We start from the raw sequence: 140,139 nt of genomic DNA on the forward strand, positions 1-140,139 counted from the left end.
CAGATGAGAGAAAAGCAGCATTTTTCTCATCCCTCATCACCCCAGGGCTTGGATGGGGCTGGAGGGGGGAGGACGGATGGGAGGAGCCGGGACTCCACTAACCTGATTCACCAGGTTAGAAACCAACCTTGCAAAAAAAAATCCTCCCACCCTCCCAGGGCTTGGTCCTGAGTGGGAATTCCCCTCTCCAACCTCGCGTCCCTGCTCCTCCCTGCATCCCAGAGCAGCCGGGGAGGTGGGATGCGACGGGGGGCACCGTGTCACCGCCACCGGGTAAGTGTCACCCCCTGGGCCCCGCTCCCCCTCCCCGGGGCACCCCCAGCCGAGCATCCCCCTCCGGTGACACTTTTGATGAACGTCTGGGGGTTTTTGGAGCGTGAACTCGTCGGGAACGCAAACGCTTCTCAGGCTGGTGCCGGCACGGGGGCAAAGTTGAAGCCCCAGCACCCGAAATCCTGCTGGAAATGCTGGCGGGGGGGGGGCGATTTTTCTCCCCAAGCATCTCCCAGTGCCACAAGCAAGGGATTTCTTGATATTTGGGCGGCTGTCACGATAGCTGCAAAGTGGGGGTCTTGGGGGGGCTCTGCTCCCAGCCCTGGCACAGCTCCCTGGCTGTGGGGGTGTCACAGTTTGGGGACGTTCTAAAAAATGCAGAATTACCACCAGCGACAGCAAGTTCCCGCTTCCCCTTGCCAGCCACTTGGAAAGGTGAAGTAAAGCCGTGGTGGAGGGGGAGCGGGGGGGTTTGCTCGGCTCTTTGCAGGCCCCAGAGCTTGGAAAAGCCAAAATAAGTCACTGACCCTCATCCCAATAAGCTTTTCCCGGCAGCTGTGGACAGGAGGGACGCGGATTTCCCAGTAAAGGGATTTTTTTCTTAGAATAATTTTAAAAAGTGATGTCTCATCTGGGTGTTCACCCCCCCCAAAAGCTCTCGTGGTGTCGGGGATGCCCAAACAGAGCAGGACGAGGGATGCAGCCCTGGGTACGATGCTGGAGCCGAGCATCCCTCGATTTCTCAGGGTTTTCTCTGAAATCACCTGTTTCCTTCATAAATAACAACCCGTTTCCTTCTGCTCGTCACCTTCTCACCTGCAAATATTTCCAGCACCGACCCTGGGAGCCGAGAAAAAGGGATGGGACCCCCCACCCGCCAACCAGCTCCTTCTCCACCCTCCCAAAAAGTTCCTCCCGAAACTCAAGTGCCCGAGATTGAGTCACTGAAACGCTGTGACATCACCGGCGGTTTTCGCTACCGAGCAGCCGAGTTTCCTGTTATGCCCGGGCGCCTATAGATATAGATATACGTATGCATAGGTGCGCGCTATTAGAGATCGAGTTCACCCTCCTTCCTCCCCGCGCCGCTTCCCGCAAACGTTCGCTTCTCTTTTTATTTTTTGCAGCGGTCGGGGCTGGAGATCTCGGTCCTGCTAAGAGGATGAAAACATGGGGCTCAAGTTTTCCTGCCTGAAAGGTAAGTTTTGGGGTGGATATTGTGGTTTTTTGGTTTTGTTTTGGGGTTGTTGTTGTTGTCGGTTTTTTTCCTCCTCCGTGAAGGCATCTGGGGGACGGATGTACATAGAGGAGCTTTAGTTATTTTTGCTGTGGGTGGGATTTGCCATCCTGGTGGCATTTATATAAGTCCCATGGATGACCCCGTGCATCATCCCGGAGGCGATCTCCCCATCTTTATAAAAATAAAAGGGTTTGGTCGTGCATCCTTTGCTCCAGAGCATCTCAGGGATGCTCAGGGCCAGCCCAGGGGCCAGGGTACCCTTCATCGCTCTCCCGAAGGATATTCCACCCCAGGAGCCGCTTGTTTTCCCTCTAACTTTAATTTCTTAATGGGTTTAGGCTGGGGCTGGCGGCAGCGATGTCTGCAGGGAGATGGAAGTGGGAGCTTTTAGTGCTCCCGGCCTCGATGCGCTGGGGCGAAGGCTGGAGATCGCATCTCCCATTAGCTCTGCACCCCTGGGCGGCTCCGATTAATCATCCTTTGGGTCGTTAGGGGTGGGAGCTAATGAGCATCCCCGTCTAAGAGGCAGAGCTGCTGTTTCTCAGGCTTTTCCTGGCTATGATGGACACAGCTTTGGATGCGTCACCTGTCCCCATGTGTCACCTTCCCACATCAGGGATTTGGGGGTCCCACAGAACTCTCGCCAGCCCAACCCAGGGACATGTGGTGGCCAAAGAGGGGAAACTGAGGCAGCCAGAGAGTCCCTGTCCTGCCTTCCATCCTCCCCAAAACCAGGGCAGAGCCCCAAAATATGCCCACCCCCTCTAGGCCCCTCTGATGGGCTTCGAATCTGCAATACAATAAAGAGGGCTCCCCCCTTCCCCTTTATTCCATCTCCCTTACGTAAGGCAAAGCTTTATCCTTAATTAAAAAGAGATTAAAAATATCAGTTTCTGTCCCCTCTGGGCATTTTCCTGCTTGGGAAGAGCCGAAACCTCCCTGGCTGCTCTTCTCCCGATTAAAAAAGCAGATTAAAGCGATTTGCTCCCCACAGAGGGAGTGGCTGTGATTTCTGCCTCTATCAGACACCTCAAAATTTAAGGTGGGGAGGGGGCGCAAGGCTGCACCTGGTTGCTGGCGGGGGGGCTGTGGGTTCTCTAGTGGCTCGTAAGGGGTTGAGCTGGGCAGGGAGGGGGTTGATGCTGCACCCCCCACACCTGATTATTTTTTTGTGCCCCCCCGCCCCGCATTTCCACAGGCTTGAAGACGTGTGTGAGCAGCGGGAATGGCAGTGACAGGACCCCGGCGGCGGTGCCCGGGGACAAACACCTGCATGTCCCCTCCATCATCGTCACGCCACCCACGCCCACGGGGACCGCGCTGGCCCGTGACGCCCGGCGAGCCGGGGGGACACCATCCTGCAGCCAGTGCTGAGCGTGGGGACGGCGGGGGACACGCCAGGATGCAAATCGGCTGGATCCTGCACCCCGGGGACACGCGGGGCGGTTTGGACACCGGTGACTGTTTTTTCTCTTTTTTTCCCAAAACCACCCCAATGCTGACCCTGTGACAATGAGGGGACAAAAGTGGGGGGGTCATCCCACCGGACCCCACCTCTCCGCTTGGATTGGGGAAGCTGGTTGCAAACGGCAGCGGAAAAATGAACTCGGCATCGCCCAAAAGCCACTGGATCGGCTGCAGCCCGGAGTGGGGGGGAACCGGGGGTGATGCTTCCCGGGGAGCGGCGGCACCGGGAGAGGCAGGGGTGTGAAAACAGATGGAAATTTAATTTTTTAACGACGGCAGCAGATGGCAAAAGACACGCAAGTGGAGTGGCAGCGTGGCGGGTGCCGGCGGCACCGGGGGGTGTGTGGCTGATGATGGGGGGGGCGGTGGGACCCCCCGGTGTGGGATGGACAGGGGGTCCTAGGGGTTGGGTGTCCCCGGGGTGCTGCTCACCCCAAGGGTTGGGGTGAGCCCGAAGGGGCTGGGGAGGGGGACTGGAGGGAGCTGGCATCATTTGGGGCTTCCTGTTTCCATGGTGACTTGCAAAATGGGGTGCCTGAATTGCCCAGGGGGGTGGGTGCTGGTGTTTTTGGCTGCTCCACTGAGTTAAGGGGGTGGAGGGAGGGAGGGATGGGGAGACCTTCTGATCTCTGACCTGCCTGGAAGGAGCTTGGAGCCAGGGGGGGTCGGGCTCCGCTCCCAAGGAACAAGCACCAGGACCAGAGGAAACGGCCTCAAGTTGCGCCAGGGGAGGTTGAGGTTGGATCTGGGGAACAATTTCTTCCCCAAAGGGCTGTGGGGCATTGGAACAGGCTGCCCAGGGCAGTGGTGGAGTCGCCATCCCTGGAGGGGTTGGACAGACGGAGATGAGGTTCTCAGGGACACGGGGTAGTGCTAGGGGTGAGTTAACGGTTGGACTTGATGATCTTGAGAATCTCTTCCAACCAAAATGGTTCTGTGATTCTATGGATGGAGGGATGGATGATGTGGTGCATGGACAGCCAGAGGAGGGCTGATCTCTGCTCTGAGGCACGGACGGGCGGGTAGAGGATGGATGGAGCCAGGGCTGGACAGGTCAGTAGGTGTGTGGGTGAGTGGGTGGAGGTGTGGATGAATGATGAAGGTACAGACGAATGGGTGGATGGATAGATGGATGGAGGTGTGCATGGATGGATAGGTAGAGGGATGGTTGGATGGATGGATGGGTGGATAGGTGAATGGATGAATGAACGGATGGACAGATGGACGGGCAAGCCAATGAATGGCAGGAAGGAAGGGACAGGCAATGGTGGGTTCCTGAGCACAGATGGCTGCACAGGGATACCAGCACTGATGGACAGGCAGACAGACGGCTGCCGCAGGTCCGTGTGCAAGAGGGAAGGTGCCCAGGTGGGGCTGGGGGGACCGGGCCGGGCTTGGGGCCGCCCGGGGGACACGAACCCGCGGCCACTGGGTCCCCACGGGCGTCCCCGCGGGGCGCTGCTCCCTCCCGGCCGCCAGGGGGCGGCAGCGTCGGGCGCAGCGCACATGCGCAGAAGGTGAGGGCGGGGCAGTTGAGGGCCCCGCGGCGCCCCGGCAACTTGCTGAGCGCTGATTGGTCGAGCGCCGCCCAGGGAGCACCGGGATTGGTCCCTCTGCGACTGACCCCTGGCCGCGGGAGCAGAGCTGGAGCGTGGCGCGAGTAAACCAGCCAATCAGAAAAGGATGCGCCCATGGTAACCAATGGCTGGCCAGCTCCGCCCGTGGAAAACCAATCAGAGTGCTCCTAGCTGCGCCAGACCCCGCCCCCACACGGAGACCGCGAAAACACGCTCGGCGGCGGGAAGCGGAGCGCTGTGGGCGGGGCTTCATCGCCGTGCAGCCAATGGGGAGGGCTGGCCGGCTCCCGGTTCCGGTTCCGGTTGGTGCGGGTGCCGGTTCGGTGCTGGCCCGCGGCCCCTCAGCGCCGCCGCCGTCATGGAGCCGGCAGAGGTGGAGTTCCTGGCCGAGAAGGAGCTGGTGACGATCGTGCCGAACTTCAGCCTCGACCGGATCCACCTCATTGGGGTCGGCGGGGTCGGAGGGTGGGGAGAGGCTCGGGCGGGACAGGCCCTGGAGGGGCTGTGGGGTCAGGGGCGGAGGGTTTGGGAGGACAGGGCCTCGGAGGGACCGGATGGCAGGATTTTGGGGGGCAGGAGCTGAGAGTTTTGGGTCCAGAGTCTGGGCAGATTGAGGACAGGGGCTGGGGGGTTTATGGACAGGGTTTGGGTGCAGGGGTGGGGGGGACTGGGATTGAGGGGCAGGAGCTTGAGGGAATTGGGGAGCAGGAACTGAGGGACGGGGCTGAGGGGGTTGGGAAGAGGAAGAGGGATTAGGGGGCAGGATTTGGGGATCAGGGGCCAGGGATTTTGGGGGAAGAGCCTGGGGAGGTTGAGGACAGGGGCTGGGGGGTTTATGGACATGGATTGAGGGACAGGAGCTGGGGGACTGGGGGACCGGGCTGAGGGGGATTTGGGATGGGCTGGGGTGTTTGGGAAGAGGAAGAGGAGCTGGGGGATGTCGAGAAGGAGCTCAGGGATTGGGGGGGATTAAGGGATTAGGGGTGGCCTGAGATGAGGAGGAGAGGGGGGAGCAGGTGGGGAGGGGGGCAGGACAGCCCCCCAGGAGGTTTGGGAGGGGACAGTGCTGTCCCCAACCCCTCTGACACCTTCAGCCCTCACACTGAGCCAGGGCTTGGGGGTGACCTGGGTGTTGAGCCCCCAGCTCCGGCAGCGGGTGCCAAGATCCGCTGTGCTTTTCAAACCCCCCTGGAAACTCTCCAAGATGGCTGAGGCCAAATTATCAGAGGGATTGTGCTGTGTCCGAGCCCTTGCTGCTGCTTTACTCTCACCTTCAACTAATTTTGCAGGGGGATCTGGGCCCCTTTAATCCCGGGTTGCCAGTGGAAGTGCCTGTCTGGTTGGCCATTAACCTGAAGCAGAGGCAGAAGTGTCGGCTGATCCCTCCGGAATGGATGGATGTTGGTAAGGACAGCGGTTTCCTCCTTGGGCTTCAGTGGATGTAGCGGAAACATGTCAAAAAAAAAAAAAAAAATCCAGTTTCCACACGTAGTCGGAAGCTTAATTCAAGCAAAGTAACTCTGAGAGAAGGATCTGATGTTCCGCCACTGGGATTCTTTATATTTACAGATGTAATCGTCCCAGTTAATTGGGTATTTAACTTCTGTTCCTCTACTGAGGAGGAAGAAGAAGGGTGAGATGGAATCCCCAGCCCTGACACTCGTATTCAGCGCTGGTCTGTCTGAGCAGCACGGGCTTGTTCAGATGAGCTTTGGGGACCTTGAGTGACACTTGTGAGGAGGGAGACCTTGGAGAGGGTATTTGTGTGTTAATCACCAGTTTATTCACTCCATTAAATCATTTTCCTCAAGGGCATTGGAAGTGGGAGGTTGTCTCGCTCCCTATGGGTGAGAATCATGGCAGCTTCCCTTTCCTCATCTCAGGGGAAACTGAAAAAGAGCAGAAATAAACAGTAATGGAGCTGCGGGAAGGGGGAGGCTCACACCACGCGTTCCTGCTTGATTCAGCCAAGGGCACAAACGCTAATTTGTGCAAGAGCTTTGTGGGTGAAGGGACCACCTAGATGAACAAGTGTGATGGGAGTGGCTGAGGGAGGTGGGGGGTTCAGCCTGGAGAACAGGAGCTGAGGGGAGACCTTCTGATCTCTGAACTGCCTGAAAGGAGCTTGGAGCCAGGGTGGGTCGGGCTCTGCTCCCAAGGAACAAGTGACAGGACCAGAGGAAACGGCCTCAAGTTGCGCCAGGGGAGGTTGAGGTTGGATCTGGGGAACAATTTCTTCCTGAAGAGGACTGTTGGGCATTGGAACAGGCTGCCCAGGGCAGCGGTGGAGTCACCATCCCTGGAGGGGTTGAACAGACGCAGAGGTGAGGTTCTCAGGGACATGGGGTAGTGCCAGGGGTGGGGTAATGGTTGGACTCGATCTTAAAGGCCTTTTTCAACCAAAATTATTCTATGATCTCATTTGGGGGTCATGCTGGTGCAGATCCAGCCTCTCGGCACGGTGTGGCCCTGCCATCGCCCTTGTGTGCTGCATTACCGAAACCTTTTTCTCCCCACGCATTGATTCCTGCTCAGATATAGAGTTGGTCCCACAGAACCAGCGTGTGGGTTTCCCCGGTGGTGGTAAAAATACGCCTGGAGTGTTGAAGTTCTGGCAGTGCCTAAGCCTTCCTGGTTGTATTTTAGCAAAACTGGAGGAAATCCGTGAGCAGGAACGTAAAGAGGACACCTTCACCCCGATGCCCAGCCCCTACTACATGGAACTCACAAAGCTGCTGTTAAACTAGTAAGTAGGAAACGAATTGTCACACTTTCCGCCCAAGTACATGCTCACGTAGACGATTTTTCAAGCTTTTGTTGGCAGTGGCCCCAGAGGGCGGCGGGAAAGGGAGAGTTAATGGAAGTTTATTTCACAGCGTGCCAAGAATCTCGCTGCAGCGGTTTTCTCATGGTAACTTTGCATTTCGGTTAACTCGGGGATTGCTTGTTCTGCAGCCTGATAATTGGGGCTGTGCCGCTCTATCGAGCGGCTGCTGAGCGTGGAGGCCTCGAGGATCAGCAGCGCGTTCCCTGGCTGTGATCTGTTCAGCCCAAACCCTCCAGGCTTCTTCCTTGGCTCTCCTTCAGGAGGAAAACTCTTCTTTCCTCGGCCAGAGAAGCAGGAGACGGAGGGATATTCGTGTCTGAACTCCTGCCTGCTGAGGCATTTCACTTGTAAAATGTGCTGGCTGGTGTTTTTCTTCACGCAGGCTGACTCGAAGCCCTCAGTTGGTCGTTTCAGCACCGGCTTTTCCTCTGGAGGTGCCGCTCTTGGCGCGCGGTTCCTTCCCTCGCGCTGCAATGACCCCGACAGCTCCGTCCCTGTGAATTGATCTGGTCTCTCGAGGTTCAAGCGGTGCTGAATCGCTGTAATGGGAGGATGTGGTACAGCTCGTACGGTCCTTTCAACTTAATTCTCTGTGAAAGAACCACGAGAGCGCAGAGCCAGGGCTCTAATTCCTTCCAATTCCCTGCCCGCCCAGGACTTTGGCTGGGTTATTGTTCCTTCGTGTCCCTCGGACCAGCTGGGCAATTAAAGAGCAGAAGGATTCGAGTGCAAACCAGCTGCTGTGTCAGAGCTGAGCATTCCTGGGTAAATAAACCACCCCAGAAATCCCAGCAGCACAAGCACCAGCCTGGATTTTCATGTCAAATTGCATTTTATTTTTTTTTTTCCTTTCTAGCAAACTGTTCTGCTTACGCCTCAGAGGGCTGAAGAGTTGCCAGCATCGCTTACGCTGCTGACACAACGTACACATCCCCCGCAGCCTGTTCTGATCCTCTTCTCTCTTCTCCCAGCGCCTCGGACAACATCCCCAAAGCCGACGAGATCCGGACGCTGGTGAAGGACACGTGGGACACGCGCGTCGCCAAACTGCGCCTCTCAGCCGACAGCTTCGTGCGGCAGCAGGAGGCTCACGCCAAGGTGCCGTGGGGAGGAGTTTCCCAGACGTGTGGGCTGGAGACTGATGGAAATGCTGGTTGGGGCTTGTTTGGGTTTTTTTTCTTGTGTTGGGAACTAAAGCCAAATGCTGAAAAGTCGTTTTGTGGGCTGGTCGCAGCTCCTCGTGCCTGGTGGAAATAGCATTGTCATTCCTCGTGCGCATCTCCTGAGCGGGGCTGGCAGCTGGGCTGGTCCCTTGGGTATCACCGAAGGAAACGCGTGGGCAGCCGAGCTGCTTTTGAGCTTCTTGTCCATGTCACCATCCTCGTGTGCTGCGTTACCAAAACCTTTTTCTCTCCATGCACTGATTCAAGCTCAGATGTAGAGCTGGTCCCACAGAACCAGCACGTGGGGTTTTTTAGGGGGTAAAAATGCGCCTGGAGCGTTGAAGTTCTGGCAGCGCCTGACCCTTCCTGGTTGTATTTTAACAAAACCGGAGGAAATCCGGGAGCAGGAACGTAGGGGACGCCTTCACCCCAACACCCAGCCCCTGTCACATGGAACTCACAAAGCTGTGCCAGGGCTGTGTCCCCACGTTCTCTTATTTTCTCTCCCTTTTTTTTTTTTTTTTTTTTTTTTAGCTGGATAACTTAACCTTGATGGAGATCAACACAACCGGCACTTTCCTCACCCAAGCCTTAGATCACATGTACAAACTCCGGACCAACCTCCAGCCTGGCGAAAGCTCGCACTCTCAGGATTTCTGAAGCGGAAACACCCCCGGACCTTCACCTCCCGATATCCACCCCCCTGCACGCGTCTCCCGAGGCCGCCCTGTGTCCCTCAGCTGCGCGTCACCCCTCCGGGCAGCTCCTTTTCTGCAGAGGTGGGATTTTTCCTTGGCTCCAGGGATGTGTTTTTGGGACAGGGGGATGTTTTCCAGTGCTGGGCTGATGATCTCGGGCTGATCTCTCTGCCTGTACTTCGCTGAGGGAACTTCTGAGGGCAGCACAGGCCGCACGCTGCCTCCAAAAACCAGAAATCCTGAAGCGTTGCTACTTCGCTGTGAATTTTTTCTCGGAGCCTTGAAAAAAAGGAGGGAGAGGAAGATGTGGCGGTGACGGGAGGGAGATCAGATCCATCTGCATTTTGCAGAAAGGACTAAAGAAAATGGGTTTTCCTCCCCAAAGCCAGGCTGGGTTGGCGTATCTTACATCTGCCTTTTAGGTTTTTTTTAGTCTGAAACTTTGTGTATAAAACATAATAATAAGAAAATATATAATTGCGGCTGAGCGAGCAGCATTAAACGAGTCCCTGTATTTTGTCGCACACGTACATAGGTTAAATGCTGCTTGGAAAAACCCGCAGCAGCAGCGTCACCCCTGGGACAAGGTGACAATGTCCCCAGCCAGGCTGGGGGACGCTCGGAACTGGAGCCACTTCCCCATCACCCGGCGGGGCGGGAGAAAGAATCTTTTGCTGTCATTGTGGAAGAGTTTATTTTTCTTCTTCTTATCCTTTTTTTTTTTTTGGATGTTTTCAGAAATTACAGCAATATATTCATAAATACCTAATTACTACATTCAACAAATAATATATTACATTACAATTAATTCAACCAAGTACACTTAGTACATGTGTAGGGTTTGTTTGGTTTTATTTTTTCAAATTTTTTCTTTTTCTTTTTTTTTTTTTAATTTTGTTTTTCTTCACAGCATCCGCGGTCTCTGCTTTGCCTTTCTCCCCTCGCAGCCCCCCCGGGCTCCACCACAGCGATTCTGCATGGGGTACGTACAGACACAACCCCCTCATAGAATAATTCTGAGAAATTGGTCAAAAAAACCCCGATTATGGGCCGGTGAGGGGGGCAAAAATCTCAGCACAGACTCAGGCGACATCCCAGCATCATCACGGCGAGAGATAAATTGTTAAATTATTGATGATTTTCCACTCCTGGCTCCTTTTCCCCCCACCCCAGCAGATGGGAAGGAAAAAGCAACTCAAGCAGGGACCATGGATTTTTTCTTTTTTTTTTTGCCGTGTTAAAATTCACCGCGAAGCCCGGAGTTGGCAGCAGTGAGGCCAGAGGCTGGCGCTGCAATCGGGGATTTAAAAAAAAGATTAAACTAATTTCTGTCACAAGGGCATTTTGCTTTTTAATCTTGCACAGCTTTTTTCTGGGGGGGAAGCCAATGGGAGATGGAAGGTGGGGCTTGGGGGGGTTTAATTCTTTCTTTGCGAGAGCAACAAGGGAATTTAAAGCAGAAAGCAGAGGTCACCTTTCCCCATAGACATCAGCTTGTCTTGTGGCAAATTAAAAAAAAAATAATAAATTATTTAAAAATTAGGAAGTAGCTAAAGATGCCCAATCTGAACCTGTTCCCATGTACAGGCAGGGAGAGCTCGACCCCCCCGGCTTGTCCCCGTGGTGCCACCAACCCCGTGATTGTCTCAGTATTTTGGGGGGGGGTGAGGACACCCCCATGTCACCCATCCCCAAACCCATGACCCCTCTTGGCGCAATCACTTCATCTTTTTTAATATTTTTAATTTGGCAGATTAAACCAGCACAATGTGCCCGGCACCGCAACACCCGCAACTGCCCAGCTGGGGCAGAAAAAGCCCCAGAAACAAAAGAAAAAGGGTAAAAAAACAAACCCCAAAAGAAACTAAAAAACAGGAGAGAGGGTGGTGGGAAAGCAAGTGCCCCGCTGGAAAAGGGGATTCATTTTTTTCCTGGTTTTAAATTCTTTTAAAACACTTCAATGTGTTTAAAACACTTTTCTGTCCTGACCAGCAGCAGTAGAAACACCAAGAGCAAGTTAATCCTTTTGCCAAAAAAACCAGGGGGGGGAAGGAAGAAGGAAAAAATAATAGTAATAAAAAAGCAAAAAAATAGGAGAAACATATTAAAAAAAAAAGGCAAACTTTTTATGACAATTATTAAAGTAATAAAAACATACAAAACTTTTTTTGTCGTTTAATATATATACACAGTACAAGGCTGAAGCACCTTTTTTTTTTTGACTCTTAAATCACAAAAAACCCCCCGTGAGTGGCTCTGAGGGGGTGACACCCCCCCACCACGCGTCTGTGCCCCGTCCCCCCAAACAGGCACAAATAGGGACCTTCAACCAGTTTATTGACTTTATTGGTTTCCAGCGAAGTGCATTTCCAGTGGGAAACCCCGGGGGGGGGGCACAGGGGGGCTCCTGGTGCCGTCCCAGCTTCCCCCCCCCCGCTTTAGTGTTGTCTGTGGAGTCTTTAATTGTAATTAAAAAAAAAAAAAAACAAAAAAAAAACAGAAAAACAAACAAAACAAAAAAAATGAGGCTTTTATAAAGTGTGGGTGGGTGGTGGGGGGGGCACAGCGCCCTGTACCCCCCAGGGGCTGCTGGCCATGGGGTGGGCGCCCGGCTCCCCCCGCTCCTTTGCTTCATGCATGGCACATTCTCTGTTTTATTTTCTTCCTTTTATTCTTTTTTTCCTTTATTATTATTTTTTTTCCTTTTTTTCTTTTTTTTTTTTTTTGTAGCTTCAAACCTTCCCGAGTGAAAAATATTAAATATTCAAGGTAATAAAATAGATTATTATTTCTAGACTATATGTTCGGCCTCAGCCCAAGGGGGCGTCACCTGGGGTACCCCTTGAAATAGCCCCTGGCCCATGGGGTGGGGGGCACCGCAAGGCACTTCCGCAGGTGCTCCAGCTCCGCCTGCAGCCGCTCGCGCTCCGACGCCAAATGCTGCTTCTGGCTCCGCAGCTCCTGCCGTGGGGAGGGGGGGAAAAAACAAAATAAGACAGGGGTTGGGATCCCTCGGGGGTGCTGGGGTTTTAGGGGTACCCCATGTGGGGGGATTGCAGGGGGATGGGGTTCTGCAAGATGAGGCACTGAAGGGAACAGGCACCATGAGAATGCGATTTTGCGGAGACAGGGTTTAGCAGGGATCAGGTTTAGTAAGGATGGAGTTTAGGAGGGGATGGGCTTTTGTAGGGGAGAGGGTTTTGCAGGGACAGGGTTTAGCTGGGGGTGGGGTTTAGCCAGGGATTAGTTTTAGCAGGGGACAAGGTTTAGCGGGGACAGGGTTTAGAAGGGACAAGGCTTAGTGGGGACAAGGTTTAGCAGGGATAGGGCTTAGTGGGGATGGAGTTTAGCCGGGGATTGGTTTTAGCAGGGGACGAGGTTTAGCAAGGACAAGGCTTAGTGGGGACAGGGTTTAGCAGGGGACAGGGCTTAGTGGGGACAGGGTTTAGCAGGGGATGGGGTTTAGCCGGGGATGGGGTTTAGCAGGGGACGAGGTTTAGCGGGGACGAGGTTTGGCAGGGAATGGGGCTTAGTGGGCACAGGGTTTAGCAGGGGATGGGGGTTTTGCAGAGGACAGCGCTTAACAGGGACAGGGCTTTGCAGGGCTGGGGGTTTAAACAGAGGACAGGGTTTAGAAGGGACAAGGCTTAGTGAGGATGGGGTTTAGCAGGGGATGGAGTTTAGTGGGGATGGGGTTTAATGGGGGACGGAGTTTTGCAGGGACGGAGTTTTGCAGGGACAGGGTTTTGCAGAGCTTAACAGGGACAGGGTTTTGCAGGGACAGGTTTTTGCAGAGGATGTGGTTTAGCAGGGAAGGGTCTTAGCAAGGGATGTGGTTTAGTGGGGATGGGGTTTTGCAGAGACGGGGTTTTGCAGGGATGGGGCTTAGCAGGGATGGGTCCCCGGGGGGTCAGGTGCCCAGGATGTTGGGTGCCCGGGGGTCGAGGTGCTGAGGGTCGGGGTCCTCGCTCACCGCCACGCTGTGCGACAGCTGCTCGGCCGTCAGGCTCAGGCTGTAGTGCTGGGCCTCCAGCCGCCGGCACTGGCTCTGCAGCACTTGCCGCTCCAGGTTTTGTTCTGCAAAGACCAAAGGACATGGGCTGAGCGCCGGCTCCTGGCACCGCGGCGACGCCAGCGCCGCGCCAGCTCCAGCATCCCCAGGGAACCTCCCGCTGCTGCCGGGAATGCATGAATTTTTCACATATACATCAATTTTTCACATACACATCAATTTATTTCCCCAGCGCCTGTTGCTTTTGTGCCCTCCCCACGGTGCTGCGGAGCCACCGGTGCTTCCCCAGCTCATCCCTGATGCCTGGTCAAGGCACAGAGCAGTTTCGCCCAGGGGAAACTGAGGCACAAAGTGGGGGCTCACCCCCCATCCCCTTACCTTCTATATGTTCCTGGTAAGCTTCAAAAATTGCCTCGATCCCTTGCCACTTGGGCCTGGGGTACTCCTCCTCCTCGTCCTCGTCTTCCTCCTCCTCTTCCTCAGAGGCTGAGTCGCCGGGCAGGGGGGGCAGCGCCCGGGGGGGCCCCTCGGCCGTGCCGTTGTGCGGGGGGGGGCCCAGGCGGCTGGACGCCTGCAGCTCAGGGATGTTGTAGTGGATGGAGGCGTCGAGCTTGTGGTTCTGCTCCGCTGTTCCTGCTGTGGACACTGAGCATCAGCCCCCTGTCCCCTCCCCGTGTCCCCCACCCCACCCCTGAGGCTGCATCGGGAAAGATGCTCCCCTCAAAATATTAATTTCCATCCCCCCACAAGCCACTTTTGAGAGGCTGCAGCATCTCCTGTGGGTTTTCATCACCCTCCCCCCAAACTGGAGTAACTTTATTTTCCTCGCTCATTGAAATAAATGAGTTTAGGGGGGAACAGAGATGTATTTCCCAATGTATTTTCCTATGCATTTTCCCAACGCCTTAAGTTTTATCTTCATCCCTGAACACCCGCAATGCTCCAGCAACAAGGCTGCTGGTGGATTTTGTGCCCTTGGTGGTGCCAAACTCCAGCAGGGGGACAAGTGGGTATCCCACCCCCCAGGGATGGTCCCCAGCCCACTCCCCACGTCCCTGCTCTCACCTTTGTGCTTCTGCAACGCTTTCTGAGTGGATTGCAGCACCGACTCGTGGAACTGATGGGCAAACTCCTCGGCGATGAAGGGCTCCCAGGGTTTGCTTTTGCCGTTCACGCTGTGAGAAAGTGGCACTGGGATGTCCTTGGCCAGGGGACCCCTGACGTAGCTCAGGATGCTCAGCGCCTTCTTCCCGGGGTGCCCGTCGCTCAGCCGGGGTTTCTCCACCGGCGCAGCGGCTGATTCTTTGGCCCTCGGGAGCTCCGGGGGTCTCAGCTGGTCCAACCTGCTGGGATCTGCTGTTTTCTGCGCTTCTGGCACGGACACGGCGATGCCCACGGGTTTATCGGGATCCAGCAGCAGCGGCGGCACCGGTGGCTCTTTGGGCAGAGGAGGAGAAGAGTTGGCTGCAGTCGGGGCACAGTGTCCCCCCTAAAGCAAAGCTGTGCTCCCTGTGGCCCCAAAAGGCAATGCTGTGTCCCCCGTCCCACTGGGCAGGGGATGCTCCTGGCTGAGAGCTGGGGAATCATGAAATCAAAGAATCGCAGAACGGTTTGGGTTGGAAGGGACCTCCAAAGCTCCCCCAGTGCCCCCCCTGCCATGAGCAGGGACATCTGCACCAGCTCCGGTTGCTCAGAGCCCCGTCCAGCCTGGCCTGGGATGTCTCCAGGGATGGTTCATCCACCACCTCTCTGGCCAACCTGGGACAGGCTCTCACCACCCTCAGGGGCATAAAAATTTCTTCCTCATGTCCAGCTTGAATCTCCCTCCTTTAGTTTAAAACCATCACCCCTTGTCCTATCACAACAGATCCTGCTAAAAAACTCTGTCTCCATCTTTCTTATCGGCCGCTTTTAAGCACTGGAAGGACCGGGGGGATATTTTAGGACCAGGGGGGATGTTTTAGGACTGGAGGGACGTTTACCGGTGCCGGGCCCGCTGGGGCTGTCCCGTGGGGAGCTCTTCACCACCACGGCAGCCGGCGTCGTCTTCTGCTTCATGGCCTGGAGCATCTCCACCAGCTTCTCTTTGTCTGTGGCATGGGAAGCTGAGCTTTAGTGTAGCCTCAGCTCAGCAGAGCAAGCTCACGGCCCCAGGCGGGACCCCCTCCACGACACCCCCAAACCACGAACCCCCCACAGCGCGCAGGGCATGGCTGTTACCTTTCCTCTTCTCGGCGCTGATGTGCGTGAGGTTGAAGATGGTGAGGAAGCGTTTCTTCTCCTCGAAGTTGGGGCTGTTGTTCATCTCATCGGGGCTGTAGCGGGTGGAGAGCGGGAGGCGCGGGGAGGGCGTGCGGCGCTTGTTCTGCACGGTGGGCGGCGAGGGGCTCCTCTCCCGCAGCATCCGCCGGCGTTTGCGGCGTTTCTGGCTCAGCAATTCTTCCTTTTGCTGCTGCGTGGTGAGGCCGAAGAGCTGCAGGAACTCCAGCTTCTGGGGCGCCGAGGAGGAGAGCAGAGCAGGGTCACCCCCAGACCGGTCCCCAACCCCACCCTCACCCTCATGTCCCTCTCCATTCCCCATCCTCATGTCCATCCTTATTCTCATCACTGTCTCCATCCTCACCCCCATCCTCATCCTAGCCTCCATCCCCATCCTCATCTCCATCCTCTCCCCATCTTCATCGCCAACCTCATCCTCGTCTCCCCATGCCCATCCTTGCCCCCATCCTCATCCCCATCTCCATCCCCGTCCTCATCCCCATCTCCGTCCCCGTCCTCATCCCCATCTCTGTCCCTGTCCTCATCCCCATCTCCGTCCCCTCCTCATCCCCATCTCCGTCCCCGTCCTCATCCCCATCTCCGTCCCCGTCCTCATCCCCATCTCCATCTCCATCCTCACCCCGCTCCCGATCTTCATCTCCATCCTCCTCCTCCTCTCCATCCCCATCTCCATTTCCATCCCCATTGTGGCTGCCCCGCCGTGCCAGGAGCTGGTGCCCCAGGCGGGGCTGCTCCCCAGGGGACAGGGGACATCGAGTTCCAGCTGTACCTCTGAGGACGTATCCAGCTTCAGCGGGGGCTGCTCGGCCACGCAGCGGAGATGTGCCCGCACCTCCTCCTCGTCGCTGTCGTCGCAGGAGTCGTCCAGGTCGTAGTAGTAACCTGGGGATGAGGAGAGACTGGTGTGAGACTGGGGGGACCCCTCTGGGACAGGGGGGCAGCAGGGTGTGGGTGCATTGGGGTGAGATGCCCCTGCGGAGCATCACCTGCCCCGTGTCCCTGCTCAGCATCACTTTGGGCTGGGTGACAGGGGCTCACGGTTGCGGCTGAACCCCCCCATCCCTGCTGGAGGGGGAACGGCAACACCTGCCCCCCCGCAGCGCTCCGTCTCCTCCCCAACACTGTTCTTATCCCTGCTTGCGCAGCCCCATTAATATTTAAAACCCACTTATTAGCCTCAGTTCATCATTTATTAATTGGGCACGTCTAGAGCGGAGGATTTACCAAGCCGCTCGGCTTCACAGGCTGCCGGCATCCCCGGGGAGACCCCCCCGGCCACCCCCAGCACCGCCAGGTACCGCTGGGGGTGTCCCCGGCGCGGTGCCCCCGCGGTGTCCCACCTTTCTCGCGCGCCTCGCGCCGCCGCCGCTCCTCCAGGTCCAGTTTGCTGATCAACCTGCGGTGCTGCTGCACGAACTCGTCGTAGATGTACATGGGGTCCTGGGCGCGGGGCTGGGGGGGCCGGTACGGCGAGCTGGGCTTGGTGGCCTCGCCGAACGGCGCGGCCGGAGGTCTCTGCTGGCTCAGGATGCTCTGCGTGGATTTCTCCAGCTCGGCGAGGAAAGGGGTGTGGGGGAAGCCCCCGTGCTCCGGGGCGCCGGGTTCCCGTCCGGGGGGGTATTTCTCCAGCGCATCCCTCTTCCTCGCCCCCTCCTCCAGCTTCTCGGGGCAGAAGCCCCTCTCCACCTTCACCAGCGGGATGCTCTGCCGGCCGGGCTCAAAGGGGGACGGGTGGCCGTGGAGGGTGTGGGGCTCTGGGAGGCGGCGAGGGGGCTCGGGGGGGCTTTCCATCAGCGAGATGGGGTTCCAGAGGGACGTGGTGACGGGGTGGTGCTGGGGTTTGGGGGAGATGAGGGGTGGGGGACCCCCGAAGTGCTGCCCCGGCTCCCGGCCGCTCGGCTCGTGGCGGCTCGATCCCGACCTGCGGGGAGAGAAGAGGGGAGGTGATGCCGGAGAGACACCCCACACCGGGCTGCTTTTGGGGGAAAAACGTATCGGTTTGGACCACCTGGAGGGGTTTGTGCATGTGGGCCTGCCACACTCGTCCCTTCCTGTGTCACCATCCCAAGGGACGAGCGGGCGGAGTTACAGCTTGAGCAAGGACATGGCTGCATCCCCAGGCAGGGGACCCCAGGCTTGACACCCCCCAGCTACCCATCATGGGGACAAAAGCCACAGCCCTGCTGTCCCCACCTCGGTGCCACCCTCCGGCAGCCGGGGACGGAGCCAGCCTGTTCACGAGATAAATATTTCATGCGCCCAAGCTGTGCGTTTAACGCTTTTCCGCTCCAGCGCCCCGGAGCTCCGCGCACGGAGCAGCCAGTTCAGCTCAGCCACCGCCCCGGTGTCACCAACGATGGGAAGTGTCACCTGCCCTGCTGGGGACCGGTCCTGGATAGATGAGGGCAGCCCTGGGATGGGGATGGAGATGAGGATGAGGATAGAGATGAGGATGAGGGAGAGGATGAGGATGAGAGAGAGGATGAGGATGCTGATGGGGATGTGGTATCCCCCCACTGCAGGTGTTTTGGGGTGACCTTGCTCTCTCCTCTCTAGTTTGGTGCAGAAGGAGCGGACGGGGAAGGGAGCCCGCAGCAGGGACTCGCCTTTGTGCCGCCCCACGATCTGCTCCTTATTATCCTTGATGAGCTGCGCTAATCCCCTGGATACCCAAAAATAACAAAGAGAGCTGGTGGCAGAGCTGGCTGGATGAGCCCGGGCTGTTTCAGCACTCAGCAGAGCAAGCCCCTGTCAATCCAGGGGTGCAGACACACTCCTCTGCTCCCCCAAAACAGGGCATCCCACCGCCTGGCTCTGCTGCACGGCGGGGAGCTGCAATTAGCAGTGCCGGGTGCCCAGGCAGCCACCTGCCCGCTGGCCCTCGGCCACCTCCCGGGCTCGGCGCCTGCCGCCGCGCAGATGTCGGGCACCGGCAATGCCGGGCGCTGCCAGCGCAGCCGGGGCTGGCACTGCGTGACAGGGACCTGCTGGCACCGGCTGCTGCGCACGGGGATGTGCAGGGAGCGAGGGGCACGGATGTGGTTCTACAGTAACAAGCAACAGAATGAGAGGGAACGGCCTCGAGTTGCACCAGAGGAGGTTTGGGTGGATTTGGGGAAGAATTTCTTCCCAGAAAGGGCTGTTGGGCATTGGAACAGGCTGCCCAGGGCAGTGCTGGAGTCGCCATCCCTGGAGGGATTGAACAGATGGAGATGAGGTTCTCAGGGACATGGGGCAGTGCTAGGGGTGGGTTAACGGTTGGACTCAATGATCCTGAGGGTCTCTTCCAACCAAAATGATTCTATGTGAGATGCCGGCTCGCTAACACGGGTGCAAAGCTGCAGGGAAATGGGAAAATCCTATGGATATTGCAGCAGGGCTGGCTGTGACACGGGAAAACGCAATTAAGGTTTTAGGAGGATGCTCTGTGCCCAGAGCAGCATCCCTACCTGGGGTGTTCCGGCCGATGCTCCGGCTCGGGCTGGCTCGGGGTGCGCCCCATGTCCAGGTGCTGCTCCAGCACTTGCTGCCGGAATTCCGAGACTTGGGATTGTCGATCTTCCTTCTCCTGGCGCAGCCGGCGTTGCCGGGCCAGCCACTTCTCCTCCTCGTTGGTGCGGTGGATGAGCAGCGCCGTGGCCGCGCTGCTCCCCGGCAGTGGGAACACGCTGTGGTTGGGGATCAGGCTGGGCACCGGGTGGTGGGCGCCGGGCGGCGGGTGCAGCGGGTGCTGGATGGGCTTCGGCGTCGGCAGCACCGAGTCCTTGAGTTTCTCTGGGGTGGAAAAGAGGGTGCCGGAGAGTCAGGGTGTGGAAAGTGGGGGGCTACCCGCAGTTATCGTTGATTATTAGGGTGCTTTGGAATGCACAGGGTCCCCCCGAGCAACCCTGCAGGTGGGAGCCGTGGGGCAGAGCCACATCCCAGCCCCCCTGCCCCAATGTGCTACGGCACCGGGCGCATTGCCGCCCTAGACCGGGTTAGATGTCACTGTCACCACGGCATCTGGGCACCTGGCAGAGCCCGGCTCCATCCCCGCTGCCCTCCCAGGGCCACCGACCCCCCTGCTTTGCCATCTGGAGGGGAAAGGGGATGGTGACCAGCTGCACCGAAGGCGGCAGCACCCCTGCAGTGTGACCCATGGGGACATTACCTGGCCTGGCGGGTGGCAGCGGCTCGGCCGGCTTGCCCCGCTCCTCGGCCGCGTGTCCCCGCAGCCCGTGCAGCTCGGCCACAGGGAGGAACGGCCCCCCCTCCATGGCTTTCACCATGCTCAGCTCCTTCTCCCGGGCGCGTTCCCGCTGCCGCTCCAGCTCCCGTTCCCGCTCCTTCTCCCGCTCTCGCTCCAGCTCCTTCTCCCGCTCCCGTTCCTTCTCCCGTTCCCGGTCGGCTTCTCGCTCACGTTCCTTCTCCCGCTCCCGTTCGCGCTCCCGCTCCCTCTGCCGCAGCTCCTCGTCCATTTGCAGCCTGCAAAGAGAAACAAAAAAAACTCTGAAATAACCCCAAAAATGCCTGTTAGCATCCCCTGTGTCCCCACCACCAAACTGTCATCCCCCCGTACCTCTCGGCGGCGAGGCTGGAGATGCGCTCGGACTGCAGGGCGGAAAGGGAGGAGTGCGAGAGCTCGGGGGGGTACCGGACCCCCGAGAGGTGCAGGTGCATGGCCGAGGGGTGCAGGGGGGGCAGCGAGCCCGGCGCCGGCAGCGGGTAGAAGGGGGAGCGCAGCGCTGACAGGCAGTACGACTCGTCCATCCTGGGGAGACAAGGATGCTTAGCGGGATGTGCCAGGTGGGGATGGAGAAAGAAAACCTCTAATTTCCTCCCCCGGGAGTGATCCCAGGCTGGATGGGGGCTGCTTTCCACAGGGAGAGCCCCCAAACTCCCTCAGTGCAACCCTGACGTCTTCCCGATATTGGGGTCCCACCTCCCCAGCGCCCAAAGCTCATTCCCCAGCCACTGGCATCCCCCAGGGAGCCTCCAATTCTCCCCCAGGAGTGACCCCAGGCTGGATGTGGGTTGCCATCTGCTAAGAGAGTGGGAGTTTAGAGAGCCCCAAAATGCCACAGTGTGGCTCAACCATCCTCCCCAGATCAGGGTCCCACCTCCCCAGCCCCCAAGACTCATCCTCCGTGTGCCGGCATCCCACAGGGACCCCATAACTCTCCCCCAAAGAGTGATCTCAGGCTGCATGGGGGCTGCTTTCCACTAGAAGAGGGGTTTGAAGAGCCCCAAAATGCCCCCAGTGCAGCTCAACCATCCTCCCCGGATCCAGCTCCCACCTCCCCAGCCCCCAAAGCTGATCCCCCAGCCCCACGGACCCCCCCAGGCGATGCTCACCTGAAGGCCGGGTGCGGGAAGGGGTGATGGGTCAGGTAGCCAGGGTGGTAGTAGGCGGCGGCGGTGGCGGGGTCGAGGCCGAGGGGGGGCAGCGAGGACATGCGGAGCTCCTCGGCGGTGTGGTAGGGACGGAAGCTGCGCAGGTAATCCTCGGTGACGGCGCTGGGAGGCACCACGTGATGAACCGGCCGCTGCAGGCTTTTTGGGGAGTGGGGGAAGCAAGGAGAGGGTCACCATCCCATTCTGTCCCCATGGGGAGGTGTTACCCCCTGCCCTGGGATGCTCAGTGGGATCAGACTTTGCATCCTGTAACCCCCCCAATCACCCATTGCCCTGGGACTCACTTGAGCGGAGGGAAGCGGGAGTCCTGGACCACGGAGCTGGGGGGCAGCCCAAAAGAATAGGGTGTCCCCAGGAGGTGGGAGGGCACGGTGGGGCCCCCCGCTTTCTCCTGGGCGAGGGGGGGCTCCGAGATGAGACGCTCGCGGGCGCCGCTGCTGCTGCTGCCTCGTGATCCTGCTTCTTGCTGCAAAGCAAAAAGGCAGAAACGTCAAGCTGGGCGTTAGAGACCCTGCAAAGGACAGGGGGAGCCCCTGCTGGCTCCCCACCCCAAGACCCTCAGGGGATCCCCAGTGTCCCTGCAGGGTCCCCAGCTGGCACCCCGTACCCAGAGGATGCATCCACTGGAGCATCCTCCTGCATCCAGGCTGTGGAAGGGAGGCTGGAGGGGTTTGAGGGTCCAGGGGGGCTGCACAGGGCAGGGGACAGGTAGGAGACAGGGTGCTGAAGCCAGACAGGTTACCTGCCTGGAGATTTACGGGCTGCTTTGTTCTCCAGAGCTATTAATCATGCGGGAAGGACACAGCCACAGCCGGGGAAACCCAGCAGCCTTTGATAGTGGCCATAAACTGGGCATCAGCCCAGCATCCCCCCAAAAACGGCATCAGCACCCTCAGCCCCCTACGAGCTCCAATCACACCCAGGATGAACGTCGCTCCCTCCACGTCCCCACAGCGGCTCGGGATGGACCCCCGGGCAAGAGGGGACCCATCGGGGTGACAAAGGACCCTGCAGCGTCTAGCCATGGTGGGGGGGTGACTCCAGCAAGACCAGGCTGGGTTTAAAAATGATGATTTTTCACGGCGCCTTCTCCATTCAGCAGCTGGAGGAGAAGGATGGCAGCTGCCCCCGGTGTCCCTCCCCATCCAGTCCTGGGCAGGTCACAGGTCCCCAGCCTTTGGGGACAGTCCCAAGGTCACCCTTGCGGCACAAAGGGCGTCCCCCCGCTCCTGCATCAAGGCTCATTGTGCAGTGCCAGGCTCCGCTCTAATTACCTCCCGTCCCAGGGCTCACGCTGCGAGCGGCTCCGCCAGACAATAACCCACGCTCGGTTAACCCCACACCGGGGGGGAGGTGACACGGGGCGGGAGGGGTGACACGGCACTGGGGAGCACCCGGACACCCCACGCACCCCTCCGAGCGCCTGGGGGATCGCAGTCCCATTTATTTATTTATTATTTTTCTCCTCCCCCTCCCCGCCGCCCTCGAGGTTTTGCATCCCCTCCCATCGGCTCTCGGCTCTGTGGTTTAATTAGCCTTTCCAAGTGGCATAATCCCCCCGGGAATCTGCTCGTAGCATGCGGAGGAGAGGAGAACCATTAACGATGCTTCTTAATTAGCCACTCTACCACCCCCCTCCCCGCTGCTTCTTCTTCCTTGCGCTCCCCTCTGGACGACAGCCTGGGGACGATGGCATCATGTCCCCCAGCCCCAGAGAGGAGAAGGGACAAAACGGGGAGCATCTCCTGGCACCCCGGACCACAATCAGTGCTGCGCATGGCATCCCACACTCTCCATCCTTTTTTTTTAGGGGGACAGGGACACGGGCACCCCCAAAACACAGTCGTACCTGTCTGCCCTCGCTCCTCCAGACCCCGTTGACCGTTTTGGTGGGGGCGATGGTGACAACGGGTGGCGTGCTGGGCACGCTATGCCCCCCCGGGGGGACGATGATGGGACCCATGGGGCCACGCTTGGGCGTACTGGCGGGGGAGCTGTGGTTGGTGGCCGGCGAGGAGACTGGGGACGACTCGCTGCTTATTGAGGACCCTGAAATTCAATTTAAAAATTAAAGTAAATGGGGGAAAAGGCGGCTATTAACAAGCTAAAACCGCGCTCGGAACAAGGTGAAGCCATTCTGGGGGGATGCTCCGCTGCAGGGACCAGGGATGCAGGCAGGCGCTCAGCATCATTCCAGCCCCCCAGCTGGACCCCCATCCTCCCATCCCATGGAGCTCCATCCCAAGGGAGGTTCCTTCTGGTGCTAAAAGGCTTTGCCCCATGGGAGAGGCACCCTGTTGCTCCCATCTAACAAGGACTGAAACCCTGTCTCCACCTCCCATAAAGCTCTTTCTGGGCTCATCACATCCTGCCTGTGCCCCGGCACAAGTGACACCAACATGATGCCAACCCTGGGCAGCTGCATCTGCTCATATCGAACTCGCAGAGTCCTTAATCCGGCTGCAAAAGTCACAGCACACGAGCTGGGGCACTCGGAGATGCTGGGATGAAGGAGTCGCTTCCTGTAACCCTTGGGCAAGGCTTTGGCTTTATTTGCATAATACGTCCATATTTTAAACTCTACCTACCCCGGGGATGCTGGCGATATTTGCAAGGGAAACATAAAAATGGAATTAAAGCAGAGAGTGAAAAGCAGCACTGGAGAAGAAATACAAATTCTGCGTTAACTGGGGCAGATGGTGCCTGGTGTCAGCTCCTCTGGCACGTCACCCTCTCCCAAAACCCATCCAGGCAGTGCGAGGGGGTCCTGCCCCCCAAAACCCTGCTCCCACCAGCCCAGAGTCTCATTTCTCACGTGCCAGCAGGGATGGGCTACTGGTCACCAAGGGGTGGCCCATGGCCACTGCAGGATGTCAGCTGAGAAGTAACGATGCCCCACACCCTGGGACTGAGCCTGGCACCCAGGGGGACCTTGTCTACCCCAAGTGTGCAAACCAGCTCCCCTAAGCATGCACACCAGCTCCTTGTCCTGCAACTGTGTAATTTGGCTCTTCTATGTGTGCAAGCTGGCTCCCCTAAGCGTGCAAATCAGTTCCTCACCCTACAAGCATGCAAGCTGGCTCCCCTGAGTGTGCAGGGTGTCTCCTTGCCCTTTGAGTGTGCAAACCAGCTCCCCTGAGCAGTCAAGCTGGCTCCTTGCCATGCAAGTTTGGAATTTGGCTCTTCTGTGCGTGCAAGCCAGCTCCCCGTCCTGCAAGCGTGCAAAGCAGCTCCCCTGAGCGTGCAAGCTGGCTCTTTGCTGTGCAAGCATGCAATTTGGCTCTTGTGTGTGTGCGAGCTGGCTCCCCTGAGTGTGCAAGTTCCTCACCCTACAAATCTGCTATTTGGCTCCCCTGAGTAGGTAGGCCAGCTCCTTGCCCTGCAAGCGTACAAAACAGGTCCCCTGAGCATGCAAGTTGGCTCCTTGCCCTGTGAGCACACCAGCTGGTTCCCCTGAGCGTGCAAGGCAGCTCCCCTAAGCATGCAAGCTGGCTCCTTGCTGCTCAAGAGTGCAATTTGGCTCTCGTGTGCGTGCAAACCAGCTCCCCTGAGTGTGCAAAGCGTCTCCTTGCCCTTCAAGTGTGCAAGCTGGTTCACCAAGTGTGCAAGGCAGCTCCTCACCCTGCAAGCCTGCAAACCATCTCCAGCCCCTCTCCAAAAGCCCCACGCACCCCTCACCACACCCCCAGCACCCCAGGTACCACCGGGAGGGAGTCAGGAATGCCAGAGGGAAGCAGGAGCATCCCCAGCAGGAAGGATGTTCGCCGGAGCAGAGAGGCCAGCGGAACCCGCTGCCAGCCGCCCGGCCTTATTAATTATTCCCGAGTCGCTCCGAATCGCTTTCATTTCAAGACTCGGGGAAAAGAGAAAGGCTGGCCGCCACAAAAGGAGGCCGCCGATACGGATTTGACACCCACTGAAGTCTATCTTGTCAGCGCAAGGCCAACAACAATTAGCAGCCTAATCCCCTCTGAGCGGGGAAGCCATTACTCACCACGCGATAGCGTTAACAATCAATACCATCACAATGAGCCCGGCAATTAATGAAGCTAAAGTCTTACTTCAGAACCTTAATTCTCGCTGTGTGGCTTTAAACGGGAGGGTTTGTGATCGTTATAATTAACTGGTGGTATTCAGCCAGGAGTTAGTCAATGAAACTAATCTGGATTGGAGATGACAAGAGGCACAGTGTGATGGTGTCACCTTTGTTTTCTGACCTCCCCGCTTTCTGCTCAGCGATAGCAGATTAGCAGCCCAGGCTGACAGGCAAATGTAATTAACAGCTGAGACCCTGAAGGAGGAAGGGGGGGAAAAAAGAAAGGAAGAGCAAAGGGAGGAATAAAACCCACCCTGCAGACAGCCCGGGGTAGGACAGGAGGAGCCTCCGGCCAGGCAATGGCTTTGGTGGCTTTTTGGGGCTTTGCTGGGATGGAGTGGATAGGGATGAGCCCCTGCAGCTGGGGATGCCGGGGGGGAGCGGGACATCCCACATCCCCACAGCTGCTGGTTCATAAAGCCGGTAAAAAAGCCGGAGATGCTGGGGGGACACACTGGGCATCGGCCCATCAGCTGCATCTGCACCTCCTGTCACGGGAAAGGATGCGGGGTGAGGATTTGGGGACAAAGCAACTCATCTCCCAGGGCTAAAAAACCATGGCGTGGAGAGAAACCCCCTACCCGACACGCACCCAAACCCACGCCTATTAAAAACCTCCGGGATGAGCCACTTTGAGCATCCAGATGGGCAGGTTTTTTGTGGTTGTTGTTGTTGTTTCGTTTGGTGTATTTCTTTTTTTTTTTTTTTTTGCAAACAAACTCTGCAGTTGCTAAGGGGAAATCCAAGAGGAACGTGGCTGCTTCTCTCCAGCACCATGAAATCCGTGTCAAAACCCACTGATGTCCCTTTGGATGGGTTGAACAGCACGGTAGGGGTACAAGCCATGGGGTGTGGGGGAAAGAAAAGGCAAAATAATCCCCCAAACCCAACCGACCGGCCCGATGGAAGCAGATGGGCTCTGGAGGAGGCAGCCAGGGAGAACCAGGGGCTCCCAGTGAGGCTGAAGCATCACCGAGAGCTGGTCCCCTCGGTGTCATGGGGACCCGGTGTCCCCATGGGCTTCCTGAGGAGCAGATGATGCTGGAGACTTCGGGTCTCAGCTGGGACCGGGCATTTCGTCGCTGGTGGGGTCTTGCAGAAAAGGTCTTCCAAAAAGAGCCTTGCAAAAAGGGCCTTCTAAAAACGGCCTTCCAAAAATGACCTTGCAAAAAAGTCTCCTAAAAAGGGCCTTCCAAAAACAGTTTGGCAAAAAGGGTCTTGCATCCTCCCGCCCGGGCAGCAGGCAACAACCCAAGGGGGAGCACCCACCACTGGAAATAGCAGGGATAAATGCTATTTTGGTGCAAATTGATGAGGCCAACAGTCTCCTGCTGGAACGCCTTGCAGTCCGGGGACAGGCTGCCTCTCCTGGACATGTGGGACGGCCACACGTCCCGCAGGACACGCTCCCCGTGGCAGTGGGGACCTCGGGATGCTCCGGCACCCCAGCAGAGACGTGGGGCGCGATGGAGAATGTGGTGGCTGGGCCATCGCAGGGTGATGAGGGATGGGGACATCCCGAGGGCACCCAAATTTGCTATTTGGCCAAGCAATTTGGGTGGGGAAGGAACATATTTGAGGAACCTCTGGAGGAAAAGCCTGGAGAACGGGAGACTGAGGGGAGACCTTATCGCTGTCTACAACTACCTGAAAGGAGGCTGGAGCATGGAAGGTGTTGGTCTGTTCTCCCAAGTACCAAGTGACAGCACAAGAGGAAATGGCCTCAAGTTGTGCCAGGGAAGGTTTATATTGGATATTAGGACAATTTCTTCCCCAAAGGGCTGTTGGGCATTGGAACAGGCTGCCCAGGGCAGTGGTGGAGTCAGCATCCTTGGAGGGGTTTAAAAGGCGTTTAAATGAGGTTCTTAGGGACATGGTTTAATGCTAGAGTTAGGTTATGGTTGGACTCGATGATCCTGAGGGTCTCTTCCAACCAAAATGATTCTACGACAAAAAAAGAAAAACCAACAAAACAGCACTTCGGTGAAGCGTGGCAGGAATTAGTGGGGCTGGCGGGGCCAGGGAGGGACGGAGCTCCCCCGTATCGCAGATTTTTCTCCCAGGGTACGGCAAGTGATACAACAGTTGGATTACTCCAGCTGAATTGAATTTCTAAACTGCTCCCTCAAGCCATGACGCTGGGGAAAGACATTAACTAGGAAAACAATGAGAAAACGCCGTCCACCGGCTCAGGGGTGGGCAAGGCACTGATGCTCAGCACCCCGCCGGTCCCTGTCCCCGTCCTTGTCCCTACCTCTGGGCTCCTCGGCTTGCTTGGCGAGCTTGCGGAGAGCAGCGGCGAAGCTGGAGGAAGGTGCTGCCTGGACGGACAAAGTGCTGCTGGCGGCCGGGCTGCCATTGGGGACGATGGAGCCGTTGAGCGGGGAGGGGGTGAGGGGGCTGACGGTGGCGGTGGTGCGGCTGGCGGTGGATAGCATTCCTAGGGATGGCGACTTCGGCTCATGGCTCATGCCTGCCAAGGAGAGCAGCCCGTGTTAGATGGGGAGAGGGATCCCCAAATCCACACCCTGCCCCCTGCCCCCCAGAGCAGGAACATCAGGACAAGCAAGACTCTGGTTCGTCACCCCCAAAATGCACCCCCAGTGCATGCAATTGGGGTGAGAGGGTGTTTTGGGGGGACTTCAGCATCCTGATGGAGGTGATGGGGAGGGGGGGCAGTCCCCTGACTCGCGTGGTGCTGCTGAATTGCCACCATCGCACCCCCAAATCCCCACTGCTGCACCCCCACATCCCAAAAATGGCATCTCTGGGTCACCAGCACCACACTCCAAAATCCCCACCATTGCACCTTCAATCTCCACTGTGGCATCTTCAATTTGCCACCATTCCATCCTGAAATTCCCCATACCGCGCCCCCAATCCTCCCAACCTCATACCCAAGTCCCCACCACCACACCTTCAAATCTGCACCATTGCGCCCCAAATCCCCACCACAGCACCCCAGCTCCTCATCATTGCACCTTCAAGCCCCCACCATTGCACCCCCAAATTCGCATCACTGCATCCCCAAATCCCCCGTATCACGCCCCCAGTCCCCCCAGTTTCATAACCAAGTTGCCACCATTGCACCTTCAAATCTGCACCATTGTAGCCGCATTGCACGCCCAAATCCTCACGACTGCACACCCAAACCCCCAGCATTGCACCTTCAAACCCCAAACCATTGCACCCCCAAATCCCCCCCACTTCACACCCATGTCCCCACCATTGCACCTTCAAATCCTCACCATTGCAGCCCCACTGCACCCCCAAATCCCCACCACTGCACCTTCAAACCCCCAGCATTGCACCCCCAAATCCACACCATCGCAGCCCCACTGCACTCCCAAATCCCCACCAAACCCCCCCAGCTCCCCACCATTGCACCCCCAGTCCTCCCCACTTCACACTCAAACTCTCCCCATTACACCCCCAAATCTCCCACCACAGCACCTTCAAAACCTCACCATGGCACCCCCAAGTCCCCATCGCTGCACCCCAAAGAAGAGGTGCCCCAAGGCACAGCAGCCTCTAAGGGTTCAGGTGCTGCTGGGTGCAGCTCACCCTGTGCGCCCCCCCAACCACTCCAGGGCTCTCCAGCTCCCAAAACAGCAACTGCTGATGTCAGGGCCCTTAAAATAGATTTCCAAACGAGCAGCTTCATTAACACCTGCCTAAAATTAGCCCTGCTCCCAGGTGGGTGGGGGGTGAGGGGCAGCCCCCCAGCTTGGCTAGAGGTATTGGTGACACTGGAGCCCCCCGAGCCCCCCGTGGCCAAGGGCAGCCGGGCAGAGCGGTGGGGAGAGGGGGGCCGCCAGTGCCACTCGGTGTTGATTAATCTTTGCCCCCCCAGGCCCCAGGAGAGGCGGCAGGCGCTCCCCTCTGCCCTCATTATCCAGCGTTTATTAACTCCGGTGCTCTCAGCCATTGACTGCCGCCGTGTCGACACGCTCGCCTCATGTAAATTCATTACCAGAACAGCTGGGAAGCCAACGCACCGCACCGGCCGGGCCCCTGCACGCCCGGGCTCTGCACCGGACCCCCAGATGAGTGCCTGGGTGCACCCCCAGGGAGAGGGGGACAGCGGGATCTGCCTGAGGCACTGAGCACCATTCCAGGGGCTGCTGCACCCCTGGTACAGCCCTGTACCCCCAAACTCAGCCATGAACCCCCTGGGCACTGCCCCACATCCCTTGGGGACAGCCCTGCACCCCCAAACACAGCCATGAACCCCCTGAGCACAGCCCCACATCCTCCAGGCACAGCTCCACATCCCCTAGGCATTGCCCCATATCTCCCGGGCACAGCCCTGTACCCCAAAACATGGCCGTGAACACCCCCTGGGCACTGCCCCACATCCCTCAGGCACAGCCCTGTGCCCCCAAACACAGCCATGAACCCCCAAACACAGCCATGAACCCGCTGGGCACAGCCCCACGTTCCCCAGTCACTGCCCCACATCCCTTTGGCACAGCCCTGCACTCCCCAGGCACCTCCCCATGCCCCCCCCAGCTTCTCCCCAGCCATTAAGCCCAACATAACACCCCCCCCCAGCTCCAACCCAAGGCTGGAAACACTTTGCTAACCAGCCACCGGGGATGAGCACGCTGGTGCACGCTGGTGCACACTGGCGCACGCTGGCGGGGCACGAGGGCTGGCGGCGCAGCATCGCCCGTGTGATGCTCAGCTGATCTCCGCGGCCCCAAATGCCTCCCGACAAACTCATGATCCCGCTGGGATTTACCGGGGCAGCTCCGAGCCAGCAGCTCGCCGGGAAGCGCGCGGGGACCCGGCGTGCCCCTCCCGGGGCTGGCTCGCTAACGCCGTGCCGCTGCCCCAGCCGGGCTCCAAACCAGTTCTGCCGCTCCTGCCCGGTGATAAAATCGGCGCCTCCACCCCGGCTGGGGCCTGAGCAGCGCCGCTCACCCGCCTTGCCCCGACTGAGGTGGCGTCCGTCTGTCCGGGCGTCCCTGGGCTGCTGGGCGGGAGAACTGCCAGATGGGGAAACTGAGGCACGCCGCGGTGGAGAGCTGGCCAGGCATGAGTGGGCGCAAGGGGATGGGGATGTGGGACCATGCTGCGTCCCCCTGTCACTGCAGCATCCTCTGCGGGAGTCACCGTCCCCCCAGGGGCTGGGGACACTGTCCCACCCACCCCACAGTGAGGTGGGGCCCCTCCCCGGTGCAGAAAAACAGGTCAAGTTCAGGGCCTGGCAGCAGCCCGGGGTCACGCCAGCAGCTGCCTCACACGGGGCGGGGAGCTGAACCCCAACACAGGGTGCTGCCTGTGCACCCCCCACCAAGCCAAGGGTGGGGGTGCAGGGGCTGCCGGACGCCTGGGTCCCCTTGCTGAGGTTGGGGACCAGGCGATGTGTCACTCTGTCCCACGTGCGGTTGGCATCCCCAACAGGGCAGGACCCCAAGCCCCTGAAGGGGTGTCCCTGCGCCCCCAGCCCCTCCTCACCCCCTTGTCCCCTCGCGTCCCCGGCGCAGGGCTGGGAGCTGGGCCGGTGCCATCTTCTCTCCATCTGCTCCTGATGACGCTGGCGGGTTTTTTGGCAGCGAGGAGCTTCCTCCGGCAGCGAGAGCAGAACCAGTCTGGCTGCCTGCTGGGGCTGCAGACAAACCAACGCGCCCGCAGCCACCGCAGGGGCAGGGATGGGCCCCCCCCAGCACCCCAAAAATCCTTCCCGGAATCGCGCTGGGGATGGGGGTTCAGTACCGCTGCCTCCCCGCCGTGGGCAGCTGCCGGGAAACGCGGCACAGGCAGGTTTAGCACCTTGGGTTCAGCTCCCCCCGCTTTCACCCCCCCCAGCACCTTGAAAGGTCCCTAATGAGCATGAAGTGCCCTTCAGAGCAGATTGCCATTGAACTCAACCTGCACCAGCCGCCTGCTTTTAAAAGCAGCTATTTTGAGCTCCCGAGCGCTGGAACTAATAATTTATTACCAAATACGATCAGGCAGCAGCAGCTCCAGCCCCTGGCAAATGGAGTGGAAAAAAACCCCAGCACAGCGGGAGGTTGAGGGAGCGGGGAGAGACGAGCATCCCTGAGCATCCCTGAGCATCCTGCATCCCCCCCGGGACGGAGCCGCATCCGCCGCACAGGACCCCGGCTCCAGATGGATCCCCGAGGAATTTGGGGTGATGCTCCATGGCAGGAGGTCCTCCAGCATTTTTCACCCCCCCCCGCCCCATCCCTCATCTCCCGCTCCGGAGCCGCATCCAGCTGCACGCTCCGAGCGGGAACAGCTGCTTTGCATGGATTTTCCATGCTAATGGCATCGCATTGTCAAGTCCCCCCCACCGGCTCCTCGCTCTGCCTGATGGCTGCCTGTGCGGGCAGGAGGGAGGGCAGGCAGCCAGGGGCAGCACGTGCCCATCGTGTCCCCCGCCCCGCCATGCACCCCAGCAGGCAGGGGACAGGCAGGGGACAGGCAGCATCCCCACCTCCTCTCCCGCCGAGCCGCCACCGCACATTTTCCACCCCTCATTACAAGAAGCTCTGCCGCCGCACCATCAGCACGCTCCATTAATTAATTAATTGATCGATTGGAGCCCGCGCTCCTGCCCTCCCTCCCCACAGCCCGGCCCGCACAGCTGAAACGAAAGGAGGTGGCTGGGTTTGGTGTCCCCAAGTGTCCCTGGGGGCACATCCTCTGCTCATTTTGAGAGTCCTCAGGGCAGAGCCCGGCACCCATCTCAGGAGCCCCCACCTTGGCTGGCTCCCCAGCACCCCTGGAGGAGTCCGGATGGGGTGCCCAGGGTGGGGACCACCTTTCTGGCCAGGGATGAGATTCAGGGCTCCCCGGGGAGCCCGGCACAGCACTGAGTGTCCAAGTGCATGGCGCTATTAGCCGGCTGGGTCTCCATCATCGATCACTCCTCCATGGACCATTGATCTGGCAAACGACAACAAGCAAACTAATAAGAGCTCGTTTGGAGGGCGCAGCGCCGGGGAGGGATCCGGCCAGCGTGATGCGGGATTGTTTTTCTGCTTTCCTTACCTTCCCATGCCCCATCCAACCAGCCCTAGGTGCTTTTTAAACCTGTAGGAAATGAGGCTGGGGAAAAAGATTCACTTCAAAGCAATTTTCTTCCCTGTTTCTGCCCTGGCAGAGCGAGCTGGGGGCTTCGAAAATAAAACGCCCGTGCCCCAAGGATGCTGCTTGGCCACAAGTCCCTCTCTGCAGCATCCAGGTTGGGATGGTGGCTCTGGATCTGGGTACCAGCCGCCTCTGGAGGCCCCCCCTGCTTTGGGGAAAGTGGGGTACAGCCCCCACCCCTCCTCTTTGCATCAGCTGCTGCTGGGGGCTGAATAGGGCGACAGGGGGTGCGCAGGTGGGTGCCAGGGATCACACAGCACCGCTGGGCACAGCACGGGGCTGCCAGGTGTTGTTTGGTGCTATGGGGCACCGCGTGGTGCTACTGGGCATTGAACGATGCTGTTGGACAGTGCACGGTGCTGCCAGGCACTGTAGAGCACCGATGGGCTTCGCATGGTGCTCTTGGCCATTGCATGTGCCGATGACCACTGCACGGTGCCACTGGGCTTTGCACAGTGCTGCCGGGCACTGCACGGTGCCATTGGGCATTGCATGGTGCCATTTGGCACTGCACGGTGCTGCTGAGCACTGCACGATGCTGCTGGGCATTGCACGGTGCCATTTGGCACTGCACGGTGCTGCTGGGCATTGCGCAGTGCCACCGAGCACTGCACGGTGCCATTGACTATTGCACGGTGCCACTGAGCACTGCACGGTGCCATTGACTATTGCACGGTGCCACCGAGCACTGCCCGGTGCCGCCAGGCGTTGCACGGTGCCGTCGGGCACTGCCCGGTGCTGCTGTGCAAGGTCAGTGCCAAGCATCGCACTGCGCTGCCAAACCCTGCGCGGAGCTACCGGGCATCGCAGGGGCCAGAAGCGGGCAATGCCGGTGCAGCCAGGCCACCCTCCCATCCGCGTCCCCCGTCCCTGTCCCCGTCCCCATGCCAGCAGCTCGGCAGCCCCGCCGCGGGCAGCGCGGGCTTTGCCGGCAGCGCCGCATTGTTCTCGGCGCGAGAAGCCCTTGCCCAGCAGATGGCAGGTATAACAAAGCAGCTTGCTGCGGCCAAGCCAATTATTTATCTAATTATGATTTACCACTTAACCACATGATCTTTCTGCAGAGTTGTGGGCAATTAAAACCGGGGTGATTATGTGGATTATGCAAATCGGCTGGAGCCGAGCGAATAAAATTGGGAGATTAGAGTTTCACGCAGGCTGGATCTTGCACAGGGGCAGGTCCTGGCAGGGCAAGGGGCAGGTCCTGGCAGGGCAGGGGGTGCGCACAGGGGTGGGGGGCCAGGACCCGGCCAAGCCAGGGGCTCTGGGGCAGAGTTAGAGGGTGCCAGGGCAAGGCTGCTTTTGGGGTGCTCCCATCCCCCTCTGGCAGACCCAAGGGGGGTCCACAGCCAAAACCTGCCCCCCCACCACAGGGGTGGGTGCCCCCAGGTGACCCCAAAACCCCAATAATGGGGATTTCCCAGCGCACATCCCAGCTGCACCCCAAAAGGTGGTAGGGGGGTGTTACACAGCGCAGCCTCCTCGCCCCATCCATGGGCAGCTAACGAAGGGCTCCAGCGCCGGGGATTAATAATGAGTATTAATAACAGGTATTAATAACGCTGCCTGGCAGATTACTCTGCCCACCCAGCTTGATACGAGATTTATGCACGGCGCAAACTCCGGAAATACAGAAGTATTAATGGTAATACCTCGTGTCCTAGCAAAGGTCACGGGCAATCTCCATCAATCCCACCGCGCCGCTGGCAAAGCCGGGGGGGCGGGCAGGGCTGGGGGGTCCCCCCCGCGCTCCCGGGGTCCCCCCAGATACAACACGGCGGTTTATGATGGTGCAGATGGCCCGGCACGGGCCAGAGGGAAGGTTTTACCTTGGGATAAGAAATTAACGCTGGCAAACGGCAAATTTACTGCATGTATTTTCATTTTCCTAATGCCGGCGCCATCTGGTAGCAATCGGTGCCCCACGTCACCAGCTTTTTATTTACAAGATGCTGCGGAGGTCTTGGTGAAACCTTGGCTTCTCACCAGAGAGTCCCCTCGCAATGTCCCCATGGCGTCCCCAGGGGACATCCCAGGGTCCCACCGCCACCTTGGTGGGTCTCACCGTTTCCATGAAGCCCCCAAGGGGAGCGGAGCCCCCTTCCCACACCACGATTTCGGGCGATTAATGCCGGCGATCCCCCGTGCCGGTGCCCCTGCGTGCGGAGCATCTTCCCCTTTCGCCTACAGTAATCCTCAGCCTTTCGAGCAAATTATTAAAATTCACTTATATTTAATCTGCCTGCTGGAATTAATTGAATTTTTACGCTTGGCAAATGTCAGTGGGTGCACGCTGCCTCCCACCGGGGACCCGGCTGCAGGTGCAGCGGGTGCAGCCCCGGGGTTTTACCCCTCCCTGGGGACAAAAGCCACCCCAGGGCATGAGACAGGGTGTCCAGAGCACCCACAGCCCCCGTCGGCAGCGGGTGGTGGGATGTATGGAATGTACAGGTGCACGTAGACCCCCAAACCTGCCTCCATGGGGTGCGCATTAAACGCTCCCCAAACCCCATGGGATTCCCATGGTGGTGGCTTTGGAGGGGACATGAGGATGAGGGATTCCATTGCTTCCCATGCCAGAGAGCACCAGCACCCTGCCTGGTGGCGGGGTTCCTACCGGTGATGAGAACCTTCCTCCCTTCCCCATCATTCTCCTCCAAAATTGCAGAAGTGTCTAATTTCACCCCCGGGAAGGCCAAGGGAAAAGAGCCGCTATTTTTGCTGGTAATAAGCCCTTCAGACAAAGGTGGGATGAACCTTTTGGCGGTGAGAAGGGGGAAGGGTCCAGCCCCACGCTGGAGCGATGCCGAGGGCGCATGGGATGGGAGAGGGTCCCTCCTGCCTGGGGGAGGCGGCAGCGGGCCATGGAACCAGGACATGGCACCGGGACACAGCACGGCATCCCAGCATCACCCAGGGACGTGCCATGCCCACGCACCCACGGGATACCAAACTCCTGGATGGGTGGTGGGATGCGCAGCATCACCGGCCACCGCGCTGGGGACACACCTGTCATCACAGCGGTGCGAGTCGTGACCGGTACCCAACTCCCCGTTACCCCGGTCCCCACTCGGGGACACTCTCCCCCATCCCCATCACCCACTTCCCACGTTCCCTATTGCTCACGTTGCACCGGGACGGAGAAGTTCACGGGCGGGACGAGCCCCACGGGACCCCAGCGGGCAACTTCCAAACTTGCCTGGCGCTCGCCCCCCCTCCACCGCCCGCCTGGGATTATCATAAATTAAGACATAATTACTCCGTGGAAATTTACAGCACAAAGCTGCGGTGCTAACAAGTGTGTTTGGCGGCACCGGGGGCCAGGGTGGGGGGAGATACAAAGCGCTATTGTCTGGCGGGCGCCAAAACGCCACGTCCCGGAGATGGGAAGGGGGACAGGGATGGGGACAGGGACAGATCAACTCCATAGTGAGCCAAGTGTGTGCCCCCCACACTGTGGGGATGGAGAGGGGGACAGTGCTCAACAAGGAGGGTCCCATGCAGCAGGGATGGGTGACAGTGGGTGACCCCAGCAGGACGGGTGTCCCCTCCACCCCACAAAAATGGGGGTCGTGGCCCCGCTCCCCGCCGGCAGCGGATGGCACGGAGCTGCGAACAAAGACATCTCCTTTATCCCCTCAAACAAACTCTGCACCCCGTCAGCTCCCACCCATGGGTGCTCCCACCCACCTCGCACCCATGGGTGCTGCGCCCAGCCAAACCCCCACCCAACCCACCTCTGAGACCCCGCTTCAGCACTCACGGGGTTAAAAATAAATCCCCTGGGGACCTGGGAGAAGGGGGGGACATGTGTGCGTGTGTCCCCCTCCCTGCTCCCGGCGCTGCCGCGCTCCCCCAGCTGCCACGCACATTAAAAAATAATAATCAATGTGGTTAAAAAAAAAAACAAAACACAACACAACAGGAAAAAATTCAGGCGGCTAAAACAAATCCAGCAATAAAGGAGCCGGGGATCCTCGCAAAGCTGGCTGTGCAATTAAGCAGTTTTCTGCTGTACGCCGATAATCACCTAATTATACTATTAATGACAGTTCAACCTGCTCGGAAATAAAAGGACATTCTTCCATAACAGGATGCCAGCTGTTTGTTACAGATGTCAAACATCTTTAAAGTGTTATTATGAAAAGAAGGGGGGAAGGAAAAAGCTTGGTGATGCAGAAACGCAGCCGCCTTCCCCCAAAAAGCCCCTTGTGGCGGGGGGGGGTGAGTTGGGGTGTCACCCCCACTTTTTAATGCCTGTGAAATAACCCATTGGAGGGGTGTTTTGGTGGGGGAGGATCCGTCCCATCGACATTCGGTGTAATAAATCCCCTGCGCTGGCTCGCGGCAAGAGGCGGCGGTGGTTAATTAAGCACAGCATTGGGAAATAAAGTTAAAAATTAATAATAAAATGGGGGGGCGGGGGGGGATATGCATCCCGCTGCCAGGCGCGGGGCAGGGTTGGCCCCGTTCCCCCCTCCCGGGCTGCCGGTGGTGCCTCGAGCGCGGCGGCCGCCGGCGGTGCCGGCACACGTGCCGCGGTGCCGTGCCAAGGAGGAGTGTCCCTGGCAGGTGCCACCAGCTGGTGCCAAGGGAAGGGAAAGCCGAGGGGGGGGGACGGGACACACACCATATAGAAAAGAAGCACCTGCTCCCTCGCGAAAACCCAGCGTGGGTTTGGAGGCGAGCGATGCCACAGCACCCCACAGACCCGCGGGCATCAGGATGCGGGATGCTGAGGGGGGTGACGAGGCGGTGGCGGGGGGATGGCAGCTGTACCCCGCTTTCATCGCAGGCCAAACTCCTGCTGGGGTAATTACACCTCGCCTGCTCGCCCCCCCCGGCAGCCCGCAGCCCCGGGGGTACCCGGACAGCCCCCACCCGCCGTGGGGTTCTAACCCACCCGCGCAGCCGCCAGCTTTCCACCCCGTCCTATATAGCGACAGGCAAAGCTGCCTTTAAAACCATCAGGAACCAGGCTTAGCCCAGGAATAAAGAGATTACAGAGCGGGGGGGTTGGAGAAAAAGGGGGTGTTTGGGAACAATTCACCCCCCTCCAAGCCACGTGGCTCCTGATGTCCTGGGTCCCAGCAGGGCCCTGCCATGAGCAGGGTGGCTGCAGACAGGTCTTGAATTTTGGGGGTACCTGCTCAGAGCTGGGGGGCTGCAATCGAGCCCCCTCCCCAGGGCAGGGCTCCCCAGCCTGCCCCCTTGGCACACACCAGGCTGGCACCGCTGCTGCTCACAAGCCAGGGAAAAAAAAACATCTGGGAAGTGTCACCCCCAGCCCTGATCCGGGAGCCATGTCCCCGGTCCCCCCGCCCCGGCGCGCAGCCCTCACCCGCCACCCCCTTCCCCTGGCTCCCCTTTCCCCCGCTCCGCTCCTCAAACCATCACGGGGAAGCTGGAAAGTGGTTGACATGGTTGCCATGGCGACCGAATTTAGGACTGGCGAGAGGAAGAGGAGGAGGATGGTGGGGTGGGCGAGGGAGGAAGGCAGGACAGCCCAGACCCCCCAGCACCCCGTGAGCATCACCTCCGAGCACCCCCCAATCTCCCACCCGGCAAGGATGAGGACAGGCACCCCAGCACCCAGCCAGGGGGATGCTCAGCCCCCAGCACCCCAAACCCAGCCCGGGGGTGGCGTGTCCCCACCCCGGCGCTGCCGAAAGCCGCCGGTGACTCACACCTCGCACCAGCGGCACCCGCTGAGCGGGTGTTTACGCAGCATCACCCAGCGCCCTCCATCTGCTTTGATCCACGGGCGAAATATTCCCAGCCCTGGAGTAAAAATAGGAACCATTTGGGAAGGTCCTGAGTCAGCAGCATCCACCGCCGGCACCCACCGCCGTCCTCTCCGGCACGCCAAGGCACCCAGGGTCCCGTCCCACCTCGCTGGGGAGCCCCAGGGTCCCTCCGGAATTTGGAGACACCCAAGGAAAGGGGACCCCACAAGGCTGTGTGCATTTGGGTGTCAGCCTCACGCTTGCCAGAGCAGACAGACAGGCTCTCCGGGGATGCTCTGTGTCCCCGAGGGGTGCCGCTGTCCCCTAAGGATGCTGCTGTCCCCGAGGGACGCTGGCACCGGCCATAGGGTGACAACGGCAACCACGTATCTCCAGGCAAGCCAGCCTGAGCATGGCTCTCATATGTAGCCACGAGGAATGGGGTCCCCTCCCTGGCTCCCCCATTCTCAGCTGTGCTTTTGCCGGGTCCCCAGCACGCCCAGTGTCCCCTCGGAGCTGGCTGAGCTCCATTGCTCATCTCCAGCCCATGACCGGAGGGACAGAAGCATCAGTGACCAGAGGGATGCAGGGACAGAAGCATCAGTGACCGGAGGGATGCAGGGACAGAAGCATCGGTGACCGGAGGGATTGAGGGGACACCGGAGTCAGCTGGATCCCATGCCATTCGAGCCGGGAGAGCGAGCCACCAAGGAGTGTGTGACACGGGCCACGGCCAGGCAGTCCCCGAGGTGGTGACAGTCCCCAGCAGGACTCCGCTGAGTCACCGCCACCAGCCCAGCACTGGTGAAGCCCCCGCCAGCCCACGGGGGAAGGTTCACAGCTCCATCTGCTCCCACCCGCCCTGGCCCACCAGCATCTCCCAACGCCCCGGCAGCTGCCGCCGGCGATTTCTCTGCTTGCCAGCGCCTCCAACATAATTTCCCTTAATTGCTTTAAATCTCACAGCCTGACACTTCCATGCTCCTCTCTCTGTCTTGCTTTTCTCCTCCAATTTTTCTTTTTTAATTCCTCTCTGAGGTGGCTGGAAAGCCAAAGAGCCGGTCGGAACAGGGTTTGCCGGGGCGCAGGAATTAAGTGCATTAGCAACAACGGCAACACCAGAAGTTTCATGCAACAGGAGCCGCCGCCAGGAACCCCCGCTCGACCAGAGTGTGCTAAATATGGAATTTAAGGGGAAAAAAAAATAAAAAATAAAACAACCCCCAACTCATCTCCCTGCACCTGCAGCCCTTGGAGGAGTCCCCACCGCATGGCACAGTCACACATGTCCCTGCTGTGGCACAGCCCTGGGCGGGGGGGGGATGTCACACCACAAGCCCTCCCAGTGGGGGGGCCCCCCAAGTTCAACCCCGGCACCCCTCGGCCGCCCTTCCTGGCTCGCCTTCGCGCGCCCCGGCGCAGGCGCGTTCGCTCCTGTAACAACTGCCACATGCAAAAGCCATTTCCTGAAACAAACAACCTTCCGCGGGGAAACCGCCGTGTGGGGGTACGGCCCCCCCAGGAGAGGGGCCCCCGCCACCCCCTGCCTCTCCAAGCACACCCCAAGCTCACAGTCAGAGCGTGCACCCCAAGACTGCACCCCCAGAGCACCCTGAGCTCACAGACAGAGAGTACACCCCAAGTGTGCACCCCAAACTTGCACCCCGAGACTGCACCCCCGGAGCAACCCGAGCTTGCAGCCAGAGCGTGCACCCCGAACATGCACCCCGACCGTGCACCCCGAGCGTGCACCCCCAGAGCACCCTGAGCTCACGGCTCGAGTTCACAGCCGGAGCGTGCACTCCGAGCCTGCACCCCAGACATGCACCCCAAGAGCTCAGAGCCTCAGCTCGCAGCCCGAGGCTGTACCCCAAGCCTGCACCCCAAAAATACCTCGAGCTCCCAGCCTGAGACTCCTGAGTGTACAACCCAAACGTACAGCCCAAGCCTGCACCCCAAACGTGCACCCCAAGAGCATCTCAAGCTCCCACCCTGAGCACATATCTGATGTGTGCACCCTGAGTGCGTACCCCAAACATGCACCCCCCAAGCACACACCCTGAACATACACCCCCAGCTCGTCCCCCAGTCCCCTTCACCACCGACACCCTCAAAACACCCCAAACCCCCCCAGACGGGGGGGTCCCCCTCCTTCACCAGCCACCGTGGGGTCAGTGCTGCCGGCTGGGGGGGCGCAGCAAACTTTGGTGCCCCAAGTCCCCGCGCCCCAGCAGCAGCGGGGCCGCGAGCGGGGACCCCCACCCCAAAACACGGCGCACTCGGCGTTTCTCTGCGTCCCTTCTCGGTCAGAACTCCCCCAGCTCCTCGGGGAGGGGAGAACCCCCCAGGGTGAGGGAGTGGCAGCAGGAGCAGAGTGGGGGGTTCCGAGCGCCCCAAAACCCTCGCAGTGCCACGCCGGGGCTGCCGGCTCCCCCCGCTAAAGCTCACCGGACCCCAAAACCCCTCTTAGGTGTTGGGAGAAAGTAACTTCACCCCCAAATGCGCTACGGGTGCCGCTGGCGGGGACAGACAAAGGGGTGTCCCCGAGGTGGGGGGGACCCCGCAGGGAGACCCCGGAGGTGGGACAGGGACTTGGGGGGGGGGGGACACGGTGACAGCATCGCGCGGTGCCTTACCTGGTAAGTAATAGAGAGGTGGTTTCAACCCAAACATGATTTATGTTACAGTTCCATTGCGGCCAGGAAGAAAAAAAAAAAATAATAATAAAAATAAAAGACCCAAGGTGAAGAGGATGTGTCAGGAAGCAAGAGAAAAAATATAAATAACAAAAACAAAACCAAAAAAATTAGCACCAAGCCACACGGAGGGGGTTGGAAAAATAAACCAGAGGCGAAAAAATACGGTGGAGCGGGGAGGAGGAGGAGGAGGAGGAGGAGGAGGAGGAGAAGGAGGAGGAGGAGGAGCAGGGGGGGAATCAAGTGCGTGGGGGGAGGAGGAAAAATAAAAATTGAAATAGCAGCGAGCGCAGGGCGCCGGCTCGGGGTGGCGGTGGCTGTCACCGGGGCAGGAGCGCGGCTGCCATGGCGTGTCACCGGCCCGGGGGTCTCCTGGAGCCCCCCGAGCTGCGACCGCGGGGACACAAAAAGCCGGCGAGGAAGAGGAGGAGGAGGAGGCGGCGGTGGGACCCTGGCGGGGCGGCGGGGGAGGAACGCACCCCCTGAGCCGGACGGTGCAGTGGGATCCCCCACCCTGGTGCTGGTGGGTGGGTGACCCACGCGGGGCTGCGATGTGTCCGTCCGTCTGAGCAGAACAGCCCAGGCTGCGCCAAGGCGGGCGGGCGGGAGGCGGCAGACTTGCCCCCCTTCGATCAATTTTCATGCAAGAATCATTATCGGTAAATTGGAAATCTGGCTACTTGACAGCAGATTTGTCTCCCCTAATGAAGGGGAGCGGGCAGAGAGCGGCAGGCAGCTGCTCGCCCCGGCACCCTCCTCCTCCTCCTCCTCTTCCTCGCATCCCGCTGCCCCCGGGCCTCAGCCTTCATCCCCGGGGCGCCCCGCCAGCCGGGGCCGGGAGGGCAGGAGAAACCTCCTTCCTCCTCCAACCCCGCTCCTCCTCCTCGCCTACAGACAGAATATTTTTTATTTTTCTTTTTCTCTCTTTTTTTTTTTTTGGTGGGTCTTTTCCGGGATGCTGTTTTCAAACAGCGGCTACTGAGGGCAGGGGGGGGTGGGGGGTGTGTAGAAAAAAAAAAATAGAAGATCAAAGCTCCCCCTCCCGCCCTCCAATCGCTTAAAGAGGAAAATTAGGAAATAAAAAATAACCCAACTTTCCTGCCTGCTGCTTCACAAAAGGCAGAGGCTGGAAGGCTAAGGCTGGGGGGAGGTCCTGCCGCCCCCCCTGCACCCCCAAACCCCCCATGCCTGGCCCTGGGGGGGGCTGTAATCAGCCGCCCGATAGGATCTCCCCCATTCCCTCTCCGCTGATGCATTAGCAGATCCGGGCAGACATGCTTGCAGGCAAATCGGGCTAATAAATGCTATTACGGGGAGAGCGAGGGAGGCTGGAGATCCTGGCTGCACCATAGTAACGAGGGCCCGGCTTAATTTGCTTTAAGCAAACGATCAGCCAAGGCGGGGTAGAAAAGGAGGGGCGGGGGGAGCATTTCGTGCTCCAGGCACGCACGGGTGCACGTTTGCATGGGTGCACTTGCATGGGTGCATGTTTGCATGGGTGCATGCATGTGCGCTGCCCCCCTCCCTGCCCCCTCCACCCCCCACCTCCAGCCCTCTCTTCCCAAACTGCCGCCGCTTTTAACACCAAAGTTCACGGAGGCGATGTGTGATATCTCGCCCCTGCAAGAGAAGCCACATCCTGTATGATAATGACCAGCCCTTCAAACAGCTTTAAAGATACAGGCCATTCTCAGGGCCTCGCTGTCTGCCCCTGCCTGCTCCGGGTGGGGGGTGGTCCTGGGGGGGTCCCGGTATCACCCCAAGCCCATCCAGCCCCATGGTGCGGGGAGGTCGGGCCTGGTGCGCGGTGCAAGTGAGCAGGAGGGTGTTTGCAAAAGGTTTTTCCGGCTGGAAATGCACACTTGTGCACGCTTGTATGCACATGTGCATGCACACGCATGCATGTGCTCGCGTGCATGCAGCACACACACACGTCTGAACACACACACATGTGCACACGTGAGTCGAGCTCCCCAGAAACCCATTTGGCAGAGGCGAAGCTGGTGAAAAACTGCGCCCTCCTCCTCCCCCCGCGTTAAATATTGCTTTTCTAATTCCAGGTCGGAGGATTATTATTATGTCTTTTCTTCCTTCCTAACCTACATCTGTCAAGATCGGCGCTCCGAGTATTTCTGGCCCGTCCCCTGAGTCATCGCTGGCGTCCCGCTCCCCACGCGGCAGCTGCCGTGCACCCCCGTGTGCCCCCCATGTGCTCCCCATGTGCACCCCTGTGCTCCCAGCCACTGGGTGCTGGGTGCTCCCGTTCCACTTCCCCCCTCCCCAGCCAAACCCCTCCCACACACCTCGCTGGTGCATTAGGAAATGTCACTTATGGGGTGACACAGCACCCCAAACCCAGTGGCTCCCCGTAGTGTGGGTGCAAGGGGGACCCCCCCCCCATCCTGGGTCGGAAAGGTTGGGGGGTGTCACCATGTAACTCAGATCCCCTGGACCCCCAACATCACTACCCCACTCACAGCCCCCTCCAAGTTTTAGAGGGGTTGAATTTGCTGGGCTCACGCCAGCACTGGGGGACCCCTCCTCTGCTCACCAACCCCCCCCGCCATGGCATGAGCCGTAAAAATTAATTTGCAAACATGTCATTACACAATAGCTGTACAGGCAATAAACCTGTAATTACAGGCGGCTGGGGGAGCGGGCAGGCAGGCAGGGAGGGCAGGCAGGGAGGGCAGGCCTGCCTGCCTGCCAGCTCGGGCTTTGGGGTTTCGCCTCCCCCCCTGCTCCCTTTGTTCATTATGCAAACGAGAATTGCTTCACTCCTGGAAGTTGGGCTCCACTTCAAAGGGGCGCTCTGCCCGCGCTGCCTGCGCTCCCCCACCCGCCAAGAAAGCCCCAACCCCACCAGCACCCCAAGCCGGGAACCCCCGTTGCTTCGCTGGGATGAGGAAACCGAGGCACGGCGGCCGGACAGCCCCGTTGGGAAACCAACCCGGCCCTTTGCGACATTGACCCAACTGAATTATCCGCCACCCTCCTCCTCCTCCTCGGTTGTCCCCTCTCTGCAGGCAATGGCACGCACGCATTGGCAGCGAGCATTGCCCTGCCTCAGTTTACCCACTTACCACCCCGCCGGAGACGGGACGCAGGGCACCGGCGCAAGACACCCACCCGGCAGCCGGCTCTGCCGCACCTCACCTCGCCCCTTCGTTAGCGGGAGAGCTTGACGAGCCTGACCCACTTCCCCGAGCGCCGGGAGGATTAATTGGTTCCTTGCTCGCGCGAAGCCGCCGGGAGCTGGGGCAGGTGCCAGGCGGGATTAGCAAAGCATGAGAGCGCAGCTCGCGGGGCCGGACCGGCAAGCACGCCGCCGACCCTACCCACGCCGAACCAGCCAGCCGGGGCGATGGCGATGGGCACGGGGCGCTCCCGGATCGCTCGGACACGCGGTACCCTCGCCACGGGGATGCCATGTGCCGGGGATGCCCGAACTCCTCAGGGATGCTCGACCTGCTCGGGGATGCTCATCATCCCCACAAGTGTCCCCAAGGAATGGGACACATCCATGCCTGCGGCATCCAGGCTGTGGTCCCCAGCGGGATGCCCACCCCCAAGCCGCTCACCCCTGAGCAGCCCACCCTGGGGAAACTGAGGCACAGCCGGTCTCCACTAACCGGCATCAAGCTCTGCTGTGCTCCCCATGACCCAGCACCCCAAAAGCATCCTCCGGCGGGGATGCAGAAGCAAAAAGAGGAGCGAGCGGTCACCTCTCGCCGTAAATAAGCAGCTCAGCAATGATTTCCTGCTCTTGTTGACCTTTGACTATGCAGAATAAAGACATAAATCCATATTCTAAACCCATCTGAGCACCAGCCAGGCCCACAAAGCCATTTACAGCCTGCGATTTGGACGGGGCAGTGAGCAGGAAAGCGATGGTTTCTCGAGGTGACATTCCCCAGGAGGGAAATGAAGTGTTTTATTTGCAGATATATAGGGCACGGTCGTTCCTCCGCTTCCCCTTCCCTCCGCCCTCGGCTCATAAATAAAACATACGGCCGCGTAACCGGCTAATTACGGGAGGATGGCAAAACCCTGCCGGTCGCTGGGAAAAGAAATCAGCTTTTTAATCAGCCCACTTGCCTCCCCATCTAAGTTAAGGAGAAACGGGCATTTCGGGTGCCAGGATGGATTCGAGACTCTCCGGCGGCTCGTAGGTTGTGCACCTCGAGGAGGGTTTGGGCTGGGATGGAGGGATTCAAGCTACTTTTTTTTTTTTTTTAATTTTTTTTTTTAATTCCCTGGCTGGGAAAAGGATGTCTTTGAGAAGTCTAATTGTTCCTTACACATTAGATACATTAATGAGGTCTCTGATCAAGCGGCTGGCTCTCCGGCAAGGAGGCTTCAAGTAGCAATTTTCCATTTGTGTTTCAAATTTTAATGAATGTTCCTGTCTCCGGCTGCGATGCGCGGTGATAATCCGCACGGCTCGGGTCAGCGCCGGAGCAGGGGCTGCTGCGCGGGAGGGCTTGTACAAGGGTTTGATTTCTTTGGGGAATAGTTCATACAAAAAATGGTAATGGCAGAAGACAAGTCTTCCTTCCCCCTCGGCTGCCAGAGCCCGAGAGCTACAAATCAGAGGGTTATTATTTCTTTCCGATGTCCCTGAAGTATCCTATATCTTTAACGGGAGAGTAAAGTTCAGCCCTGATAAGATTGCGGCGCTGGGTGAGACGCGCTTTTTCTTTCCTCCTGCCTTTTTTTACCTCCACCTCCCTCTCCCTCCATCCCTGTGGTGACCGGAGGGGTGTCCCCAGCCCCCCCAGGGCCACCCCAGCAGCCCCTGTCCCCCCACCACCCAAAGGCCGGATCCGGAACCCACCCCGCCAGGACAAGATTTTTATAACCTTGTTTTGGCATGCCTGCCATTAACTTAATTTAACATCCATATTGCCTCTACTTAATTAAATAGATGAACTCATTTTACATTTGCAAGTCTTAATTCATCCTGAACAAAATTGGCCGTGTTTCGTTCTTTCTACGCTACCAGCTCCCCGGAACAAATGACTGCCTTTTGTAGTTAACTGCTAGTACAGGTTAAAAGCTAATTAGCAGCCCGGGTTGGGTGTTAACTTCCTTATTTATCACCCGGCGCCACTTGATTAGCGAGGGGGTGCAGGTTGGCGCTTCCTTCTGGGTGCGTGGGCCCCGTTTCTGCAGGGCTGGTGCCCGTTGCTCCCGGGGCAGCGGTGCTGGGTGCGTGCGTGACGCGGGGCGCTCGGTGCATGGAGCATGATGCACAACGCAGGGTGCGCGGTGCTCGGCGCGTGGTGCGTGATGCACGGCGCTCAGGGCATGATGCACGCTGCTCGGTGCATGGTCCTCGCAGCATGATGCATGGTGCTCGGTGCATGGTGCTTGGTACGTGCTGCATGGTGCTCAGGGCATGATTCACGGTGCTCGGTGCATGGTCCTCGCAGCATGATGCATGGTGCTCGGTGCATGATTTCTTTTTTTTTCTTTTTTTTTTTTTTTTTTTTTACAATGAGAGTAGTAAAACACTGGCCCAGGTTGCCCAGAGAGGTGGTGGATGCCCCATCCCTGGAGACATCCCAGGCCAGGTTGGACGGGGCTCTGAGCAATCTGAGCTGGGTGAAGATGTCCCTGCTCATGGCAGGGGTTGGACAAGATGAGCTTTGAAGGTCCCTTCCAACCCAAACCATCTGTGACTCTACGATTCTATGTGTGCAGCGCATGATGCACTGTGCATGGCACCATCCCTGGAGGTGTTTAAAAGGCATTTAGACGGGGTTTTTAGGGACATAGGTTAGGTTATGGCTGGACTCAATGATCCTGAGGGTCTCTTCCAACCATAATGATTCTATGGTACTCAGTGCATCATACTCCCGCAGCGCCCAGCAGCATGGCAGCACAAGCCTGGCAGCACCCAACCATCACCCAAGCCCCCCAGGACAGCACCCTCCCAACCCCTCCATCCTCCCAAGCCGCTGCGGGCTCTGCCGTGCCCGCCACAACCTCCCCGTAGATATTTGGGCAGAGGCCCCAAACACGAGCGCCGCCCTGGTTTTCCAAGCGTGGCTGCGGTGCTCGCACCCGGCCGGCTCAGGAGTGCCCACGCCAACCCAGCTGCCGGTGAGACACGGCGCCGAGGCTGCGGCGGGGGACACGGCGGGGCCGGGGGACGCGGGGGGACCCGCCGGCGGGGCGATGCTGAGCCTGGCAGGAAGCCGCTCCGGGAAGGCTCATCTGGTTTGACTAACAAATCGCTAACTGCTTCCCCCGAGGCAGGTGGAAGGAAACAAGCTCCGCGGCTGTAAACAACCCCCCCGGGCGCCCCGCTTCCCACCCACGGCCCCCCACGGCCTCCCCAGGCACCAGCCAGGGGCAGGTTGAGATAGGAAAGCGCTTGTGAAACACCCTCCTCATGCTCTGATGCAAGCCCCACGGGGGGACGGGGCCCCCCTGGGGACGCCGGCACCCTGGGCAGGGAGTGGGGTGACACAGACGGACAACTCGTTGGCATCCACCATGCCGGCGTGACTCAAGGGGACAATCCGGCACGGTGGCACAGTGTGGCTGGGAGCAAAGCCCACCACGGTGGGTGACACCGCGGTCCCTCTGCCACCACGAGCCGGCAGCAGGGACGGGTGCACTGCCGAGAGCAGCGTGCCCGGGTGAGGAGACCCGGGCACCGCTGGCAATCGCCATCAACAGTGATGCCCAGCCCCGGTAACGGGGCCGTGGCGGTGCTGGCATGGCGGTGACATGGGGACGACGCGGCAGGAGGGGACCGATAGGCATCTGCCTGGCCCCGTAAACCGATCTGCCCCCACCTGCTGAAATAACAGCGAGGGGCGGCAGCTCCGGTTACCGGCGGTGCTGGGGGCCGGCGCGGTGCCAGCGCCCTTGGCCGAGGGCCAGGCGGTTCCGCGGACGCCGAGCGGGGACCCCCGCGTCCTTCCCTCCCTCCCCGCCGGCACCGCACGGAGCTGCTCGTCCCGCTCCCCAGCGTCACCGAGCTCCCCACCCGGTATTTCAGGTCTTGGCACCCAAGCCGGCGCCTTCGGGAGCCAGCGGTCCCATGGGGACATCACCCCTGCCCGGGGCCACCGCTGTGGCCGCGTAGGAGCAGGAATAATTCCCTCCCTGCTTATCCCGAGCGGTTTCGGCTGCATCCCCCTGGCACGGAGGGGTCAGAACCTGGCAGCACTGGGATGAAAAGCCACCGCGGCCAAAAGCAAAGCCTGAAGGCCACATCCAGCCCCTTTGGGAGGAGGGATAAGTGCTACCGGGTCCCCTCTGTCCCCTCCCCGAGCCCCACCAGGACCCCATCCCCAAATTCACCAGCAGAAGCAAAGGAGCGGGGCCGTAAGGAGCCGGGGTGATAACAGCCCTCTGCGCCGGCGAGATAAATAACCGCAGCAGCGCCAAGCTGTACTCGGCCAGAAGCTAATAGGGGCTGTCAGGGTGGTTTAGAGGAGCAGAGCATCGTTTCGGGGCCCGGCTGGGAGGACGCCGAGGGGAAGCGACAAGGAAGCTGAGCAGAAAAGCGACAGGCAGTACACAAAGAGCATGTCCTCTGTAAGTGGCGATAAACCTTGAAAAAAAAGAAAAGCTAAATCAGTTGTTTAGCCGATGTACCACATGCTGACAGGGCAAATGTGAAGGCTTTTATGGCCACATGGGTTTTCATTTGCAGTTATTCATAGCGGAGCCGGGCGCTTTATCTCACTTTACATTATGTGCAACCACAATGCAGACACTTGCACCGCAACGCATTGCCTCCCTTGGAAAATATTAATATGTAAATGTCAGGCTCGGGAGGGCAGCAAGGGAGCGGCGAGCTGCGGGGAGATAAAACCTGCCCTGCAAGGGAGGGGGGTGAACGGGACCCCCACCCTGCACCTGTGGGTGTGCAGGAGGTGGGGGGAGCCAGGGGCACATGTGTGTGCGCTCACATGGACACCCCTGGTGTGCACAGGGGTTCTGCAGAGCGGGGTGCATGTGTGCACACATGTGCACAAAAAGCACCCTCTGCAGAGGGCATGCACGTGTGTGCGCACACGTGTGCATGAAATACACTCTCTGCAAAGGGGGATGCATGCGTGTGCATGTACACATGTGTACATGACATACAGCCCCTGTAAAATGGGATGCGTGTGCACACACACATATGCACGACCCACACCTTTTGCAGAGGGGGATGCGTGTGTGTGCACACATGTGTGCACGGCATACACCTTCTGCAGAGCAGGATGCACGTGTGTGCACGACATACACCTTTTGCAGAGAGGGGCACGTGTGTGTGCACACACGTGTACACAACACACCTTTTGCAGACTGGGATGCATGTGTGTGCACACACATTTGAACAACACACACCCTCTGCAGAGGTGATGCACATGTGTGCACGCACACGCCTGTGCATTACACACCCCTGTGCTGCACGGGACGCACACACGCACCACCAGCACCGCTGGAGAAGGACGCGCAACCAGCAGACCAACCCACGCATCGCTGCTACAACCAGAAGCGCACACACCCCACCAGCCCTCGCAGCGCGGGGACCCCCACCCGGGGGACGCGTGGCCAGGCCACGGGCGCTGCTGGTTTGGGACGAAGCCCTGGCAGGGCCGAGCGCGCCGGCGCGGCGTGCCAGCGCCTGCAGAGCCCCGTCGGGCAGCGCTCCAGCCACGCCGGCTGTTCTGGGCTCCGTTCCTCGCCGAGAGGCTCCAGCCCCGGGGGTAGTGCCAGACTGACAGCCTGGAGGCTATTTATTCGCAGGCAAAGGCAGCGGGAGCTGCTGGCGGATGCAGGAGCCTTTGTCCTACAGGGAAGCTGCCCCCCATCTCCCCCCAGCCCCTCGTTCCGCCTCCGCACCCCGATGCACCGTCCGAACCCACGGAGGCACTGGGCCGGGGGGTCCCGTTCCCCACCGTGCCACGGCAGGGACTTGTCACAAGGCCCTGGCACACAGGGATGCCAGCCGGCTCCCCGCATCCTCAGCACGCCTCGGCATGGCCAAGGGGCTGGAGGTGACACCCCAAAGGTGGCTGGGGGCAGGAGGAGGGGGAGCACCCAAGCCTGGGCTTTGCCACTCAGCACCATGCCGGCCGGGGTGGGGGGTATCTCCAAAATGTGGCCCCCTCGGCCGTTACCAGGAGAAGCGCTGGCAGCCGGCGCTGGCACGGGGACAAGCCCGGGAGGGACATTGCCCCCGAGCACCTCGGGCATTTCTTCTTTGGCAGGCCCCGGGTGCCCCCTCCCCGCACCCCCCGTCCTCCTCCCGCGCCCCAGCGCAGGGATACAATTAAATCAGTGTTCTGCTAACAATCTGCCGGCTAATAAGACATTTTCCTCCCTCTCTCTCCTCCCCCCCACTCCACCCCAATCCGTGTGTGATGGGAGCGCTTTGATATGAGAGTGGACTCTAATGGGTTCGGTGTAAGGGAGCCTTAATTTATTACGTGCCTGTAATTGATGTTTGTATAAAGTAGCTCTTACAGCTCCTCAGAGCGGGAGATGAAAAGCAATCAGTCAGCCATTTGCCTCGAAAGGAAGGAGAGAGGAGAAGACAGACAGCGAGAGAGAACCAGACGTACTCATCAAGCCTAGAGAAAAACCCAGAAAGCCAGGGAACAAAACAAAATCCCACCCCCCATCAGGCACAGCCTTGTCAGCAGCTCCGGCACCGCTGGGTATCATCACCAACATCCCTGGGTATCACCACCAACATCCCTGGGTATCACCACCAGCATCCTCCAGTACCCGCACCAGCATCCCTGGGTACCACAGCCAGCATCCCTGGGTACCGCTGCCAGCAACCTCCAGTACCCCCGCCAGGATCCCTAGGTACTGCCACGAGCATCCCTGGGTACCACCACCATCCCAGTACACCCAGAGCCAGATCCTGCTGGGGATACTGGTGGCAGGCAGCCTCATGGAGCGGCGCCAGGGCAGGATGCGGCCCCTTCCCGCACGGGGCTGATTAGGCAAGAATGGGCTGCGGCAGCCGGTGCTGAGCTGCTCTAATGACGGCGGGCGCTGGGGAGTCACGTGCCAGCCCAGCGCTGGCTGGGGAGCCGTACGTCACTGGTCCCAGGGAAAAAAAAAAAAAAAAAAAAAAAAAAATCGGTGCTAAATTGAATCAATCCATCTTGGAAATGGCTCTTGTCAGGCGGTGTCAGGGAGAGCGTCTGCAGGAGAGAGATCAGGCGGGGGCAGGCCGGCGAGGGCCAGGCGGTCGGCACCGCCGCTGCGGCGCTGCCAGGGCCCTCCCGGCCTCCCACAGTGCTCACCAGCCTCGTGTGGTGGGTACGGGGGGTCCTCCTGCTGCTACGGGGGGGCAGAGCAGGATGAAGACCCCAGCTCTGAAAGCAGAGCCCTGAGCAGACTGAGTTACACCGTGCCTCAGTTTCCCCACACACAGCATCTTGTGCCCCCCACCAAGGAAGGAGGACAGCCCCAGGAGGGATGGAGACCCCCCCCAATGCCAATCTGCACCCCAACACCGTGCCCAGGGCCGAGCGTGCCAGGCTGCGACGGACGATGCCCCACCAGGGAGACAAAAGACGCCGGCGCTTGACACAAATCTAGACAGATCCTCGATGTACAAACCCCGCAGCCTGGCAAATTAAAACATAGTGCAAAAAGGGGATGACGGAAACAGCCCCCGTGATTGATTTTCCACCCGGACTTTCAAACCCAACTGAATATGTCACCCAGACAAGCCCTTGGAAAGCCGCGGCAAGCCTAGATTCATCCTCTGCTTGGACCAGAGACCATCAATCGCCATCCATCCCCGGTAAATGCGTTAACACCCCTGTCTTCCCACTGTGGTACCCATCCCACCCGCTGTCCCGGCATCGCCACGGTGATGGTGTGATGGGTACTGCAGTGGGAAGACAAGATGCAGGAACCGTCACCGCGCTGGGAAAGGGGGTACAGGCAAGGGGACACATATCCGGGCTCTTAATGAAGGCAATTAGAGGGGAAAGCATCCCTCGCGCCTCTTCTCCTAATTAAGAACCAAGCAATTCCCCAACTCGCCTGGTTCCCCGGCTCCGGTACAGCCTGTTATTTACCTGCAGCTAATAGGTTGGGCGCAGTTAATGATAGTCTTGTATCAAATGGCTGGATCTTGGCTTCTGACAGCTTTAAAGACCCGTCTCAGGGACACGAGGGTTTCTAATTACGGGGTTCGTCACGGGAAGGCTGGGTTCAACGCCAGTCACTCTCCCCGGGTGACATTTCTGCCCGGATTGGAAATCTAAACACAGCCCAGCCAGTTAAGGTTAAAAATACGGCGCTCGACAAGACAAGGGATCATAATTTGGGTCACCGCCGGGTTTAATTAATTGGAATGGAGCAATCAAAGCGCGGCGTGCGGTAATTACAGCCCGGGATGGAGCGGGGCTAGGGGAGGTGGCAGTACCCGGGCAAAGGGATGCAGGGGGATGCTGCCCACTGCGAGGACGGGCAGGGACGGGCAGGGAGGTGTTGCCAGCAAGGAGAAGATGCAAAGGAAGCAAGCAGGGAGCTCACAGGCACACCAGCCCGGCAAAGCGGGGTCCGTCCCCAGTGTCCCCATCCCCACGGTGCCACACGGACACAGCCCAGGCTCCCAGCCACCTCCGCGGCTCTGCCGGGGCCGCGACGAGTGATTTATTCTCACCAATTACTAGGGCGCTTTTCCCTTTGCCGGCACCGCGCTTAATTGATTGGAACCTATTGAAAACAAATTAACCGGCGCTGGGGCACAGGGACCTGTTTACGGCTCCTCTGCGGGGCAGCGGGGACACGTGAGCGGCTCCGGCACATGGGTGACAGCGGTGAGGAGAGCAGGAGGAGGAAGGTGGGACAGCCCAAATGTCCCCCCATGCTGCTCGCCAGCTCCTCTGCAACAGTTCCAGCTGATGGAAGGGGAAACTGAGGCACGGAGCAGCACGGGGCTCAAGTCTCAGTGCTTCCTCGCCAGAAAAACCCTCCATGCTATGGGCAGAACCAAAACGCTCGTCCCCTCATCTCCAGCCCGAGGAGGGATGCTGGCGAGAAGCGAGCGACAGTGACCCCATTAAGCGAACCTTAGCGAGCATTAATTTGACCCCATCCACCGCGCGCTAATCAGCTGTAACCGTGGCACCCAGCTCAATCCAAATTGATTTACCGAGCCTGGAAATGGATACAAATGTGATTAAAGGCTTTTTATTTTCCATAGGTCCTCTCTAAAATGATTTAAATCAATTGCTACGTGCAGGGTCCTCCCACTCCCCAGTCGACCCTGTGGCGCCACGGAGAAGCTTTGCCTCCCCGGTCAACTGGGGAGGGAATAACACCCTGATTTCCACCACAGACCCCAAAACACCCACCCAGGGGGGAGCAGCACCCTAATTTTCACTGCAGACCCACCCACACCCCTCGCCGGACCCCGAGCATCCTTCCACGGCGGGATGCCGGCGCGCCGGGCGGCCCTGGCGAGCGATCAAAGCCCATTAGGCTGAGCGCCGATGCGCGCCCGTTGTTCGTCAATTATTCAAACAATAATTGCACCCTTATTTAAAGTCTAGTCTTGCGTGCGCAGCACTGCAGGCTTGCCAAGGCCCTACGTTTAGATTTACACCCCCGGCGCGCTCCCGTCGCCAATTAATTAAGCAAACACATTCCTCGGCACGATCTCAGGTGCGCAACCTGCCCCGGCGCCATTCATCCCGGCACGGCACCGATGCCGGAGCCGCATCCCCGCCGGGCCGAGGGGTCCCAGCCCCTCGGTGGGGGTTACGGGGCCATAATTAGAGCTCCTTGTTATTAGGACCAGAGCTCTCCCCAGGGGTGGAGACAGCTGCTCTCACCCTGCACTCCAAAAATGATTAAAGATTAAGCAATCCCCTTGTCTACACTTTCCTACAAATTTCCCCTTTGGAAAAAAAAAAAAAAAGGGAAAAAAGCAAGAAAAAAGGGAGGTGGGGAGGAGGACGCTGACACCGGCATCCGTTATTAGGGGCCTGCTCGTTCCCACCGGCACCTAACGAGGGGGGAGGCTGGGAGTGACAGTCACCAAGAGGTCAATTCATTCATCTGGCCATGTTATTACAAGTCCAAATTTATTGCCACCGGGCCACATTAGCGCTGGCACCGAGGACGCAAGGTTGCACCCCTACTGAATAAGCAGATAAATGAAAGACATCTGGAGAGCAGAATGAAGGGGCAGATTATTAATGCTGAAATTTAGAAGCCAAGGTCTAAGCCACGAATCCATCAGCGCAACCAGTTATGTCCAATAAATTAGGAGAGATAAGGATTGAAGGATGGTATATTAAAGGCAACATTCATTTCTGAACTGGCACGAGGGCTCACAGGCATCCTCCCCCCCCAGTGTTAACCCTCGCTGGCCGGGGCTGTGCCGGAGCCAGGGGGGCAGTGGTTTTGGGGGACAGAGCGCGTGTCCCACCCTACCACCAGCTGCCTAATTTGGGTTTGTCCTTGATGGCCACAGGTGGGTGTGATGATGGAGTGAGTGCGATGATGGAACATGCAAGATCTGGCATACGTGAAGATAAAGTGTACACAGCGATGGAGCTTGCACAACAGAGTGTGCACAGCGATGGAGTGTGCATGGCGATGAAGCGCGTGAGAAGATGGGGAGCATGTGAAGATGGAGTGCTCATGATGATGGAGCACATGCAAAGATGGAGCCTGCAAGATGACGGAGCACGCACAACGACAGCGTGCACGGCGATGGAGCTTGCACAATGGGAGCGTGCACGATGATGAAGCGCGCAAGATGCTGGAGCACGCAGGATGCAGCATTCATGAAGACAGAGTGTGCACGATGATGGAGCTTGCACGACAGTGTGCACAGCTATGGAGCGTGCACAACGATGAAGATGCAGTGCACGTGAAGATGCAGCATGCACGATGACAGAGCACGCACAACAATGGAGCGTGCAAGACGATGGAGCACACACAAAGATAGAGTGTGCATGATGATGGAGCTTGCACAATGGAATGTGCATGATGATGGAGCGTGCACACATGTGCAAGAGGCTGGCACAGAGAGCAGGGCACCCCAGGGCCACTGCCCGGGGAGGGCAGCGTGTCCCCAGCACTTCCCGCAGCCCACCCTATCCCCAGTTAAGGGGCAAATGGGTCTGTGCAGCTCTTTGCCACAGCATCGGTGACCTTCAGCCCTGCCTCTCTGCTCCCTGTCCCTGAGCTGGGGTTCAGCTGATCCAGTCAGTCATTTGGGGACTTGCTACCAAGGGGGACGGGTAAGGACCAAGGGGACAGAGCCTCTGCGGGCAGCCCAGCGCCTGCCTCAGTTTCCCTTATGAGAACGGCATGGTCTGGCTCCCTGGGGATGGCTCAGTCCCTATCCTGCTGGCCCTGGGGGTGACACTGCAGCCTGGCACCCCCTGGCACCCCCAGCCACATTGGGCACACACCCCAGGGAGGCGAGGGGACATGGCGAGCCGGGGTGTCCCGACCTGCTCTGTGGCATGGCAGTGGCACAGCCCTGGGGGCCAAGCACCCCTGTGGCATGACGTCTGGAACAGAAAAAAAATAAAGATTTTTGCTCCCAAGCAAACAGCTTGGGGGGGTGACTGCTCAGCAGCAGGGACACGCACACACGGCCCCCCAAAACTGGCATTTGGGATGAGCGGTGTGGGCTAAAATGGGGAGATGATGGTAAAACAGGGGGGGTCCCTGATGTTAGTCCCTCTTGGCACAGAAGCAAAGGGGTGTAGGGCACAAGGCACGTAGGGCCCCCCCAAATGCTGATCTGGCCCCCACATCAGCCAAGCACCCTGCCCAGCCTCGAGCCCTCCCAGCACCCACGCAGCTCCAGCCTTCCCAGTGCTCCCAGTTCAGCAGTCCCAGTACATCCCGCAGTGCTGCTCCCGGGGGGGTTCAGCATCTCTCCCCCTCCCCATGCCGGCTCCCGAGCAAATTTTGAGCAGCCTCATCTGGCATCTGAGGGATTTGGGATTTGTTTAAGCTCTTTTCACCCGCTGGACTTTAATCGGCGCTTTTGCCCGACCTCCACCCCGGTGTAACCACATCCGTGCCGGCGGTGACGCCGGAGGGTCCCGGCTTGGGGCGATTCCCAGCACCAAAGCCCAGGGTTGCCCCCAGCCCCTGGCCAGGATTAACTATCAAATAACTTTGCATTTAAACCCTTTTTAACAGGGCTGGAGGTCGGGAGGGAAAGGGCAGAGGTTAAGCCTGGCTGCGGCCGGGCACTGACCCCGAGGAGGGGGACGAGGAGGGGGACGCTGAGGAGGGCACGGGGCGGCACGCGGGGCCGGGGGGTGCGGGACCCTCACCCCGGCTGTGCCACCCACCCGCTCACCCCTTGCGTGGAGCCGGTGGAGGGGGTGGCCGGTGGGGAGGGGGTGACATCCTCACAGCCCCAAATCACTTACTGAGGCTCTGCAGCAAAGACGACCAGCTCCTCATCTCCAGCATGGCGGGGGTCCCGCAGCCCCCTCCCCGTCCCAGCGCTCAGGCCACCCGTGGGACCCGGGCGCACGCTCCGGTGTCGGGATGCACAGCACCGGCGCTGAGCCGCCGGCGGGAGCCAGCGACCATTTTATTCCCTTTTAACTCTGCTCGTGCGGCTTCGGCGCATTCGTCCTCCCCTCCCTCCCCGTCGCCCAGGGCTGGTCCTGAGTTCGGGGGAGCTTTTGCTTTTTCCCTCCCTTCCCTCCTCCTCCTCCTCCTTCCTCCTTGCACTTGATAGCAGCCTTGTCAAGCCTGCTGAGTTGCTGCTGACCCCTGCCCCGGCGCTGCTAATTAAGGCTGCACAGTGACAGTTCAAGTGCCTCCGCCGCCAGTTTGCAGCACCACCGCTTCTAATTGGAGACGCTTTTTATTTCTCAATAGCCGCCGTGATGGGGTTTTGGGCAAGGGGGGGCGGGTCTGAGGGGTTTGCACCCATCCCAGGTGGTGTTGGTGCAAAGGGGGGTGCAGCACCCTGCCCACACCCCGTTGGCACCCCAGACATCAAGCACTGATGTGTGGGCAGAAATTATTGCAAAGGTGATGCAGAACGGGATAAAAAGGCCCTGAAGTCGGGAAGAAAGCAGGAAGGGGAGCGATTCCCCCGGAGAGGGTGGGGGGCACCTTATGCCAGCACCTCCCGATGTGCCATTTTTGGACGGTGAGGAGACCCTGCAAAAATCATGACGCTTGTGCACACCTATGGCCGAGCTGGGGTTGCAGGAGCACCCCAGGACCCCCCCGCTGTGTGTGTCCCCCCTGGGCTGTGCCAGCAGCGTGATGGATCTATTGTGTCGTGACAGACGAGCAGTTTTATCGCGGCGGGGCAGCCAGCACCAGCCGTCGCCCTGACCCCGCCGGCGGGCTGAGGAGAAACAGAAGAGGGTTTGTATCATCCCAGCGGGTCAGGGGGCAGGGGGGAGGCAGCCGGTCCCCACCCCGTGCTGCCAAATTCCTGGGATGCTGCACGCCCGGGCAGGCAGCTGCCTGCAGCCCCTGCCCCACAGGTGGGGGGGCGGCAGGGGGTGTGGACAGTCCCCCCCCAGCACCCCGAGTGTCCCTTTGTCACCCCCTGCCATGGGGACTGTTCCTTGAAACGGTGTCCCCAACCTGCCCCATCCCACAGCACCCCCAAAATGATGTCCCCAACCTGTCCTGTCCCACAGCACCCCTGAAACAATGTCCCCAGCCTGACCCATCCTGTAGCACCCCTGAACCAATGTTACCAACCTGCCCTGTCCCAAAGCACCCCCGTAATGTCCCCAACCTGTCCCGTCCCACAGCACCCCGAAATCATGTCCCCAACCTGTCCTGTTCCGCAGCACCCCGAAATCATGTCCCCAACCTGTCCTGTTCCACAGCACCCTGAAATGATGTCCCCAACCTGTCCCGTCCCACAGCACCCCGAAATCATGTCCCCAACCTGCCGTGTCCCACAGCACTCCCTGTGCCAGGCACAATCTGTCACCGCAAGGGGACACAGGCAGGGACAGGGACGCTCGCAGCCACCCCAGCACTCACTCGCAAGAGACACCCACTCACCCACCCCCATGTCTCCCCACCCGAACCGGTGAGCAGGGGGGGTCACCGTCCTCCCTGTGCCACCCTGAAACCCGCTGTCACCTCTGTGCCGGGGCTCTGGCGGGACAGGCTGGGGTGGGACAGCGAGTGCAGCTGTGACTCACGTGGGAATGTACTGGAAAACATGTCCCCAAGGCTGCAGTGATGTCCCAGCGAGGCAGGGATACTCGCCCCGGCTCTCCACCCGGCCAGAAACCACCCCAGCAGCACCCACTGCTCCCCGGCAGCGGCATTTTGAGCAGCACCGGGTGACATTGTCCAACCCAATGTTGTCCCTAAAACACACATCTCTCTGGGACTGATCCCGTTGGGCTGATGTCCCCAGTACCGGGCACAGCCAAGCTGCACGAGCGCTATGGTACCAACCACGGGGGTCAGAGCCCACCTGTGCCCCCTCGCGCTGGCACCGGGGGCTCTGGCTGAGGCGAAGCCCCCCAGTCACCTCACCAAACCCCCCTGTCCCTTCCTCCCCTCCCAGCAGCTTTTGTGCCGCCTCCGAGCCGGCACCTCCGGGCTGGATGCATTAAGGCAACACAAAGCAGAGCCGAGAGGCGTTTCGGCTGCAATTTTCTCTGCTCTATTATTGACAAACAAGCTGCTTGGCGCAGGTGACGGCGAGGCCAGCGCGGCAGCTGGGGCACCGCCGCGCGCGCCGGCACCGTGCCGTGCCAGCTGGCCTGTCCCGCTCGGCCCCTCCTGCCCCCCCGGCACGGCGCTGGCAGCGATGCCCTCCCCAAATCGCTTCGGCTTCAAGCCTGCTCTGGGTCGCATGGATCCAGAGATGTCACCCTAAAAAACAGGGGGAAAAGCCTCCAGGATGCAGCCACGGTGTCCGGCCACATGCCGGCTTCACCACCGGGCAGCCCCTTTCCCCCGGCCGGGGCGGTTGGGCACAACGTGCAGCGAGTCTGTCGTTAGCGCCGTGCCAAATCCAAAGTGGCTGCTTCGAAACGGCAATCCAATAAAAGTGCTACTTGTCTATTTATCATCCTCAGGGCTTTTTATCACAGTGCAGATGGCTGCTACCTTCGCAAGGCACAGCAGCGTGCTGGCACGCACCCGCCGCACAGAAGCTCGAGTGCCGCAGAGTCTGTGCTTACACCTGCGAGGAGCCGACGGGGCCGCCCGCTCCGGCTCTGCCGACCAGCGAGCTGGGCAACGCCGCCTGCCAGCGCCGCGACACCCCTTTGCAAGCTGAGTCCCAGCCTGGGCAGTGTTTGCACCAGGCACGTGCACCAGGCATTGGCACAGGGGATTTGCACCAGGCATTTGCACAGGGTGTTTGCACCAGGAAATCTGCACGGGGTATTTGCACGGGGTGTTTGTACCAGTTGTCTCCACCAAGCATTTGCATGAGGTGTTTGTACCAGGCATCTACACCAACAAGCATTTGCACAGGGTATTTGCACCACGCATCTACACCACACATTTGCACAGGGTATTTGCACCAGGCATTTGCATTGAGCATCTGCAGAGGGCATTTGCATGGGGTGTTTGCACCAGCCTCCTGCACACGGTGTCCACACCGTGCATCCGTACTGGGTGTTTGCACAGGTTGTTTGTACCGGTCACCTCTACCAAGCATTTGCGCAGGTTGTTTGCATCAGGCATTCGCACAGGGCACTTGCACAATGCATCTACACCACACATTTGCACAAGGCATCTGCCCAGGGCATTTGCATGGGGCGTTTGCACAGGGTGTCCACACCGTGCATCTGTACCGGGTGTTTGCACAGGGCGTTATTTGCACCGGGCATCTGCAGCCTGTCATTACCCGGCCGCGCGGTTTGTGGGCAGCAGCCGCGCAGCGGGCACAGGGCGGTGGGTGGGAGTCGCCGGAGCAGGTGATTAAAGCCGTATTAAATGTCTGTCTGCACGCGGGAGAAAACACACCTAATTATCCAGCCAGAGTCGGATGAGAGGGAGGAGCGGCCCCGATCGCAATCACGTAATGAAGTGTAATGCGGGGCCAGGCCTGGCGCAGGCGGTAATTAAGAGATGGCAAAGCCAGGATTGCAACGGCCGCGGGCAGGGGCAGGCAGGGCAAACCCAAACATGGGTGAGAGACCCCCGGCTCCCCTGGGAGCCCCCTGGCAAGCCCCCAAAGTGGGATGGTCGCACCCCCGTGCCGGGCTGCACCGCGGCCCCAAGCCCCGCAATGCCGGCACGACGCCGGTGCGCTCCGGTAAAGCCCGGGGGTGACCCGGGTGCGATGCCGGCACACCCTGCCCTGCCCGCGGGCGCCGGGGAGGCACCGTTGCATGGGCGTCGAAAGAGTCCGCTTGAGCGGCGGGTAGGCGATGCCAGGACGCGGAGGGCAGGCGCCGCTGGAAAAGGCGTCTGCAGGGCGGCGGGGGCAGCCGGCCCCACCTTTTGCACCCAAGCCAAAACCGCCAACCCACGCCGCCGCTCCCTGAGCGGGTCCGGCGGGTCGGGAGCGCCCCGGGGAGCTGCCGAGCGCCGCCACGTCCCGCCTGCACCCCACCGCCCGGCGTCCGCAGCACCGCTGCAGGGACCCCACGCCCGCGCCTGCTCTCTCGTCCGGCCGCCCCAGCCGGTTGGGAAGCGGCTGGGCTTGCCCGGGAACGCCGCTTGCATCAGCCCCGGCCCAGCTGGCACCGCTCGCAGGCAGGTACGTGCCGTGCCGGCAGGCACGAGGCAGCACGCCAGGGTCGGACCCCGGGAGAGACGCAGCGGGGACAAGGGCATCCCTGGCACCACAGCACAGGGACCTCCGGGGATTGTGGCACAAGCGGTGACCCCACACAAGCAGCCACCAGGACCCATCCCCGCTCCCCAGCATTTCAACCCCGGCGCGCCACAGGTGCCAGCACCCGCAACCCCGTCCCTGGTGCGGTGACAGTCCCCAGCTCCCCACTACAAAGTGCAGCACAGTGAGGGGGGACAGGAGGACGTCCCCTCCCTCTCCTCTCCCTGTCTTTTTCTCCATTTTTTTTTTTCTTTTTATCAAAGCTCTCCAGAACAAAGTACACACTCTACCTCTTCAAACCCACCACCATCTGTCCATCCGTCTGAGCGCCGCCGCCGGAGCCGCAGCCCCACCGCTCGGAGCGGCCGCCTCCGAGCAGATGGTGCCAGGGGAAGAAGGGACAAGCCGCTGCCACGCGGGGCCTCGCCGGCGGCGGGTCACGGTGGCTCCGGTGGCCCTGACCCCACCATCCTCCCCGGCACGGTAATTACCCACCGCGCCGAGCAAACAGCCTGCGCCGGGTCATTGTGCCGGACACCAACAAAGGGCGGGCGGCGGCGGGACCCCCGACCCCTCCTGACCCCTGCCAGCCCCTGCCCTCCGCCGGCCCCTTGGCCAAAAGAGCAATAAATCAAAGGGACGGGGACAGGCTGGGGACAGGGGTGGGGATGGGGACTCCCTGTACACCGGCGATGAACCCCGGCTCCTCTGCAGCCTCCCCAGAGTACCAAAGCATGGGGGGGTGTCCCCCTCCTCAGCAGAGGGGACCTGTCCCTGCTGCCCCTGGGGACAGGCGCACAGCCCGTGCGTGCTCCCAGGCTGAGCGCAGCACGGCGGGGGGGTCAGGATGTGTATCCCCGCCTCGTACCCTCCGGTCACAGCCTATTAATGGGGAATTTCATGGGTGCGGTACGGGAGCGTGCCGGGGCCATCTGCTCGCGGGACCCGGGGGTGTCGAGCTGCCCTGACCTCGGCGTGACAAACAGGAGCAGATGTCACATCCTCCCTCCCGGCTGGGGACACGGGTGTGTCACCCCCCCCAGGCTCAGAGTCCCCAGCGCCTCGGGGTGCGCTGAGGAACAGAACCCAGCCAAGGCGCAAACACCTGGGCAACTCGGTGCAGGAGTGACACCCCACGAGATGTGGTTCCCTTGGGAATTCGGGGACGGGGCAGCGTCACAGAGGATCCCCGGTCCCTCCCGGCACCTCGGGCACCGCAGACGGCAGAGCTGGCTGCCACCATGTGTGTCACCGTCCCCGGGTGGCCGTCGGCGTTCCTGCCAGGGACGCTCCTGGGTTTTTTGGGAGTGAAGGTGCAGGCGCTGCCGCTTCTCCGGCAGCAGGTCCCGGCCCGATCCAGCCCCATTTCCCGAGAATGGCTCGCACCGGTGTCTTTTGGACTGATTAAAATTCATTCTGCATGATTTAGGACCTAATCTCGGTGAAACTCCACAGCGCTTTATTAATAGCGCATTAGCGGATAATTCATGCATTCGGATGAAAAATCAGCCTGTGTTATTCTCAGGGAGGGGGGGACACGGTGGGGGGGACACACGGGTACGGGGAGGGGGGCACCCCACTCACCCAGCCTCCCGCATCCCAGCGAGGCAGCAGCCCCTTCTGACAACTGCCACCACTCATTAATCTTGACGAGTTTTCTGCTGAATATTCTTCCACGGGCTTTCAAACCGTTCACTAATTGCAATTAATCACTTACCGAAACAGATGTCAGGAACAATGGAATTGGGAAGTCTGGAGGCTTGATAAAGCTGTCAGAGGAGCGCGCTCGTGTGGCGGCGGGTGCCAAAAGGCGCCGGTGACACCTTCCCCCAGCCACGCGCTGGGGGGACCCGGTGACCCCCCACTGCCCGTGCGGCATCTGTCCTCCCCGGGAAGGGAAAACGCGCGGTGGCGAGGTACGGGCGGTTCTGCATCCCTGGCAGACGATGGGATGGGGATGTGGGTACCGGTTTTTGGTGATGGGAGCAGCTGCCGTGCCGGCATCCACACCTCTGGGAGACGTAGCGGAGCCCGGCCGGTGCGGTGTCACCCCACGCCCTGCACCGGGGTGGCCTGGTCTCTCCTCTCCGTCAGGAATGCCACAAGGAGCCCCACCGGGGTGTCACATCCGCGGTGCCTCGCGCAGGCGACAGCACGTTCCCCGTCCCTGCCAGACGCCGCTTTAGCACCAGCGCGGATCCAACAGCCTTCCGCGCGGTTCACACATCACCTGCGAAAGGTGCCGGGCTGACAGCTCGAGAGCTCCCGGGGACACTGACGGGGCTGAGGCTCCCAGGTGCCGTCACCTCCTGCCCTCAGAGACTCCAAAAGCCACCCCAGAGGTGACCCCAGCAAGGGGCAGCCCCTGGGCTCTGCTCCCCAAGGGAGGAGCCTGCAGCTTCACCAGCTGGGGCTCCGCACGCCCCCACGTCTCAGCTGTCCCCCAGGCTTGGGGACATCCTTTGGGAACAAGGTTGGGGACAGGCTGGGAGCGGCTTTCCCGGTCCCCCACGAGGCAGAGGATGCCGCACAGCCCAAAGCCACCGAGCACAATTAGCCCTGAGTCCCCCCACCGCGATGGGGACATCACCACGGGGACACCACTGTGGTGACACCACCACGGGGACACACGCACCTTCCCGGCAGAGCCCGAGGGGACCAGAGCACCCCTGTGGGGCTGGCACGGTGCGAGCCAAGCCCGGGACTTGTGACCGGCGCGGCCCCGACACATGTTCCAATAAATATTCCGCACAGACACCGTTCCATATGTATGATCCGGCGGGGTGATGATTTTTCTACTGATCACTGGAAGTGACAGCTGTGCGGAGAGCAGGAGAAACAAAGGCACCGACTGCTCTCCCCGTTACACTCCGCTAGCGACATGATGGTGTGACATGGAGTGGCAGCATCTGGTGGCACGGGGACCGGCAACTGGGATGGGACGCCTGTTAGCGGCGGGCACAAAGGGGTGGCGATGGGGACAGGGTGGTGATGGGGTGACAATGGGGATGGGGTGATGATGGGAACAGGATGGAAATAAGGATGGGGTGGCAATGGGGACAAGGGGGCAGTGGGGTGACAATGGGGACAGGGTGGAAATAAGGATGGGGTGGCGATGGGGACAGGGTAGTAATGGGGAAGTGGTGGCAATGGGGACAAGGTGGCAATGGCAACAGGGTGGAAATAAGGATGGGGTGGCAATGGGGACATGGGGGCAATGGGGTGACTGGGGACAGGGTGGCAACAGGGATGGTATGTCGATGGTGATGGGATGGAAATGGGGACAGAGTGGCAATGGGGTGGCAATGGGGACGAGGTGGCAACGGGGATCGGGTGGAAATAAGGGCGGGGTGACAATGGGGACAGGATGACAGTGGGGATGGGGTAAGGATGGCAGGGCAATAGGGACTGGGGGGCAATGGGGTCTCAGTGGGGACATGTGGCAATAGGGCTGGGTTGGCAATAAGGACAGGGTGGCAATGGGGACGGGATGGCCATGGGGGCGGCTCCCATCAGCCCTCTCGTGCGGCACACAAGCACCCAGCCCCCAAACAGCCGTGGGATGGGTCACCGGGGAGCGCCCGGCTGTCCCCGCACACCCAGCCCAGGCACGGTCAATATTTGCATTTGATTCCCAAGCGTTTCCTCCCCCCAGATAACAGCGGGGCCGCGGCACGTACGGGAGGGAGAAGTGCTGGGTTCGGTTAATTATTAGCGAACATGCAAATTCCCCCTCCGTGAGATAACAATAAACACCACGATTTCGGCGAGATAAACAGGGCTTTAAATTTCCAGCAGCCTTTACTGGTGTAAAAATAAGCGCCCCTTATTTATTTAGCTCCTTTGAGAAACCACATCAGTCCCCAAACACAGTCTTTTACTGTCAAGCTACAGTAGAAGCCTTTATAGGCGGCGAAGATCCTGACAGCTACCCCTAGCACAACCATCTTTTATTCATGCTCATAATATAAACTGTATTGCCTCGGAAACAAAAGGATTTAACTCGCTGCTGGCCGGGTGGCAGCGGCCGAGCGGAGGTGTCCGATGGGGACACGTGGCTGGGGTGGCTTTGCTCCACGTGGGGACATCCCACAGGGTCACCAGCTCCCCCAAGGGACAGCCCCCTGCTGCATCGGCACGTCCAGGGCGAAAATAAACCCAAAATAAAAATTCCCCACCCAATCTTAAGCCATTAGGTAAAGCCTCCTTGCTCCGGGGCTCCGAATCCCGCCCTGCCTGCGCGGAAGCAGCGGTTCCAAGAGTGGTTCGTATTTAATAATGCAATTTATATTCCACTCTCAACATAAACTATTGTAAAGGCACACTAATGTAAAAATACATCTGGCTTGTCAATAGTTTATCTTCTGGATCTGCATCTAAATCCCTGGGCATTCTTGACTTATGGCTGCACCAGTGTCTAATGAATAAAAAGGTGCAAATTATAGGCCTTGCTTTAATGCTCATCATAAAATTAGATGATAGTTGCAAAAGCTGCATTCTCCTGCCCACAGTGCAGCAATGGTAAGCTATAAATAAAGTGTATTTAATGTATCCCAGCGCTGCGCGGAGCCAGGAAACAGTATGTTACTGCACAGCCTTCAATGGATCCGCCACAAGTTCAATGAAGTGATAACTGATCCATCATGTGAATTTATGTTAACTGTCTGCTCGCAAAGTCACGGCCCCAGCACTGTAAATAGCCGACAATCCTTCCAGCCCGCTCTGCCTGCCAATAAACCTGTCACCGCCAGCCCAGGAGCAGCCACCTTAGGACACCGCAGACAAACCATCACGCTCTTGGGTTTCCTCTCGGTTTTTTTCCAGCCACCTCGGCCGCTTGTCCGGGCGGCACATCGCCGCGGTACCCGCAGCTGAACGCCCACCTCCCCGGGGCTTTCCACCCCTCTGACTTAATTCCTGCGCCGCGCGAAGCTTTTCCACCTCCCCGGAGCTGTCACATCGGGGACATGGGGAGGCCAGATGGGATCCGAGGAGGGGACATGGGTGGGATGGATCCTGCTCGGTTGATGGGCGAATGCTGGAATTGGAGCCAGGAGGGTACGCGCATAGGGGGTAGAAAGGCCAAGTGCATGGAAAGCATCCTCTTCCAACAGAGATGTGTCCCAGGGTGGCACCAGGAAGATGTCCCCAGCAAGAAGATGTCCCTAGGAAGGAGAGGTCCCTAGCAAGATGTTGTCACTGGGAAGGAGATGTCACTGGGAAGATATGGTCCCTGGGAAGGAGATGTTCCCAGAAAGATGTCCCCAGAAAGCAGATTGTCTCTGGGAAGCAGATGTCCCTGGGAAGATGTTCCCAGGAAGGACACATCCCTAGGAAGGAGATATTTCTAGGAGGGAGATATCCCAGGAAGGAGACATCCCTAGGAAGATGTGGTCCCCAGGAAGCAGATGTCCCTGGGAAGATGCTGTCCCTAGGAAGGAGATGTCCCTGGGAAGATGTTGTCACCAGGAAGGAGATGTCTCCAGGAGGCAGACATCCCAGGAAGGAGATGTCCCTGGGATGATGTGGTCCCCAGGAAGATGTGCCCAGGAAGCAGATGTCTCTGGGACAATGTCATCCCCGGGAAGATGTTGTCCCCAGGAAGATGTCATCCCTGGGAAGGTGTCATCCCTGGGAAGAAGATGTCCCTGAGAAGTTTTCATCCCCGGGAAGGTGTCCCTGGGAAGAAGACATCCCCAGGTTGGATACATCCCTGGGAAGCAGATGTCCCCCCTCAAGCAGCCCCAAGCCAGGGAGACCCTCATCCCTCCACGTCCATCCTGCAGCTGGTGACACATGCACGTCACCACGCAGCCCATGCATGTGGGACAGGCCCCAGACGAGGGAGCCGGCAGCAGTGACAGCCAGGGGGACACAGTCACAGCCCGGGAGGACACGGGGGACACCGAGCCCACGGGAACCAGCGTTTGCCATCACCCAGCTCTCATTAACGTGGTGCTGAGCAGCCCTTAATAATAGCAACAGTAAATTCTCCTAACCAATTCGGGTCCATTTCTATAAATAATGTAGAATCTTTTTATTTACTGACAGGTTGTAAAAGTATCAGTGAGAATAATGTGAAATCAGGCGCTGCTGAATAATTCATGGCAGCAGCTCCGCTCTCCCCGTCCCTGCGCTCCCCTGGCCCCAGCGTTTACACGACAGCACCTTGCGCCCGGCTTTATCTCATAAAAACCAGGACTAACGACCTGGCACTAATTCTTTATCAACCAGGACGTTTACAGCAAGAGGAGGAGGGAGGAAATAGAAGGAAATAAAAATAACCCTGGGTGCACCCTATAAAAAATGCATAGGCCCATGTGCTCGCCTCCGCGCGGAGCCGGTGATCCCCGCTCAGCACCTCACAGCGGCAATTCCCAGCCCCCAGAGCCTCGTCAAAAATTAGGATTAATTAGCAGAGCCCACAGCTCCGCACCAGCATCCCAAGGCAGCGAGTGTAGGAAGGGTGGCACGACCCTGCTGGGACATGGGGACATTGGCAGGACCCATGGGGACAGCAGCAGGACCCATGGGGACACTGGCAAAACCCACGGGGACATTGGCAGAACCCATGGGGACATTGGCAGGACCCACAGGAACACTGGAAAGACCCATAGGGACATTGGCAGGACCTACAGGGACACCAGTAGGACCCACAGAGACACCAGCAGGACTCATGGGGACACTGGCAAGACCCACAGGGACATTGGCAGGACCCACAGGGACATTGGCAGGACCCATAGAGACATTGGCAGGACCCACGGGAACACTGGAAAGACTCATGGGGACACTGAGAAGACCCATGGGGACATTGAGAAGACCCATGGGGACATCGGCAGGACCCATAGGGACATCGGCAGGACCCAGGGGGACACCAGTAGGACCCATGAGGACACTGCCAGGACTCATGGGGACATAGGCAGGACCCACAGGGACACCAGTAGGACCCATGGGGACACCAGCAGGATGCTCACTGTTCCCATGCCACCCCCAGGGATGCTGGCTCAGGGCAGCAGACCCTCCCTCCCACAGGTTAAATCTGAGAGGAAAAAACAGATCCATGGGGCTGCTAATCCCTGTAACAACCTGATCCGGTGTCCCTCATCCCTCCTGCCACCGCCGAGGGTGACAGGGACAGCAGGGACCCCCCCTGCAGCTCCCCCCGTCCCCTCCCCAGAACAATACCTATCCACCGCTGTTTTGATGTGCGGCACAAAGCCGGGAGAGCTTTCCATGTAACATGATAAAAGCAAGTCCCCAGCCAGCACAATTATTTGATAATTCTCCCTTAACACCCATCAAATTAAAGCAATGTCCAAGGGCTGCCTGAAGTGGCACTGATAGGTATTAAACTTTAATGAGATTTAATGGCACTGCCCTACTTTTTAAGCGCTCGGGCCTACGTTTATGAACATTTAATTTCCCGGGCCCTGACCTCTTTTTTTTTTTTTTTAATTTTTTTTTTTAATTTTATTTTATATATTCCCTTCCCTGGCGGCCCCCCTGCCTGCACAGCTGGTTTCTGTTAGCGCTGGCGGGCGGCCCCGACCCGGGATGCTCGGGATGCTCGGCTGGTCCTCAGCCCGTGGAAATCTCCCGGGGTGAGATGTTGACTCTAGCAGGGAGCCGAGACGGAGTGGGGAGCCCGGGGAGGGAAGGAAAGCGGGGGGGTTAGATGTGATTCACCAGCAGCTAACGCGGCCAAATCTATGGAACGACTTAATTAATTTGCTCCCGGAATGACATGACACCGCGGGTCAGACTGGTTTGAGGGCCCTCGCCCTGCTGCTGGGTTGAATTCGGTTTGCAAACGAGTTTGTTTAAGTGTAAAAACAAGCAGCTCCCTTGCTATAAACCCATGGCATCTGGGCAAATTTGGGGGGTTAGATGCCCACCGCCCCCAGGGACTGAAAGCAGCCCCTGATCCAGTTTGTTGCTGCCCTCTAGTGTGTATGGGACAGGCCAGACCCCACTGTCACTTGTCCCCCTCCCCACACGTCCCCATATGCAGGATGCTGCATCTCAAGTGGGGACAACTGCTGAGATGCTCAGAACCCAAAGAATCGGGGTACTGGGGAGCACCACTCCGGCAGCCCAGCCTGGAGCCCCACTGGCTCCCTAAAACCCCACTAATGGGGCTGCGAGATCGGCACCGGGGCGCAAACCAGCACATCACCTCCTGCCTCGCGAAACAGCTCCGGTGGGATGAGGGATGCCGCGTTCCCCTCCCCGTCGGGATGCAGGAGGGGTTGGGGTACCCAGATCAGCATCAGCATCGTCCAACAAGAGGGGGACGCAACCCTGATGTGCCCCATGGTGTATGGGTTAGGGAAACTGAGGCACGCACCAGTGTGGCCAGTTTTTGTGCTGGGATTGTCCCTCTCCCACCTCCTCAAAGCCTCCCCAGCACCCACACCAACTGCAGGGAGAGCAGCCGCAGGAATGCAAAGGCAGGGCAATAAAAGGGAGCGTTATCAAGCCCCAGCAGACCCGCCAGCCCAGCCCCATGCCGAGGCAGGGAGGAGAGCAGGAGGGAAGGAAAGGAGGAGAAAGGAGAAAAAAAAAAAAAAAAAAAAAAAATCCACCCTTAACCCTGAGATCACTTATCATTCAGGCTGCATCACGCATCTTGAAAGTGCAGACACAAAAATCTAATGTCATAACATTCGCAGTTCAATAACCTTTGCTTCACGAGACGGCTTGAACTGTCAGAGGAGCTGGAAGGTAAATATTTCAGCGCGCAGGCACTGAATGCAAAGGCGTGGGGACGGGGGGGTCGGCCTCGGCTTCCCCAGCTCGCCTCGACACGTCCAAATATCCCCCGCCATAAATCCCGGCCGGCGCTGGGGAAAGGCCGTGGCACGGATAAAATACGAGCAGATATAAAGCCAGACACCTTTATTGTTCGGCAAAGTCTTCCAACAAGTTATGAACCCACAGCTTGACCCTAACCCATCATCTTGTTATACGGCGCAAACAAAGCCGGTGCCCGGAGCTGGGGCTGGGTGGGAAGGAGCAAAACCCGTCCTGCCTCCTCCACGGGGGATGTTTGGGTGCAATTTGTCCCCAAACATCCCTGCACCCCACATCTGCCATGCTTCTGCCTGGGGAGAGGCACCGGTTGTCCCTCAGGAGCAAACCTGATGTTAATCCCTTCCAATGAGCCTCCCTGCCAGGTTACAGCCGTGCAAAATCCCCCCCGTAGTTGGGGTTAACGGCAGCAGGACCCCAGGAAATGCAGCACCTCACCATGGGGTTAATGGGGACGGCGGTGTCACCGTGCCTGGTGAGAGGAAGGAGATTGCACAGCCGGGGCGGGAGAGGCAGAAGCAACGGCTGCATGGGGGTGGCGAAGAGGTTGCGGAGGGTATCGGGGCGAGCAGAGATAACCCCCTATGGGGAAAATCCCCCCAGCAGCGCTGGAAAGGCGCTGGCAGCAGGGCTGTGTGTCCCTGGGGGATGCGTGGCACTGGGGGCAGTCCCTGTACATCCAAGGGGACTGTGTGGTATATAACCATAGAATCATTTTGGTTGGGAGAGACCCTCAAGATCATCAAGTCCAACCATTAACCCACCCCTAGCACTACCCCATATCCCTGAGAACCTCATGTCCGTCTGTCCAACCCCTCCAGGGATGGTGACTCCAGCACTGCCCTGGGCAGCCTGTTCCAATGCCCCACAGCCCTTTGGGGAAGAAATTGTTCCCCAGACCCAACCTCAGCCTCCCCTGGCGCAACTTGAGGCCGTTTCCTCTGGTCCTGGCGCTTGTTCCTGGGGAGCAGAGCCCGACCCCCCTGGCTCCAAGCTCCTTCCAGGCAGGTCAGAGATCAGAAGGTCTCCCCTCAGCTCCTGTTCTCCAGCTGAACCCCCAGCTCTCTCAGCCTCCCCCCATCAGACCTGCTCTCCAGATCCCCGTGCACCCCTGAGTGCTGTGGGGCTCGGCACAGCACGGCGCGCAGCAGCACCAAACAGCTCGCACAGCTTGTGCCCGGCACATGTTGCATAGATCCCTCCCCAACAAACTCCAAGTGCATGGCACAGCATGGCACAGCTGGGGACAACCGGAGACGCCTGCAGCAGCTGGGCTGGCTCTGCCAAGCGAGGGGCTTTGCCAATCCCCCCACACGGGGCTCCGCACCCCAAATGCTGGGGAGCAGCAGGGCCACGGAGCAAGGATGCTGCAGGGGGGACACAGCATCCCAGGGGACAGGGACGGCGCAGAGCCCTGAGTACAAGCTCTGGCATCACCGCTACACCCCGGCGGGGGGAGCGGGGAGGGCAGCAAAGGGGGCACGGCCGCAGCCAGGAACAGTTAAACGGTCCCCACCCGCACAGGGCGTGTGGCAACAGGCACCGTCGCGCCCTCCCCGAAAAAACACCTGCTAATGCCGCGCTGGCACAGGGCGAGCGCCCGGGGCGGGCGGGAGCAGCGGCGGCGGCGGGGAGCACGCCAGGGCCCGCAGCAAGAAGCGGCATGTCTGCCGCTTGGCAGCACAACAGAGAGCAGGTGACAAGCGCGCCGGCGGTCGCTTTATTACAGGAAGCGAGCGTGCAAGCATCTGACGCCGCTCTGCCCCAAGAAAAAAAAAAAAAAAAACAAACCAAAACAAACAAAAAAAAACCCAACAAACCTTTGCTATTAACCCTCCCGCTACAGGAGTGGGGGGCCCCCGGATGCTGAGGGTGCAGACCACATTGCAAAATATGGGGGGATCAGGTCGTGAGGTCCCGCCACCCCGATGGCATCACAGCCCGGCATCCCCTGCCGCACGGCACTGCCAGGGCCCAGCGAAAAATCCCAAGGGAGTAAAAAATCCACATAAACATTTCTCCTCCGCAAACGCTCCCCGAGACGACAAAATTAGCCGGCGCTGCCGCCCCTGCACCCGCTCCGGTCCGCTCCTCTGACACAGCAATTAGAGGCAGACATTAATATTTAAATATAGCCAGCTCTGGAGAAGGGAAATCAAATAAAAACTCCGGCATGCCGGCAGCGCATCGAGCTCTGGCTCCATCGGCCTCAAACCCCGCGGGGTGCATGGCAGCGGGGGGGTGCAGGCTCCACACCGTGGGGGACACCGGGGCATCGATGACAGGGGGAGAACCCCCTTTCTGGAGCAAATCAGTGTGAGCAAATGGTGAGCGAGCAGCAAACAAGTGGCAAGCGAGCGGCAGGGATGCTCCTGCCAGCTCAGCGAGGCTGGGGGGCTGCAAAGGGACCCCCACCCCACGCTGGCCATGCTTTAGGGGGATATGTAGGGTTTGCCGCTCTCTCCCAGCCCTAAAAGCATCCACAGCACCCGCCTGCGAGGCTGCAGGGTGCTGGTTTTGGGGGGGTGCAGCCAGTCTGGCCCCCCCGACCCGGTCCCGCGGGTGCTAAGAGGCGGCGTCGGCGCAGCAAAGAGGATTTACTGCTCAACGCAAGGGGCTTTAGCGGCAATAACTTTCCCTCCTCTTGACTTAAATGGATTTTAAACTTCAAAAAGGATAGAGGGGGCAGGCTGCCAAGCGGCCGCCCCCGAAGGGCCGACCCCGCGGGCGCTATGCCGGGTGCTGGGGGGGCTAAGGGGGGGCTGCGAGCCGAGCGGGGCCAACAGCCGGTGCAGATAAGGGCCGGGGGGGCCGTGCCGCCCGTCCTTGCAGAAGGCCCCACGATAAGGCGGTTATCGGTGACGGGAGAGCTTCCTCCCGCGCCGCGGTGCAACCGCCGGCAGGCAGCGGGGTGCCGGGGTTGGGGGGGAACATGGGGCAGCCCCACGGCCGGGGCAGCCGAGGCACGAGGCACGGCAAGGGCTAGTTCAAGGGCAATCCCGCTGGCAGCCCGCCCGGGTGGCCGTGGCGTGCCAAGCTCCGTCCCCATTGTCCCTTCCCAGATGGGAGCTGGGGCTTGGTGGTGCTGCCCTGCGGACCCCCACCCAGGGACACCCACCACCCTGGAGATGGGTGATGGACCCGAGCAACGCCGGCACACGGGGGTCTAGGTTGGGTCTCCCCATGGGGACACAGGCAAAGGCCACTTCACCGTGCCCACGCCACGGGCTGTGATGCCAAATCTTGCACCTGGGGTTGGCATCAGTGTCAGGGCTTGGGGACAGATGTGTGACCTGTGGCACCAGAGCCCCCCCTGGTCCCCACCTCCCGCCAGACGCCAGGGTGAGGGGCAGCGGCTGAGGGAGAGAAAGGAGCGGGAAAGAGGGGAGATTAAAAATAACAACCCCCACTCGAGCTGCCCCCCAACCTGCAGCCCCATCCTGGGCGCTGGCACGTCAGGAAGCGATAAACTGTCCTGCGTCCCCCCCGCGTCCCCCCGACAGCCTGGCCCCCCGCCAAAGCCACTGTCTCCGCTGTAATGCTCCCTGCCCTGCAGCCAGCACACACACACACACACCCCCCTGCAGCCCTCCCACACAAAAAAGGCCCCAGGCGTGCACACTCGTGCGTGCACACACAAACGCAGGCACACAAGGGCGTGCACGCACACGCTCTTGTGCACACACACGCGCTCGCACGCCCTGGCGTGCACCCAACAAAGCGGGGGGCGAGCGTGCTCCGCGCATGCTGCTTGCACCAGCAGCTGCCGGTGGCACCCTTGGGTCGTGCAACGCGTGCACACACGTGTACACAAACACACACACACCCCACCCCAGCCCCGCAGGAGCCGCTGGCCTTGGCCGGGCCAGCGCTGCCACGCCGCCACCGCCGCTCGCCATCGTCACGCCCAACACCTCCCCGCCAGGTTACACAGACAGGCTGCCAAGCGCACACCCAGCGCGGCGCACGCTCCCCTCGGCCCCGCGGGAGCTCGCCCACAAACCACACCGGCTCACCCCTGCGCTCGCACGGGCCGGCGCGCACGCGCGCAGCGGCCTCGCAGGAAGAGGCGCTGCCTTCCCGCTGCCTTTTCCCTCCATTAACTCCCTCCGTGGCTCCCGCTCGTGGCCCCGTGGGCGTCCCGGCGGCACCCCGGCACCCAGCGCAGCTCTGTCGGGATGCTCTGGTCCAAGGGGTTGGGCGCTCGGGGAGGAGGAGAGCCAGGCGCTCGTCCTGCTGCTCCAAGGGCCAGCAGTGGGCACTCGCCTGGGGTTTGGGGACGGCAGCCGGGCACTGGCACTGGTTCCACCACGTAAAGCAGTCGCCAGGACGCAGCACGGCGTAAAGGTGCGAGCGCGGCTGTGAGCACGGCGCGGTGAACCGCCAGGCCCCAGGGCGAAGGGCAAGGCAGGCAGGGGTGGAAGAGCCAGGATGAAGCAGAGCAATAAACACACCAGCAGACGATGAGTTGGGCAAGACGCCGGGGCCGCAGCATCACCCCGATGCGGTGCCCGGGCTCCCCGGGTCAGGCTGCGCGCGTCCCCCCCAGCCCCAGCGGTCCAGAAAAATGGATAATACAAGAGTTGCCTGCAAGGGCAGAGCGGTGTTGTGGGAAACTGAGGCACGGCCCCGCGGCAGCTCCCTGTGTGCTCAGCTCAGTAGAAGTACAGACGGCAAGGCAAGGAGACGTGACAAGGTCGGTGCCGCCAGACGACCCCCAGCACAGCCCTGCGTGCCCCCGTGCCACCCCACAGGCCGGGCTCCCCTCGTGCAAAGAGACCCAAACGTTTTCTGTGACAACGTGGGACGCGGGGACTAAGCACCCCAGCCAACACCAGACTCTGAACCTGCAGCACCCAGTGGGTCCCATCTCCCCCCAGCATCCCCCAGGAGATGCAGCAGCTGGAGCCCCAACCCCAAGGCAAGCTCTGTCCCCCACGCCATGTGGCCCCCCAACTCCAGGGTGACCTCCATCCCCCATGCCATGGGGTCCCCTAACTCCAGGGTGACCTCTGTCCCACACACAATGGGGTCCCTCAACCCCCAAGCAACATCTGCCCCCAACACAACGGGGTCCCCCAAGCCCAGGGCGACCTCTGGCCACCAAACCATGGGGTCTCCCGACTCCAGGGTGACCTCTGTGCTCCACACAGCAGTGTCCCCCAAGGCCAGGGTGACCTCCATTCCTCAAATGACAGTCTCTCCCAACCCCAAAGCGACCTCTGTCCCCCACACCATATGGTGCCCCAGCTCCACGGCAACCTCCATCCCCCGTGCCATGGGGTCCCCCAACTCTAAGACAACCTCTGTCCCCCACACCACAGGAACCCCCAACTCCAGGGCGACCTCCATCTCCCCAACCATGGGGTCTCTCAACCCCAGGGCGATCTTTATCCCCCATGCCGTGGGGCTCCCCAAGCCCAGGGTGACCTCCATCCCCCAGTCCCAGAGCGACCTCTGTTCCCCACACCACAGGGACCCCCAGCTCTAGGGCAACCTCTGTCCCCCACACCATGGGGTCTCCCAACCTCTGCGTGATCTTTGTCCCCCACGCCACGGAGTTCCCCAAGTCCTGGGTGACCTCAAGCCCAGGGTGACCTCTGTCCCCCCAGCCCCGGGGTGACCTCTGTCCCCCACACCAGAGCCCCCCAACCCGCAGCAGAGGCAGAGGGGCTGAGAAAGCGGAATCTGCCCCATCCCACCCCTCCAGCGGGGGGGGCAGCCCCTGTTCTCCCCCCTTTCCCCGGCGCTGGGAGGGGTTTGGGGGGTTCGGGGGGGCGGGAGGGGTGCAGCACTCACCCGTCGGCCGCGTTGTCCAGCGGGGGCTGCGCTCCTCCATGGGGAGGGCGGTGAAGACAGCGGAGCCGAGCCGAGCCGAGCCTTCCCCCCGCCGCTTCCTGCTTCCCTCGGCGCCCGCCCGCCGCCCCGGGAGCCGCACGGCTGGAGCGTGACTCACCGGGGGCCGGGCCGGGCAGGGCAGCGCCCCGCCGGGGGAGGGGGCCGGGCAGATGGCACCTTCCCCACCCCGGGGGAGGGAGGCACCGGCACGGGGGTCCGCTAAGAGGGATGCTGGGGAAGGCGGGGGGGACCCCCACTATGCGGGTCGGGGTGCAGCGGGGATGGGGGAACCCCCTCTATGGGGGTCGCGGTGCAGCATCGGGGAAGGTGCCCCCAAGAGTCAGGGTGATGGGGAGGGGGTGACAGCCCTGAGCCCAATGTACAGGACAATGCATTTTGGGGGGGACGGAGGGAAGGCGAGGGGCGCCTATGGCTCCAGTGTGGGGGACAGTGGTCACCCTGGGCTTGGGGAACCCTTTGGCATGGGGAACAAAGGTCATCCTGGGGTTGAGAGACCCCATGGTGTGGGGGACAGAGGTTGCCCTGGAGTTGGGGGTCCCCACAGTATAGGGGACAGAGGTTGTCCTGGAATTGGGGGTCCCCATGGTGTCGGGGACAAAGACCACCCTGGGTTTAAGAGACCCCATGGTGTGGGGGACAGAGGTTACCCTGGAGCTGAGGGTCCCCATGGCGGGGGGACAAAGACCACCCTGGGGCTGGGGAACCCCATGGTGTGGGGGCAAAGGTCACCCTGGGTTTAAGAGACCCCATGGCGTAGGGGACAAAGACCACCCTGGGTTAAAGAGACCCTATGGTGTGGGGGACAGAGGTCACCCTGGAGCTGGGGGTCCCCATGGTGGGGGGGACAAAGGCCACCCTGGGGCTGGGGGATGGAGGTCACCCTGGGCTTGGGGAACCCCGTGGCGGGGGGGATGGAGCTCGCCCTGGGGTTAGGAAACCCCATGGTGTGGGGGACAGAGGTTACCCTGGAGCTGGGGGTCCCCAACCTATGGTGCACCCCCCCTTGCCTTCCCTCTGTCCCCCCCAAATGCAGCGCTGTGGGCAAGAAGTTGGGGGGTGGCATCCAGCCATTTGACCCCCACCCCAAAACTGCTTGGACCTCTAAGCAGGCTCCGGGAGTTTGGAGACACCAGTGCAACGAGCCGGGTGGGGCTCAGCACACTCGCAAGTGGAAGAAGTTACAGACCCACCCACCTGAGCCCCATCTCAGCTCACCCTCGCCTCTGCTTCCCCTCCATCCTCCTCCTCCTCTTCCTCCAGCAGGCCCCGGTGCCTGCCCCACCGCTGCCGCCCGCAACCTCCTCACCGGCACCACCAGCGCTTTCCCCCCCTCCCTGTCTCCCTTTTCCCGTTCTATTTTAAATTTTTATTGCATTCTTTTTAAAGAATACAGAGGAACAAATACCCTTATCAGCAATTCTCACAAGGTATAAAGAGCCGCTTTTATCTCCCTGCCTTTACTAATCTAGAGTGAGCCAATGCCTGTTAATTTTTTAATTTTCCTAGTGAATGCATTTGTGGCTTTGTCAGCATCCATCCGCACACGCAACGCTCTCCTCCGCGTCCCAGCCCGGTGACCCTGGCCAGCTGAGCGGTGGCAAGCACGGCTCATGGTTTTGCAACCACAAGAGAGTTTCGTGCGCCAGAAAGTCCCATGTGTCACACGAAGCTCACCAGGACACCCTGGGATGTGCCACCAGCTGGGAAACCCTGAGATGTGGTGGTACCCCTGGGGATGCCAGCCACTGGAGCAGGTCTCCATCCTCAGCATGGGGACGGATTCCTGTGCCAGCTCAGCCAGATGTCACCCGCTCCGGCCAAGGTCCCCATGGGGGCACAGGGGGGGTTTGCCCCTGTCCCCCCTGGGGAAGGGAGGGCAGGCACAGGCTGCCCGCACACCGGGGCTGGGAGTGCCGGCAGCCGGCCGCGGCGCACAGATGAGATGTGGCAGGCGTGTAACAAGCCATTAGTCACTGTCACCTTTGCCCGGCAGCCACTGGCAGGGTAATAAATCCCAAGCTGACTCCGGCGAGCCCGTTCCAGGCCACAGCTCCCAGCTTGCCTCCGCGCCGCTGCCGGCTGGGCTGTGAGCAGCTTGCAAATGCCTCCTGACCCCCCCCGGGGGACACAGTGCCTTGCAGGGTCCCAAACCAGGGCCAAATCCCCACAGGGCTGATTGATGGCCGACACGGGCCACCGCATCGCTGGGAAGTGCCCTTTCCGGGGGACTTGGGTAGGTCACAAACACCCCACTTGCCTGGCAGAGGTGGTGCTGCCTGCACCGTTTCACCGGCTCCCTGCCCGCTGCACCTTGCGGTTCCTGGCTCTCCCCAGCCCAGCGCCAGGAACCGGCACCGGCAGATCAAAGCAGCCTGGCGTGGCACGGCACGGCGCGGCGCACCCGCCGGGAAGGGCTGGCAAACAAACCGGTCCAGGGAGGCAGCAGGCGGGAAGCACGCGTGATACCTCTCCCAAAAATGCTGCCGCTCCTGACGGACGGGGCGGCCGAGTCCCAGGAGCCGCGGCACAGCCCGGCCCAGCCCCAGGGGCCCCCCCAGCTCCCCGGCATGGCCAGCCTACCACCGCAGCTGTCCCCGGCACCCACGGCTTGACTCATGGCCCCAGAGATGACGGGCAGGTACTGAGGTGCCATCGAGGTCACCTCCCCGGTGAGGCTATGGGTTTCCGAGCCCCAAACCGCTGGGCGCAAGCCTTTGCTGGGAGACGCAAACCACACGCTGTCCTCGGCCCCCTCAGCATCACCTACTTGTGGCTCCAGCGTCTGTGCTTTCCACATCCAACGCCGATGTCCGGGGGCCGACGTCCGGGGCTGTGCCGCTGCCCGTCCCCGGGCTCTCCCCGGCGCTGGCTGCTCGGTGCCGGAGCTCGCCGGCCACAGGCTTGGTGGCAGCTGTCTCGAGGGACGAAGAGGACGCCTGAAAGAGAAGCAGGACAGAAACTCAGTACTTTTCCCTTCCCCAGCCCGAGCAGAGCATCGCCGGCACTGGGGGGGGACCCTGGTGGGGCCGGGGCGCACAGACACAGGATGCTTTTGTTTTCCTGCCGGCCGGTGCACGTGGCGGGCGCGGGGAGCCGCACGCCAGCCCACGCCGCGGGGCTACAGCTGGATCCGGCCGATGGCTCCCAGCACGGCCAGACAAGAAAGGCTGGAGCGGGGGGGAGAGGACATGAATCAAAGCGGCGTCCCCCGGCTCGCCGGCGGCAGCTGGCCGGTTAGGCAGCTCCCGATTACTCAACCGGGCAGTGTTTACCCGAGATCAACAACCCCCCTGTCGCCTTCCCTGCAGGGCAGGTGAGGAAAATGTGCTGTAGGGATGGGGACAGCGTTGCCGCTGCTTCTTGCTCAGTTTGGGGACTGTCCCCCTCCCCGATACCTGGTGTCCCCCAGCGCTGCCGTGGCCCCGTGTTTGTTGTAGCTGTCACCCCCCTAGGCACACAGCTTGGGCTGCCGCTGCTTCTGTTTATCTCTAATAAAGCAACAGCCAGTGACGCCGTGTGCATCCCGGCACCACCACACTGCTCTGGGACAGACACACGGACAACCCGGCCCCAATTCCAAGTGGGTCCCCAGGATGCTACAGCCACCCCAGGCACAGTGGGATGCGGGCAACCTCCTCTCATGCCATAGGGGACACCCACAGGGGACGCCCCGCTCTCGATTTTGGGAGGTTAGGGCCAGGGTTGCAGCACAGGATTTTATGTCGATCCCGTTTTTCTCAGGATTAGTCCTATAAACATGAAGAGCCGAAGCGAGATGGATGGTAGGTGAATTTTTTGCCGGGAAGCCCTCAGACTCAACGAGCCACGCACGCGAGCAGACGTATAAATTTACCGTTTGCTTCCTGGAAAGGTTTAATTTATGGAATCCATATGGCAGCACCGCACAACCATGAGCGCTCGGCACACCCCACAAGTCCTCGAGTGCCACCACATACCGGCTCCAACTGGTGGGGTGGCACCGGCTGCCCCAATGATGGTGGGATGCTCTTCTCTTCCCCAATGATTAACAGAAGGTGACTTTCACAGCAGGCAGGGGACATCCCCAAAAACTTGGTGAGGGGTCCCTGGAGATGACAGGGACATCTCCCTGCGGTCCTGGGGGACGTGCTGTGACACCGCTGCTCCTCCTGGGGTGATGCCACCGCTACTAGCAGGCAGCAATCCCCCACCTGTGGGCACGGGAAAGGGCTGGGGCACACCTTGATACCCGGAGCAACTAATCATTAATTAACATTAATCATTCCCCCGTCATGCATCACAGCAGCATTGAGCAAGACGCAGCCAGGGAGCGGTGGGTCGGCATCGTGAAGGTGGATTTTGGCAGCGATTGCTGCGCCAAGGCTGGAGCCCCACAGCACCCCGACCCCAACCCACCCACCAGCCCCACATCAGTGCCGGCCTCTACCCCGTCTATTTTCCTGCCAGGGGATGCTGAGATACAAAAGCACCAGAGATGGGTTCTACCTGCCCAAGAGGCAGCCAGGATCGGTCCCCCGCTTCGCTGTCTGTGCCCCCTGGGACCCCCCAGGCAGCAGCCGGAGCGGCGCGGAGCACCGGCCGCCTCCTTGCTTTAACTTCACCCGGTGCTATCTGTCAGCAAATCATCCCCGGTTACACAGATAAGGAATAATTGATGCAAAGGAGCCATCTGTTTGCGAACACGGAATATCTGCTCAATTAGGAGGGATCTGTCCACCCAGATAAAGCATCGTGGCAGCCCCTCGGAGGTGGTGGGGTGGGGGGAGACCTTCCTCCCCGACCACGTCCTCAAAGACTCACCCCCAATTAGAGGCGAGTGGGTTGATTTGGGTGCTAATTTGCTAAGCAGCACCCTGAGGTGCTCAGGCAGAGGCGGGGAGGGAAGGGTGCTCTGCCACTGAGCACTGAAATTTGAGGGGAGGGCTGGCAGCCCCCCCAGATCCCACCGGTGTGATGCTGAGCCCGACCCACAGCTCCCACCCCAGTGTGGAGTTTGGGGAGATGCAGAGAGAGAGGGGAGCAGCCAACAGCGCTGAGCTGAGGCCGGCCCGCTCGTTGCATGAGTGGCTCCGCAAAAATGCACCGAGGGAGCCTGCACACAGACAGACGGACAGTGGGACTTGGGGACAAGGCTGCAACAGCTCACGGCACACACTGGCTGTGCACAGCCCTGGCAGGGACCAGGGCCGAGGTAGCAAAGTGACATCAATGTGACATCGTTACGTGACGCTATTAACATGGGAAAAATTGAGCCGGCAGGCAGACGAGGGCTGCAAGCCAGGGGAGACGGGCAGGAATGACAGAGCAGCTCCACGGGTGACTAAAACAGGGAGATAAGGGTCCAACCAGAGACAGCACGGACGGCCCCACGACACGGTGATCCCCTGAACCCCCCCAGTGTGGCATCTGCATCCATCCCCCGCAGTGGGTCCTTGGTATGAAGGACACGGAGAGCTCAAGCCGGGTGAAAACACAGTCGCTGGCCTCAAGGGACAGGCAGGGAGAGGCACAATCAGACCCCATGTCACCCGTGTCCCCCACCACCGGCACAGCAGCACCGTGGTGCCCAGGGCAGGCAGCTTCACAGCCAGGGGGACACGGTGGTGGCAGGGAGTGGTGTCCCCACATCCATCCCTCCTCACCAAGGGCACATTCCTTCTGCTTCGTCAGGGGGATAAATACCTACCCAGCTCACCCCCAGCTTGGTGATGGAGGTGACGGAACAGGAAAGTAAAGGGCCATGGCAACTCTCCAGCGAGGGATCCGGCACGCAGGCGGCTGTGCCGGCACATTTCCCTTGCCTGCGGGACACCAAAAAATGCAGCTTCCCCATTCCACCCTCCCTGTGCCTCGTCTGCACCGGGGTGCGCTGCAGTGATGCCGTTCACGGCAATGCCGCCCATGGGGATGCCGCCCACGGGGATGCCGTGGGCACGACCAAACCCCCCAACCCTGGCAGCATCACACCCGCACACCCCAACCTCCACCCCCCTGGGTGGCAGCACCCCGGAAAACCCCAGCACTGCTGGCAGCCAGGGCTGTCACCGGGGGTGGATGTGGTCATGGTGTGTCACCTCTTGGCTGGCATCACCCCATCACACCAGCCACGGCTTTTGGCAAAACCTGCGCATAAGCTCAAGGGCTGAGGTGAGGAGGATGCTCAGGACGGAGGGGCCATATCCTGCACCTCCCGGGGGATGCAGAGATCCAGCTGCGGAAGGAAGAGCCTCAGCACGGGGGGAAGCAATGTCCCCCAGCATCCAGCTGGTGGTTTTGCAGAGTTTTGGGCTGCGGTGAGCAGGCTCACCCCTGGGCAGCCTTTGCCATTGAGGCCACTGAGTCCCCTGGCTCACACTGGGACTTTATGGTCACCACCACAGGCACAGCCTCTGCCGCATGTTCACGCTCGTCCTCATCTTCCTCCCGACGGCCTGCAAACACAGGGTTCTCCCCCAAAAGCAGGCTGTGCCCAGAGACCTGGCACAATGGGGTCCCCGCCGGTGGGATGGCATGTCACCCCGCAGGTCCGCGCAGGAGGGGCGGTGGCCGGATCCCTGCATCCCCACCATGTTTCAAGTTTCTCAGCCCCGTTTGCTAGTGGAAAGTTGGAACGTGCAATTACAGCTGTGCTAACCCCTCATTAAAAAGGGGGAAGGGGGGAGAAAAAAAAAAAAAACGGGAAAGAAACAAAAGGCACAAGGTACCGTTAACCCTTCCCAAGCTGGGGATGCGCCCAACCCAGGGGGACCCCCAGTAAATTAATACAGCTGTGGGGACGCCACGTGCCAGGGATCAGCCCGCCCCCGCAGCCCTGGGCATCGCTGCCCACCTGGATCCCCTCCCCGGGTCCCATCGGCGAAGGCGGGGGTGCCGCGGCACAACCCAGCCCTCCGGCAGCGCCCGCGTGGGCACAGCGGCTGCGCCGGAGCCGTTTGTCACGGCGAGGCTGCGGTTCCCGCTGGCTCTCCAGCAGCGACACCGTGACGCCTGCCGCAGGAGCCCACACAATATGTTCGCACTCATCTCGCAGCTGCCCCCAGACAGCCCGAGGTGCCGCGCTCCTCCCCGGCGCGGGGGCCGCGGCACAACGGCACAGCCGGGCAGGGACTGGCAGCGGGGCAGGCAGGGATGGATGGAGGGGACAGGGACAGGCAGTGCAGAGACTTGACACCACATGGGGACACGATGCTGCAAATATCACTGGGGAGGGATGCGCCAGCAGCCCCCCCCGTGCCCCAGCACCCTGACCCAGGGGTCAGGCTGTGTCGCGAGCCCAGGGACCGCCAGGCAAGGGGAGCCTGACCCCCGTGTCACCGCAGTGTCCCCTGCACCACGCCGGCGAAGCAGGTTTGCAACCCCCCCTCATGCCCCATCTCTGGGGCGCAGCATGTCCCCGTGTCCCCCTCCCAGCCAGTCTCCTCCCCCCCCGGTGACACCATCTCACCCGCAGTAGCTCTGACAGCCAGCTAACAAGCTGCAGGCAGCAATTTGGGTTATATATAGCCCCAAAGTGACTGCATCTAATTGCTCCAGCACGCACGAGCCACAGGGTCTGGGTGCTGGGCACAGAGGGACAGGGCGAGCGGCACACGCTCTGTCCCCCGCTCCATCATCACCCTGTGTGACCCACCGGGCCCCCCGAGGCTGGCAGGGCGCGAGCATCGCCCCATCCCACAGCGGCCCCGGAAAGCTGGGCTGTTCTCACCAGCTTTGTGCCGGGCCGTAAGCGGCTTTGGCTAAAGCTGCCAGCCCAGCTCGTCCCAGCCGGGGGCTCTAAGGAGCTTTTTTTTCTCCTCTAATTAAGGGGTTTTGGCCGGAGGCTGCGGGGTGCAGCACCCGGTACCCTCTCACCGCAGCCCAAGGGTTCCGGCCAGCTGCTCCGGCAGCCCCCGGACTGATGGAGGGAGGGATGAGGCCCTGCTGCCACCCCCCCTTCCTTTGTGGCAGCCCCGTCCCCTCGCAGCAGCTGCCAGGCGAGGCGGCGGGCGCGCAGATGCGGCCGGGAGGGGGGAGGTTGGTGGTGGTGGTGACGCCGGGGGTCCCCCCACGGCGGCTCCCCACACTGGCGGGGTGATAGGTGGACCCCGCTCGCAGCCGCCGGCGGGGAGCGGGGGGAGTCGGAGCCGAAATTGTTTGCCAGCTTCCTCGAGACGGCACAATGGAGGGCGCGCAGGCGGATCCGGGGTCAGGGGTGAGAGCAGCAATAAGTGGTTTATGCCTTTTGTGAAGAGGCTGAACTGACAGCTCGCTGGATTAACAAAGACGTCCTCTGTTCCCGGGCAGGTCATGTGGAAAGCGCTGCGCCGACCCCTGTCACTTCTTTTTTTTGCAAGAACAGACATTTGTTCGCCAGCGAATGGGGAGGTGATGGAGGGGGAGGCGGGGGGCACGCAGCCGCTTGCTCCCAGCTTTCCTCGAGCTCCGCCGGGGCTTGGGCTGTGGGGACCGGTGGCTGCTCGCTGCTTCGGCAGCCCTGGCTGCACCGCGTCCCCCTCCCGTGCCTCAGTTTCCCCAGGCTGTGGGAAGAGCCACGGCCGGTAGCGTAAGGCCCTGGGAGATGCCGGCATCTCCACCACCTACCCAGGCAGTGCTGGGTCCCGCAGCACCCGCTTCCACACCAGGAGTCACCCAGTCCCCAGGATGGGACCCACACCCTACTTGGTGCCAGAGCAGCACCCATCCCACCGTGGGGACATGCAGCTCTTGCTTAGGTCTACCGGTCCCTGTCAGGCTGGGAAATGTTCCCTCCACCTCGATTTCAAGGCAGGGAAACTGAGGCAGGGGAGGATGTGAGCATCCCATCCATGCACGGACAGCAGGGCTGGCGGCAGCACCTCCGCTCCTGGCGCTGCAAGGGGAGCTGGCCCTGGGGGGGACAACCAGCCCTCTCAGATCCGCAAGGATTTCTCCAAAGCTGCGCAGCACAGCGCCCACACTGTCATCATCAGACTCCAGAGTAGACAGCTGAAACAGTGCCATTGCGCCCTGAGACAAAGCACCGTGGCCGGAGCAGTGACCCTCCTGGCCTCGGCTGTCCCTGCAGCTCACTCTGCCACCGCACCACAGCCCCAGCTCTGTGCCACCACTGCCTGTGTCCCCCGGGGACCACGGGCCCCCAGGCCAGCAACAGGAGGGGTGCAGCTCACCCCAGGGTCCTGCGCCATCCCCTGTGCCCCCTGTCCTCATCTCAGGGACACTGCGGCTCTACAAGCCAGGACAGCACCCAGCTCACCCACCTCCAGCTCCAGAGCCACGGATCAGTCTGCAGCCACCGTCCCCTCTGCACCAGCCTAAACACCGTGTCACCTCCCTGCCACACTAAATACCAGCCGCAGGGAGAGGTGGCTGCTCGAAGGGGCTTTTTACTCTGGAAAATCCCACCCGCCCCACAGCAGCTCATGTTTTCGGGGTATTCCCACACGTGCAAAGCCCCGCGATACGCTCAGGGGTAAACTGAGGCAGGGAGGAGCAGCTGGGTCAGTGCAAGGCTCTGCTGGGGGATGGCACCGTGTGAGGGGACCCACCTGGGGGACCCCATCCAACTCAAGGTGGGACACATCACGGCAACGGCACCCACGGCAGAAATCCCTCGTCCTCCTCGGCATGGCCGAGCAATCAGCTTGCGACGCGGTGGCATTGAAGCCTCAGTGTCCCCCTGCCGTGTCCCCCTTCTTTATCCAGCTGGGCAGCTTAGCGAGCCGGTTCTCAGCTCCCGCCTGCCATCTAAAGACGGACTTACCGCCAGGTCCAGCGCTTCGTTAAGCCGCAGATTAAACGCACACCATCTGCAAGGGGAAACTTTAATGCAGGATAATACCTGCGGCACACGCTCCGCCGTGTCACCGCGTGCCCTGGGCATGCCAGGAGGGTGGGCACGAAGCCCCTGGGTGGCACGATGTCCCTTAGCAGTGCCATGCTCCTCAGCAGGGATTTCAAGCGCTTTGCACGTGCGAGCGGTACCCAGGCTGGATGTCCCCATCCTTCCCGCTGTCCCCTCTTGTCACAGCCCTGTGAGGACTCAGGTCTGGCTGGGGTGGCAGCTGCAACCCTGGCCAGCCCATGTCCCCCCTGGGGCAGCCACCCCCAGGCAGGGGACACCCAGGCCCTTGGGACAGTCCAACCACTGCCCCACCTCGTTAATTACTTCACGTGATTACAAGTCTCTTCATCAGGACTGGAGATTAGACCCTGCAGCCAGGAGCTGTATTCCCCCATAGCCCTCCTCCTGCCGGGGACAACATGGAGGGGGGGACACTGCCCTGTCCCCATTTTTAGGAGCAAATCCCACCTCTCCAGCCCCACAAAGGTGGCCCAGGTGCCTTCTGCCCCCCCTTCCAAAAAAGTGAAGCCCCCAGGGATGCCCAGGCCAGTAACATCACCAGGGCACAGCGGCGGCAGTGGGTCACCCAGGCTGTCCCTATTAGTGGGGGGGGAACAGAGCTAGGCTGAGTGTCACACAGAGGCGAGAGGGATGCCGGATACCACTTGGCAGGGCGTTGGGATGCTGGGGGGGGGACAGCACACCTCAAAGGTGGGGTGGAGGGGATGGGGCAGCCAACTGCCAACTCAGCACACAGATGAATTACACCGGATTACAGGTCCCTGCTCGGGTCAGCGGGGAAAGGAGCCAAGGAGGCTCTTTCTGCCTCCCGGGCTGCTCCTACCAGAGAATTTACAGCCAGGTCCGTGACGGGCTGAGTAATTAGCGTCAGGAGGGAAATGGCTGAATCAGCACCCAGCAACCGGCACCGAAGGGATGGGCTGGAGGACGGGAGATCATGCAGCATCCCATACCTGACCCCATCCTGCAGGACCAGCGCTGGCCCAACATCTCTGAGTCGGTCCCTTAAGGTGTCACTTTGGGAACGCTTCAGCAAACAGCCCTGGGATGCAGCTACGGGCAAGCAAAAGGCCCCCCCATCCCACTCGCTTAAACTCAAGCATCACTCTGGTCCTCCCTTCATGGCCTAGAGATAGATGCTGCATCCGTGGGATGTTGGAACCTCAGGATGCTCAAGGAGCCACCCAGCCGTGCCTGGGCAGTCCTCGAGTCCCTGCGGCTGCCATCGATTTCCCGGGATGGAGAATGGCAGGGCTGGCTCCCCGGCAGCGCCGGCCTGATTACAGCCATTTCCCTGCCCCTTCCCCCTCCCCGCTGTCTGCCTCCTGCCTCCGTCTGCTGCCTGGTTTTACGAGGGCCATTTCCAAGAGGTCGCTGGAAATAGATTTTTATCACCTCGTGATAAATATCGTTTACGGTGACATTACTGCTGGGAGCAGCCGTGCAGAGGAGGGAGGAGAGGCGGGCAGGCGGACGCCCGCTTGCAGCCCCCAGCTCCACAGGGCACCGGCCGAGACCGTTCTTGTCCCTGTCCCCGTCCCCACAGGTTTGGGCAGCACCAAGCCCCAACACCATCCATCTATCCGAGTGGTACGAACAGAGGGAGCTGCATCATTAGCCCCGCGCGCCATTAAGCACTTAAAAAGCCATAGGAATAAGCCGCGCCATTAGCTGACAAGCGAGCTGGGAGGGGAAGGATGCACAGCGGTGGTGGGGGGGCTGAGTGTGTACTGGGGGATCTCACCATCCTACATGCCACAGGGTGCCCACAAACCCCCTGGGAGTGATGCTCTGGTCCCCCAAGAGCTCCAGTGTGCCTGGGAAGGGTGGGGACAACAGCCCCCTCCTAGGATGGAAAATCAGGGGATTTCGCATCTGACACATCACTTCTGCAGGGGTGAAGCAACTGGGCACCTTTCCAGAGGGACTTTTTGGCATGGCAGGGAGAACCAGCTCCCTGCGCGTCCCCTCTGAGCCTGTCCCAGCCAGGGACAGAGCTGATATAGAGAAAAGCCACCGCGGGGTTGAGAACTGCAAACTCGTGACAGCCGTGGCACCGGCCCCAGGTGTCGCAACCCTGCGCAGAGGCGACGCAGAGGGGTCCTGCCCCGGCCAAGCCCGCAGGCAGGACAGCTGCCAAGCCGTGCCCACAGGCAGCTGCCGCTGGAAAAGGGCACGGCGGCGGGCAGGGGGCCAAGGCCAACCCGCTGCCCACGCCAACCCCGCCACACACAGCGCCAGCCACCCCCGGGAGGGGAACAATCGCCCCTTTCAGCAGTGCCAAAGGGAGGGTGTCACCTGCGGGGACGGAGCCGTGGTCCCCGGGGTGCCCCCTGTGCAGGGTGGCTCTGGAAAACCGAGGTGAAGAGCAGCCGCGGTGTTGGCAACACCCGGCAAAAAGCAACCCTTGCCCGCAGGCAGAGTGTGCAGCAGCGCCAGCCTGTGCCAAGAATCCTGTTTTCTCTCCCCGGCCCTGGCACCGGTTCCTTCAGGCAAGCTGCCTCCTGCCCCGCTGCCTCAGTTTCCCCAGCACCCAGGCGCTGGCAGAGACGCCAAAGGCATGGGCAGGGGGTGGGCAGCCACAGGGGGAGCCCAGCCCTGCGTTCAGGCTGCTTCTTGCAACACGCGGTGCAAATTTGGCAAGCGGCCCTGTGGCGTGGGGCCGGGAGGGAGGGAGCAGGGCTTTGTATGGGGACGGGCCCCGGCGAGACAGCGGCAGCAGCCACCTGCCGCGAGCCACCGTGGCAGCACAGCCCCTCCTCTGCTCCCCATGCCCGGCGGGTGGAAAACAACCCTGAAAAAGGACAGCCCGGTCACCCCAGCGGCATGGGGACAGCCAGCCTCACGTGTAAGGACATGGAGCGCTGGTGGAGCTGTGTCCACCCTGTCCCCACCTCTACAACAACAGGGATGTCACCCTGCAGCCAGGACACGTGCATGGGTCAGCTGGCACGGCTGCCATGCCATTGCCCCGGCTGAGGCTGTGCCAACAGCCAGCACTGTCCCCAGGTGCCACATCCCACCCCAGGGACACGCGACTCCCAAGACCACAGCATCCCCTTGCACCCCCCGGGGCCAAGGGGTCCCTCATCCACCCCCAGGGACCCCCACAGCAGTCAGCACACCCGGGCTGCCTCCTGCGAGCGTGAAAGGGGGTTTGTTCACCTGGCGAGCGGCTCGGTGTCCCCCGGGGCTGGCCCCTGCCACCACCTCCTGTCTCCCAGCACGGAGGAACCAGCTCACCCTGGCAGGGCCACCTTCCCGGCGGTCGCGGTGACCTTATGCGTCACTGCAGGGAGAGCCTGTGCGCCGCCGCCAGCCCAGCGCTTGGCCCGGCACACGGCTCCTGTGGCCAAGGCTTGGCACCCACCCTGCCCGCCCGCGGCTCCCACCGCGCAGCCGCCCTCCTCGCTGCCAGGCTGGGGCAGCAGCTGTAGGAGATGCAGACAGACAGACAAGACCACAGACTGCTGCGTGCACTGCCCTGAGCCCTGCAGTGGAGGTTTGGGCATCCCCTGCCCGCCCCAGGACCCGGCAAAGCCCAGGTGCGGGAGGCAGGGGCAGCTCCACAGGGATGCTGCCAGGTGCTGCCCGCTCCCAGGGCCCCCCCGCCACGAGCATCCCTTGGGGACAGACGGCTCCAACCTCAGCACTCCGGGGTCAGAGTGGGGGAAGCTTTGCCCCCCGTCATCCACAAACAGAACCGCTCACGCTGCCAGGGAGGCAGAGGCCACGTGGACCAAACCCCTTCACCTCCCTCCCAAGCACTGCTGCACCCCCAAAAAGCCAAACCAACCCCCCCACCAAGATAAACGCATGTGCTGCAGCCCCTCAGTTGGATTTTCCCTCCCCGTACACCCCCGGAGAGCTGCGTACGGGGGTGCAGAAAGACCATTTAATCACTTAAAAAAAAAATAAATAAATAAAGAGCTGCACCAGCGGATGGAGCCCGGCCCAGCAGCCTGGCAGCACGGCACAAAGTTTGCAGCAAGTTGCATAAAGCCCCAGCCGGGGCACCCACAGCAGGTCAGTGTGCCACGGGAGTCCCGCCGCCGAGCCCTCCACCCCATATACTCACACCCACCCGCACCAGGGGCAACCCCACGGCCACCCCCCACCCTCGGGACTCCCCCCCCACCTTGGGGACCCGTCGCAGTTGGGGCGGGGGGGGGGGGGGGAACACGCAACAAGTCCGGGGGGGTGGTTACATCCCCCTGCACCACCCCGCTCCCCCCACAAGGGCTGGCGCGATGCCCCCACCCGCCGGTATGGCTGGGGGGGGGGGTGGTGTCGGCGGGGACAGGGACAGGCAGCTGCCTGCCCCCCACGTACCTGCGCGGCGGCGGCGGGCGCGGGCAGGAGCGGTGACCGGTGACCCCCGCGCTGCCGGCAGCGCACGGGAGGAGGCAGCGCCGCGCACACGCGCGCTCGAATCCCGGAGCTGCCGGCGAGAGGCGGGGGGGGACGGACGGATGGGGAACACGGTAGCGACGGGGGCTGGGGGGGGGCGGGGAGGTCAGGGAAATTAATAACCGAAAAAAAGGCACTTACCCCCTCCCCGGGGCTCGCCACCGTGCCGCGGGGGTGGCTGGAGGGTGGCGCTGGGGAGGATGGGGGGGATCAAAGGCTGGCGGGGAGAGAGCGGGGGGTGTGTGTGGGGGGGGTCTCGCCAGCCCCCGCTGCCTGCCACAACAAAGAGCCAGACACAACAAAAGCAGCATATGGCCAGAGCCGCGCGGGGCTGTAAATTAAACATAAAGGGAAGATTAGATAATTAATGAGCGCTCCCGGGCCGGCCCCGGGGGGAGGGGGCTGCCTGCTGCGGGGAGCCCTTCGCCCCTCGCCCAGCCCCGATGGGAAGGGGGGGTACGACAGCGCCGGGGCGGGGGGGGGCACCTGTTGGGAGAGGAGGATGGGCAGCGGCGGGATCCAGCCTCGCCAGCTGCTCCGGGGCACAGCCCCGCCGGACCGCCAGCGCCTAAGAGGATTAACGGGGGCGCACCCCCCCCGGGAAACAGGCCTGAAGCTGCAGGGCTGGGGAGGGGGGGGGGGGAAATGTCCCCCGTTCCCCCCCTCGTGGGGTCCCACCTCTGCCTCAACCCTGGGCAGGGGGCACCCAGCATCCCCGGGGGGGTGGGCAGGCATCCCTGCTTCCCACCGCCCCGAAGCAGGGGGCCCACGGCCACACATGGAGCCGGTGCTCGGAGGCACGGCTCGGCGTGGCCCCCCCACGCGTGGGTCCCTCCCCACGCAGGCAAAGCGGCTCCTGCGCTGCCAGAAGCCCAGAACCTTTTACGATGCCCCAAAAACACCCTGCTTGGCAGGAGGGGAAACTGAGGCCGGTGGCTCAGATCTGCATCGGGGTTGTCCCCAGAGAGCCCTGGGACATCACTGCCGGCATCTCCCAGCAGGCTGGCTCCCCCCGGGCAGGCGGGAGGATGGGGGGTACCCGGGGAAGGGGGTGCCAGAAACCCCATCAGGCTCAGCCCGGCCAGGGGAAAGAGTTAATCCCATTATTGGCAGGCTCACAGATGGCGACTGCACCGATTCCCCAGCTTAGCAGATTTAAAAGATAAGGCAGGAGGGAGGGAAGAAGGCAGGGGGATCCTACCCCTCCTTCTAAATACACAGCAGGGGCGGCCATAAACACCTCCCTCCAAGCCACGACAGCCTGCGGGCACCCACGGATGCTGCCCTGCTCATGAGCACCGCACAGCATGCCCACGATGCCGGAGGGTGCAGAGCGGGCAGGATGCGGCCAGTGTGTACCAAACCCTTTGCAAACAAAAAATCCGTCCATCCTGCCCTACAAGGGGTGGCAGGCAAGGCAGGGGACTTGGGGACAGCCAGGCTGTCCCCATGCTGAACTCACACGCCCCCCCCCCCATTTCTCCAGGAGGTCAGGGGCCAGGTCCCACTTCCCCGGTTTGGGGACATTTAAGCAGCTGCTCCCAGCACTTGGGAGGTGGCACCAGCGGCTGAGGCTGGAGCCTGAAATTAGGGAGTGTGGGAAAAGGCTAGTGGGAGGCCAGGAACGGAGAGGCTGGAGCATCCCAGAGCAGGGAGGACAACTGAAAAGGGATGGATGGAGGAATGGAAGGATGGATGGAAGGATGCATGGATCAACGGCTGGACAGGAGCCAACCACTCCTCATCTCTACGACCCCAGCGTGTACCCACGAGACTCTATCCAAGCACCTCCATCTCCACCAGGAGCTCAGCCGGGCTCAGCAACCGTCACCTCGCAGCCGTTTCCCACCGCAGCCCCCCCCGATAACCCCAGCGCAGCTGCTGGGTCCCAGCGGCGTGCAGCGTGGCCCCAGCGGGCAGGATGAGGCCAGCAGCCTCCAAAGCAAACCTGCCCGCTCTCCTTTCAAGCTGCTGCAAAACACTGCGCCTTTGATTCTGCGGCCAGCGAGTCGGCTCGGGGCAAACAGCGATGCCCAGCCTGGCACCCTGTAAAATAACGCCCCCCGGCCACCCGCACCAGCCGCCTGCATCCCCACCCCAGGGATGGGGAGGGCACATGCGAGACATCCCCTTGCGGAAGGCTCCGTGTTGCCATGCCAGAGGTTGCCACGGCAATGGGAAAGCGGGAATCTGGGTGGAAAAGGGGGGGATACGATCCTGCAGGGCTGTGGGGACACAGCATGGCACTGGGGTTCCCCCTCCAGAGCCTCAGTGTCCTACAGGAGATGGGTCAGGGTGCCATGGCACCCCCCCATGTTCTGCCCCAGGCGGGGAAAAAGGATGCGCCCACCCCCCCACACCCAGCCTGGCCCCGCTGCTGGTGGCCGGGTGCCTCCACATCCCCCCTCCCGCTGACATCTCTCCCTCAGGGATCCCCAGCAAGAGGGGACAGCCCCAAAGCCTTGGGGACACACGGCATTCAGGGGTACGCAGGGAAAGCCCTGCTGGGCACCCTGTCTGTGGGGCAAGACCCCAGCAAGGTCAGGGCTGCCAGGAGGGAGGGCAGGCTGCTCCCCAGCCCTGCCGTGCCTCAGTTTCCCCACCCTGGGGAGCTGTGACCCTGCTAGTGCTGGCTCCTGCCTCCATCCTGCACCAGCACAGGGCCCCCTGGACCGGAGCATCCTCCCTCCTGGGAGCAGCTGAGCCAAACCCCACCGCTCCCACAAACCGGCTGGGTGCTGAGGCATGAGGATGCTCGGCCACCCCTGAGCTTTTGGGGTGCCCCGCCACAGGGACCCCACCACCACCCCACAGCAATTTCCATATATTAGAGACACGAGGATCCATCAGCTGGGAGCAGCCAGGTTCTGCCTTCCCTGTGCCAGCCCAGACAGCCCTCCCAGGGGACTAATACCGGCATGTAAATATTAGATACTTTCCTCTCCTCCGAGACCAATTACACAAATCGTGGCAGCTCCCGCAGGACTCTCTGCTTCTACTTACTGTATCATCATTAACAGCTTATTAGAGAACAGCTGCTCAAAGAAGGGGGGAAAAAAAATTTAAAAAAAATCAGGAGAGGCAACAAGGAGAGCTGCATGTAAGAGGATGGGCTAGGAGAGGGGACCCCCACCCTGCCCCAGCACTTGGGGACACCAACACCCATCCCCACAGTACCACTGGTGTGCCCAGCCCTCTTTGTAACCCCAGTGGTGGGACTAGTCCAAAAACCATGCTGGGACCCCCTGTGGGGTTCTGGGGAGGTGCCGGGAAGGGGACAGAGGGATGGTCCCTGTGCGGGGCTGGTGACCTCCAGGGAAAGCAGGAGCCGGAGCAAAGCCACCAAAGCAGCCTGGCACCTCCCCACAGCGGGTATTTGGGGGCTGGAAGCTCCCTTCATGCCTGGGGGGAGGCTATTGCTCAGCCTTTGGGTGCCTGTCACCTGCAGCATGTCCTCCCTGGGTGGCAGGAGGGGACGGGTCTCACATGGGGGGCAGGAGGGGACGGGTCTCACATGGGGGGCAGGAGGCTGTGGGATCAGCCCCTGCCTGGGGCAATGGTGTCCAGCAGATGCTCCTTCATACCCCTACTCTGGGATGGGGGCACATGAGGTTTGGGATGAGCCCCCCCAACACAGCCCAGCCTTCCTGGGGGGACACACACTCGCTAAGCATCATTAAAAGGGGAAGCTAATTGGGAGCCTCATCCTCCTCTCAGTCCCCTGAGGGTGAACCTGGCCGGGGCAGGAGAGCAGGGGTATTTTTTGGGGTGCCATGTCCCTCCACCTCTCCCAGCTCCTCCGGTGCAATTAGGCAGCATCAATCACAGCCATGACATCCACTAACGATGTCCCCTGCTGCCACCGAGGGCAGCTGGCATCCCCAGCAGGGTGACACTGGGTGTCACCCCAAGGTGGCGGCGGGCAGGTGGCCGGGCAGGTGGCCCAGCTGGGTGCCGTGTCCCCAGGAGGATGCCAGGACATGCTTCTGGTGCGCTCTAGCGTCAGCCAGCATTAATGCATTGCCGGCACCGCGCAGTGGGACGCACACGTGTGGGGACGCCTGGCACGGCCACCAGACCCCGTGTGGGGGGGACAGACGGACGTGGCCACCAGCTGCACCTCACCCCTGCATGGGTGGCTTTGCCGATGTCCCACACCAGAGGGGGCAGATGTCCCATGTTGGGGGGGGCAAAAGCGATGCAATTGCCCCACGCACGGGCAGATGCTTTGAAGGGGGGGGGGGGGGGGGGGCGCGGAAAACGAGGCTCCCCAGGGCTTTCGGGGGACAGTGCACGAGCGAGGAGGTAGCAGCTTCCCATCTGATTGCTAATTATCCTCGTTATTCCGTGTCAGACACTTTACGAAGCACCAGAGTGATTCGCTCTTTCCCTGTAATTAGGCACGTCGCAATTACCATCTAATTCAAGTTCAAGCTCCGCGTCCTCACGACCTTCCCGGCCTCGACACAATGTCCCTGCTTGTCTCTCTGGGGCTCCCCTCGCGATGTCCCCCCCCCCAGCCCCATGTGCTGGAGTGGAGGGGGTGCCGTGTGCTCGGCTGAGGGACAGAGCATCCCCACAGCCACCCCCAAAATCCCCCCCAAGCTAAATGGGATGCCAAAAGCCCCAAGCAAGGTCTGGGGTCCCCTCCCCAAGGACAGGAGGGTGACAGTCCCCAGCACAGCACTCCCGAGCATCCTTGAGCCCTTCAGGTTTTGGCTCGGCCACAGCAGAAGGGGGAACCAGGGCTGAACCCCTAAATCCTGCCCAGGCACAACTCCGGGTCAGCTGCCACCATGTCCCTGTTGGGGTCATTTTAGATCCCACAGGATGTATTTAAGTGCTGCTGCCACATCCAGGTCTCACCCTCAGCTCCCATTCCCAGGGGGACAAGAGGACAGGAACGAGGAAACTACCTCCACAAGGCTTATTTTTTTTTTAGCAAAAAAAGGAGGAAAAAAAAAAGAGAGCAGGAGCTCACACAAGTGGCAGCTCTTGCAGCTTCCCAGCAGAGTGCTGGCTCGCTCAGGGGTTTCCTCTTCCCACCTGGCCCATGGCATTTGCTCCGGGAAGAACCGCGGCTCCTTTCAGAGCATCCTCCCGGCACCCCCCCCCGCAAAATCACCGCTGGTGTCACCGCGCCGTGCCAGGCTCCATGGCGGCACCGGAGTCACCACGGCAGGCTGCCCTCCCTCTCCCAACAGCTAATTAATCCTTCTGCTCAGGCAAGAGCTCATTAGCACAGGGCTGCCCAGCACAGCCGCCCTTCCCGGCAAGGTCAGGGACAAGGGACCATCCAGCACCGGCGCTGCCACCACCACGCTCAGCCTGCCGTCCCCCTGGATGGCCTTTCCTGCAGGCTGGCGGTGTAATTTCAAGCTTATACTATAGGAAAAAAATTAAAGAAGAAAAAAAATGAAAAAAAGGGGAGGGGGTGGAGAAAAGGCCCCCCCCGAGTGCAAACGCGAAGGAGAAGCGGCCAAGGAAAGCAGAGGAGTCAGCCAAGTGCCTCGCTCCGTGGCGGGCAGGGCGCGAGTGGGCCGCCCTGGAAATGGTTTGAATTTCCAAAACCGGAGGGAGAAGCCAAGAGCTGCCGAAGCTTCCCCACGCGCCAAGAAGGACAAAGGGCATCCCTGCGCGGCAGGGGTGCGGGCAGGCACCCGGCACCCCGAGCCTCCCCAGATCCCGCTCACACTCGCTGCCCCGGGATGCGCGGCACGGGGACCTCCCTGCTTCGGCTCTAATTATAACCAGGGAGAGGAAGCGCGGTGGTGCCAGATGAAGGCGGGTGCCAGGTGGGGGCTGGCGGTGGCCTCAACGGCTTGTCCCACATGGGGACGATGGGCGGCTGCGGATGGGACGCGTGCCCACCGGGACAGCCTGGAGCCGAGCCTGGAGCCATCCGGCTCCCCATCCCTTCGGGAACCTGCCCCCTTTGAGGGCCAAATCCATCAGAAAAACCCTGAAACCAGCATTCCTGAGGCCACGGGATGCTCTGACATTGATCCCCACCGTATGCCGGAGGGAAATCCCAGTGCCCACCCCAGCTGCTGGCAGGGATGCGAGGATGCTGCACGGGTGGTCCAGCCCCTCAGCGTGATCCCCTGTCCTGAGGGGCGATGCTGCCCCCCAAAAAACCAGATCCTGTCCCATAGGAGAGAAGAAACGGCTGCGGGAGACGGGGCGACAACCACAGGAATGCCAGCAGCACAGCACCAACCCTGGTCGGGGGGGCTCTACCCCCACCCCCTGCAGATTATAACCTTACACAGATTATAATCTTAAATTATAATCTTCAACAGACCCAAAACCCCATCTGCTTAACCATGTCCCTGCCCAGTATAAACCCCACCAGTTATGGGGGGAGCATGGGTGCCAGCCCACATACTGGGCGGGGGGGGGGGAGAAAAAAGCTGTGGGGTGAACCCCCCCAGCAAGGTACCGCCGTGTTCAGAGCAGGCAGGGAGACAATATCGGGACTATGCGGCCCCCTCGCCGCCAGATGTGTGTTAATAAGGCAGCTGCCCCCGGAGCTAATAAGGTCACTTACTGGCTCCAGCAAGACGAGAAAACAAGCAGGGGCTTGGCTGCGGTACAGCCGCACTTGGCACCCGCCGCACGCCGGCTTCCTGAATTCTTGCCGCTTCCAGAACAGCGCAACGGGGTGGAAAAAAGCAGATATAACCCCCCACACACATCCCCCCAAACAAAAGCCCCGGCAGCCCACCCGCCTCCAGCATCCCTTCATCCCGGGGGCTGGGGGGTGGCTCCTGCGCCCCGCTGCAGGATGGGCTGCGGAGCTTGGAAATTCAGTACCCGGCACGTCCCTTGTGGTGCTGCTAGGGGGGGCCAGGACACCCCCAGCGGGTTGTTTTATTCCCTGGGGAAAACCGCCCGGGAAGGCGTCAGAGGTGGGGGGGTTCCTGCAGATTTTCCCAGCATGGCAAGCAGAGCAGCGAGTCCCCCCCGCATCCCCTCCCTCCCTCGCCTGCCCCTGATCATGGCGCCTACAACTCCCTTTGTTTTAATATTATAAAGCGAGCCAGATGCCGGCTTTAATCCCCTCAGCTGGCGAGGATTTGCAAACACATTAGGAGGCAGAGCCGCTGCGCGCCGGCCCCTCCGCCGCTGCTCCCCAGCCCCACGGCGCATCCCCGCGCCCCATCTGCTGCCTCCAAAAGGGGATCCTGGCCCCTAATTACCTTCTCATGTTGGGATTAGGAGCCGACAAGGTGTCCGACAAGGGGGACGCGAGTGTCCCCTGCCACTTGCGGTTGGGGAGCATGGGGAGGGCATTTTGCTTCCCTTGCCAAGCCCCCGACGGGGAGTTTGGGAGATTTGCTTTGGGTGACATGACGCCAGGGTGATGGGCACAGCAGGGATGCTCGTGGGGTACCCCAGGCATCCCTCCTGGCGCAGGGAGGATGGATAGCGCATCTGTCCCAGCAGTATCACATCCTGGCTGCTGGACTGGAGCACGGGCTGGTTCTCCCGCATCCCCAGGATGCTTCAGGCAAAGCCCTGCGAGTCCTTCCTGCAGCATTAATGGGGAAGGGACGTTCCTCTCCATCTCCACCGCCCTGCAACACCCAAAGTTTATGGCTGTGGCCGTTCCCCTGGGTTCCAGCCCACAAGGCTGAGATTAAACAGGTACCAGCGGCATGAGCGAGAGGAGTCGCTCCCAAGTGTCGCATCCCGCAGGATCAGGAGCCAGACAGGCATTTGCCTTCCCTCCCGTGTCAGGGAAGCGCATTTATCCCACGCAGCTGACAGCATCCAGGCTGGCTCCCCTGCGCCCCAACCTCACACCTTCCCAAAGGCTGGGGGTTTCCCTCCAGGCTGGACTTTGGGGGAGGACCAAAGAGCCCCCAGCCCTGCAGGGACCAAGTGCCCCCCAAGAAATGCCGCTCCCAGGGGTTCTCTGCATCCTCCGCATCCCCGGGAGGGATTCACGATGCTGGGTCCCCGCGGGAGGTTTCTGCTCCAGCTTCCCCAAGGAAACAGCTCCAGGAACAAACAAAACCTTCCTGAGCTGCTCCAGTCCCCATATTTGCACTGCAAGGACAGTGGGGCTTTTTTGAAGGTTTATTTTATTTTTTTTTTTTCCCCCACACCAGGATCTCCTACATACCACTTAGCAGCCAGGAGTTCAGAGGGAGCAGAGCTCAGTGCTTTAAAATGACACCTCATTTGCCAAGAAATAATCCCAAGGAACAAAAAAAAAAAAACCTAAAAAAACCCAAAAAAAACCCAAAAACACACAAGACCAAAAACCCAGACTCAGAAGATAATTAACTCCACAAAGCAGCAACCCTGAGTAGCTCAAATTTTTGCTGTAACTACTAAATCTCTTCTCCAAGGGCTTATTTCTCGCTGTCTGCAACACAACGGCACCAGCACTCCAAGGCCTGGGGATTTTACTAGATTCTCCCCCAAAGCCCCACCGGCAGATTTCCCCCCGCCCTCCCCAGCACACTTGGTTCCCTGCCCTGGCCAGGCATGGTGGGGGGCCCAGCCCCACATGAGACCCCCCCATCTCTGAGCGGGGTTGCAAGAGGGTCACTCTCCATCCCTATGCAGGGGCTGCAACAGGGGTGTCGAGGATGCAGGACCCCATCCCTGGCTGCCACAGGAGGGGGGCTACAGGAGCTGGAGGGGGAGAAAAAGGATGCTGCCACCCCCAAACACCCATCAGCACCCCCGGGCAAGGAACGATCCAGCTTTCATGTCCCACCCCGCAGAGAAACAGCAAGAGAAAGCAGGGCAGCCCAAATCTGGGGGTGCATTTCAGCCCACCCCATTCCCTCTCCCACCTTTGGGGCTTGGTGGACGGGATGCTCCACCAGGAGCTGGCACAAGCAACCCTGGCAGCATCACCCCCTCTCCCTTCCTGCCACTCAACAGGGAAGGGAATAAAAGAGAGAAGAGCTGAGAAAAAGCATCACAGAGCCAGCCCTTCCCGCTGCCGCCCTCCCCGGCATCCCCCTTCCCCTCCCGACTGCGAAAAGCCAACGTCTCCCCGCGCCCCTCCAGCCAGGGGATGGGAATGTGGAAGCAATTGCACTTGGCAAGGCAGCAACAGTGAGTCAAAAACAGTTGTTTGGCTTGTCAGCCACCCAGGCCCTGCAGCACTCTTGTCTTCCTTCGCCTGCCTTAACCCCTTCCAGCCCCGGCCCATCTCCCCAATAGGACCCACAGCCCCCAGTCCCACTGCAGAGAGGGGTCGGGCACCGTAAAAAGCTTTGTCTCACCATCCTGCTTCTAGAAACGGGCTGAGGAACAATTCTCTGGCATGAAAACCCACAGCAAGAGGGTGCACCGGCCATGCGCTGAACTGCCGCAGTGCTGGGAGGTGCACGGGGCTGGCACGGGACAAAGGGACATCCTGAGGCCACCGAGGAGCAGGATGCGCAGTGCTCCCAGAGCACCCCGCTTGCTCATCCCAGTAGATGCAGAGAGGCCTTTGCCCCTGCTATGGAGAGCATCTGAGACGCCCCGTGGCACAGCAAGGGGACACGGCCACATGTGCCCGAGACCCTGTGTGGCCCCAGGGTAGCCGGACCCCCCGTACAGGGCCAGCCTGGTGGCACGGAGCTATTTAAAGTCCTGAGCACAGCCTCCCCCGTCCCGTTTATGACAGTTTAGCACATCCCAGGCTGCTTCCCACCAGCTCCTTCCACGCCAGCCACGTGGCCAGGAACGTGTCCAGAGCCACCACGTGCTGCACTGGGGTCTCTCCTCCACCCCCAGGTCACCCCTCGCACCCAAAGATGGGGGACCCAGTCCAACCACTCGGCATCCCCCCATCCAGCAGCATCACACACTGCTGGGACCTGCTGATTTGGGGCAGGGTGTGGGGACACCAGGAGCCCTCCCCATCATGGAAGGTCAGCCACACGGGTCAGGGTATCCCTCTGGGACCCCTACTCCTCTATTCCCCTGCCAGCACCGCATCCTAAGTCGGACCTGGAGAAGGAGACGAGGAGGGAGCCCAGGGAAGCAGCTGCTCCCTCTATCCATTGCGGGGGGCTCTCCCTGCACCCCCACGGTACAACAGAGCCAGGGCAAAGGGGTGGATGGGGAAGAGTTAAACCCTCCCAAGTGAGTCTACGGGAGGAAAAGTGGAGGGAAAAGACAAAGCGAGATGCTGGAGCCAAGAGATGAAGGCAAGGATGCGATAAGAGAGGGAGCCGGGGTGTGTGCGCTGGAGCAAGGGAGAGGGGAGGAGGAGAGGTGGGTGATGACCAAAGTCATTGAACATTTTTTGGCACACCTACCCCCCGAGTATCCTGGCCGTTGGCCCAGCTCGGAGCTGAACTTAAACAAACTCCTGTTGCAGCCATCTGCTTGATTTTAAAATAAATCAAACAATCTGTTGAGCCGTGGGTGATCAAATTTCCATCTGTGCGGACGCCTGCTCGCCTCCTCGGAGCCTCCGCTTGCCTCTACCAGCCAAACACTCCTGGCAGCATGTGGCCTCCCTAATTCCTCCAGGAAAGGGAGAAACTGGACCTCCCCCCCGCACCCCGGCCCCCTCCCAGCCCTTCCCCGCCACCCTCCTAACTCAAACCAAGTGCTATTTTTACAGCCACCCACCAGAGACATACGCCGGGTTTAAACGGGAGGAAAACAGGGCTGGGGGGTGAGATCCCAAGAGGTCTCGAGCTTCTCCATCGCTGCCCATGCTGGGGGAATTCCTCATCCCGTCCCTATCCATCCCATGGGTGTGAGGGGATGAAAAGGAAAAGAGCAGCAGCTGCCGGCAGCAGGACCCTGACTGCCCCAGCACCGGGGACCGCGGCACCGAGGCCACAGACAAGCCAGAAATAGCAGCTGTGAAGCCAGCAACACACAGCTGTCCCCAGGATGGGGACAACAGGCGCACGTCACCTCAGGTCCCTGGGGGTGCCCAGCCCCTGAACCATCCTGCCCTCAAGTCCACCCAAAATCACCCTGTCCCAAGGGTTTCCCTCCTCCTCTGGGAGCTGGAAACTCAAGGGGTGGCAGCACCTCTTGCACATTTAGCCATTTGCCTTGAGGTCCCCAAAGTGCCAAAAGAGGGGTGGCATCTCCCTCCTCCGCTGTCTCTTTGGGTGCTGCAAGACCCCAGCTACCGGGTCCACATCTGGGACCCAGGAGGGAGACAGCACCCATTATATCCGCGGCCCCAAATGCCCTCTGATCAGCTGGTCCTTTCTCCAAACTGGGGTCAAACCTCCGCTGGCATCACCCAGGCTTCACCCTCCTCCCCCTCCAAGCACAGGGCACCAGGCATGGGACCAGTACAGCCAGAAATAGGGCAGCAAGCGGGGGGGGAACACAGCGAAGGGACAAAGAGGTGAGCAAAGAGGGAGAGAAGTGTTGTGCATGAAGGAAAAGGGGGTACAATAAAAGGACAGAGTGGGGTTCAGGTTCGCTGGACCCCAGCAGCTCAAGTGCAGGAAGGTCAGGATGCTGAGAGCAAGGGTTGCCCTTGTGCAGGGAAGAAGGACACGAGACAGAATCACAGAATCATTTTGGTTGGAAGAGACCCTCAAGATCATCAAGTCCAACCATAGATGCAGCAGGATTTACTCCTTCTCAAGGGCTGCAAATATTGGTGTTGCTAAAGGTCCCTACAGCACGGTGCTGAGGAAGCAGCAGTGAGGAAGAGGAGGTGCCCTGGCTCTGGGGACGCAGGATCAGGCCCAGGGAGAACAAGGATGGGGGATTCGTAGGAAAAATGTGGCTGGAATGAAGTGATGCAGCAGCTGGTGTGACCCCCATGCCACCAACCTTGGGGACAGCCCCATGGAAAAACCTGCTCTGGGGGAGTCTCCGTCCCCAAGTGGCTGCTCAGGGGGTGGCTGAGATGGAGGGGTCCCCCGGAAAATGTCCCACTGTGCTGCAGGCAGGCAGGGCAGCTCTGCAGCAGCTGCACGGAGTAAAATCTGGCCACGGTCCTGACAGGATACACAGTGGGGAGCAGGTTACATGCACAAGCAACAGAGGGAAAGGGGAGGGGAAGGAAAAAAGAAAAAAAAAACAACAAACCACCAAACCCCTTTTTGGAAGGGGAAAGGACTGACAGGACCTGGCCGAGCAGCAGGAGAAAGCCCAGATTTCCCAGTTACCGTGCAGATGTTCTGGACTGAAAACAGAAGACGACAGGAGTGAATTCATCTCCCCCTCCAGAGCCGCCGCAGCCGGGGCATCTGGACTCTGTCTGCAGGCAGGAGAGGCGGCTTCACCCCGGCTCCCCGGGGAGCCCTCGGCACCGGGGACAGCCCGAGCGCCCCGGGGTGTCACCCACGCCCGGGAGCCGGGGTGGCAGTGGCGGCCAGGGCCCCGTCCCCGCGCCGGGTTGACCTTGGCACCGTCACCTCCCAGGAAGACTGAAGGGCCCTTGTCTGCACCGTGTTTTCACTTCGGGATAACTCACACTGCCTACTCAGTGGAGGGGGGAGAAGGGATGGAGAGAGGAAAATGCAGCTGTTTGAGCAGTGAAGACAAGGAGGGAGGGCAGGAGACATACATACATAAATATATAGAGAGATATATATTTATTCCTGGCCAGGGTAATAACTGAAATCACTAGCACTTGATCATCACTTGATGAAAAGCTTCGCGGCCGACTGAAGTCAGCCCGCTCCCAGAAACATGCTGCGAGGCAGATGGGAGGTGACGGTGGCAATTTGCTGCTTGTCCCCACACCCCGCGTGGGCCCCTGAGACGCTTTGCGCAGCTGGCTGGCTGTCCGTCCGTCTGTCTGTCCGTCCCTCCCCGGGTCTATCTGCCCTGCTGTGGCCGCAAACCGCCGAGCGAGATGCTGACGCCTTGGCTGTCACCAAAATGTTCCCGGCTGCGAGGTCCCCGCCAGTGACCACAATGTCCTCAGGCGGCTCCCCAGGGATGGGGGTGGCTGCTGGTGGCCCCTGGGAGCTGCCAGCTGATGCGCTCCCCGCTTCTGAGAAGGTTAAAGCTGGGGGAGGAACAATTAAAACCATTTTGGAAGGTCAACGGGGGGAAAACCACCCCGCACAGGGTGTGCCATGGGTGCAGTAGGTCCCACACGGGCTCCAGTTGGCAAGATGTTCCCACAATGGAAGCCCCCAGCCCCAAAAGCAGCAGGTGCCAGGAACACACCGGGTGCCAGCATGCCAGGACGCAGAGCTTGGGGGGGGTCACGGCGGGAAGGGAGCCCTGGGAATAGCCCTGGCTCTGTGCTAAATCAGCCCTTGGCATCAGCCCTGGCTGGAAACCAGCGCCGCGCTCCTGCCCTCCGGCCACAGCGGGCAGCTGCCTGTCCCCATGGCAAAGGGGAGGACGCTCCCGGCTGCAGGGTCCCCACAACCCATCTCCCCCTAATGACCCCTTGCATCCTGGCTGGGTCTTGGCCTTGTTTTAGCTCTGAAGTCAAAGCCGAAAATTCACTGGAAGGAGATGGGAGAGAACACAGGGTGCAAACTGGTCCCTGCGAACTCTCCTGCCCGCTCTGCATCCCTTGGCGGGGGGGGGGGGGGGTGTGGGACCCTCCCCACACACCCCCAAGACCCAGGACCCCACTGCTCACCCCTGACACCCCCAGCAGCACCCAGCTCTCCCACGTACTGGGGCAAGTGATGCCACGGCCGGCACTGCCAAAATCTGATGGGAAGCAGCAGCACTGGGGCAGACGATTTCCTGACTCTGTACACACGGGCTTGAATAACCCCCCCGGTAAATCACACGGTAGGTCCCCGCTGCAACCAGGAATGGCCCATCCAGCACCGGTGCTTGTATTTTAGCACCAAAACACAGCATCTCAGCTGCTCCCCAGCTGGATGGAGCTCAGACACCTGCGGCACAACAGCACCAACACCTCCAGCTCCATTTTGCACGTGCCATCAGCATGCAACGCAGCCACAGTGCTCGCCCTGCCCCGGCACAGGTCACGGCATGCTCGGCACAGGCACCGTGCCGCAGGCCAGCAGGTTGGAGGACGAAAACCGGGGCAGCTGCTGCTCCGAGCGCATCAGCTCCACGGGTAAACAGATGACTTCAGTCTCCCGAGAGCTACTAAAGCCCAGCAGCACTTACACTAACATGGAAGGGAGGAGGAGAAAAAGGACAATAAAGAGGGAGAAGCAGCATCACACTCATGCCAAGCTGCAAAGCACACCCAGGTAATGTTCTCCTCCTCCCAGCCCAGCCAAAACTCCCCCCTGGTGCAAGAGCTGGAGCCATCCCCTTCCTCCTCACTCTGCTACTGAACATCCACAGGGAGGGGAAAAAGTCTCGCCGAAGCCAGGCCAGCTGCACCAGGCTGTTTATCCAGCACGGCTCGCGTGTGCCGGGGTGGCTGGGGAGCGGGGAGATGCCGGGGGGGCCACCAGTACCGTGCTGGAGCAGCTGCTTGCCCGGCAGCGAACCGCAACCTGCCCGCAGCAGCCTGGGCTGGCACCGGGGCTCCGGCACCCCCCCAGTGGCACCGGGAGTGGAACTGGGCTCTGATGGCCGGGGGGGAGCGATGCCTTTTGCAAACAGGGGTGCAAGCAAGGAGCAGCACTGCATCCCTGAAAGCCTGGCTGGCACCTGCTGATGGGCGATGCAAGGAGCCAAGGCACGCTCGAGGTGACGCTGCCGACCGCCTTGGGGACAGGGGGAACCGGAGGTGTCAGAGCCCTGGGCCGGGGCCCGGGAGGACTGAGATGCTGGAAGGTCTCCCATCGCCAGCTGCTCAAGGCAGAGGAAAGCCCAGCGCAGCTGGGAGCCTGCAACACTCGGATGGCTCCTCCTCGAGCTCCCCTCGTACCAGGATGCTCCTGCCCCATCATCCTCCCAGATTTGCCCCTTCAAGCCCTGAGACCTGGCAGCATCCTTCCCGACACATCAGAAGAACATTTCCACATCATCCTTTCCAGCCCAGGACCCCCGCACGCGGCACTGGCTTTTAGCTGCAGGGAGGAAGGGCAACATCTGGCCAGATGCTGCCCAGCAGCGTGGGACCAGTAGGAGCAGTTTGGGAGCCTCATAGAGCACCCCGCTCTGAGCAGCACGTGCCAAAGGTGCTGAAGGGAGCGAACAGAGCTCCCACCACCCAAAACCAGCATGGGAACAGTCCCAGTGCACCCATCGCAAACCAGCTCTGTGCCCAGGTGGCCCCTAAAACCTCACGGGTCCCCAAAACCTGCACAGGAGATGGAAACATCTCCTTAGCCCCGGCTCAGCCCCCGAGGATGATGATGTGGGGTGTTGGCACAGGACCCAACTGGCAGGTTGCGGGGCACAGGGAGGTGAAAAGCCAACTCCTGCCACGACCCATGTAGATGCAAAACCCGCGCTGCTCCTGCATGAGGTTCCTCCTCACTGGGAAGCAGCTGAAGAGCATCCCGGGCTGCCCTCTGCGACCACGCTGCTTGGATGGCCAAGACAGGCCAAGTGTCTGGCCAAAACATCTGTCTGTCCATAACATCTGTCTGTCCAACACAGCCAGAGCTGTCTGTCCTTCTACCCAGTCTCCTGACTTGGCCGGGACTTTGCACGAGGCGCAGACGGGGAGGCTGCTGCAAGATGCTCCAGGGGTTGCGAAAGCGTTTTCGTTGCGGGGGACGAGAGCGGAGCTGGCCTCTTTCCCCAGGGGGGCTGCAAGGGATATTTTTGGGGGTGCAGGTAGGGTTTCCTGGGCAGCACACGCTTCGGACCAATGTTTCTGGCAGGTGCCAGCAAAAGAGGAGCAACACTCAGGCTGCCAGTGCTCTGGTCCTGCTTTTGGGAAAGGCAGAGAGAAGGCGAGAGGTGGCGGGGAGAGAGATAAAAAATAAATATATAGCAGCCAGCTGGTGAGCTGTGGAGTCAGCACAAGGTCTGGAGGACACGGTGGCTGGTATTTTGGACAGCTGGGACAGCAAGGTCAGCCCGGCCAAAGCAAAAGGCCCCTTTGCTGTCCCCCCCCACCGCAGCTGAAGGACACGCACCCCTGGCTGGAGACCCCAGGAGGGGACAAACCACCAGCCCCTCGGGTGACTCTGAAACAACCTCAGCAGTGGGTAAGGATGAGGAGGGTCGGAGGGGAACGGGGGGTTTTTTGGCACATACCAAACCCGCCCTGACCTCATCAGCAGGAAAAAGCAAGCGGCACATTTTCCTCGTGTTGTTTCTTTGTCGGCCATCTGGGAACACGATCCCGCGGGAGGCCATGCCCCAAGACATGAAGTCATATCACAATTATATTTGTCACCTCCGTGTCGGGACTGAGAGCTCATCCGAAAAACGCCAGACCCGGGCGGTGTTAGCCCCAACAAGAGCCGCGGAGGAAGCTGCCTTGCTGAAAAGCAACGTAAGCCTTGCTAAAAACATCTTTACATAGGCATATGCTGCAAACGAACCAGGTTTAACCCAATAAAGTTGGCTTAAAATACCTTGGCCTGATTTTGCTCTGCATCTGCTAGAATTAGCGATGGCAAAAACTGGCACGAGCGCAGATAAAACCACTAAAGCCAACCCAAGCTGGAAGCCAAAAAAAATGGGGATGAGCGAGACCAGCTCTGCTCCTCCCATGTTTAAGGCATGAGCAGAAACCAACGCAGCCCATGTCACCCCTCTGGAGCCCCCAGCCCAGGCTGGGGACACACCGAGGAGCCACCAGCTTGGCAGAGCAAGTACGACCACCCAAAAATACCGCCATGAGGCTTTGGGTTTGCTTCAAAATTAATAAAAGGTGCAAACAAGCTAGAGGTCCTGCCTGCTCTGCCATGACCTGGGACCCTCCCCGCACAGGTTTCTTGTTTCTCATGCTGGGATATACCTGAATATCTGTACCCTTGGCTGGAATTTGGCCCAGTGCAACGCAGGAGGAGGGTCAAGCATCACCCTCCAGCCTCCCGGGTTTGCTTTCGTGCCATCCAGGAGTTTCTGCTGCTCAGCCTCAGTGCGACAAGGGTCAGGCAAGAACACAAGAACTCTCTGACATTTGCCCAAAAACCTTTTTCAAAAAGCCACAAAGAAAATGCCCACCAACAGCTGTAAGCTCGACGCAGCGTGTTGGAAATGCAGCGTGAACTCTGGAGCTCGTAACCTGAAAAAAAAAGGGGTCAAACCCCCAGCTGAGCTCACAACACCGCTGCCAAACAATAAATGCAGCAAACTCAGCCCCACGAGCCTCACTGTGCTGTTAGAAACAGCCCCGTGCAACAAGACCCTGGTTTCCCCTGCAAAGCAGGAATAGGACATGGAAAACACCAATCGATGCTCCGAAAACGGGCCTGAGGACACAGCAGCGAGCTCTGGGTGCTCCCACGGAGCGGGACGGCACCAGCTGCTGATTTTACACAGTTCTGCACAATACCCAAAGGAAACCCGAACAGCTTTGCTCAAGTTATGGTGGGATTTGAGAGCTTTCCAGAAAGCTGAATGTGTTTGCAGAAAGTCACATGCACAGAAAAAAATAAAATAAAATAAAAAAACCCAACAACAATGGAGCTTACTTTTACAGGTACGCAACTGCAAAGTGGTGGCAGGTGAAGGTGGGAAAAGTTGGAAAGGCAGGGGAAGTTTTCCCAGGGTTGGTAGAGAGAAAGGATCAGCGCCAGCACAGAAAACCCCAGCCAGGTCAAACAGCAGCAGCCTTTGACCCAGGACCGCCGGTGACACATCGCTTTGCCCCTTTAGAGAGGGCAGGAGGGCTTGAGGGGCAGCGTCAGGAGCCTCTCCAGCAGGCATGGCCAGAGACACGGGTCAGCATCGCCTCTGGACACCAGCCAAGCCTGGGTGTTTTATGGTTTATTCAAAGCCACCAGCCCCAACACCTGCTCTGCTCACAGCAGCCACCTGTCCCGGGGAGCCAGCTCCTCCAGGGCCTCAGCAGGGGGATACACAGAGGGTTTCTCCAGGTTTGAAGGACAAGACATCAGCACAGCCACCCCAAACTGATGCCCTGCACTAATGAGTGTATAAATCCACACAGGTCCCCTTGCAATGGGCACAGCTGGAAAGAGTGCATGTTCTCACAGCACACATCTGCACACCTTGGAGAGGACCAACAACCCAAAGCCACCCCATAAAAGCCAAAAAGAGCAGGATTTCTGCAGCTTACCTCCAGGAGACCCTCCTGCAGCAGACAGGACCACAGGCACCACCAGCCCTCCATGGAGCATCACCTGCAGCACAAGCACCACCCCACCCAAAATACCGGAGCCTCAGCCCTCCTGATGAGCCTCAGGTGTGAGGTTCCCTCGTTAGCACCTCCAAGCTGTAATAGAGACAACCTGAGCCCCATTCTGCTAAGAGAGGGAGGTGTGGGGGTGTCCGGTGGCATTTTGTGCATTTGCCCAGTGCCTCCAACTTTAAGCCATCTGGGTCAACCCCCTGCGGGCAGGACAGTAACAAAGCACATGCAGGGGGGTGTCAGTCCTGGGTGTGTGGAAAAGCACATGCATTAAAAAAATGCAGTTGCAGAGCTGCACAGAGGAATGGGGAGATGGTTTTAAACCCTCGGGCTCATTCCCTCCTGCCTGGTCCCATCTGAATGGGGATCTGGGTGTCACACAAGGGCCAAAGGCTCATCTGGGTGACTTCCAGCAAGCAGTGTGGCTGAATGAGGGTACAGCTAAACTAGCCAAGCACCCTACCCAAGCATTAAACCATGTTTTAAATAACCTTGATGTCTCTGAGATCTCAGCCTGATGGAAACTGTGTGCAAACAGGTATGAAGAAGGTGAGGGGACCCTCTGGCCAGACAGTCCCCACCAGGACAGAGCAAAGTGAAATGGTCCCTGGACCAGCCGCGTCCTCTCCAGGCAGCTCAGCCTCGCCTCCTGCCATCCTGCCCCTTGTAGCAGCCCCTTAATTTGCTCATTAGCAAACCCGGGAACAAGAGGGAGGAACTGAATAGCATCCCTTCCCCAGGACACCCTCCGCGTCCTCCTCCTCCCCCTCGGCCTTTCATAGCCCCACACAAAAGCTTTTCAGAGCTGCTGGGGTCGGAGACAGGGTTGCAGGCAGGAGCCCAAGTGGGAGTTTGGGGCTGGGGCCAGCGGGAACGAGGACTGGCGCGTCTGAGAAATGCCGGGCTCTGGGGGGGCACTAACAAACGCCACGGGAAGAACTACCAAGTACCCAACACTGGCATCCGAACTGGGACAAAATTGCTGTTCGTAATATCCCCATGACATGGCCTGGGGACACTCACGGGGCAGAGGCACGAAACACCAGCTGGGGACATGTGGATGCCACCCCACCACCAGCTGCACCCGCCCGGGCTCTGCTGGAGCATCACCCCAGCATCACCCCCCGGGATGCTCGCCCCGCTCCTGAGCCCTCCACGGCCACCAGCCAGCACCCTGCAAATGCCAAGAGACCAGGGGATGGACAGACAGACGGCATGGCCGTGACCACATGGGCATCGCAACCCACGCAGCCCCGCACCACCTCCAACATCCAGAAAGTCTCCACCACCTCAGACCCCTCCGCACGTGGCAAGCTGTGCTGGCTGGACGCAGAGTCCCATGGGGGCGAGCCCGAAAATAAATCATCTGCATCCACAAATGACCTGAAATTATGTTGGGACCGCCCAGCTTGGGGAAAATTGCCTGAAAGCAACGGCTTCTGGAGGATTCCCATCGCCGGTGCCAGCACAATCTCCTGCACCGTCCTGGCGCTCCGTGCCGGTACCACGCACCGACCCTCCGGTGCACACAGCTCCTGGCTGGTGGTTTTCCAAGCAGTGTCCCCCCCAGCTCAGGAACCAGCATGGCTGAATGGAAAAATCATATTTGTAACCAGCCAAGAGAGAGCGAGCGGAGAGAAAAGCAGCGCTGTCTTGGAAGGGCTGGTTTACATTTCTAAAGAAAATGCCAGCGCTTCAGAGAGCCACAGGGTTCTGGCTACGAATGGAGCTGAAGAGCTTTGAAAATGAACTCGGGGATTTAGGATGCTGGCATTTCACAGAGCCCGGCCTGGGGCCTGGTTTGCAGACACAGAGCAGCAGCTCTCCAGCACGCTCCTGCAAGCTAGAAATTTGGGGGTAAAAGCAGTTATTTCCCTATCCCACAAGAAAGGCAAGTGTGAGACTAGGAAACCTTTGCTCTGCCGTGTTGCTTTCTAGGTGACACCCCCGAAGCACCCAGCGTAACCCCAGCGGAAGGTGTAGAAAAGAGCAACCGAGGAAACCGGCAGCACCCAGGCGATGACACCCGTGACACCCACTTCAGGACTGCAGGGTTTGGGGGTGCAGGAGGGGTGATGCCTGGGGGTCCCTCGCTGCAGGAAAACCAGAGCAGCACAGGTTGGGGGGCACCCAGCCGCAAAACCACCATTTCTCAGCTCCAGGCTGGGCTGGGATTTCTCCAAGGGGAAACCCTTTGATTAAGGCGCCTTATAAAACCAGAGATAACTTTTGAAGTTTCCTACAGTGCTGAGTTTCCAGGGCTGTGAGCGAGCAGGCACCAACAACACAGAAACACACTTCTGCAACAGGACAGGTCTTGGCTGTCCCCATCTCTTGGAAGGATTTTTTAATCTGCTCCTTCACAGCTTGACAGCTCCAAAAGTTCATTGCTAAAGGCATCCCGTCCATTAGCATCCGCCCCCAGGGACTAGAGCATCCATCTGTGTCACCGCTCTACCTCCTCCTCCATGCCAGAAGCGGGGAAACGCCGGGAGGGGAGGGATGGGGTGCGGGCCATCGCCTTACCTTGGGGACGTGAGCCGAGGGTGCCGCGGCCAGCAGCTCCGGCGGGGTCATGCTTTTGCCGGCCAGGACCACAGCACCGCACTCGGCACAGGCGCCAATGGTCAGCTGCTTCCCATCATCCACCAGCAAGCTGTTGGCCACGCGGAGGGTGTAGAGGAAGATGGGGAGCCTGGCCACTTGAACCGCTTTTAATCCAAGGCATCGCTTCTTCTCCTGCCGGCAGAAGAAGCAGACGAAGGTCTCCACTTTGTACTGGCGGGACCAGGCGCTGCTGGGGTGGTGGGAGTTCCTGCCCTCGTGCTGCAGCCACTGCCCCAGCAGGTCGTGGTAGCAGAGGACACATGTGGCCACCAGCCCGGTCGAGTCGGCCGGTCTGGCCCGCGGGGCGGGTGGGTAGACAGTCAGGAAGGGGAAAAACGGCTCCTTCTCCCCGAATCGCCCCGGCGGGTTGACGTTGAGCTGGAACTCTTTGCCAGCTCCCAGCTCGGCCCCACAGATGTAGCAGACGGAGATGGGACCGGGTTTGATGGTGGGGTGGCTGGCCAGGCCACCAGGGTCACCGGCAGAGAAGACCTGGTGGTACCTCCCCAGGAAGCTCTGCACGGAGGTGATGAGCTCCTCGTTGTGGCAGGCCCTGTACATGGCCCACAGGTCCTGCAAGACCCCAAAACACTTGCGGCAGCTGCTCACCTCCCAGTGCTTGTTCAGCCCCTTGGCGCTGGGCGGGCAAGGCAGGAGGCTGAGGAAGGGGAAATGCATGGTGCTCTTGGCATTGCCATTGGTGATCTTGGCCGCCACCGGCCTCGCCTCCTTGCCGCACTCCTCCCCGCAGAGGTAACAAGCCTCAGGTGCCGGCGGGACGCCCACCCCGTCCTCCTTCAGCCCTCGCCTGCCCTTGGCAGGCATGGCCCCGGTGTTGAGGGGCACCACGTAGAGCCGCTGCAGCACGGGGACGTTGGCCAACTCGAAGCTTTGCCACTGTTGCATGAGGGAGGCGAAGCAGCAGGGACACACCAGGGTGCTGCCGGTGGGCGAGAGGGGCTGGGCGCCCGGTGGGGGGCTGTGCAGCCAGAGGAAGGGGAAGAAGGGTGCTGGGGAGGTCTTCTCCTGCTTCTGCACGTGGACGCGGTGGTGGGTGGCGGGTGACAAGGGGCTGCCGCAGATGTAGCAGACGGTGCCCGATGCCCAAGCGGGCCGCTCGCTGCCTTCCTCCTCCTCCTCCTCCTCCTCGCTGGTGATGTTGATCTCGCTGTCCTCCGAGGAGCAGCACGGTGGCCCCCGCTTGCCCCCCGCCGCCGGGGGGGTCCGCGCCGCGCTGCCCGCCCCCTCGGCCTCCGAGAGGGGCTCCGCGTCGGAAAGCTCGGAGAGGTCAGAGCCGGCTGCCGGCCCTTCCTCCTCCTCCTCTTCCTCCTCCTCCTCTTCCTCCTGGCCGGCGGGGCGGCGCGGCGGCCCGGCGGGGTCCCAGCCCGTCGCCCCCCGCCGCAGCCCGGCTCCCCCCACCGCCGCCGCCTCGCACTGATGGGGCCGCTTCAGCCAGTACATGCGCTTCTCCACCGGCGTGCGGCTGCGCTCGAAGGAGTCCCACTGCTCGCCCAGGAAACAGCGGCAGACGGCGCAGACCAAGGCGCAACCCTCCGCCGAGACGGCGCGGGCACCGGGGGCCGGTTCCTGATGCTGGAGGAATGGAAAGAAGGGTCGGTGATCGCGGGGGGGTCGGACTTGAAGCTTTAGCTCTTTGCCGCGGCTGATGCCGCCGCCGCAGATGAAGCAGCAAAGCGGAGGAGCCGGGGGTTGGGGAGCCCCGGGGCCACCCGCCGCCGCTACCGCCGCTTCGCCGGCCGCCAGCGCGGCCATCAGCCGCTGTTTGCGGGAGAGAAGCGGCGCCGCCGCCGCCCCCGGCCCCGCCGCGCTCATCGCCGCCCCCGGCTCATCCCGCGGCTCCGCCGGACACGCAGGCTCGGGGGGCGGGTTTGCGGAGCGCTCCCCCCCCCCCCCCCCGCTACACACCACCCCTCCCGCTGCCGCCCGCCTCCTCCCGCCGTGGAGAAGGCAACGAGAAAGAAAAAAAATAAATAAAACAACAAGGGAAAAAAAACCCAAAACAAAACAACCGACGGAATAAAAGTTCGGTGCGAAAAGTTTGGGTCCCGCTGGCGGCGCGGAGGAAGGGCGGCTGCCGGCCGCCTCCCGGCCCCGGCGCCCCCGGCCCGGCTCCTCCCCGGCCCCCCCGCCGCGACCTGCCCGCCAGGGGGGAGCCGGGGGGAGGAACGAGCTGCTGCCGCCCCCCCCCGTCCGCCCGCCCGCCGCCAGCCCGGCTCCGAGCCGCGGGCAGCCGCCGCGGTGGGCGCAGAGGGACCCCACGGCGGTGGGGAGGGGGGCGGTGGTATTTACAAACCCACCCCACCGAAGGGGATTATAACGCCTGGCCCCCCCGCGGCCCCCTCCGCACGCCACGGTCTCTTGTGCAGCTGCCCCCTCCCCAAAAGCAGCGTGGAAAGGCACCGGGGACGGATCCCACGGCGCTTTGCCGAAAGCACTTGGCCACGTCCTTGCCCTTACCAGCGCTGCCCACCAGCCATTAACTCAGCGTCCCGACCAGCCATCAGCCCCCGAATAATTTATTTCACATTTTAAAAGTCTTGCTGCTGTTCCAGTTCAATACCAGATTCTATTTCCCGCTCGGTCCTAAAATGCTGCATCGCTTTGCCACTCACTGGTAAATAGCTGATGTGTTCCCAGCTGGAGCTGGCCGCATTTCGGCGACGCATGCAATAATCCCGGTATATCCTTACCTGCCTTGCAGCCTGCGATAAGATTTAATGCTTGTTAAGCACTTTGCTGTCCTTGGACAATAAGCACCGTGGAAGTGCAAACTGTACTGAGGTCCAGCCACAATTAAACCTGACTTATTAACCGCCCGAGCATCTAGTCAGCATACCCACCAGCTCGGCACAGCTCTCCCGATAAAAAACCCATATATTAGCACCTGTAAGGATATTTTTCAAGCAGTCATTTTAGGAGGAAGCCTGCTCCCGGCAGTGCTGTTGAGTTTGAGTTCATGGCAAGTCACTGCAATGTCCCCAGTCCTGTCCTTGCAAAGCCCTGAGCGTGTCCTGCTGAAGGAGGGTGCTGGGCAGGATCAAACCCAAAGAGGCAAGGTCAGTAATTGCGATAGGACATGGGGACAGAGGGACAGGCAGGACCGCGGGATGAACACCCCAGCCACGCATCAGGACACCCGGCAGATGCGGAGAAGCCACATAGTCCCCCCCACTCCTCGTCACCCCCAGTGCCCTCAGGGCACCCCACCTGCGTCCCCCTTGGGTTGACCATCCCCTGATGTCATCTCCCACCCCGACCGCCAGTGATGGAGTCTCGTGCTCCCCAGCAACTGGCCGTGAGATCAAACAGATTGTGTGACATCAGCTGGAGCGCGAGCAGGGGGCAGGAGGGCTCTTCGGGGACACGGCTCCAGTTTCCACGCAGATGGCTCCAGCAATAAAGAAGCAGGAGGGTGGGAGGTGACACACAAAGCGGGGAACACGATACCTTGGGAGAACTGGCTCTACGGGGCTTTTTTCAGGGGTTTCCAGAAGGCAGCAGGGCCTCGTTATATTTTATTTATTTATAGGCCTGATGTGACAGTGGCTCTATGCACCGAGGGCTTTGGGAGCGTCGGGGTGGACATGACTCAGATGTTCTTTAAAAGTGCACGTGGTCTCTCAGTGTCACCCCTTTTCCCCGATGGGACGGGGCCATTTGGGCAGGATGGGGTCCCTGACCCAGGCAGCAGCACTGGGTGGGGGAATGCTTCACCCCATCCATGCATCCTTCGCTGCTGCCGCCTCTGGGTTTTTCCCGGGGAGCAGGATCTTGGGCTGCCCCCGACTGCCCAGCTGCTCCCAGGGGAGACGCGGCCGCCGGCTCAGCCCATCCTTCGAGCGCAGCCGACAGATGCTCTCCCGCCTGCTCCGCAGATGGGCGAGAAAACAACGCGCTGCATTCAAGGACCAGAGCTCGGCAGGGCCAGACCCCCCCCTTTCCCACCCTGCCCCAAAACACCAACCCTCCGTGCCTCTCCCTGGCCTCTCCGGAGGCGCCAGGAGCCCCCGGCTCCCCCCGAGCCCCGCGGGGACGCAGCCTTCCCTTCCTCGGAGCGGCTTCCCGGGCCTTGGCTGCACACGGACAGAGCAGCTCATTTATCATCCCTGTGCCGCCCCAGCCCTGCGGTTGCTGTTTGCAACAGAGAAGCTGGGAGGGAAGAGAAAAAATTTCTCAAGTTGGCCTCGGCAAGAACTGAAAACATATGCACTGGCGGCAAACACATCCCCCGGGGCGCGCGGGGATCCAGGCGAGCCTAGCACAGGATTTTCCACCGCGGCTCCCGCCGGCGTGCAGCCCTCCTGCTGGAGTCGGTGTTTTAAAGTGACCCAAGGGCTGGGGATGGTGACAGTCAGGTCTCCTCGGCGCAGCCAGCACCGTGGGGATAGTGGGATGCAATGCAGACGGTGCAGGATGGCTCCTCTCTCAAGCTGGATGGCTGCAGGCCAGGTTCTGGAGGTAAATATCCTCACTGCGCACATCTTAGACCTCCTGGCTGGCTTGTGATGCAGAATCGGCCCCTTGCATGAAGGCAAACCCCAGGGACAGATGTCCCTTACAAGGCAAGGGACCAGACAGCCGCTGCGTGACTGTATTGCATCAGGACTCGGCGCTGGTTGTGCAAGGTGCTGTACAAACAGCCCCGAACGGCCTCGCAGTGTGGAGCTCCCCGGGCTTGCATCAGGCAGGGGCTTGGGATGGATACACAAACAGCCTGTCCGGTGCTGGGGCCGTCACCATCCTCATCACCATCCTCATCTGCATCCTTGTCCCCATCCTTGTCCCCTCAGGCTCTGCAGAACGGTGCCCAGCAGCACCCGCATAGCAGCACCCCTGTTGCCGCCCGCCGGCGAGGTGCCGCTGCACCCTCCCAGAGCAGACACGTGCTGCAGATCCCCCTCGTCCCCAGGACCGGGAGGTTAATATGGAAATTACCAACTGCTTATTCCTTCCAGCTGTTGCTGTGAGTCATCAAGTGCCTTTAAGAGCATTTCAAACAACACAGTGCCTTCGAGACAGCGTGACTGTTCCCCCAGCCACCCCCTCTGGATAATCTTCCGCGGGGTCTGGTGTTTGAAAAGGGAATATTTCTCCAAGCAGGCGATTCCCAGCCATGCCGGGGAGGCAGAACAGCCACGGCACCCGACCGGGCTCCCACCTCCGCCCGTGGGCTCGCGGTGTCCTGCTGGAGAGGGGCACGGTGCCGGACAGCCCAGCCCTGCCATCAGCCCTGCTCAAAACGCAACGCGGACATAGAAACGCCGCCACACGCAGGCACGGGTGACAATCAGTGCTATGCCAACCAGGGAAACTGAGGCACAGGGCAGCCAGCCTGAGGACCACAGTGTCACCTGCCCGGGGCAAAGCTGGCAGGACGTGGCTGTGGGACAGCAGGGCACTGGCCTGGAATTCGATGATCTTGAACTCTGCACTCAACAGCTGTATTTTTCTCTGCAAGCTCTTTTTTTTTTTTTTTTTTTTTACTCTTTTTTTTTTTTCTTTCTCTGCACTCAGTGCTGCTTTTTCAGATGGAAAAGATACGGCTGGTTCATGGAAATAGTCAGGATATGTATTTATCTACTGCTTTAACCTTTCTTTGAATTTTTTTACTTTCATAATTGATTTTTTTTTTCTCTTATTCCTTTTGCTAGAAAAGCCCAGCCAGGTTTTCTCCTGCCTATAAACTATTTCCCCTGGTCCTTTGCATGGCCACGCAGGTGAGTCAAGGATGCTCTCGGCCAAGATTGCAGCTGGCGTGAGCCTGTGCTGAGACCGCAGTGAGGGAGGACGCAGGGTGGTCCACGCCTGGGAGGGAGGGATGCTGCTGGGACGGTCCCCACGAGGCAGGATGGAGAAAGGTGACTCCTGGGGCCACCAACAGCCACCGCAGCCCTGCAGGGACACGCTGCAGCTGAGCCAGAGCCGCTCTGCTCTGCCAAGCGCTTTCGGAGATGCTGCAGCAAAGAAATTGCTGCTCCTGCGGCAGCCAGAGGACAAAACCATTGCGGGGACGCTGGGCCAGCGGTTGCCAGTGGCTTGGTCCATGCAGGAGCCCTGAGGCCAGCTTGGAGGTGCACAGGAGCCTGCACGAGCATATGTGGAAGCAAAGTGGAGACCCAGCACCCTTGGCCCCTGCCCTGCGTGGGCACCCGGCAGTGTTAACCTCACCCCACCAGGGCCGGGCGCTGATTCACCCCATGGCACCGTGCCCTGTGAGGCTGGAAGGAGCCACGTCCCCTGCAAGGCACAAGAGCTGGGTTGCTTTTTTTTTTTTTTAAGATTTTTTTTAAAGATTTTTTTTTCTCTTTTCCTTTCCAGAACGAGCTGCTCTGCAGATGCCAAGTGCTGATGCCAAAGGGCCGTGTCAACAAAGAAGAATGAGTGTGGCTGTTAGAGGCTGCTATTAAAAAAGGGTGGAGAGGAGAGGGAGAGAGACGGGGAGAAAAAAAAAAAAAGGGTTTGTCAGTGCAAATACTAACAGTTTGCACAGCAGAAAAAAATCAGCCGGGGTCCTGCAGTGCCCTTGGGGGCTTGCACCAAGCAGGGACCTGCACCCCGTGTCCTCCCCAGGGTACAAACCCATCCCAGCGACTTGGCATCCCCTTTGCAGGCACCACAAAGTGTTTTCCAAGCTCTAAGTGTTTTCAGCTCCCGCTCGGCCACCAAGCTCTGATGCAAGGAGTCGTGTCCAGGCTGTGCGTGGCATCGTGTCCCTGGAACACAGTGGGATGGGTCGAGGTCCTGGGTGCCAGGAGCTATTTCTAGGCACTGCCGAGCAGGATGAGAGGGAAGGAGCCTCTCACATGATGCTGAAGATGCAATGGGAAGACACAATCTCTGGTTTCAGCTTTCTATTCCTGGCCCCGTTATTCACCGGTCGAAGATGCCATCTGCCCCGCCGGGCAGCTGGGGCCGGATCTGCAGCTGGTGGAGCTCCAAGAGAATCCAAGGGAGTTCGATGTCCTCATTCCTTGGGGAGCAGGCAAAGGTTATGGATAATTCCCAGACAAAATTCCACCTTGGCATTGCCTCTCTCCGCCCACCGATATCTGGTACCCAGGATGTCAAACTCAAGCGGATGCGGCAGTGCCTGGGATGTCAAGGAGCAATGCATGGGAAAAGGCAACACAAGCCATACGAAAGAGAGAAAGATATAAATGAAAGCTGACTCTTTCTCCAAAATCCATATTGAAAGTCTTTCTGAGGCTAATATATCAGTTTACTCCATTTTGACTTTTAAAAATTATTCCAGCTTACTATTTTTGAAGCACACCTTGGGCTTTCCTTATCCCTGATTTTACTCCGACATCAGCACACACCCCGCAACCACCTTTTGTGCTCATCTCAAAAGCAATATTAGGAGAAGCTCAAACTTCCTTGAACAGCACAGTTTTAATGTATTTTTCCCCTAAAAAAAAAAAGGAAAAAATTGGTCAAAATTGAGATGTTCCCACAGAAATTGGTATTTCCCGATGGAAAAACATTCCATCAGCAAAACGCTGACCCGCTCCGGTTACAGCCTGGTCATGGCGATGAGGCAACGCAGCTGGGAAAGGAATTAAAAAAGGAGCTGGAGAGCTGCACGGCTTCACCGCATCCCTGGCTGCGAGGACCCCGCTTCTCCCCAGTCATTCCCAGTAGCAGGATGTGGATGGGCTGGGAGGAGCCGAGCTGTCGGCACAGCACCCCGGGATCCCAACACCCCAACCCCATCACCACCCCAACCCCACTGGCACCCCAGGATGTCTCGCCCACAGTCTCTGCTCCCCCAAACCCAACCGTGGCTTTATCTGAAGTCCCAGGCGAGCCAAGGGGACCAGATGTCCCCAAGGACAAAGCTCTGCAAACAACCCCAGCCTGGCCCGCACTGCTTATTGGGAACATCTTGCAGGATTTAGCAAGCTGCGGGAGGAGATTAGCAGAGCGAGGGCTGGCAGCTCGGCAGGTTTGCCACCGGGACCGCGGAGCAAGGGTTGTCGCCTGTGTCTTTGCTCGAAGAATTGGTGGAAGTGCTTGTTTGGGAGGTTCTCCTGTGCCTTCAGGTGGCCAAGCGATGGATGGGGTTTGTTTTCTTTCTTTTTTTGAAGGCACGTTGGTAAACGCTTGCTGGAGCGAATCGGGAATCAATCGTCCTTTCCACAGCCAAAGGGTGAGAAGAGAAATTTCTGCATGGAAAAGCTTTTTGTTGGCCATAACGGGGCAGAAGCAGCCTCAAAATGGCAAGTGGAGCCCACGCAGGGTCCAGCCCCACTGTGGGAAGCACTAATGCACGGGAAAGGTCCCAACTGTGCAGATGAAGCGGGGGCTCATCCCCACCACCCCGGACTCACCTTCCCTGCACGATGCTGGATCCCATCAGCCGCAACAGACACATCCCTCTGCACACGGGATGCAGCCGTCACACCTGGGGAAACTGAGGCAAAGGGGTTAATCTGCAGGAACGTGAGCCCAGACCTCCCAAATTCCTGTCAATCAGGTTAAAGCACATCCCTGTGTCCTGCCAATCACTTTCCCACCCAAATGTGGGTTTCCAGCAGGGATTCGCCCTCCTCCAGCTGCAAGGATGCTCTCAGAGCCCAGCGGTCCATCCCGAGGGAGGCGCTCGCCTTTCCAATGGGGATGAAGCCTGATCCCACCAGGCAAACATACCATTTTCCACAGGGACTCCTGTGGGGACACCCCATCTCAAATCAGGGTGCACCAGGGACAGGGTCCCCATCCCCATCCTCTCCCCATTCCTCCCATAAATCAACACCAGCACCGTGAACTAAAAGCAAATTTATCTTAAAGGCTTTTAAAAAATACATATTAAAAAAATACAGCTTCATCGGAAAAGCTTTTTTTTTTGGTTTTTTTGGGGGGGAAAGGTTTATGCTTCCCTAGAGACCTCTTCAATAAAACACGTTCTGGCTCTCTGAGCGTCTGACTGCAAATCAGGTTCCAGCCGTTCCCTTCCTGTGCCGACCTGCTGGAGTCGGCTGTTATTCTTGGCAGGGTGCCCCGAAGGAAGAAAAAAAAAAATCCCCCCCCAAGCTCCCAGCGGCTGGGAAATGCTGATGACATGACACCTTCCAGCATTCTTCAAGGTCAAGAGGGGAGGGAGGGAAATGAAAGGGGAGAGGGGTTTTTTTTGTTGTTAGTGTGGGTTATTGCTTCGCTCAGGCATTTCCCTTTGATGCTCGCTCCTTGTTACACAAGATGTTGCAGGCTTGCCGGGGGTATGAGCTCAGCCCCTTCCCCACCAGCAAGGGGTGCACCCCCAAAGGCGTTTTAGCACCAGCACCATGTGGGCTCAGCTTAAACCCAAGCTGGTTCCAACCTCCTGCACATCCCAAGGAGCGTTGTGTTTGCTCCATCTCATGCTGCCCTGCAGAGCTCCACCCTGACAGGACATGAAGTGATGGTTTTAAAGCAAAAGAGGGGAGATTCAGACTAGGTGTGAGGAAGAAATTTTTGACCCTGAAGGTGGTGAGAGCCTGGCCCAGGTTGGCCAGAGAGGTGGTGGATGAACCATCCCTGGAGACATCCCAGGCCAGGCTGGACGGGGCTCTGAGCAACCTGAGCTGGTGCAGATGTCCCTGCTCATGGCAGGGGGGGCACTGGAAGAGATTTGAAGATCCCTTCAGCCCAAAGCATTCTATGTCTCCATGATCCTCTGGGACTGCAAACGCATGGGCACCCTAACGGCACATGGACACCTTGATGGCCCCTGCAGTACCTATTCCAAACCACACAAGCCAAAATCTGCCTCCATGGCACCTCCCTGCAGTGCTGGCACATGGGATCCCCCTCGCACAAAGCCCTGGTGCCCCTCGATGTGTCCTGGGTGCTGCAGCCAGCTGATAGGGACACGCAGCATCCTTCAAGGTCCCCAGCCACAGGACTTTCTACTCCGGCAAATAAAACTTGGCACCTCTCTCCTTGAGATCCAACAAATCTCTGCTAATCCCCCTGCTCTCGGCTGCCAAATCCTCCTCCTCCTCCTCCCCCCAGCCAAGGTGCCGAGCTCCTCAAGGCAAGTTGCACGCAACTATTAATCCTCGCAACGGGGAATCGCCCTTCTCGGTGCAGCCAGTGCGGAGGACGAGTGGCAGCAGCGATGTGTCCCTGCTCTCCTGCTTTCCCAGGCCACGCTGGAAGGAAGATCAGAAGTGATCCACACACAACCTTTCCATGCTTAAAAGGGCCAATAAGAAAGACGGGGACAGACTTTTCGGCAGGGCCCGTTGTGATAGGACAAGGGGTGACGGCTTTAAACTAAAGGAGGGAGATTTAGGCTGGACACAAGGAAGGAATTGTTGCCCCTGAGGGTGGTGGGACCCTGACCCAGGTTGCCCAGAGAGGTGGTGGATGCCCCATCATCCCTGGAGACATCCCAGGCCAGGCTGGACGGGGCTCTGAGCAACCGGAGCTGGTGCAGATGTCCCTGCTCGTGGCAGGGGGGGCACTGGGGGAGCTTTGGAGGTCCCTTCCAACCCAAACTATTCTGTGATTCTATGATTACTGGGACCACAAGCACCCAGACTTGCCCTGGAAAGGAGCAGTGGGGGGTCCCCAGGCCACCCCAGCATCCCCGCAGGTTCCCCTGGAAGTCGGTGCACGGCCCCATCCTGCTCCCAGGGCTGCCGGAGGAAATCCTGGAAGGCTCTTACAATGCAGCCCTTCCTGTCCCCAAAGGATTGCCGAGCACAGAAAAGGCACCGCAGGCTGATGGCACCAGCCATCCCCAGGGGGACACCGACCTACCCCCCGGTACCTCGCTGTCCAGCCCACCTGGGGCCTGCTTCCCCCCTGGGCTGCTGGCCAGCAGCGCCGCTTTGTATTAAAAATACAGAATTACATTATGAGCAGTGGGTTGATTGCCCAGGACCCCGCCGGGGGCAGAGACACGTGCACGGTTGCTGCAGTTCGGGAGAGATGCTGTCATGGGGGATGCGCCTCTGCGCACCCTGGACCCTCATTGCTGCCTGTTTCACCTCCTGGTGACATCCCACCTGCACAGCAAATGTCTCATTAACACCCCGAGTTGCCCTCGTGCCACAAGCAGCCCCTATGCTGCTGCCAGCCCCGCGATGTCCCCGTGGAGGCCGCGCAGGGAGGCAGGGTGGCAGCGGGTCACGTCCTGCGCCGCGGTGACAGGCCCGGCGCTGGGCCTCCCGTGTTATTGTTCCCGGTTGTTTTCCAACGGGGAGGCTGCGGGGGCCAGCTGGCTGCCGCCAGGCTGGAACAGCCTGGCCTATTTTAAACCGCTTGCACAAGGAGTTCAAGCAGCTCCAGCTCGGATTTTTTCCGAACTTTATTTGTCCAAACACTCCGCGGGGAGAGAGGGAGGGAAAGCAGGAGCGGGGGGAGCAGCTCCCGGGTTGTTCTGCCGCCAGCAGCTCACCTGTGCCAGCGGGAGGATGCCGCATGCAACATCGCCCGGGAACGGAGGGGTCCCCACATCCCACAGGGTCAGGACACACAGAGAAGCTGCAGGACAGAGTATCAAAGCCAGAATCTGACTTTAAAGGGCAGCAAATAGCTGTCTAGGGGCCAAGCTACGGCTCTCGCGAGCGCCCCGAGGGCAGGCGGATCTGCAATACACAGGGGAAGACCCACTGGGAATCCAGAATAAAATCCCAGCCGGACCCTGCTGAAAACACCAGAGACACCCAAAAAACAGGGCTGGAAAACCCTCCTGCACCCAGGGTGGTCCCAGCCCCATCAGGTCCCCTCTGCAGTCCTGCTGAGGATGCTGAGACCCGTGGATGAACACACCAAGTTTACAGTCACTAAACTTAGACAAGTTTAAATTAAAATCCTTGGTTTGCTCTTTTCCACATCTGCTGCAAACTTCTGGGAAGGGTGACCCTTCCCTGATGGTCCTGAAGGACCCAGCGGCCCCAAAACACAGAGCAGCAGCTCCTGCAGGGATGCACCTTCTCCCCAGCAGAAGACTTTATATTCCACAACATGACCAGGGTATCCATCGCCCAGGACTTTTTTTCCATGCCATTTGCTTTAGACCAAGCTGCTCACTAAACCTCTTTATGAAACAACTCCTCCTGCCCTGAGCTGAGGTGAGCTCAGAAGGCCCCTTCCAGCTCTTTCATCTCAAATCCAGCATCTCTCACAAGAGTCAGCAGCCAAAACGATATAAAATACAATTTTCTAACCCTGGTGGTGGGAAAACACTGTGAAGAACAGAGGGAGATGACCACAGTTTAAAAAAAAATAATAATAATTTTGCCCAGAGATATCTTTGGGGTTTTTTTACCTTTTCCCCCAAAGAAGTGGGAGGTGGTGTGACCAGTAGAAACAAATTGCCTTTTTCCAGAGTTACCAAACCTTTTGCTCACTGGGGAGGGACCTGGAGCAACCTGAACACCAACACATATGTTCTGTAACCGCTAAACCACCCAGCTCACTAAACCTACATCTTGAGTTTTAAGCTGTTGGCTGGAGGCCCTTCGGAGCTCTTTAGTTCGAAGAACAGCTCAACTCTTGGAAGAAAAGGGGAGTGGGGGGGAAGTTATCAGCTGTTGAGTGCTAGCTGGATGCGAGAGAGCCGTCGAGCCGCACGCCGGCCGGGTGGACAGCCGGGGAGCTCCAGGGATGTCACATTGGCTGAAGGCAACATGTTTATGGCCCTGGCTGGAAGCCCTTCTGAGAAACCCATCGCTGTGATTTACGGCGCTTCCGATGTATACGGGGCCGTTCCTCTACCACTGACCGGCCCCAAAAAGAAAAACATCTGCAATACATCAAAGTCAGCGCAAGGGACGAAGGCAGAAATAGGTGCTTGTGTGCCGGAGCATGGGGTGACATGGGTGACATGAGTCCCAGCACGTCCCCATGCCTGTCACCAGCTGAGCTGGTGCAGGAGCAGCTGGTCTCACTCGAGGATGCCCAGATCCTGCCCACTGCCCTTCCTGGTGTTTTCCCATCCAGCAGCAGAGCTGAGAGGTACTAAAACACAGTTTAAATGAACAGGCTGCCTTTCCCAGCACAGCAAGTAGCGGGGATGGAGCCCAGCACTGTTTAATGCCCATTTACCCTGGAAAACCCGGTTCTGCTGAGCCCTCCTACTCCAGCCAAACCCAACACCCCCAGCAGCACCCCAGGTGTCGAGAGCAGGTTGGAAACATCCCAGCTGCACCTCCTGGCATCAGCTCCAGGACCTCTAGTGGGGTCCCTACCTTGGTGACGTGGCTTTGCTGTCCATCACAGTCCCCAGGGACTGGAATGCAGGAGGTAACTGGGATCACTCCACACCGGTGATGGAGCTGTGGGACAGACAGACCCCCGGCTCCAGGGCAACAAACAGCAAATCCCACCATGAAAATGGGATTTTTCTGTGCAAGCAGATCCCGGATATTGCCAGAAGCAACATAGCAGGACAGAGATGTCACTGTCACAGGCTGGGGACAAGGTTTTGGGCCCAATCACCAGCTGTGCAAAGGCACTAGTATCTCCGTTGCTAACGGTGCATGCAAGAACCATCACATCGGGGACAGAGCCAAGGACAAGTTTGTCCCCAGGGAGACCGGGGGATCTCCTGAACAGACCCTGGGGTCATCTCCCATCCCACCCACTCAGTCCCAAGATTGTGAAGTTCATTCCTCCTCCACATCCTCAACAAAACTCCTAAGCAGCAGCCTGCCAGGCTGTGAGGTATCTCCCCGCATCCCTGGCCAGGACTGCTCCTGGTCCATGAGAAGACATCATCTTCAACAGCAGCATTAACACATTGTCCTGCTCAAGGGCTCCTTGGCAAAGCCAGCATTTCTCAACACCCAGAGGAAAAGGTGACCTTGGAAATGTCCTACATGAGGCCCAGAGCTCCCAAGAAAATCCAAAAGAGACAATCCATTCCCACCCAGACCTGCTGCATGAGCAGGCAGGTCCTTCAGCCCTGGGGTGAAGGAGGGATGGGGAGCAAAGCCCGTCTCTGCCATCTTCAGAGATGCTGAAAGTTGGGTGTGCACCCAGAGCAAAATCCCCATGGGGTGTTTTTGGGGTGTAGTCCCATGTTCTAGAATCCTAGCAGCAGGGGGAACGACTCAAATCTACTTCTGGGCACCAGAAGTGAAAGAGCAGTCTCATAGCCCCAAAAGGAGAAGCGGGGGCGATGCTGCTGTCCATGAGACCCCCCCCCACAAAACCACACTAACACCCACCCCTGGGTCAGCAGAGCAGCCAAGCAGCATCTCACCAAAGCCACATTCCGAGGCTGCCGATCCTCACTGGGGGTACAGGGGATGTGGCAGCTGCTGGGTGCGATCACAGCCGAGCACAACTCTGCCCCAGCTGCTGTCAAGTTTGGGGCTGTTTTTTTTCATATTTTGTTTGGTTGGTTTTTTGTGTTTGGTTGGGTTTTTTTCTTTTTTTTTTTTTTTCCTGAGCCTAATTCCATAGGAAGGAAAGAGCCTTTAATTCAAGTGGGTGATAGGCAGTTGGCTCCTGGGAAGCCTGGCCTGGGGGCTGCCGAGGAAGAGCTCCCCCAGCATAACATGATGAAGGGGGGGTCATCTTTGGCAACCCTCAGCCTCTTTATCTGCTTCAGGTCCCCATCCAGCCCCTGCCAGCTCAGCCAGGTTGCAAATCCTGCATGGTGGAGGCTGAGAAATGCAAGTGGGGAGATTACCCAGCCAAACAGTTCCCCCTCCAAGCACTTTGGAAAAAAAACAAAACAAAACAAAAAAAACCAGAAACAAAACAAAAAACCCCAAACAAACAAACAAACAAAAATCACACCAAAAAAACCCCACCCCTAACCACAACAATGAAACCCACACACATGGAAAAAACTGGATCCTACAGGAATCACAGGCAAATCGCATCCCCATGCCCACCCAGCTGCAGAGGAGGAGCAGGCGGTCGGTGTCTGCTTGAGCTTGTGCCAGAACCTGCCCAATTCACCCAGTTTGGTGCTCAGGAGCTCCAAGATGTTGCAAGATGCTCAGTAGGGGACAGCAGCATCACCCTCACCGGTGAGCCCAGCACCTTCCCATGCAACATCAGCCCTGGCAGCCAGTGCCCTGCACAAAAAACACCCGTGCAGAGTCTTGACCTGCCTTCCCAAGCTCGTGCGCGGGTGCAGATCACCTGAGCGGCTTCACCTTCGTGCCAGTCAGAGATTTGGATGTGGGTGGGAGGACGATGCTCCTACTCCGTGAACCCCTGCGAGATGCAGCCACCGACCTCTCCTCCATCCCGGCTGGTTCCCAGCGCACGATGCATTAACCCCCTCACTGCAAATACAAACAGCCCCTATTTGATGCAAACCAGTGAGCAAACGGGGCTCATCTCCCGGCAGCAATCCCGGCCCCACAGCCCGCAGGCAGGGTGCAGGCAGGGTGCAGGCAGGGTGCAGGCAGGGTGCCTCTAACAACACCCATATGGTTCCAGTCACACCACTGGATCATACGCCATCAAATGATGAACTATGAGACGGCAAGAGGAGCCCCAGGGGCCATAGTGCGGCCCCCAGCGCGGCCGTGGTGCAGTAAATGGTTATATTCTCCTTCCCGGCACTCTCCATTGAACATGCATGCATTTCCGCCACCACTTAGAGAAAGCGATAAGTCAGATTTGGGAGACTAGGCGGGGGATAAAAAGCACCTCCAGGCATGAAACGGCAGAGCGCCCCTGCTCCCCCATAGCCCCCCAAGCCTGGGATTTGTGAATGAAAACACGCTTCGCCTTGGCACTGCAAATTTCCTCGATGCACGTGGGCAAGGAGGGGGGGGGAAATCCTGGAATTATGAGGCTCCAGCACCAATTAGGGCTGTTTACATTGACGTAAAGTCTGGGTGAAGTCCCCACCCCTGCTCCCAGCATATTTATGGAATTATTCCTGCTGACACTGACAAATGCAGGAGGGGAAAGTCCCAGAGAACACGGATCCAGCCTGGCACCACGTGGGGTTTTTCAAACCAGTGCTGAGACCACCGGTTCCGATAAATATCAACCCAGATTCCCCAGTACCCTTATCCCAACTGAGGACCCTCAGTTCTTCCCACTGGGAACCACCAGCATCCCCCCAGGACCAGGACTCCCCAAAAAGGGAGGAGAAAGCAGCAGTACGCCCAGGGCTGGGTGCACAGGCAAACCTTGCATGTTTTGGAAACTCCTGGATAAATGTGGTCCAGGGTCCCCTTCCCCAATTTAGGGACATCAGGCCAGTGTCACCAGCAGACAGAGGGATGCTCCGGGGTCCTCGCTTTCCCCCACCACTCACTGCTGCTGTATCAGAGCAGCACACCCCAGGCTTCATCAGCATTGGACAGTCCATGGAAAAGAAACAGCAGCTTTATGGCTGAAAAAAAATCCCCAGGAAACCCTTTTTTTCCCCGCCCCCAATAAAGGGAAACTATCTGAACCTGCTCCCCACCACCCACGCGGCAGCCCAGACGCAGTGCTGGGCGCCAACACGGGCATGTTGGCTGCAAACCTTCGAAAAGAGGGAGGTTGGCCAAACCAAGATATTCCCACTAACGGCTCCTGGCAGCGGAGCCGCGGGGGGGAGCAGGATGCGCGCACGGAGCAGACACCGCAGCTGGTGCGTGGCCAGCGGGGCGGGAAAGGATGCAGAGCGCTGCCGGGTGCTGGGATGAAGAGGGACGATGTGATGAAGAGGGACCAGAAGAGCTGCAGAGGAAATATTAATATTAGGCAGGGGGAGCCAGCCCTCAAAACGAAAGTTATTTCCCTTTTTGTCCCCCAAATAGAGCTCAGCACTAACCTGGGGAACTCCTCACTGCTGTGCGGCGTCAAAGCTAGAAGCTCAACGGGGTTGAGCTCAAGTCGTGGAGTAATTAATTTTTCAACAAAAAAATAACTACTGGGCAATTATACAGTCAGCAAGAGCATCTGTGGATGCATTTATTGTGCTAAAAAGCACAGACACGAGAGGAAATCTCAGGCTGTAGAACCATAAGCCAGTCAGATCTGAAGATAAATTCTTCCCTGCTGCCATCCTGATACCCAAGCACCTGGAAAACCGGCAGGTTGGCTCAATTTGATAAGGAGAGAGGAGCCTCAGAGCAGGTTTTTGCAGCCCACAGGCACAAGGGATGCTCAGCAGAGTGCTCCTGACATGACACCCACAGTGTCGCCTCACCCTGTACCACAGAGCTCTTATTTGTTCACAGATTATAGAGTAGAAATTATTTAGCATAGGCTGCAAAATGACACGTTTCCCACCTGGCAAAACCCCTCTCTTTTGCTCAGGCAGCTCCACGCACACGATACCCACACCACACTGAAGAAAACAGCCCACGCTGCGGGGAATAACGGGAACTGCACCCCCCCGCAATGCCCTGACGACATCCCCAAAAGCAGAACTTCCAGCAGCTAAAACTAAAAATGGCAAATCCCCTTTCATCTCCCCAGCAGTATTTTTACCCGCTGTCCCAGCGCAGGGACGGCTCTGCCATTTCAAAGCTTAGACTTGAGCTTAAAAAGCTTGGGGAAAGCTCAGCAGTGCCTGCGAGCTGTCTCGGGATGAAAACAGAGCAGAGATGAGTCACTTGAATTTTTATCGTGGAATAACTCCCTGCGACAGGCCACAGGCTCCCTCCCAGGGCTGGACCTGCTGGATTTGGCGCAGGCGGAGTTTTTGCTGTGGGAAAGCTCTCAGGTGTTCTTTACCCTGGGTAAAACAACGCAGCTTTTTCAGCAGCAAAACAAGCATCCAGCGGGGAAAACAACCCTCCCCATCACCGCTTCCCCAGTTTATTCGCAGAGGTTTCATCTGCTGTAGCCAATGGGTGCAGGGGGAAGGAGCTGCATCCTCGTCCTGCCAACCAGGGACAAACCTCCATCCTGGGGAAGACCAGGGGAGCCTGGGAGCAAGAGGGACAGGATTTCATAAACCAGGACTTAGGCAGGCCAATGACATCTGCCCGATAGGGCTTCGAGCCGTCGTGCTGGGTATTCCCACAACAATAAAGCCATGGGAGGGGAAAAAAAAAAAAAATTAAAAAAAAATTTTTTTAAATCCCTTTTGTTTCCCAGGCCAGCAGCTGGAGGAGTTCCTGTTCCAGCAACAGTATTAGCGGTTTTGCTGTAACACTAATTACACGGCAGTGGCAATGGGGGAGGGCTCAGCCCTTGTTTTACTTCTTTTTTCCCCCCTAAATAACTCAAAAGTAAATAAGAAAGGTGCAGCAATGAGCAGGGAAGTCGTGGCACACATGCCCCATTAGCTCCTGGTAATGATCTCATTTGTATTAAAGCCTGGCTTTGGGATGAACACAGCCCAAGCAGAGCTCGGCTTTGATCTGGGGGAGGCCGGGGGCTTCCAGGGGCTGCTGCCCATCGTCGCACAAACAAAGCCCAGATAATTCGCCTGCTGACCCCCAATTTTACCTCCAACCCCACCAGGGAGGCAATGCCAGGCAACAACAGATAAACCCTATTGCTTCAACACTGTTCCCATTTAGCAGCCACAGGTGCAAGATTTGCTGCAGCAAACACCATGGAGGGGGGAAAAAATACTAAATAATAATTAAAAAAAAAAATAAAAATAAAAATCAAGGAATCTTCTTGTCCTGTCTCCCAGATGAAGGGAAAGGAAAGGAACAAGGAGAAATCAAGGAGCTGAAATAAGTGGCAGCAACCCAGACCGGCTCTGGGCAGGTCAGCACCACCCTGGATGCCCTGGGTGATTTTGTACCGTACCGGAGGGGAACGGGCTGGGGAGGACTGGTTTTGTATGGAAAACAAACCCCAAAAGCTCCCGTGTCTCTGCCGAGGCAGCCCCAGCTCTGGTTTTCATGCCTGGCTGGAGTTTGCAAGAGCCAAGAGCAGATAAGTGGGTCAGAGCATCCATCCGTGCAGCAGAGCCGGCGAGGCTGGGACCTGCCCGAGCCCTGGGCCACCAGCCCGGGCAGGAACGTGTCCCCAGCTCCCACCCAGAGAGCAGATCCGAGCCGTCTACAGAAAAAACAAACTGTACTGAGCTGCCCAGCGCAGCAGAGGGGGGCTCGTTGTTCTGCCTGGGGCCAGGACATGAATCCCCAGCCAGACCCTGCACTTTGCACAGCTCCAACAGCCCCTGGAGACCCTGACCCACATCTGCTGATGCTGTCAGGTCTGGGGAGACCCACAGGTATCCCAGCACAGAGCCAGGATAGGAACGGCTCCCACCGAGCATCATCAGTGGAGCACTGGTGTGCTGGGGGCATCTGTCCTCCTTTGGTCCCCAAACCCCTGCAAAGGCACCAGCAGCTTTCCCAGATGACACAGTGCGGGGAGGTGACACAGGTGACATTTCATCCCTTGACAGGGATGCATTTTGCCCCATCGCTGCGAGCATGGCAGGAAGGGGGCAGAGCGCTGCCACCCCCTTTTGTGGGCGTTTTCCCCATCTATAAGGGGGTTTGGTGGCTCTTTCCCTCCTCCACCACCTGGGATGGTTTTGTGAATGGGCTGTTGGAACCAGAGCGGGGAGAAGGGAGCAGATGGGGACCAGGCTCATCCTCAGCACAGGCTGGTGGCCTGAGCCCTGAGCGATGTCCGCAGGTGCTAAAGGCCAAACCTGCCTGAAGGTGACCCAGATCGGAGAAACCCAAGATGCAAAAGACCTTGCAAAAGGGAAAATCCATCCTTGCAGCCCAGCCCCTCGGCACCGCTAAAAGAGCAAACCTCCCCTTCAGGTCTCACCCCTTCTTTAACACACACTTTGTGGGTACCCCTGGGGTTGCAGGTTGGGCAGCAACCCCCCCCTCTCTGCTTTCCAGGGCAGGAACAGCCCAGACCACCCTCCTTGGGCAGGCGTTCAATTTTTCCTGTGCTTCACAGAAACCCCGGGCCAAGCTCTGAGCCCAAATACGGCGGTGCTTTGGCCACCATCCCTCCCCTGCAAGCACCTCAGGGCTGCCCTCGCCCGGGGGGACCAGCTCAGCACAGGGATGGGGGAATGAGGGCAGGGATGGGTTTGCACCCCAGTGGCCCCAGCCCTGATGCAGCTGCACCCTCAGGCATCACCTCCATCCTTCCTGCTGCTCCCCCAGACGGGATGTTGGCGGACGGGGGGGGGCGGGGAGGGACGACAAAGCAGAAACAACCCCCCCAACACACACACATTCCAGCGGCTTTACCCTTTGGAGTCACAGCGACTGGAGAATTCCAGCTATTCCACCATCTTTATCTTTTTTGGCTACAATTTCTCTTTCGGCCACGTTATAAATTAAAAGCTGCTTTGCTTTTAACCTCCTCCAAGCTGCACCTTTTAACCTCCCCCCCCGAGGCCGCTGGCAGGGAGGGGGCTGCTCCTTGCCGGAGCGATGCTCTCGCCTTGGAGGTCTGCCGCAAGCCAGCCAGCCAGTTTTTTCCCTCTCCCGTGTGCCAACAAAGGCTCCTTGCAAAAAGGAGCTTGTCATCGCTGATGGATGACGTGGCCGCGCGGCGGCTGGAGCCGGGATGTGTCTGCGTGGGGGCTCAGCCAGCCACCTGGATGTCACCAACGGGCTCCCCGCCAGCGACACTGCGGCTCCCGCAGCTCCGCGGTGCTTCCCGGGTGTGGGGACAACCAGGGGACCATAGCGGGAAGGGAACGGCCACCCGCGCTGGGAGCGGAGAGATGGAGCGGGGTCCCATGGGGACACGTCACCTGCGATGGGGGTGGCACAAAGCCATCCCAAACCTCAGCCCTGCGGGTTTGGAGGGGCCGGCTGGGGGATGACAGACAGGCAGCCCTGAGAAATAATTCTCTCCATCCTATGTGGCTTCCTACACAAGGTATCAGTGCTGCTCCTGATTAGAAAAAAGCTTCCCATATTACAGGCTTTTGGCTCTGGGGAGGAACGAGTTGGCCAATTGCAATTATTAAGACATTTAAAGTGCATTTAACCCAGGAGCCCTTATTTTCCCCTTTCAATGTAACCGCTAATTCCTCCTAAATGGTCTGCTCCGTGCTCCCAACCAGACAAAGGCTTTAATGTTCGCCTGAAGAGGCTTATGGCACAGGCACCGTGCACAGCGAAGGACAGGAAAATGAAAGGCTGGTGCAGGCTCCGAGGGGAAATCAAAGGTGTCAACGGGAGCCGAGGACGGCTCGGAACCCACGGAGGGTGCAGGGACCAGGCAGGACCAGCCTGGAGCCAACTGGGCTGGATGCCCGGGGTAAAGCTCAGCAGGACAAGGAGAGGCAGCGGGAAAGGTTTGTATCGCTTGGAGCATCATCACAGGCACAGGAGAGCCTGGCCAAAGCCACCCCTGGCTTGAAGCAGCAGCACAAGATCACCCCAGCAAGCCAGAGCAGCCGGGGGGAAATTATCCACTGTCCCCAGTGGCTGGAGTCCCCAAACATAGAATCACTATGGTTGGAAGAGACCCTCAAGATCATCGAGTCCAACCATTCCCCCAGCCCTGGCACTGCCCCATGTCTTGAGAACCTCATGTCCGTCTGTCCAACCCCTCCAGGGATGGTGACTCCAGCACTGCCCTGGGCAGCCTGTTCCAATGCCCCACAGCCCTTTGGGGAAGAAATTGTTCCCCAGATCCAACCTCAACCTCCCCTGGCGCAACTTGAGGCCGTTTCCTCTGGTCCTGGCGCTTGTTCCTGGGGAGCAGAGCCCGACCCCCCCTGGCTCCAAGCTCCTTTCAGGCAGGTCAGAGATCAGAAGGTCTCCCCTCAGCTCCTGTTCTCCAGCTGAACCCCCAGCTCCCTCAGCCGCTCCCATCACACTTGTGCTCCAGCTCCTTCCCCAGCTCCTTATCTTCTCTAGACTTCCTCCAGCACCTCAAGGGCTTTCTTGTCCTGAGGGGCCCAAAACTGACCCCAGGATTCAAGCCGCAGCATCACCAGTGTCCAGGACATCACAGGGATGCTCAGCCACGTCTTATTTGGATGAGCAACTGGCTGCTGGAGCAGAGGGAGCTCATGCTGCTGCTGGGCGGTCCTGGTCACACATCTGTGGGACAACAGCCCCCAGCCACCCCACCAGCAATGCAAACCCAGGAGCTTTGTGCTTTAATCCAGAGCCAGGGGGTTATTTGCCTTTTTGCTGGCTGCTGCTGGATCCCATCAGGCAAGAGCCACAGCACAGCCTGGGAGCAATAGATTTGTACCAGGGATAGACCTGGAGCCACAGTCTTTGAAAACATTACCATGACCCCATCAGCCAAACAGCCCCACTGCCTCCCAGAGTGCTCCCCGTCCGAAAAAACAATAAAATAAAATAAAGAAGCTGTGGAAGGAGTGCAGCTCCATCCCCATCCCCTCCTCGCTGCCTAAAATCCCAAGTTGGATTTATCACCTCCAAAGGGGTCCGAGCCCCCAGTGGGATACCCAGCTGCTCACATACCCCCACATTTCTTCACACTTAATTCTTCAGAGCAAGAGGCTCTCGGAGGAAGGGCTTTTCCCCCCCGGCCCTACTCGCCTGCGGGATCCCATTCCCAGCTGAAGTTATCACCACGCTCAGACCCAATGGGTAAAACAGATGCAGCAGCAGATGCAAAAGTCATTGGCTCCTTCAGGGCGGGGGAGAGACGGGCCAAAAAAAGCAAAGCAGGATGGGCAAAGGGGAAACAGATTTTTTTTTTAATTATTTTTTTTATTTTTTGGCTCTGGGGTAACCAGGAGGCGGCACGGCAGAGCCGGTGCGAGTCCGGCTGTGCCGGATCCAGACCTTTTCCCTGGGGTTTATTTCCCAAACAACAACAACAAATTGGTTGCAGATTCCAAGGCGGGTGGGGAAATAAAAGGAAATCAAACCAAAATCCTTTGACTGCAGAGATTAAAGGGGATCAGAGGCCAAACACACAGTCAGCACCCAGCTCCTACCGCTCACATGATGGAGGCTGCTTTGCATTCAGGCTGTAATTAAACAGCTGTGTTTTCTTTAAAGTACAATTTAGAGTTTGTTCAAACACCTCTTTTTTTTTTTTTTTTTTTTTTTTTGCAGAGCGTCATGGGATTTCAAATGAATAGACTTCTAAAATACATATTTTGTGGGCTGGCCTTGAATTTGTGACCAGAGAAGGAGGCAGGACGATCTTGGGCTGGGGGGAAGAGATGAAAATTTCCCGCAAAGCAAACACCCCTCGGCTGCGAGGACGTGCGAACCGGGGCTGCCACACGAGATGAGAGGCAGATGATCGGCGAGCACAGGGTTAAAGCTCCAACCAGCCCCTCTATTAAGAGCTGAGCACATTTAATGGTTTAATATTAACCGAAGCGTGACAGCAGGATCTCAGCCCAACTGTCTCGTCGAGCACACAGCCTCGCCGAGGGCTCCAGCTTCCCAGTAAGCAGAGAAAAACCCAATTCCAAGATGATACCTGCTCCAGCATCCCTGTAAGCAGAGAAAAACCCAATTCCAAGCTGATACTTGCTCCAGCATCCCTGTGGGCCACCAGATGAGATGCCAGCAGTCCCTTGGCATGGGCAGGGGGTCCAGCCCCGCCATGCACACATATGGCGATGGGAAGCACAACTGGGTTTACAGCAGGTAGCACTGCCCCGGCTCGGCAGATAGTCAATAGTTAATTTGAGGTTGAGCCTTTCAACCATTTCCCCCATTCGTTTCAGCAAATGGATCGGGCTCCCGTGTCTGCGGGCAGATGGAAGGGGCCCCCCTGCCCACCCCTGCGGCAGGACCGCGTCTGCCAGGCTCCCCCTCCCAGCAGCTCCCAGGCGTTAATGGGAAGTCGATGCGATGGCTAACGACCGCTCTGGGTTTGACCTTTGTGCACCGCGAGGTACTGAGCGATTTTGTTGGGAAAATTGCGATTCCAGCCCGCTGGCTGGTTCAGGAGGCTAATTGCAGAGGGCTCAGCAACTGAGCGTTGGGGTTGCTGGTTCACATCCACGCTGAGTTTTGGGCTCCCTGGTGCTTATCCTGCTTCAGCCTCTAAAATCCAGCTGAGCTGGGTCCAGCTGGGACCATCTCCCAGCACCCAGCCCTCATCCAGCCTCGAGAGCTGCTCTGCCTCCCACCTCCTCCACATCCCACCACCCAGCCCTGTGGGCACCCCCAAACCCCACAGAGACAACTGGGGCTTCAAGGCAGCATCTGACCTTTTAGGAGTATTACAGTGGTGCTTACCTGAAACCATATCTATCTGGAGGATGCACGGTGTAGGAAACACAGCAGCTCTACTACCAGTAACACCATCACCCTCCAAGGCAGCACTGGGGGCAGAACCAGCCCCACTCAGGTCCAAGGTTTGGGCAGAAAGCAGCTCTCCCTGTTATATAGCCCACCTGGAAAGCGTGATGATGGGGTAACGATCCTCACCTTGTAGCCCGTCAATGAGATGATGGTCCCCATCTTGGAGCCCATCCATGGGGTAACAATCCCCATTTTGGAGCCTATTCATGGGGTGATGATCCCCATCTTGGAGCTCATCAATAGGGTGATGAACCCCACCTTGGAGCCCATTGATGGGGTAACAATCCCCACTTTGGAGCCCATCCATGGAGTGGCAATCCCTACCTTGGAGCCCATGGATGGGAATCATCACCCCATTGATGGGGTTACCACGCCAGGTCAAGCATGAACCCCACCACTTTGCACAGCAGACGATGTGAAAAGCCCATATTTTGCAGGGAAGAACCAGTGCACCCACCTGCTGCCATGAGACCCCTGGGTCCCCTCTGTCCCCTGACCCTGGGATGCACAGGCCAAGCAGCCCTCATGCAGGGAGGGTGACTTTTTTGGGGACAGCCAGTTGCAAAGGTCACTGTTGCCCTCTGCTGGTCCAGGAACAGGGAGCGTGGGGACAGCTCGGTCCCTGGCACTCCAGCTGGCAGAGACCCTGCTGTCCCCTGCTGTCACATGTGTGCTGAATGCACCCGTGCTCAGCCAGGCTGTCACCGCCTTGGCAAGCCCGTGTGTGTGCTGATTCCCCTTTGCCACCGAAGAGCCCTTGTGGTCCCAGGTCCCTGTCACCTCTCATGTGAGGCTTTTTCTCACAGGCAGCACCGCAGGCTGAGCCTGCAGAGACACTCAGCTGAGCTGGGGGACGGGTCCCATGCAGGAAATACATCAAATCTCTGGGAAATAAACCAAATTGCAATGTAACTCCTCTGCTATGCGGTCCGCAAGGCCACTCTGCCTCCCACCCCCATCTCCATCCACCCCCAGGCAGCAGCTCTCCATCCCAACAAGTAACTCTCCTCCATCCCCTGCTCCAAGCTCAATATTTTTTCCCTCTCACAAACAAATCAATTGGAGGTACACGGAGGCTGCCAACCAGAAGGCAAGGTCTGCAGCTTGCTGAATTCAAAGCTGCTGTTGCAGTCGTGGCGTGGGCTGAAGCTGCTCTGCCTGCGGGTCCCCAGGCTGGGCACCGGGGACACTGAGCCAGACCCTGCCCGGCAATTCCTGGCTCCACAACAGCCTTGAAATCTCCAAAGCACACAGGGAGGAGGGATGTTTTGGGGGCCATGGGGATGGCAGATGCCTCAGGATCCCCCTGGGACCCTGGTTACGTGGCAGCATCAAACCACAGGGGTTGGGGATGGGCACACGCGGGGGTCTCAGGTGATCAAAGGGTCTTGCATGTGTGCGGTACCTCCTGCCACCAGTCCCCTTCGGGAGAGGGCTGTGCTGAGCCCTGGGAACCCCCCAAGGCCAACCCTACAGGGAGATGCCCCAAATAGGATGGAAGCCAGGACCATCACGCAGGTTCCTGCGTGTCCTACACCCAGGTCCTACATCATGCCTGCAAACCCCTGTCAATAAGCATTAAGAAAGCATCCAGCTCACTAGGGAAGGAAAAAATCTGTAGGGTTAAGATAAAGACATGATGACAGAGCAAGACAAGGTGTTATTTCAGGCACGGTGGAAGGAAACAAGAGCTTGGAGGGAGGGAGGTGGAGAGAGGGGCTGTTTTCCCCTGCAGAACAGCAGCCTGCCAGGCTGAAGGTCAGGAGAGCTCTTTCACAAATCGGCTTTTAATTGGAAACGAGCACAGAAATCACGCCCGGCCGCGGCTACCTGCGCGGTGATGCTGCGAGCTGGCTGCCACGACAGCTGTCCTGCAGCTTCACTCCCCAAATACATGACTTTTTTTTCCTCCCGCTGGCATAAATGGCAGCGCAGCCTCCCCAAGAAAGCCGTGTGTCTGGAATCGCGGCCCCTCCTGCATCCCTTTCCAGGGAGGAAAGCAGAGAGAGAAGCATCCTGCTGTCCCACTACCTCCCAGCAAGAGCGAGAGGCGGAGAAGAAAGACCCTGTTTGGATCCGGTGTTTAAAGGCACACGCGAAAACCACAATTTCCTAGAAACTTTGCATCTGCTGGAGCTCGGAGGCTGCTCTGACAAAGGCGGCATGTGCTATATTGGATCCATACGTTACGCCGTGCAACTCGAGCCAAGACCTCGCTGTGGGGTTTGCGAGGCCTCGGCAGGAAAAAGCACCAGAGCCCAAGAGGTTCCCAGGCAGCTACAGGCTGGATATGAGGAGCAAATATTTTACACTGAGGGTGGTGAGAGCCTGGCCCAGGTTGGCCAGAGAGGTGGTGGATGAACCATCCCTGGAGACATCCCAGGCCAGGCTGGACGGGGCTCTGAGCAACCTGAGCTGGTGCAGATGTCCCTGCTCATGACAGGGCTTGGACTGGATGAGTTTCTAAGGTCCCTTCCAACCCAAACTGTCCTATGATTCTATGATTCTACAACCAGGCCGTAGCCTCCTTCCTCCACCAGGTCTTCCTCCCACCAGAGAGACCCTTCTCATCTCCGCCACCCTGCAACCTGGAGAGATGCTTGTTCTGGCCATGGTGGTGTCCCCAAGAGACCAAGCAAGTGCCTCCCACCAGCACCTGAGCCACTCAGCACCTTCTTGTCCTTGCAAGAACAAGTGAGAGGTCAAGAACAATGGCAGCCCAGCCATTGGGGATGTGCAAAAGAGGGTTCCTTGTCTGTGTTGAGCAACATTGTGGCTCAAATTCCCAGTCCAGACCAGTGCTGGTAGCAATCCCAGCTACCACCCCGATGTGTGTCCCCCCTGGGGACAGCTGGGTGAAGCTCATGGAGAAGACAGTGGCCAACAGAGGTCCTTGACCAGTTCTGCACCCTGATGGCTTCTTACACACAGAATGTGGCCAGCATCCTCAACGAGGTGGACCTCCCAGTGAAGCAGCTTGCAGACTACACCAACCCCCGGAGCTTCGAAGGGCTTTGCTGGGGAGTTAGCCAAAGGGCAGGATTACAGACACGGCGAGGTAAAGAGCAGCTGAGACCACAACCCCCTAATGAGGTCCTAAGCAAATAGGTCCCAGATGTGGGACCTTCCCGTCGGGAAGCAATAAACACACACCCACAATAAAGCGAGCAGCAAGTGCTCCGCGGTGCCGTAGTGACCGCGTTGGCCAGGGAGGGATGCGCTGCCTCGTGCCCTCACCATCCATGGGCAGAAATGCCCATTCGTGTGATGCACAGCTTGGTCCTTCATCCCACTGGGAAAAAATGGAGCCAAGGGTTGGACTTTGCCGGAGATGATACCCCATCTCCGCTTCTCAGAGTGTTTTGGGGTGGAAAGAAGGGAAACAGCATCCTCCCCTCTGTATCACCTGGCAGTATGTGGTACCTGGAGGTAAGCATGTCTTTTAGATGCTCTGGTTGGTATCACCAGATCTGAATCTAGACCATGTTGGCCATTGACCTGCTCCCATCCATGCTCACTCTGCCTTTCTACCTGGCAGACAAACATCCCCTTGTAGATGGAGAGACTGGACGTGAAGGTCATGGACCCCCTGCAGCTCAATATCACCTGTCTGCAGCAGACCCTGGTGAGGCTGCTCTGCCCAGGACACAGCTCCAAAACTGAGACCAGGACAGAGGGAATAGGCCCAAAATGAGCTTTGTCTCTCAGCATCGTTGTGGTCCAGGGCAGCAGCAGAAGGAAAATCACCACTTTGAGCTGAACGGCTCCCGTGTACCTTGCTGGTGGTTACAGAGAGGAGTCCCTGCCTGAAAACACTGCTCCTGAATTAATATCCATTTTTTTCCATTAGCTCTTATGTTGAGACAGATCTGCCGCCCGCAGGCGTTCAGGAACCAAATTAAAGACCAAAAGCCAGGAACAGGAGGGATTGTCCCTCTCCCCAAAGTTCAATCTGATTAAATAAAAACTGATTATTCCTATCAATCAGCCCTGCTTTCCTGCGTGGTCCCACACGGAGCATTCGTGTGTCACAGCACTGGGAGACGCCAACTCACTGCCACTGCCTTTACGGGACTTATTCCTGATTTACACCCGGGCCAAGGATCAGCTGAGTGTCCCCAGCAAGCAGCACAATGCTCAGGAATTAAGACTGACATGCATCGCCCCGCAGCGACAAGGAGAAGCTGTCCCTGCAGTTTCCCATGGGAAGGGGAGAGGAAGGGGAGAGTCATTAAGCAGCTCCTTACCCTGGGAATAATTAATCTGCAAAGCTCTCGAGGTGGGAATGGCTGCGTTGCCCTCACCATGCTCCCATTTCCAAGGCAGATCTTGAAAGCAAAGCCCCGTTTTGTGGCAAGGGGTGCCCCATGTGCCACATACAGAGTCTTCATGGCCATGGGGGAACCATCTTAGCTCCCCAAAAGCAAGCCCCAGGGGCAAGCTGAGCCCTGCGGCGGCCACCTCGGTGGCCAGCTGGAGCATGCTTTGCCCGGGGAAGGCTGAGCTCCCCCACAAGCCTTTGCAAGCTGGTGCGTATTTAATCTGGCGCTGTCAAAATTCGGGCAGTTCTCCAGCCCTCGGAGCTGTTTTGCATTTAGGCTCGGTTGGTTTTTAGCTACTGCAGCCAGGGCAGAGGCAGGAGCGAGGCTGCTCATCCCAACCGGCTCTGCCCCACGCTGGGCTCTGTGCCGGAGCATCTCATCTTTGTGCCAGAACATCTCGTCTTTCTGCTTTTCTTTGGGTTTTTGAGCAAAGACCGATGCAGCATCATGAGATTATGCCCCACGGCCGCTCTGCTCCACCAGCCCCGCTGTGGCAGCTCCCCATTGCACTGCATCCCTGGGGGCAGATTTTGGTCTTGGAGGCAAGCCCCACTCATAGAATCATAGGATAGTTTGGGTTGGAAGGGACCTTCAAAACTCATCCAGTCCAAGTCCTGCCATGAGCAGGGACATCTGCACCAGCTCAGGTTGCTCAGAGCCCCGTCCAGCCTGGCCTGGGATGTCTCCAGGGATGGTTCAGCCACCACCTCTCTGGCCAACCTGGGCCAGGCTCTCACCACCCTCAGTGGCAAAAATTCCTTCCTCGTATCCAGCCTGAATCTCCCCTCCTTTAGTTTAAAACCGTCACCCCTTGTCCTATCTTACCCCTTGTTCTATCCGTATGGCTCAGGCAGAGCCCAGGGGGCAGCACCCAGGGCAGGAGGTGACATCCCAGCCCAGCGGGCTGGAGGATGATGGATGGGCAGGGAACATGCATCCTCTGAGAAACCTTCCTGGGGACAAAGCCACTTTGGCACTGTCCCAGAAAGTCGCCAGTGAGTGCAACAGCTTTGCAAGATGCTGGCCCAGAGCTCTGTAAAAACAGGAGGGCTCGGGGTGGTCGTACCTTTGAGATGTGCTGGGTGATGCCTTTGAGATGTGCTCGTCCTGCCACCCGCGGCAGCCGCTTCCCCAGCCCTGGCCTTTGATCCGCCTCCAGCTCCCGGCTCTCCTTGGCGTTTGCTGCCTGGTTTTCCCTCTGTAGGGATTTTCCAGACCACCTGGGTAGAAGCTTTTCTGCATTTTCCTCCGTGGCCCGGTGCCGGCATGGGAACAGGCAGCAGCTCCTGAAGTCAGCCTTGTCTCTGCCTCCACCACCGACTTGCTCTCCCATTCAAGCCAGGCCCCTAAAATAAGCCAAATTTCCAGCGCAAACACTTTTCCCCAGTTCTTCTGAGTTGCCGGCTCCAGCGGGGCCCACAGTCAGGGTTTGAAAATGCTTTTTATTCAGATGTGCAAACACCCATGGGTCTAAAGCTGTGACTAGCAGGGCTTAATCAACCCTAGGGCTCAGAAAGCTTCACCAGCCTTGTTTACCAAGAATACATTTCTCTCCCATACACGCACCAGACTGAGCCGTACGACGGCATCTCCATCCCCAGCAAACTGTCCCCTGCCACCCCAAAGCCAAGTGGTTTTGTGGCAGTGGGCTCACCAGCCAGCACATCCCAGTTCCCTGCTGGGTTTCAATCCGGTGGGAACGGAGAGGGGCTCCAT

At 59.5% G+C, this 140,139-nt stretch overlaps 2 protein-coding genes across 6 annotated transcripts; one reads left to right on the plus strand and one right to left on the minus strand.

Annotated features, from left to right (window-relative positions):
- The first annotated feature begins 4,871 nt into the window (after window positions 1-4,871).
- GINS2 (GINS complex subunit 2) lies at window positions 4,872-11,431 on the plus strand. 3 transcript variants are annotated; one of them, XR_010606626.1, is made up of 7 exons: window positions 4,872-5,005; window positions 5,847-5,961; window positions 7,204-7,303; window positions 8,356-8,482; window positions 9,082-9,326; window positions 10,156-10,227; window positions 10,999-11,431. XR_010606626.1 is itself a non-coding variant. In XM_065640671.1 (5 exons), the coding sequence occupies exons 1-5, from the start codon at window positions 4,916-4,918 to the stop codon at window positions 9,205-9,207; spliced, it is 558 nt and encodes a 185-aa protein (XP_065496743.1). In that variant the 5' UTR covers window positions 4,872-4,915; the 3' UTR covers window positions 9,208-9,924. The 3 variants fall into 3 exon arrangements, 1 of the variants encoding a protein (XP_065496743.1); XR_010606625.1 differs by lacking the exon at window positions 10,999-11,431 and having other exon boundaries at window positions 10,156-10,581; XM_065640671.1 differs by lacking the exons at window positions 10,156-10,227; window positions 10,999-11,431 and having other exon boundaries at window positions 9,082-9,924.
- Window positions 11,412-111,803, minus strand: GSE1 (Gse1 coiled-coil protein). 3 transcript variants are annotated; one of them, XM_065640667.1, is made up of 17 exons: window positions 109,890-111,803; window positions 77,756-77,924; window positions 27,282-27,500; window positions 22,781-22,980; window positions 21,216-21,397; window positions 20,872-21,069; window positions 20,096-20,287; window positions 19,688-20,001; window positions 18,987-19,311; window positions 16,878-17,458; window positions 16,307-16,419; window positions 15,478-15,748; window positions 15,240-15,362; window positions 14,323-14,694; window positions 13,636-13,893; window positions 13,219-13,322; window positions 11,412-12,206 (listed from the first exon to the last, which is right to left on the minus strand). In XM_065640667.1, exons 1-17 carry the CDS (start codon window positions 111,801-111,803, stop codon window positions 12,072-12,074), a joined length of 5,670 nt encoding a protein of 1,889 aa, XP_065496739.1. In that variant the 3' UTR covers window positions 11,412-12,071. The 3 variants fall into 3 exon arrangements, with proteins under 3 accessions (XP_065496739.1, XP_065496741.1, XP_065496740.1); XM_065640669.1 differs by having other exon boundaries at window positions 11,413-12,206; window positions 15,240-15,347; window positions 109,890-111,788; XM_065640668.1 differs by having other exon boundaries at window positions 11,413-12,206; window positions 13,636-13,890; window positions 109,890-111,788.
- Between the last annotated feature and the right edge of the window lie 28,336 nt (window positions 111,804-140,139).

Source organism: Caloenas nicobarica, chromosome 9 (genome assembly GCF_036013445.1).
Source record: "Caloenas nicobarica isolate bCalNic1 chromosome 9, bCalNic1.hap1, whole genome shotgun sequence".
Classification (NCBI taxonomy): domain Eukaryota; kingdom Metazoa; phylum Chordata; class Aves; order Columbiformes; family Columbidae; genus Caloenas; species Caloenas nicobarica.

Bases quoted from the DNA above. Each gene is read 5' to 3' on its own strand.
- GINS2 (XM_065640671.1), top strand. From the start codon at position 4,916: ATGGAGCCGGCAGAGGTGGAGTTCCTGGCCGAGAAGGAGCTGGTGACG. The intron at 7,304-8,355 runs GTAAGTAGGAAA...CTCTTCTCCCAG, and splicing joins ACAAAGCTGCTGTTAAACTA to CGCCTCGGACAACATCCCCA. The intron at 8,483-9,081 runs GTGCCGTGGGGA...TTTTTTTTTTAG, and splicing joins AGCAGGAGGCTCACGCCAAG to CTGGATAACTTAACCTTGAT.
- GSE1 (XM_065640667.1), bottom strand. From the start codon at position 111,803: ATGAGCGCGGCGGGGCCGGGGGCGGCGGCGGCGCCGCTTCTCTCCCGC. The intron at 16,420-16,877 runs GTGGGACACCGC...CCTCATCCCCAG, and splicing joins GCGCGAGGCGCGCGAGAAAG to GTTACTACTACGACCTGGAC. The intron at 13,894-14,322 runs GTGAGAGCAGGG...CAGTGTCCACAG, and splicing joins AGCGTTGCAGAAGCACAAAG to CAGGAACAGCGGAGCAGAAC.